A 144,179-nucleotide genomic window follows, 5' to 3' on the forward strand; every position below is an offset into this window, starting at 1 on the left:
TAAAGAATGGATCTTTTCTGTCCCAGATTAAACTTTGTATAGCAGAAAGCAAAGAGAAAACAGTAGAGGAAGGGAAAATCCTACCAGCATCTTCAAGGGAATTTATAGCATTAACTATATATAAACTGTCAGAAAATAAATTAAATACAGAATCTTTAAACATCACAAAAGCTTGTAATACTGCATTAAGCTCTACCTTTTGCGCTGATTGTTTGGGTACTAAAAATGTAAAAGCTTGATCAGGGGTAACTATTGCTGCTGTACCATTATTTGACCCATCAGTGAATATATTTGGAGCATTCATGATAGGTGTTTTTCTTGTCATTTTTGGAAAAACTACAGGATGCAAGGACCAAAAATACAACAAAGGATTAGATGGTAAGTGGTTATCAAATGAACAAACAGATTTGCATATAATTATCGCCCAAGTATTTAACTCATTAGCTAACTCGTTAATTTGATCCATAGTATATGGAGTGATAATTTTATTAGGAGAAATTCCAAACACTCCCTTTGCTGCTTTTATTCCTTGAGTATTAATTGTCCTACAGCCTCAGGATACCTAGTAAGAATAGTGTTAGGAGAATAAGATAAATGTATCCATAATAATGGACCTTCTTGCCAAAATACTCCTGTAGGAATATTTTTTGTTCGTAGTACAATAAATAATAAAGGCAAACATATCAATTCTATCCAAATGCATATTTTCCATATATGTTTCAATGAGTTATAATGTCTTTCTTGCCTCAGGCGTTAACATGCGGAGTGAATTTGGATCCGATGGACCTTTTAGGATATCTAATAAAGGTCCCAACTCTCCTGTTGGTATGCCTAGATAAGGCCTTATCCAATTTATGTCTCCCAACAACTTTTGAAAGTCGTTAAGTGTTTTAAGTTGATCTATTTGTATTTGAATTTTTGGTTGGTGGACCATGGTCAAGGATAATAGAACTCCTAAATAATTAATTAGAAAATTTAATTGTACTTTATCTATTGCTATCTCTAGATTATAATTTTTTAATAAGTTTGTAAGTGTGGCATAATATTCTAGCAATGTGTTTTTATCCTTGTGTGCTAATAATACATCGTCCATATAGTGAAATATTTGTAGTTCAGGATTTTGATTTCTAAGTGGCTGGATTGCTTTGTTAACATAAATTTGACACAGAGTTGGGCTGTTAGCCATCCCTTGAGGGAGTACTTTCCATTCATATCTCTGATCAGGACCTTCATGATTCAGCGCAGGGACAGTAAATGCAAAACGAGGACTATCCTCAGGATGAATTGGAATTGAAAAAAAAAAAACAATCTTTAATATCTATAACTAAAACATACCAGGTTTTTGGCAAAGCAGACAATTGAGGAATCCCCGATTGAGCACGTCCCATGATAACCATCTTGTTATTAATAGCTCTTAAATCTTGCAATAATTTCCATTTACCAGATTTCTTTTTGATGACAAAAATGGGAGTATTATGGGGAGTTACAGAAGGTTGTATATATCCCTCCGCTAATTGTTGTTTGACCAGGTCATGGGCTGCTTGTATCTTTTCTTTAGTCAGGGGCCACTGAGGAACCCATACTGGCCTTTCTGATTTCCAAGTAATTTTTATTGTCTCAGTGACCCCTCCCGAAAACCCAATCCATGTTTATCTGTTTTTTGATCTATTTGTATTGGTGCCACTATACCTTGTCCTTGTTCTCCTAATCCTTTTTCTTTCCTAAAACCTTGTCTAGCCATAATAGTGGGCGCATTTGAATTGATGTTATTTGTTAATGTTAATCCCAATTGATCTAGAACATCTCGTCCCCATAAATTTATAGGAAGATGATCCAATACATATGGCTGTATAGTTCCTTCACATCCTTCAGGATCCTTCCAATCTAATACCATCGCACTTCTATGGGGATTATTCGCCACTCCTAGGCCTCGAAGCATTTGAGTGGCTTATTGTAAAGGCCAATGTTTTGGCCATTCTTGATGAGAGATGATGCTAAGGTCTGCACCTACATCCAGTAGCCCATTAAATTAATGTCCTTGAATATTTAACTTTAGCATAGGGCGAGAATCTAAATTTAAAGAAAGCATAGCCCAATCTATACCTGTGGAGCCTAATCCCCTGGAACCTCTTTCTATAGTACGACTGGAAAATTTATCATGTAGGCTGGGTATTATTAATAACTGTGCAATTCTATCTCCTGGTGAAATTACTGATATACCCCTTGGAGAACTGGCTATAATTTTTATTTCACCTTTAAAATTGGGATCAATTACCCCAGGTCTTATCATAAGTCCTTTTAGAGTAGAAAAACTGCATCCTAATAATAAGCCTACTGTTCCTTGGGGAAGAGGTCCTTTTACCCCTGTGGGAATGATTTCAACTGCCATCTCTGGAGTTAGTACTGCTCTGGCTGAGGCGCAGATGTCCAACCCTGCACTCCCTCTGGTTTGTCTGATAAGGGATCTAATGGATAATGTGTCCTGGGCACTACACTGATGGTGTTGCTGGTTTCCTCCAATGCCCTGTATATTTGTGGTCGTGGGCCCCGGAGCATTGGGCCCCCCCGTCCATTTTTTGGCAATGGAGTCCAATGTTTTCCTCCACGATATTGTGGGTAAACACCTGGTCCTTTTCCGTTTTTTGACAACGGAGTACCTTCTACAGTAGTCTGAGAACAGCATTTATAAGCCCAGTGTGTCCCTCGACAACATCATGGGCAAATACCTGGTATTCTACCTCTTTGATCATATCCAATTTTGTTAAACCCTCCTCCTATGGGGCAACTCCTTCTAAAATGTCTTGTTTGTCCACAATTGTAGCATGTTTTTGGCCGGCACCTAAAGCTGCCAAGACTTGCCCCTGTTCATTAATGTCTCTACATAATTTAATATATGTATTTAAATTTCTATGTTTCCATGGTCTAATGGCCTCCCTACACCATCTATTGGCTTGTTCATAGGCTAGCTGTTTCAGTAATGGCATTGCTTGTTCTACATCCCCAAAGACTCTGGTAGCTGTTTGTATAAGCCTATCTACAAATTCAGCGTAAGGTTCATTAGTTCCTTGTATTACCTTAAATAATTGACCTTGTAAATCTCCATGTCCTTGTAAAGTTTCCCATGCCTTAACTGCAGCTGAAGCGATTTGTGAGTATATGGCAGGATCATATCCAATTTGTTGCTGCTGATCCTCATAAGGTCCCTCTCCTAGCAACATATCTAGATTTCTCTGAGGATAACCAGCTGTTGCATTTCGCTTAGCCGTCTCCATACAAAATTCCTGATTGGCAACCTTCCATAACAAATATTGTCCTCCATTTAGCACAGCTTTGCACTTGCTAGCCCAATCTGCTGGTGTCATGTTTAAATTTGTAATGGATTCAACCATACTTACAGTAAAAGGCGCTTGAGGACCATAGGTTGTTACAGCCTCTTTCAGCTGCTTCACAGTTTTAAAATCTAAAGCATGGTGAATTCGCTGCCCTCCTGCCTCCTCAAATACAGGGCATGCTAATCTTCGAGGTCCTGTCTCAGGATCCCATCTATAAACTATGGGGGTTGGGGGCCACCCAGCATATGTTGTCTCCATAGGTGGAGCTATTGGTTGAATACGTACGCCCTCTGGTGATGGAAAAGTGTTAATAGCAGCCTCCTGTTGTAACTTTTCCCCTGATAGCCCTTCCTCCTCTAAACTTTCTTCCTCTGACTAGCTCAAGAGACCCTGTCTTTTATTTGATCTGTTTTCTCCTTCCTCTACCATAGTCTGAACTGAAGGCTTTGGACTAAGCAAATAAGATCTTATCAACGTTCACAATGGCAATGTGCCAACTGGCAGAGTTCCTGGGTTTTTCTTTTCCATCTTCCTTAAATCTTCACCATGATAGTCCCATTGTGATATATTCAACAACTCCTCCTTAAGAAGCCATGGGCTACATTTTTGTATCGTATCAACATATGCCCTAACTGTTCTTGGTTTTACTGGGGTGCCTTCCTTCCTCTAGCAATTTACTTAATACTCTTTTGGTTTGTTTTTTACTAATTTCGGATCCCATATTTCTGCTACAAAGATAACGCAACCCAACAAGATAACACAAAACAAAACCAAAACAAAATGAGACAAAAATGTAACAAAAATTCATTGTCTCAATTTTTCTATTTTCTTGACATGTGCATCCGTGGTCTATATCTGTTCCTCAGGGGCGAACAACTTTTCTCCCATCCTATTTATTTCAAGGGACAGGCAGCTTGAAACAAAAACGAAACAAAACGAAAGAAGAATACACTATTTCTTGAAATGGTCACCCATCCTCTCGCCCTGCCCTCAGGGGTGAGCAGTTTACCCTGTCACTTACCCCCAAGCTTCAGGCGTTCCCCGTACGGGCCACCATATGCCGCAGTCCGGCTGGGCAAAATAACCGAGAGGTGACAAGCAACTTGAAGGTTGAAGCGGGAACTGAGCGAGAACTCAAAGTAGTGGGCACCCAAGGTAGAGGGAGCCGCTTCTCTGCCGGTCAGCAGAGGTATATATACCTAACTAACACACACATCATCTACACACATCATCTAGATACAGCAGTCAGCCAATAAGGAATCCTCATCATCTTAATGGCTCTCTGGCGTTGCTTCACAAACCACTCCTCCTGGCAAATTGCCAGGTGCCATCTTGACTTGATTTGCATCCCCAACAGGAAAAGATTTTTTTCCAGGAAGAAAGTAGATGTTGCAGATTTAAATTTAAGATTGGTTGTTAAGTGGAAAGGAACAAAGAAGCCATGTGGCCTTTGTCATATGGTCACTAATAATATTTTCTGATTTATGAGACTTTTCAGTTAACATTTACTGATAAGCTCCCTAGAAGTTGGCACAGGAGAATGAAGACTTCTGTCAAAAATTTTAGAACCTCAAAGCCAGACATGGCCTGTAATCCTAGGGACTCAGGAGGCTGAGGAGGGAAGATCAAAAGTTTGAGACCAGCCTCAGCAATTTAGACAATCCCGGTCTCAAAAAAGGGAGATGTAGCTCAGTGATAAAGTATTCCTGGGTTCAACTCCAGGTACTGCAGGAAAAAAAGCTCCAAATTTTACAGCTTCTGTGTGCAATTTTTATTATTCTTATAGCCATATGGAGTTATGACATACATGTGTTGCTTAACAAAGGAAACATTCACAAAAATGCATCATTAGACAAATGTCTTAAAAATGAACATGGACAGGGCTGGGGTTGTGGCTCAACAGTAGAGCACTCGCCTAGCATGTGCGAGGTTCTGGGTTCGATCCTCAGCACCACATAAAAATAAATAAATAAAAGATTATGTCCAAATACAACTAAAAAATATTTTTAAAAAGTGTACACAGACAAACCTATATGATAAATGTCAACCACTTGATATGGCCTCATGCAATCAAGAGACTTAAATAGGAGATACACAAGGCTGCTGCCACTAGCAGACTATTTTACAGTGAAAATTATTTGGTAAGTAGCAGTTCTCAAATGATAGTAAATAAATAAACCTGTAAGTTGTTATTACATATTGTATGTAATAGTTTCTTTTTAAATACCTTTATTCTATTTATTCATTTGTATGTGGTGCTGAGGATCGAAACCAGGACCTCACATATGCTAGCAAGCACTCTACCGCTGAACTATAGCCCCAGCCCCTATTGAAACTGTTACTACTGTACTTTTATAGGACTGCATAATAGGTATATTTATACTAACATCATAAATGTTGAGTAATGTGTTGTTCCATGAAGTCACAATGGATACAAGGTCACTAGGTGATAAGGAAGTTTTTTGTTTTTTTTTTTTTTTTACCTGAATTGTACACTTAAGGGATTATCTTCTTACATTCAGTCCACTTTTGGTAGAAACATTTTTATATGGCACATGACTACTTTTTTTCGACATATATACAACTACCTTTGTGTCTATGCATGTATTAATATGAAGGTTAATAGCTACTTTTTTTTTTCCCCCACATCCCTAGCCCTATTTTTTGTATTTTAGAGACAGGGTCTCACTGAGTTGCTTAGTGCCTTGCTTTTGCTAAGGCTGGCATTGAATTCCTGATCCTCCTATCTCTGCCTCCCAAGCCACTGGGATTACAGGCATGCACCACTGTGCCTGGCTAATAGCTACTTTTTATTGAACACTTACTATGTGCCAAGCATAGATCTGAATACATGATATATATAAAATAGCAATTTTATATTTATGAATAATTTATGTACATAATTTTATTTATATATAAATTTATTACATACATGTGTATGAATACAATTTTTTAACTCAGGATTTAACCCAGAGGTACGTTACCACTGAGTTACATCCCTAGCCCTTTTTATTTTGAGACATGGTTGCTTAGGGCCTCACTAACTTGCTGAGGCTGGCCTTGAACTTGCAGTCCTACCTCAGTCACTATGCTGGCAGAGGGAGATATTTGGATTGAACCCAGAGCCTTACAAAAGCTGGCAAGTTCTCTATCACTGAGCTACAACCCAACCCTTTATATTTTTCAATACAGGGTTTTGGAAAGTTTCCCAGTGATCTGTTGCTATAGCCTCCTGAGTAGCTAGAATTACAGGTGTGTGCCACCAAACCTAGGTAAACATATTCTTTAATTCCTTTATTTCTCACCATAGCCGTAGTTACTGTTCTTATATTTATTTCACATAGAAACAAATCCAGAGAGGTCAATTGTTGAAGTTCAATTTGAATACAAATAGTTCAGTAGCCCAATCACCAGCATGCTGTATTGTTCCTCTCAAAAATGGATGGGGGCTGGGGCTGTAACTCAGTGGCACAGCGCTTGTCTAGCATGTTTGAAGCACTGGGTTTGATCCTTAGCACCACATAAAAATAAAAGATAAAGGTATTCTGTCCATCTACAACTACAAAAAAAATTTTTTTTAAACAAAAAATGGATGGGCTGGGGATGTGGCTCAAGCGGTAGCGCGCTCGCCTGGCATGTGTGCGGCCTGGGTTCGATCCTCAGCACCACATACAAAGATGTTGTGTCCGCCGAAAACTAAAAAATAAATATTAAAAAAAATTCTCTCTCTCTCTCTCTCTTTTAAAAAAAATGTAATTGGGACTTTTCATTTAAAAAGGAAAAAAAATGGAAGGGGCCCATGTGGTGGCACATATCTGTAATCTCAGCAGCTGGGGAGGCTGAGACAGGAGAATCGCAAGTTCAAAGGTAGTCTCAGCAATGGCGAGGTGCCAAGCAACTCAATGAGACCCTGTCTTTAAATAAAATACAAATAGGACTGTGCTCGGGGGTTGAGAACCAAAGAAAAAGGAAGGGGAAGGGTCTGGGGTTGTAGCTAAGTGGTTGAGTGCTTGCCTTGCGCATGTGAGGCACTGGGTTTGATCCTCAGCACCACATAAAAGTAAATAAAATAAAGGTATTATTAAAAATAGAAAAAGGGAAAGAAATATACCTTCACTATTTTGTCATATACCTATATCTGCATTTATTCTACAGTCAGCATATAATTTGTAATATGTATAAGTGATGTGATATATTTATATAATCTCTATGTAATTGATATATTAGGTCACTCAATTTAATCGATGTCAGGTTTAAGGTCATAATCTTCCATGGAAAAGTCATCCAATGTGGATACCTACATCTTTTAAAATTCTTCAAGGGTTTCCCATTGTTCTTTCAATAAAATAAACATCCTTCCAGAAGCCTATGGTTTCTATCTACCTTTGCAAATCTTGCAGACTTAAAAAGGGCCACAAACATGGCCTGCACATGTCCCTCCCTTACCTTAATTCCCCATTTTTCAGAGCACTCCTAAAATTTCACTTCCTCAGAGGGGCCTTCCCTAAACCCAAGATCAGGTCAGTCACCTGCTGTATGTGCTTGTAATATGTCCCTGTGCTGTAAAACCCTTACTACAGGCCTAATTTTACATGTCTTTAAGTGACTGCCTGTCCATCTGTGACCAGATTATAACCTCTGTGAGGATAAAAAGTGGCTATTTTTGCTTAATTTTTATTCATCACACCTAGATAATACCTTAAAATTTCATTAGATAATTTTTTTAAATAACACATTATTTTATTTATTTTTATGTGGTGCTGAAGATCGAACCCATGGCCTCGCGCATGCTAGACACGCACTCTACCGCTGAGCCACAACCCCAGCCCAGATAAATATTTTTTAAGCTAATTATCCAAAGTGCTAAAGGAAAAGTAAACAATAGTACTTTGATGTTTTCTCTCATTATTATCCTGAAGCTCAGTTTACAATAGCAAAGAGATAAATAAGATTATACAATTTGTTAAATATTACCCATAGAATATTATTTCTGTATTTAACATAAGAAAAAATGCTTCATCGATATTTATATATAACAATATCTCCATGTAGGAATACTAGTACTCAACATTAAGGCCAGCTGTATTTTCAAACCAAACCTGCATTTTATGCCAGAGGACATGTGGGATGTTGCACCTTAAATCCCTACATTTGGAGTGTAAGATGTTTCGGACATAAGTATTATGAAATCAGTAAATTCTTACGGCACATAGCTATGAAACCTGGATAGAAAGAAGACTCCTTAATTTCTTAATTGCCTAGCATGTGTGAGGCACTGGGTTTGATCCTCTATGCTATTTACCTCTATGCAATTTTCCAAACTTTATTTGGAAAATAGCATAGAGGTAAACATAATAAACCACATTTTCCCCTCTCCCAATCCCCGTCCTATTTTTTTTTTTTTTTAGAGAGAGAGAGAGAGAGAGATTATTTTTTAATATTTATTTTTTAGTTTTCGGCAGACATAACATCTTTATTTTTATGTGGTGCTGAGGATCGAACCCAGCGCCGCGCTCATACCAGGCGAGCGCGCTACCGTTTAAGCCACATCCCCAGCCCTGTCCTATTTTTTATTTTTAGTTATAGATGACACAGTACATTTCTTTTATTTATTTACTTTTTTTTAATGTGGTGCTGAGGATTGAACCCAGTGCCTCACTGGCACGAGGCAAGTGCTCTGCCACTAAGTCACAACCCCAGCCCCTGTCCTATTAAAAAAAAAAAAATACTTTCAGTTGTAGATAGACACAATACCTTTATTTTATTTATTTTTATGTGGTGCTGAGGATCAAACTCAGTGTCTCACACATGCTACGCGAGCGCTCTTCCACCGAGCTACAACTCCAGTCTCTGTTCTGTTCTTGAAGACAATTGTTTTAAAAGAAATGAACAGCCTGTTGTGGAAGGTAACAAAAAAGTCTGAACTTGAAACTCAAACTTTGGTTCATTTTTCTGGCTTGGACTGGTCAGGAGTCACTTCATTCAGAATCTTCATTAGTGAATTTAACTGAGTATGCATCAGCATTATCTTCTCTTTCAGCTGGGAAAAAAAAAAATAGAGATGTCAGGGTATCTTACCCTTAACTCTCAATTAGTTGCAATGCCACTTCAAATTTTAGCTAGTGTATGTCATGATTGGAAGCTGGCAATATCTCAACATAGGTCAGGAATACATTTGTTCTGTTCTTGTTGTGAGAGTGCAGTAGTTGGAATTGAATCCAGGGATGCCTATTACTGAGCTACATTTCCAGTCTTTTCATTTATTGATTGATTGATGCTAAGGATCGAACCCAGGGCCACTGAGCAACATCCCCATCCCTTTTTGTATTTTATTTTGAGACAGGGTCTGACTAAATTGCTGAGGCTGGCCTCGAGCTTTCAATCCTCCTGCCTCAGTCTCCTGTGACCCTGGGATTACAAGCATGCACCACCACACACTGCTTATTTTTTGAGACATGGTTTTGCTAAATTGCAGAGGCTGGCTTCAAATTTTTGATCCTCCTGCCTCAGCCTCCCAAGTAGCAGAGATTACAGGAATTTATCACAGCACTTGGCCCTCTGTTCTATTTCTGAGAGAATTTTATACAAAGAAACCTAGCATACAGTAAGATCATCAGGTATAAAATTTCATTTGAAAACAAACAGTTGCTGAGCATCACTGCTTCTATGAAGAGCAGAATAAAGTGAGGTCACTGGATTTTGTTGAGCTAGAAGTATCAGGCTTCCCTTTTTTTTTTTTTGCTGGGATTACAAGTGTGTGTCACCACACCTGGCTTCAACATGTAATTTGACTAAAAGTTATCATGAAATACAGAATTATGAATAACTTAGCCTCCTACTGAACTTTAGGTTAACAAAAAAAATCTTATTTGTGCAATTTTTAGATACATATTTCTGGTATAGTTTTCACAATAAACTCAATCTGTTTTACAGCTAATTCTAGAGCCTGTTATTCTTACTGAGATACTCTGATACCTGTGAATCATTTTTCTTCTGCTTCAAAGATATTTTCTCTTAATCTTTCAACATTTTTCCTGTGTTTGGGTGTAGATCCATCCCTGAGCTACATCTCCTGCTTGTTTTTTTTTTTTTTTTTTTAATTAGTAATAATTCTTTATTTTTTTATTTATTGTTTTTTTAGTTTTCGGCGGACACAACATCTTTGTTTGTATGTGGTGCTGAGGATCGAACCCGGGCCGCACGCATGCCAGGCGAGCGCGCTACCACTTGAGCCACATCCCCAGCCCATCCTGCTTGTTTTTTTGAGGTGGGGTCTTACTAAACTGCAGAGGCTGGCCTTGAATTTATAATCCTCCTCACCCAGTATTCTAAGTAATTGAATTTATAGCTGTGTGCCATAGTACCTGCATCCCCTTTCCTTTTTTTTGGTACTTATATTACCAAAGCATTTTTAGGTATGCTTGATGGTTTCAACTAGACTCTTAGGCTTACTCGTTTTTCTTTATTCTTTTTTTCTCTCTTCTTCAGATTGCATAATTTCTATCTTCAAGCCTGATGATTCTTTCACTTGCTAATCAAATCTGCTGTTGAGCCCTTCTAGTGAATTTTTCATTTCAGTTGTTTATACTTTTCAACTAGGGAATTTCCACTTGGTTTTTTAAAATAATTTCTATCATTTTTACTAATACCTTCTATTTTTAAGACATTATCATCACACCTTCCTTAAGAATAATTTCCTTTACTTCTTTAGAAAAAATTTTTTTTTTCTTTTTGGTACCAGCAACTGACCACAGGAGCATTTAACCACTAAGCTACACCCCTTGACAGTTAAAAATTATTTTAAAATTTTGAACAGGGTTTTGTTAAGTTGCTTAGGGCCTCACTAAATTGCTGAGCTTGGCTTTGAACTTGTGATCCTCCTAAGCCTCTGGAATTACAGGCATGTGCCCCTGTGCCTGACTCCTTGGAAATGTTTTTAACGGCTTTTTAAAGCTTTGTCTGCAAAACCCAGTATCTCCACCTTAAAAAAAAATATATATATATATATATTTATTTATTTATTTATTTTTTAATTATAGGTGGACACAATATCTTTATTTTATTTGTGGTGCTGATGATTAAACCCAGTGCCTCACACATGCTAGGTAAGCGCTCTACCTCTGAGCCACAACCCCAGCCCACATCTCCATCTTTACAAAAGCAGTTTCTAATGCCTACTTTTTAACCTGTATTTGGGCCACATTTTATTTCTTTGTATGTTTCATAACTTTTAAAATAAAAAATGAACATTTTAGGTAATATATTGTAGCAAATCTGGATACCAGATTTCTTCTTGTTTGTTTAAATAGCTGGACTATCATAGTGATGCCTTCTCCTCCCATCCTCCAACCCCAGTTATGAGCATCTGATGTCCCTCACTCCTCATAACACAAAGCCTTCAGCAATGTGCAGTCACCCTGGGAATTTAGTGATTTTTGCACGAATCCCTGTGTTCAGTTATTTGCCTCTACTGGTATCATAACCAGCTGTCAATCAGTCTCTAGTTACTGCTGGCTAAACTGCTCCATTGTTATAACAGTGCCCAGAGGCAAAAATTATCCCATAATCTTTTTCAATTAAACCTGCTGCACTTGATGACAGGCCTATAATCCCAGCAACTAAGGAAGTAGAGGCTGGGGGATTACAAACTTGAGGCCAGCTTCAGCAAATGAGCAAGACTAAGACCCCGTCTAAAAAATAAACAGGAGGCTGAGGTTGTGGCTCAGTGGTAGAGTGCTTGACTAGTATGTGTGAGGCACTGGATTCAATTCTTAGCACCATATATAAATAAATAAAATAAAGGTCCATACACAACTATAAAAAAAAAAAACAGGGCTGTAGATGTAGCTTAGTGGTAAATAAAAATAATTCAGACTCCTTTCCAGATAGTCTTTAACAGCCATTCTTGGTAAATCTAGTCTGTGGTTTAATTTGTTTCTCTCATGGAACTATCAGCTTCCTCTTAGTTGCTTTCTCTCTCCAAAATCTCCGTTGTTTTAAACAGCACCCTTAGTCTTGAACTCCTAAGTGTTATAAGTATTTCCTTTGGGAAGAGCTTCAGAATTCTGTTTTCACACTCTGCCTTTCACCCTGAGCAAAATCCTTGTGCCGCTGCTTCCAAATTGAAGGGTGGGGATAGTGTATTAGAATGACACCCTTGCTTTACAACAGGGTACTAGGCATGGGAGCTAGCTTCTGATCATCTCAGCTTTAGTTTCTCAGCATGAACTTTCTGCTTCACAAGCAAACTGTGCAATAGTAATTGAGTTTCCAATATTCCTGGCCTACTGTGCCTACAGTAAATCTATTATGCAACAAATGACATTCTTTTAGAATACAGCTTCTGTAACATTGGGGAGGGGAGGTAGTTGACAAATGCCATTGGCCCATTCCTACTGGGAGGATACCGTAGCCTTCAATTGGGGGTGGGGGTAAAGGATCCCCATGTTCTTGGCTACATCTGCTCAGATGGAGCTTCTCCCCTCAAAGCTGGAGGATGGGAGAGTCTGTTATGGCTCATGGTTTTTTCACATACTTGTTTCTCCATTTTCTGCATGCCTGGAGGAAAATTTCCACAGACTTAAGATGCTTTCTTTTCTTTTCTTTTTTGGTACTGGGGACTTTTTGGCACTCAGGGTGCTTTACCACTGAGCTACATCCCCAGCCCTTTTTATTTTGAGACATTTTCCAAAATGTCTCACATTGTTTCTCATGTTATTTTGTGGCAAAGTTTCTCACATTGCCAAATTCTGCAATCATCACCCATAACTTTTTCTTTTTCAGTACTAGGGATTGAACCCAGCGGAACTCTACCGCTAATACCCCCAGGCCTTTTTATTTATTTAGAGACAGGGTCTCACTAAGTTGCCCAGGCTGGCCTCAAACTTATGATGCTCCTGCCTCAGCTTCTCAAGTAGCCAGAGTAGGTGGTAGTAATAGTAATAATAGTAGTAGTGGTAGTAGTAGGTGCACACCACTCTGCCCAGCTATATGGGTGTGTTTACAATAGAATGACAGTGATATAAACTAAGCCTCCATGGTCTTATAATAATTATCAGCTAGCTAACCCTTTATAGAAAAAGCTTGCAATCCCCTGCCTTAGAACATGATCCATGAGCTTAGAACTTAGTTTTGGTGGGTGGGGGGAAATCACTGTTCTCCTGTCCTACCATTATTCCAAATATTAAACTTTGAAAAATAAATGCCATTGGTCACTAAATGTGTAATTTGCAAAGAACAAACTATTATATACTACTAAAAATAAACCAATAGTAAATTCTTAGGTTGATTTTCTAAGGGTAGTTATAACCAAAATTTCACTAAGAATGAGCCATCAAGTTACCAAAACTTTGCTTTCTTCAACATAAGTTATCAACTCCTCCATAAAACCCATTTAAATAAGAATTCTTAGGCTGGGGATATAGCTCAGTGATACAATGAACACAAGACCCTGGGTTTGGTCTCCAACACCAAACAAACAAATAGCTTAATAATATTTTACCACTCAGGGCTGGGGGTATGGCTCAAGTAGTAGTGCGCCTAGCATGCGTGAGGCACTGGGTTTGATCCTCGGTACCACATAAAAATAAAATAAAGATATTATGTCCACCTAAAGCTAAAAAATAAATGTTAAAAAAAAGTAATAAAAATAATAATTTTTTACCACTCTTTGAGACATATAAACATAAGGCGCTTTCAAAGAGGATAGTCTATACAAGATGAACATGTCCATTTCCAGCATAAAAGGAGAATTATAGGATTATAATATTTGAGCACTCCCCCAAAATGGACCTTATAATATGGCTTTAATATTTTGCTTTCAGGTTGGGGCTGTAGCTCAGTGGTAGAGTGCCTGCCTTGCACGTGTGAGGTACTGGGTTTAATCCTCAGCACCACATAAAAAGAAATAAAGATATTGTGTCCATCTACAACTAAAAAATATTTAAAAAAAAAAATATCTTGCTTTGTGTTTCAAATTCAAAAAACACCACCAAACCTTACATAGAGGATTAGAGTATCATACCATTTTATCATACCAAAGTTCATTGGTAGGAATTATCAAGAATTATCGCATTAAAAAATGACAAAATCATAGAATTTGCAGGGAAATGGATGGCATTAGAGCAGATTATGCTAAGTGAAGCTAGCCAATCCCTAAAAAACAAATGCCAAATGTCTTCTTTGATATAAGGAGAGTAACTAAGAACAGAGTAGGGACGAAGAGCATGAGAAGAAGATTAACATTGAACAGGGATGAGAGGTGGGAGGGAAAGGGAGAGAGAAGGGAAATTGCATGGAAATGGAAGGAGACCCTCAGGGTTATACAAAATTACATACAAGAGGAAGTGAGGGGAAAGGGAAAAATAATACAAGGGGGAGAAATGAATGACAGTAGAGGGGGTAGAGAGAGAAGAGGGGAGGGGAGGGGAGGGGAGGGGGGATAGTAGAGGATAGGAAAGGCAGCAGAATACAACAGACACTAGTATGGCAACATGTAAATCAATGGATGTGTAACTGATGTGATTCTGCAATCTGTATACGGGGTAAAAATGGGAGTTCATAACCCACTTGAATCAAAGTGTGAAATATGATATATCAAGAACTATGTAATGTTTTGAACAACCAACAATAAAAAATTAAAAAAATAAAAAAAGAATTATCTATAATTACAGGAACCACACAACCATTATGAATTTTACCTCTAAAATCTTTTCTGGTAGAGGTACATTGTGAATATCCATCTCAGATGCACTTACTATAGCTCTTGTTTTTAAGAGATAGCTAGATAGAAAATAGAGAGAGAAAATATTAGTACCATACCACAGTTAAGATTATCAATGAACCATACTTGCCTTCTGAAATACAATCTGTCAAGCAAAGCCTGCCTTCTTACTAAATTCCATTTCAAGATTTGTGATGTATTCTGTTGGAAAAACAATTTCTCAACAAACAAATCAGAGAGACTCTGTCATCCTACCTTTTCCCAGGGACAAATTATCCCAGTACAAACTGAAAACAAAAAACAGGATCAGGGGTTGGGGTTGTAGCTCAGCAGCAGAGTGCTCACATAACACATGCGAGCCTTTGGGTTCGATCCTCAGCACCATATAAAAATAAATTAATTAAATAAAGATATTAAAAAAAAAACTGGATCATATGAAAATCATGATGCACACAAGTAGATCCTATAGCATACATATTTCAAAGGAAAAGTAATCGAATTGTAGCAAATAGTGTTGGTTGCTTAGCCAGTAGCCATTCCTTTTTTCTTTTCTTTCTTTTTTTTTTTTTTTTAGTTGTAGATGGACACAATATCTTTGTTTTATTTATTTTTTTAATGTGGTGCTGAGGATCGAACCCAGTGCCTCATGCGTGCGAGGCAAGTGCTCAACCACTGAGTACAACCCCAGCCCCTCACTTTTTTCTTATTAACAACCCAGATTTTCTCATATGTTCAGCCTAGGAGTTGAATCAAAAGTGTTCTAAGCTAACTGTGACAAATCTGTTGACACATTTGCTTTCCCAATAAGATGATCATATAGCTTAGTTCTAGCTAATGAGAATAAGAAAATTTCTGCCCATAAAATAAGTTCCTTTGTGTTTCCTTATGCCCCAAACACTCTTCCTTCCTGTTGAAGATGCTACCATCAATATATATTCATGCTGTACTCAAGAGGAAAAAGCCAAGAGAAGCACAGAAATGCTGACCCAGATCCCTAATCATGGTTGAGCCATCAGAAGGCTCCTGGGGTAGCCAATAGCCTCACCTTTTTTTTTTTTTTTCCTATTTGGTACTGGAGATTGAACTCAGGGGCACTCAACCACTAAGCCACATTCCCTAGCCCTATTTTGTATTTTATTTAGATACAGGATTTCACAGTTGCTTAGCACCTCACTTTTATTGAGGCTGGCTTTGAACTTGTGAGCCTCCTGTCTCAGCCTCCCAAGCTGCTGGAATTGCAGACATGCGCCACCACACCTGGCCCTCACCTTTCTTTTTAAAACCACTGTTAAGTCAGAATTTTTGATACTAGCAACCAAATTCATTTGGATGGGATACACAGACATAGATTCATTATCTTCAAAGATTCCTGCTAACCATACTTTCCTAATTTCTATTTAGTCAACTCTTCATCTTAAAGACTAAATACTCAAAAATCCCATAAGACTTAATTTATACTAAAAACTTTGTTACTAAAAGCTTATTTCTCTAGCAAAAACTGAAATTATCGCTCTTCTGGAACATCTACTTACGTCTGTTTCTAAAAATGATTTACAGTTACTTACAGCACATATTGAGATACTTTTTTTTCCTCATTAAACTTAATTTTAGGACTGAGGTTGAGCTCAGTGTAGAGTTCTTGATTAGTATGTGTGAGGCACTGGGTTCAATTCTTAGCACCACATAAAAATAAATAAATAAATAGATGAACTCTATATAGTGCAGAGTGATGGGAAGGCAAGGGAGGGGGCATGGGGTTAGAAATGATAGTGGAATGTGATGAACATTATTATCCAAAGTACATGTATGAAGATATGAATTGGTGTGAATATACTTGATATACAACCAAAGATATGAAAAATTCTCTATATGTGTAATAAGAATTGTAATGTATTCTGCTGTTATATATAAATAAAAAATTAATTTAAAATAAGTAAATAAAGGGCTGGGGATGTGGCTCAAGCGGTAGCGCACTCGCCTGGCATGCATGCGGCCTGGGTTGGATCCTCAGCACCACATACAAACAAAGATGTTGTGTCCGCCAAAAACTAAAAAATAAATATTAAAAAATTCTCTCTCTCTCTTTAAAAAATAAAATAAAATAAGTAAATAAATAAAATAAAGGTACATGTCCATCTAAAACAAAAAACAAAAACAAAACACTTAATTTTGCCAGGTGCACTGGTGCATGCCAATAACCCGGTGGTTGGGGAGGCTGAGACAGGAGGATTTCGAGTTCAAAGCCAGCCTCAGCAAAAGGGAGGTGCTAAGCAACTAAGTGAAACCCTGTCTCTAAATAAAATACAAAATAACACTGGGGATGTGGCTCAGTGGTCAAGTGGCCCTGAGTTCAATCTCTGGTATCCAAAACAACAACAATAAAAAAACTTAATTTTAAATAGATTGTTTAAAAAATGAGGAATTCATAGTAAAATATAATTCCATCTCAAGTATACATCCTGTTAGAAATCTGCAATGAAGAACAAATGGTATATACCTAATGCACGTGAAACAGTTTCATAGTAACAAGTGAGTTTTACCTATAAATTTTATTGTTTTATCAAACAAAATGATTTAGAAACACCAACCTGAAAATAAACTCAGTGGGGGCTGGGGATGTGGCTCAAGCGGTGGCGCGCTCGCCTGGCATGCGTGCGGCCCGGGTTCGATCCTCATCACCACATACAAACAAAGATGTTGTGCCCGCCGATAACTAAAAAATAAATATTAAAATTCTCTCTCTCTCTTAAAAAAAAAAAAAAAAAAAAGCTCAGTGGCACCAGCCATTCAGGAGGCTGAAGCAGGAGGATTCCAGGTTTCACACAAGGATTGGCAAGATAACAAGACCCTGTCTCGTGAATAAAAAATAAAAGGGGCTGGAGATGTACCTCAGTGGTAGAGCACTTGCCTATCATGTACAAGGCCCTGGATTCAAACGCCAATACCATGGAAACAAAATAAAACAATACATATCTAAGCACATTAAATGGAAATGAAAAAAACAGAAGCATTTATGTTTTATGAAGGGAAAATGAGTTTTGAATTCATGGATTCACACCTCAGCTCCTCCACCTCTCTGAGTCCTAGTTTTCTTATAATAAGAACTCAATTAGGTAAGTATAATGCCTGGCAGAAACCAGGCTATCAGTAGTTGTTGTTGCTTAGTGGTTAAGAAAAGACTTTGATGTATATTTCAGTTTCTTGTAATAAACAAAAAAGCTAAATTAAAAGGTTCAATTTACTAAGATAAAGAAATACCTAATGTAATTTATGAGAAATAACAGCAAATAGGTACTTTTTCAAGTCCTAGGAGACCCTGTGATCGCTACTTTTACTTTTCTTCGTGCATCTGTTTCATTGTTCTTTTTCAGCAGATTTCTCTGCATCTACATGTATAATGTTGAAAAACCTATCACAACTTAAGAGCTTTCGCTTTTCAACTTCAGCACCATCTACAAGTGACAAGTGCCCATATTTCAAATTCCTAGAGTAGAAAATATGGTTTATTTGGGTCAGGTAAAAAATCCTATACATGTGAGTGGTGTCTTGCATGAGACAAATATGATAACAAGGTCCCACCCTATGGGAGGGAGATGGGCAAGGGCACAAACCCAAAAGGTATCTATGGCAAAAGCTTGCCTTCCTGAATTTTGTTTATTGAAAGAATAGCTTCTGAATTATTCTATGGTACCACTATGAAGACATGGTATGATTAGAAGACATCTAAAATCATCTTAATGTTATAAGATTATATTTTTGTTCTACTACTATTTTTTTTTTTATAAGAGTGCTTGGCTTTAGCATCTTCTTGAGTACAAATACTTTGTCTTTTCCAAAAGATCTTTTAAAATTTATTTGAAGGCAACCCCTATTGGGTTTTCTCTTCCCTGCTTAATAAATTCACTTGAATATATTTTACTGTTTTATGCTCAAAAATAAATAAATACATATTTTTTTAATCTTTATTTTTTGATAAACAATATCTATATCTACTTACCACACCATTTTATCACTGGAAAGGCAGAAGTGACCTCTCAAGGCAGCCAAAGCAGCATGGGTGGAATATAGATGGAAACCAATGGGAATTTCACAGGAACCACAGAATAAAAGGTTGTAAGTGCTAGGAGGGAAAACACAAAATAGGTAAGAAAGAAAATCACAGAACAAATCAAAATAAATAAGTCTCTGGAAGCATTTCTATCACTTAAGACACAAGAGAAATTTATGTTATAATAGGAATGAGACTGAAACAATGTCACATCCAAGAAAGGGTAACTCAGGTTTTAATATAATTATACTCTAAATTACAGAAACCTTCATGGATTCGTCCATTAAAGCAATTAAGGATATATAACTCTGAGATAGGTAATTTATCGAGGGGGGGGCGAGGAAGCTAACTAATGAGATTAACACTGAAACATTCAATTTATTTTTGTATTTTAAATTCTTTTTTTTTTTTTGCAGGTTGTATTTCCCTTGCACATATCTCTATCACTGAACTATACCTCCAGCACCATAAAAGTTGATCAATTGTCTGATTTTTTTTCCACATATTTTAATGAGTGCATTATAATTGTACATATTAATGAGTTCTCCGATTTGTTTTAAAACACTCCATAGATTGGGCCCGGTGGTATACGCTTGTAATCCCAGCCACTAGGAAGACTGAGAAAGAAGATCATAAGTTGGATGCCAGGTTCAGCAACTTAGTAAAACCCTGTCTCAAGATAAAAATAAATAAATAAAAAGTACTAAGGATTTAGCTTAACGGTAAAGTACCTCTGTGTTCAATCTCTAGTATCAAATAAATAAATAAATAAATAAATACTCCAAGATAAATAAAAAATGAAGAATACAGATAAAATAAAATTCTCTCTCTCTCTCTCTCTATTGTATGTGTGTGTGTGGTACTGGAGATTGAACCCATGGCTTTGTGCATGCAAGGCAAGCACTCCACCAACTGAGCTATATTCCCCAGCCCAAATTGTCAAAATATTGGTAAATGTTGAAACTGGGTAATGGGTACATGGGAATTATTTGAAGTATTTGAAGTATTTTAAAATTTCTCCATAATAAGGAACCCAACTACTACGTATAACTATAAAGCTCTAATTTTTTAAAAAGATTAAAGAGAAAATGCTCATTTACTCGCTCGCCTGCCATGCGCGGGGCGCTGGGTTCGATCCTCAACACCACATAAAATAAAGATGTTGTGTCCACCAAAAGCTGAAAAAATAAATATTAAAAATTCTCTCTCTCTCTCTCTCTTAAAAAAAAAAAAAAAAAGAGTCAATCTACAAACACTACTGAATGCCTATTTTAGCTTATTTTAAAAAGTAGTTTACAGGCTAGGTAGAGCACTTGCCTATATGTATGAGGCACCAGTATGATACTCAGCACCATATAAAAAAATTAATTAATTAATTAATTAAGGATATTGTGTCCATCTACAACTAAAAACAAAAAAAAGGGTAGTTTAGTAATATACTTTCCTGGGAATTAGGTTATATCTTTTAAAAACAAAAAGTGTTATTATCTTATAAAGATTCTTACAAAAATATTTATGAATGGAATGATATAATTTCAGATATGTACTTAAAAACATTAAGGAGGGATAGGTATGATTATAGATAAAACATGATTGGCCATGATTTGCTATCTGTCCTCATTTAGTGACTGGTAATACATGGGTTCATTATACTGTTCACTTCTGTTTAAATTTGCAAAAACAATTTAAAAAGAAATATTTTACTTATAACCAATATAAGCAAAATTCCACAAAGTAAATATTACTGTTGAGCATAACAAAAATTCAGCATAACAATGCTATTTTTAAGTGCTAAGACTGTAATACAATAATGCTTACTGAAATTAGTTACATTAAATCTTCCACCAGTAACAGAATAATAAAATTTGGTAGAGAAGCAATCTTTGGAAGTCAGGTGCAGTGGTTCAGCCCTGTAATCCCAGGTGGAGTGGCCCACCCCTGTAATCCCAGCTAAATTCTAGGCCAGCCTGGACAACTTAGCTAGACCCTGTTCCAAAACAAAAAATAAAAAGGGCTGGGGATGTAGCTCAGTGGTAGAGTCTGGGTTCAACCCCTAGTACTTTAAAAAATAAAAAGAATGAATTGTCTTTCTGTCAAAGGCCAATATTCAAATTTTTGGAGCCTAATTTTAATAATAAATTCACTGAGTACTTGATTGTCACTTGTAAGTCATACAGCATTCAAGTACTTAATAATCACCTTGTTTTTTTTTTTTATCTCTCCCAATTTCTGAAATCACTGAATCCTGCCATGATTTATTACAAATTCCATGTTAAATACAAACTTGAAGTGTTGGTAACCTAAAGGATTGTAGTTCGTAAATTATTTTCACTATAAACCAAAATTTTCCACTATAAAACACACCTTTTGGGGTGGGGTTGTGGCTCAGTGGTAGAGTACCCGTCTAGCATACGGTTAGATTCTCAACACCACATAAATGTAAAATAAAGATATTGTGTCCACCTAACACTTAAGATTAAATATTTTTAAAAAGACATCTTTTTTTAGCCTCACTTCATTTGTATATAACACTAGGAATGTGGACCTCAGAAAGATTTTTAAAACTACACAAAAATCTTCTTCGTTTCATAATACAACAAGTTCTTACAGGTGTGTCAAACAAGTAAAAGAAACATTCTATCATTTGATTATACTGTATGAACATAATAAACTTTATAGGAACAAATGGTATACTCCTCGGACAGTATACAATTTGTTTCTAGAAAACCATCAGTAATTCTCGGTACACACCTGCATTTAAGCGAACCTTCAATGCCAACCAGGAAGGGTGCTTCCAAAATGACGTTATTTGTGACTCCTAAAACGAAAAACACGGGTCACAACTTGAACTTGTGAGGGCCTTGAAAAGGAAAACCTCCCTCCTGGCCAGACTCATAGTAGCGATGGGGGCGGACACCAAGAAAGGAGGCCTGGCTCGGTTTTAGAGCGTTTGACTAGCAAGCGCGAAGCCCTCTTTTCCAGCCCCAGCGACTGGGACGGGAAAAAAATTTAAAACCGGGGGGATAAAAAACAAAACCACGAAAACCACCCCCACCCTCCGTAAACCACCCCCACCCTCCGTCCCAAGGGGCAAATTTCTTTCTAAATCTACATCCTGTTTCCTTTCCAGCGAGTTTTCTGCTAGCCCGTCCCAGACTTCTCCAGAAGCCGCCCTCCAACTTACTGGAGAAGACCACGGCCCCAAGGGAACGCGACAGGTCCCAGGCGAGGTGCACTGAATCCGCCAGCACAGAGTGGCATTGCGCGCACTGGAACACCGCGCATCTCTCGGGCTGCAGCCACGACGGCAGCAGCGGGCTGATTGGCTGTTCTTTCGCCCCACATTTCGTCGGACCGAGCGGCGAGGACCCCTCCACCACCTGTGTGTCCCACTCCATGGAGGTGGTAAAAGAGGATTCGTCGATCATCTCCTTAGCGCCGTCACAAAAATCACCTCGGGACACTTCTGCACAACGAGACCGATGCCGCCGCGGCCGAGCCGCCATCTTCCTGCTGCGGTTTCCTCTTTCAATCTCGCACCAAACTCTGCTCCAAGCGTCGCCCCCGCGTCCTCAGTAGACCCTGTGAGCGGTGCGCTCCACAGCTCACCTGTAGCTTGGACGAGCCCCTAGGGCCTTCCGCCTTCGCCGTATTGGAGAGGTGAAGGGTGGAGCGTGCGCCAGTGGAAAATCAGTTTTTCTATTGGTCAGCGTAAGAAACCCCGCCTTCGAGGCATTTTCAACCAATGGAAGTGCAGCGTTCTTCGTTTAAACGAACTATAAAGGTCTACTGGGCCAACGCCTAGAGTGGCGCCAGAGTTTTGAACGGTGTAGTTTACGTTAGCTGACTGACCCTCTGCGCTTCTCCAGTTGGATTGTAGAACGCGATGACCGTCCCTTCTGCGGAGGAGCTGGACTCCTTCAAGTACAGTGACCTGCAGAACTTAGCCAAGCGTCTGGGCCTCCGGGCTAACCTGAGGGTACGGGGCTTGCGGTGCCGGCGGTTGGGCGGGCGGGTAGGAATTAGAGCCTGATAGAGAGAAGGCGCAAAAGGGTCCAAACTCGTGCCCCCGGGATGAGGCCCAGTCCTTTCCCTGGAGCATGAGATTTGGTTCCCGGTGGTTAAAACTCTGCAAAATGGAAAAGGAAGCAATAGTTGTCACTTATTATTCGAAGCTGCTTTTTTTGAGGACTCACGTGGGCCTTTGCTCCAAAGGGCTGGTTTGGATTGGTTCGGTTTTATTTAAAGTACTCTGATATTTCCCAGGTATTATGAAACAGTCCCAGAAAGTGCAAGGTTGTCTTAATGCCAGTTGAAGAAATATTAGCTCTGCTTCTGTAAAACTCTACAGTAGTACCCATAATCTTTTGATAATTTATTGGAGGACCTGACCGAAAGAATGACTTTTAGAGGACCACTCTCGTGAGTAATTATTTATTTTGGCACTGGGGAGCTTAATTACTGAGCTACGTCCCCATTCCTTTTTATGGTTTTTTTTTTTTTGAGACAGGGTTTCACTAAGTTGCTGAGGGTCTCGCTAAATTCCTGAGGCTGGCCTCGAATTTGTAATCCTCCTGCCTCAGTCTTCCAAACAGCTGTGATTACAGGCATGCGATACCACGCCCTCTTTTGGATAAAATTTTATCGTTAGTCCCTGATCTTATATGCTCTTTCTTTAATTGATCACTATTGTCAGTGGTGTTCTCTTCAAAACCGATAAAGTTTTTGATTCTGAGTCTGCAAGGCTTGGGGAAAAAATATGGGGATTCAGTTTGGGACTGGAATTTTATAATTTGAGATTTCCCATATAATGCTAATACTCCAGAGATTTGTTCTGTAAGATGCCAACAATTAAAATTGGATGAATGTCTAAACCAGTTATCACAAATGTTTTTAAATGGTTTAAATAGAATAATCATGGTCCAGGTATCTCTTTGGTATGTCTGAGTGTTGAAGAAGTGTCTCTGGGAAAAGTTTCTGGGCTATAGCGTTTAATTGCTCTTCAATACTTGGTGAATAAAGCCTTAATTCCTTAACTTAAATCCAGTAGGCTTTTTGCTATCCCTCTGGAATCATTTGTATCCAAGGCTGTATCCCTAAACACTTGGCACCCTTGCCCATCTGTGTAATTTCTCATTTTGACCCTTTGACCTCATATTTCATTTTCTCCTTCATCTGCATAAATACTTCTCAGTTGCCTTTCACAGTTTAATGGAAATATTATCCTGATGTGGCTCCTGGTCCCCTATTCTTCATTTCCTTGGCTACAAGTTCCCTACTCCAGCAATCATGGGAATACTTTTAAAGCAGTTTATTTTCAAGTGTTGTTTTTGAAGATTTGCTGGGCTACGTCTTGCAATCTGGTTATTTGTGCATTGTATTTTTTTTATAAATTGCTTGAACAGTGGTTTCATCTATCCACCTTGGAAGTCTTTATAGCACTAAGTGCAGTACATTTTATGTAGGAGATGCTGGATAATTATTCAAAACTTCTTTACAACTGCTTCTTGGCAGTACTAGAATAATACACTGGAAGATAGTTTGGTTGGAAAGAATTTTGAGGAGGCTTTTCACCTGAGTTTAGAGCTCTGGCTAACATTTAAGGCCTCATTAATCATTGAATATCTAAAGAGCTAGGTTTTTTTCTGAAAGTTTTACCATCATTGTCTCTTGAGGCACCTGATCTAGAATAGCCAATTAATTGCTGTTTTTTTAGAAGTAGGGTTATTTCTTGTTATCATAGATCCCATTGCTTGCCTAGCACACAATATCTGGCACATTGTAGTTATTGATAAATATTTATTAGAATGTCCTATTTCCTGGACAAATCTGATCATTCAAAGCTTTATTATAATCAACTGTAAGAAGAAATTGAGACCCTTAAGGAAAACTGAATTTGGGCTAGGTATTAAATTATATAACCATATTTATTTTGATCAATATGATAATGGTTCAATGGTTATGTTTCTTTTTAAAAAACAAAACAAAAACCTATCTCTTAGAATACATACCAAGTGAAGTGTTTTTCTTTCTTTCTTTTTTGGTACCAGGGATTGAACCCAGGGGCGATTAACCACTAAATTGCTGGGGCTGGCTTTGAACTTGAATTTATGATCCTCTTGCCCCAGCCTTCAGAGCCAGTAGGATTGCAGGCCTGCACCAACAGGTCCAGCCCAAGTATTTCCATGTGAAATGTTATGAAGCCTGTAAAATGCTCCCGAAAAAAATAGAGGGGGAACTAGGTGAAATAATAACAACAAAATGTTGATAATTTTGGAAACTAGTAACAGATACATGGGGGTTCATTATACTATTCTTTTTACCATGTTTGAAATATTGCCCAAGAGCTCATTGAATCAATTGCCTTTTAAAATTACAAATAGCAGAAAAAGATTAATAAATTGCTTTAGAAATAATTAAGATTTGATTAAACTTGCCAGGCATGATGATGCACGTCTGTAATCCCAGCGACTCAGGGGTCTGAGGCAGGAGGATTTCAAGTTCAAAGCTAGTCTCAGCAATTTAGTGAGACCCTGTCTCAAAAAAAGATTAAGAGAAAAAAAAGGATGTGGATGTGGCTCAATGGTAAAGTGCCCCTGGGTTCAATCTCTGATGCCCCCCTCCAAAAAATATTATTTAAATAAATTCTACCAGTATAATGTCATTAAAAATAAATTTAGAAAATATTGGCTCGCTCTTTTGAGATGCTTTGCTTAATGGTAAAGCAAAAGAAAGGAGTCGGTTACTAATATTTGTGGCCATGGTCCTTTTCTCACTATGCTCTCTCTTCCCTCTTGTAAAGTTAAATTATGAAGAAGAGCACTATTTTCTATTTCTTTAGACCTCTCTACTCACCTGGCAAAACCCAAGCCTAATTAAACTCAGCTGTTTAATCTGCCTCTTTAATCTTAATCTGCCTCTACTTATGCAGCTGACCTTGACTAGAGAAAAAACTTTGTTGATTGAACTTTATTTATTTTTAATGTGGTGCTGAGGATCGAACCCAGGGCCTCACACAAGCTAGACGAGCACTCTACCGCTGAGCCACAACCCCAGCCCCCACTCTAAACTTTATTTTTTTTTATTATAAATCTTTCTCCTTTTTTTTTTTTTTTTTTTTTTTGGTACTGGGGATTGAACCCAGGGGTGCTTAACCATTGAGCCACATCCCCAACCCTTTTTATATTTTATTTAGAGACAGGGTCTTACAGAGTTGCTTAAGGCCTTGCTAAATTGCTGAGGCTGGCTTTGAACTCAGTCCTCCTATGTGATTCCTATGTGAATCTAAAAATTGGCATTTGATCCAACCGTACATTCTTTTTTTTTTTTTTTTTCTTTTAAATAGTTTTTTGTTTTTGTAGTTGTAGATGGACAGGAAAAAGAGAGGGGAACTAGGTGCCTTTATTTTATTTTTATGCAGTGCTAAGGATCAAACCCAGTGTCTCACAGGTACTAGGCAAACTCTCTGCCACTGAGCTACAGTCTCAGCCCCTCCTGTACATTCTTAGTACTCATTAACTTTCACTTTTTTTTTTTTTTCCCCTGCAGTACTGGAAAACAGTCTCACTTTTGAGGAGAATTATTTCCTATTTTCCCTCCTCAAATTGATTCCCTTTCTTCCCTTGGTGATTTTTCCTCTTAGGTCCTGGGGAAATGGATGCAGTCAGCAAAGAATTACCCATCTTTGCAGCACCAAACCCTCCAGTCAGCCTGCACCTTTACACACTGCCTATGCTCCCCTCCTTCCCATTCTAGTAAAAGACTAATACCTGTGGGCAATCTTTCTACTTAAGCTTTCAGGGGCCCTCTGGCCTCCTCTAGGACTATACTCCTATAATTAGTACTCCCTCCTGCTTTGCTTTTTCCAATTCTGCTGGCTCGATACCATACTACATAAGATCTTTCTTAGTATCACCCATCAATTTTTTTCACCCATCTTTAAAAAAAAGAAAAATCCTTCCTTAACCCCAACTCCTTCTCTCATCTACTGCCCCATTTTTCTGTTCTGTTCTACTGAAATTTACCATAGTAGAGCCACCATCTACAAAACTTGGTCCATTTCTGGTCTCAACCTGCCTACCAATAGATTTTGGCATGGTAGAACACTCCCCTCTGCTCAAGCCAATTTTTTTTCCTAGACTGGTTTTTATAATTTTCTCCTTTATTTTTTATAGTCTCCTGGGCTGTTTTTTACTCTGTCAGATACCTAAATATAGAGTGCCCCAGGATTCTCTCTCTTTTGGTGGTCTTCTCCCACAATTTTAAATTCATCTAGAAACAAATGCATCTAAATTTCCTGGAGGATTTCTCCCCTGAGTTGTGAATTCACATATGTAAGTGCATCTTCCACAGCACAATCAGTTCCCAAAACTGATGACCTTCCCATCTCAGGCACACTTGGACCACCCTTGATTCCTCCCTTCATTGCACACACCCACCCATCCTTCTCAGCACTCTCAACTACACCTAAAATCTGACCTTTGTGTACAGTCCTGGGTCACAGCACTCTTGTCTGACAACCAGGGTCTCATTCTTCCTATTAGGTTCTGCCTCTACTCTCACTTCTTTGTAGTCAGAGTGGTATTTGAAACTGAACATGTTATTTTTTCTGCTTAGTGATTTTTCAGTTCTCTCACATCTAACATAAAATCCAAAATCTTCCAAATGTAATGAAAGAAATTTGGTTTCATCCTGATTTTAAGGGATTTTTTTTTTTTAAGAAAACAACTAAAATTGTCAATAAGGAAATTCATTATGGACTATATATTAGATGACATTAAGAAAATATTCTCTCTGGTCACCTCTTTGATTTCCCTTCCCTCTAACTCACCCCAGTGTTCAACTTAGAATGCTTTATTTGCTGCGTCTTCATTCACATCTCAGCTCACTATCACCTCAGAGAGGACTTTGCTGACCTTCCTAACTCAGGCTGTACCACCACGCTATCCCAGTTACCAAGTATATTGATTTTGCCTTATAGCACGTGATAACCTATCATTTATTTGTAGCTTACTTGGTTAACAGGCCATTTGCATGCTAGTTTACTGCTGTAATCTCCTGGATGTCAAGAGACCTTATCTGTTTTGTTCACCAGTCTCTCTAGTGCATAGAACAGCATCCATTACAATAATGCTATTGAAGGAAAGCATGACTAAATGCTGAAAACTAACATCTCTACTTCCAGCACAGTTCTTGAGCATCACCTTATACCATTTAACCTAGATATCCTCACTTGACTCTGCTTTATGTAGCTAACTTCATCAATGTTGCATGTTTGGTGAGGTTTTCATGGTATGTTAAGAAAGGTTAGAATCACAGAAGCAAAAATACCTTAACTCTGCCAATCACCCCCTTCCCAGAGAAAATTAAGATACTACTTTATGGGCTGGGGAGGTAGCTCAAGCAGTAGCGCGCTCGCCTGGCATGTGTGCGGCCCGGGTTCGATCCCCAGCACCACATACAAGATGTTGTGTCTGCCGAAAACTGAAAAATAAACATTAAAATTCTCTCTCTCTCTCTCTCTCTCTCTCTCTCCTCTTAAAAAAATTAAATAAAATAAAATTTAAAAAAAGATACTACTTTATTACTTGTTGGAATGGTGTCTGCTGCTGTCTCAAAGCCCAGTATTCTGGTATTTGGGTGGGGGGTTGGAGGATGTAGCTTATACCCTAAGCAAAAACTTTCCTGCACACTAAAGCCCAAACCAAATTTCAGGATCTCTGTCTTTTTTTTTTTTAAACATGGGTGATTTTAAATGGTGTGAAAAGAATGGGAAGCCAGATATGGGTGTACACAGCTGTAATTTCAGTTATTTGGAAAGCTTTGTCAGAGGATTGCAAATTAATATCAACCTGGGCAATTTAATGAGACCCTGTTTCAAAATAAAAAAGGAGTCAGGATGTACACTTGCCTAGCATACATGAGGCCCTGGGTTCAGTACCCAGTACTGCAAAAACAAAAATAGGCAGTGTGGCTGAGGTCTATAATCTCAGCTACTTGGGAGACTGAGGCAGGAGAATGGCAAATTCAAGGCCAGCCTGGGCAACTTAGCTAGACCCTATCTCAAAAAATAAAAAGGGATGGAGGTGTAGCTCATTGGTAAAGCACCTCTGGGTTCACTCCCCAGTACTTCTGGAAAGGAAAAAAGAGCCCAGCCCAGTGTCTGGATCCACCTTAAAAAGGAAATCTCTAGCCTTCAACTGCTTAGGTTATATGGAAGAGGTTGGGGGTGGGGAAGAATCCAGTCAATACACTTGATCTTTCAAAGCCCGGAATATCCACTCAGATTAGTATTCTTCTTTCAGAAAAGACAAGGGGGCTGGAATTGTAGCTCAGTGGTGCTTGCCTAGTACGAGTGGGGCACAGGGTTCAATCCTCAGCACCATATAAAAATAAATGAATGAAATAAAGGCATTGTGAATCTGTGGCCTAGAATATTTGAAAAAAAAAAAAAAGAAAATAACAAGGGACGGGCTGGGGTTGTAGCTCAGTTGTAGGGTGCTTACCTAGCACTGTGAGGCACTGGGTTCAATCCTCAGCACTATGTAAAAATAAAGATGTTGTGTCCACCTACAACTAAAAAATATATATATTTTTAGTTATAGGTGGACACAACATCTCAACTGCTTAGGTTATATGGAAGAGGTTGGGGTGGGGAAGAATATATATGTAATTTATTTATTTAATTTTTTTAAGGGGCTGGGGTAGTTCGCCCAGCATGTTTGGGGCCCTGGGTTTGATCCTCAGCACCACAAAAAAAAAAACAATAAATAAGATATTGTGTCCAACTACAACTAAAAAATAAATTTTAAAAAGGAAATATTTCCTAGAGTGAAGAGAAGCTAGGGGTTTCCTCTCCCCTAGATAACTATGCCTATCCTCTTCTCCAAGACTGGCATCTTTTGCATTTTCCATTTTAGGGACCCCCACCTGGGCACAATAAAATTTGCCTATTCTTTGACTCATGTTTGCACTGATTTTACTTCTTCTTTTTTTTTTTTTTTTAGTTGGACACAATACCTTTATTTTATTTATTTTTATGTGGTGCTGAGGATCCAACCCAGCGCTCTACTGTTGAGCCCCAGCCCCAGCCCTGATTTTACTTCTTAAGTGTTTTGCAGGGCTAGGATTGTGGCTCAGTGCTAGAGTGCTCGCCTAGCCTGTGTGAGCACTGGGTTCGATCCTCAGCACCACATACACATACACATACAATAAAGATATTGTGTCCAACTAAAACTAAAAAATAAATATATTTTAAAAAAGTGTTTTGCATGTATCCCTACTGCCATTTAGCCCTGCTGTTCAGGCCACAGTCACCTGTTTTCCTAAAATAGTCTCCTAGCTGTGTTTTCCTGTCTTCAGTCTTATCTCCTTCAAGTAAATCCTGCACATTTTGTGGCCAAAGTGATCATTCTGAATGATGCAAAATTGGTCACTCAGTGTTACCGGCACTCCAGGCCAGAGCCTGATGTGGTTGCAAAGGACTGGATTCAGTCATCTGCACACATGAGAAAACAACATAAAAAGGAAAAATGAATTTAATTGTAATTTGACCAAAACTGGGAAGGTAGCTTTCTTCGCCTGCCATACAGTAGCAGTTTTGATTCATAGAAATGAAAGCCAGAAAATGTACATATGTAGATTTAGCTAAGTTGTACTAGTCACACAGTTCCAGTTTCCAATCCTTGCTTGTGTCTTCCCAGACTTTGGGGCCAGTTTCTCAGTTTCCATTCTCAGCATGAGGATTTAAAAAGTAACTTTTGCCAGAAAAGGGAAGTAAAAAACTCATTTAGGGGCTTTTAATTTTAAAGGGACTCTGATTCAACATTGCCTTGCTTCTAGCACTTCAGAGACTGCCCTTTGCCTCAAGGGTAAAGTTCATACTCTTCTTGTTTTTGTTTTTGTTTGTGCTGAAGATAAATCCAAGGCCTTGCATGTGCTAGGCAAATGCTCTATTACTGACCTATATCCCAACCCCCTAAAGTTCACACGCTTAGGAGGCTTAAAAGGCAGGCCTAGAGAGATCAAGCCCTTTCCCAACTTTCTCTCCATCCTCACCAAGAGTATGCTCCACCCATGCTGAATTTAATTCTTGAAACTCCACCTTGTTGCCTTCCCGTGCTATTTCTCTATTAGTTTTTCTATATCTAGTTCTCTCTAGCCTCCTGATCTCAGCAGCCTGAACCAGCACATTTTGATCTTAAAACCAGTGTGTCCAGTTACCTGCTAAAGTCTTCCCTGACATTCCAGATTTTTATGGCTAAGCCCATTTTTGTTCTTTGGGGCATTTATCTCTCTATATTGCATTTGCAGTTTTCTTTGACACTAGGGTATGAAATCCTTGTGGGTAGGGGCCAATTTATCCAGGTCATAATTCTAGTCTTCTAGCCTAATCAGAGTATATTTAGTGAATATAAAAGGAAGAACAAAAATGTTCAGCACATCTTTCTTACTCATTTGACTTTTCGCCCTAATGATGAGGATTTTTTCTGCAGGCAGACAAGTTGTTAAAAGCCTTAAAAGCCCATCTTAAACATGAAGAAAGAAAAGAAAAGAAGAATCAGGTAAGTAATGTTTTTCACCACCACCTAACTAAATTATGTTTACTTACTGAGCAGTTAATAGTAATTAGTGATGATTTAAAACATGCTGTTTTTTTTTTTAACTAGAGATCATTTTTGACAATTGTGCCTGTGACTATCTTTTCATAGTTATTTGTTAAAATGATAAAAGTGTCTTAGGCAGGCATATAAATTGTTAAATAAAGTGTCCCTATACAAACGCAAAAATTAATTACTACTTGCCAAATATTATGAAAGTTAGCATGGGATAAGTAGGGAGGGAACTAAATTTAAAATCAGAAAGACCCAGCTTACATAGCAGTTCTCCTTTCTTGAAAAACTCAAATTCCTTTGTGTGCTGCTAAATTGAGTGTTGCAAAAAGCAAATTAATTAGGTGCTGTGAAAATGACTTATATAACATATAAAACACTGCTGATGGGAGAGTTGTCATGGCTGCTTCATTCCTATAATGAAGACTTGATAAGGCATGACACCTAAATAGATCAGTGGCCAGGATTCTCAACTTGAAATTGGAGGAAATTTAAAAAAGAAAAGTGAAATTGAAGAAAATGTTACAAGGCTTTAATTGGAGCCTTGGTCAACTACTGATAGACAAAAAATTAATTATATATTTAGAAATGAAGGTAAATATAAACATGAACTAAATATTGAACTTTCTCCTCTGTCTTTACAATCTCTGCAAGTCCATATTCCAATTTATAAACATTTGTAAACTTTCAGTATTCTAATTTCCTTTTTCCATGCATGTCCATGTTGTGCTGGGGATAGAGCCATATGCATGCTAAGCAAATACTCTACCACTGAGCTATAGCCCCAGCCATAAGAATTTATTTTGAATTCAGGTATAAGGGCTGGGGGTGTAGCCAAGTGATTCAACTTTTGACTATCATGGACAAGGCCCTGGGTTCCATTCCCAGCACTGCAAGAAAAAAAAAAAAAAAAAAAGGAACTTTAAAAAGTTGCTAGATCTGGTGGTATGGAGCTGTGACTCAGTGGTAGACCACTTGCCACAGGGTTCGATCCTCAGCATCACATAAAGATACATAAACAAAATTAAGGTATTGTATCCATCTACAACTAAAAATATATTAAAAAAAAAAAAAAAAGTTTCTATATCCCTGAGCATGGTGGCACACACCTGTAATCCCAGTGGCTCAGGAGGCTAAGACAGGAGGATCCTGAGTTCAAAGCCAGCCTCAGCAAAAGTGAGGTGCTAAGCAACTCAGTGAGACCCTGTCTCTAAATGAAATATGAAATAGGGCTGGGGATGTGACTCAATGGTTAAGTACTTGATAGACCAAAAATTAAAATGATCTATTTCAAATTCAACATCTTGGGCCATTCCATTTTGAGCAAGGTAAAAGTCAAAATTCAGTTAGATATCAGATTCCTAAGTAATGAATCTGTGAATAAAGACCTTAGGTGGGTAAAAAGACTTGATATACAAGCCTTGGGTAAATCAGTTTATACTGTAAATGGAACATAGTAAATTAATGTTTCTCTTTTCAGGATGAAAGTCAAACTTCTGGATCCTCCAAGGATGAAACTGTGATACAGATTAACAGTCATGAACAAGCCAACAGGGAGCCAATTGGCAATATCACCAAAACGAGGAGGTGCAAGACAGTTCATGGGCACCCTGACTCTCAGGTGAATAGAAGTGTGCAGATTGAACAAAAGCCACCATGTTTGCCAAAATTGGCATTCTTAGCTTTCCTTTTAATTCCCTTATGAGGTCAGGTGGTTGGAAATTCACCATATACTGCAACAGCTGTTCAAAAACACAGACCTGTGTCGGGGCTGCTCATCATTGTACCCCAAACCCTAGCATTTAGGAAGAAATTACTAAGTATTAAATATAGGGCTGGGGCTGTGGCTGAAGCGGTAGCGCGCTTGCCTGGCATGCATGCGGCCCGGGTTCGATCCTCAGCACCACATGCAAACAAAGATGTTGTGTCTGCCAAAAACTAAAAAATAAATATTAAAAAAAAAAAAGTATTAAATGTAAATTAAGTATTTGTTGAATAAATATGAATATTCATTAAGTGACCACTTAAATGAGGTGTTGTAAATAAGAAGGAAAGAGAAACCAACATGGGAGTATGGTTTTAAAGTTCTCTTTCCTAGCTTGCCCTCCCACTGATCACGCTATACTTAATCTTTCAATAGTGTGATTATGTGGCTAGCTAGGGGCTTCCCTCTGTTTTAGTTACTTTTTTTTTTTTTTTTTTTTGGTACTGGAGATTGAACTTAGGGATACTATACCACTGAGCCTCAACCCAGCCCTTTTTATTTTGATATAGGATCTCCCTAAGTTGCTTAGGGCCTTGATAAAGTTCTGAGACTGACCTTGACCTTGGGATCATCTTGTCTCAGGCTCCCAAGTAGTTGGAATCACAAGCATGTACCACCACACCCAGCTATACTTTCATTCAAATGTAACTTTTACCAGACACAGTCCTAATTTCTTATTTTCTGGCTTCACATAGTCCCTTGGTCAGTAGAGTACCTCGGTCTCTTACATTAGTTTATCATTTATAAGAGAACCATTCTTTCCAGTGGTCCCTAATTCCTATTCCCAAATTAACATTCTCATGACACTGGATAAGGCACAAAACCAAATCTACCACTCAGAAGTCTTATTCTTGGGGCTGTGGTTGTAGCTCAGTGGTAGAGTATTTGCCTAGCACGTGTGAGGCACTGGATTCAATTCTCAACACCACATAAAAATAAATGAACGATGGGCTGGGGTTGTAGCTCAGTGATAGTGTGTGCACCTTGCATGTGGAGGGCACGGGTTTGATCCTCAGCACCACATAAAAATAAAATAAAGGTATCCATCTACAACTAAAAAAATATTTTAAAAAATAAATGAATGAATAAGGCTGGGGATATATAGCTCAGTTGGGAAAGTGCTTGCCTTGCATGTATAAGGCCCGGGGTTCAATCCCCAGCACCATAAATAAATATTAAAAAAAAAAAAAAAAAAAGTAACTTTTTTTTTTTAATTCTGCTTTACTCTTTTAACCAACCCCCTTCCCCTCATTATGTAACTATCTTTAGAAGACAGCAATTACTTTTTATTTAAATATGAAATTGTTTATTTCCTTTTAAAATTTGTAGCAGGATCATTCTGAGGTAAAAATGAGTGATGATACTGAATTCCAGAATCAAGAAAAGCAGAAAAACCAGGATCTTGGAACTACTGCAAAAGTTCCTTCTCTGCCAGACCAGAGCCAAGGAGATGATAATGTTGTTTCCTCAGGAAAAAGTGAGATGAATGGTATGACAAGTGACTTTTTTTTTTTTTTTTTAAAGAGAGAGAGAGAGAATTTTTTAATATTTATTTTTTAGTTTTCAGCGGACACAACATCTTTGTTTGTATGTGGTGCTAAGGATCGGACCCGGGCCGCACGCATGCCAGGCGAGCGTGCTACCACTTGAGCCACATCCCCAGCCCAGACAAGTGACTATTTTTTAAAAAGGAAATTGCTGGGGCTGGGGATGTTACTCAGTGGTAGAGTGCTCACCTAGCACATGCAAGATCCTGCGTTCGATCCTCAGCACTACATAAAAATAAAGTTATTGTGTCCAACTACAACTAAAAGTATTTAAAAAAAAAAAAAGGAAATTGCTAGTGGTAAGTGCATATTAATTTCCTAGGATTGCTGTAACAAACTGGGAGGCTTAGAACACAGAAATTTATTTCATAGTTCTGAGAGCTAGAAGTCCAAAATCAATGTATCGGTTATCAGCAGAGCCTTCTGAAACAATGGCTATCTGCCCTGTCTCTTCCTACCTTGTGGCGGCTTGTTGATGCTTGGTATTCCCTGGCCTTCTGCTGCATTTCTCTGGTCTCTGCCTTTATCAACACTTGGCATTCTCTCTTTCTGTCTCTTCTTTAAAAGACACCAATCATACTGGGTTATGATCCACCCACACATCTTCAACTTGATTACATTTGTAAAGACCCCATTTCTCTAGAGGTTATTTAGAAAGCGGTATTAGATACCAAGGGTTAGGGCTTTAACATATCTTTTTTGGGGGGTGTCTAAAGTTCAACCCATAGTACCATGTTATAGAACTTCTAAGTGTTCTGCAATTAAAGCAAAAGTTAGAACCAAATACAGATTTATCAGATCATCTTTACCTTTTTTTCCCCCCCGCCCTCTAACACTAAGAACCAATTCCAGGACCCCAGAATGGTAGGAAGCATTCTACCACTGAGCTATACCCCCAGCTCTAACTGATATAGAAACCAGAATAAGAGGGGTAGCTGGGAAGTTAATGTCTTTTTCATGACAGGAGAGCTCTCATTTAGTCTCATTACCTCCTCTAGCCAAGTACAGAGACCAATTCAAAGACCTGTTTTGCCTCCTCAACCAGCAGGGAGTTGTGAAGTTTACCTTCTAAGTGGCATAGCCTTTTTTACTCTGATAAATTAATATATTCCTAAGTCTAACTTCCTGAAAACCTTTTCCCTAAATTTTCTCAGGTAACAATTTGTTTTAGTAAAACTATAAAACTCAGTTCCTCCACCCCTAATAGCACTTTGTGCTCTCTGTCATTCGTCAGGAAAGCTGCCACTGGCCACAGAGCATCTCAGCATTAGGTTCACCTTGATAAACCTGCCTGGACCTGAGCCTTGCCAGAGAAGGGGTGTAGGGATTGAGAGAGATGATTTCCATTTCTTTTTTCACCAGCCATCTAAATCTGATCCTCAGCCTTCCTATTTTCCCCCAAATTTCAAATGTCTTACTAAACCTAGAAAATTGCAGGAAGAATGGTTTTGATTTAATGGATCTGAGATGAGCCTAGGAGTTTATTGGTTTGTTTTTGTTGTTGTTTTTTGATACCAGGGATTGAACCCAGGGGTCCTTAATCACTGAACCAAACTGAGCCCTTTTTATCCTTTATTTTGAGACAGGGTCTCAATAAATTGCTTAGGGTCTAAGTTGCTAAGGCTGGCTTTGAACCTGCGCTCCTCCTGCCTTGGCCTCCTGAGCCTCTGGGATTACAGGCATGTGCTACTGTGCCCAGCTCTTTTGTTTGTTTTACTTATTTATTTATTTTTTTGTTTGGTTGGGGGGTGGTTTACTAGGGATTGAACCCAGGTCCTTCATAATGCTAAGCATGCACTCTGCCACTGAGCAACACGTCCAGCCCAATTTTTAACAAGCCTCCCCAGATCATTTTGATGCATGTGCCTTATAGCCCATTTTTAAAATCATGATATAAAGCAAAATTTTAAGAAATGACAAGAGTTGGGGCTGGAATTATGGCTCAGTGGCAGAGCACTTGCCTCGCACATGTGAGGCACTGGGTTTGATCCTCATCACCATATTAAAAAAATAAAAAAGTAAAGGTATTGTGTCATCTACAAATTAAAAAATAATTTACAAAAAGAAAGAAATGACAGAGTTGGCAGTGAGAGTCTCAGGATCTGGTTTTGGTGGCCTGGAAAAAATGAGGAAGGGTGGGGCACAATGGAACACATCTACAATTTCACTACTTAGGAGGCTGAGACTGGAGGGTCATAATTTCCAGGCCAGCTTTTCTGAAGGTCCCTTTAAATCTTCATTGTCTAAATCCAAAGATACAGAACTAATGAAGGACTTTTTTTCCCCATTAATCACTGTTGACTTAGCAAGACCTTGTCTCAAAATATGAAAATAAGGGACCTAGGGATGTAGCTTAGTAGGTAGACTGCTTGCCTAGCATGCATGAGGGCCTGGGTTCAATAACCAGTCCCATAAATAAATAAATAAATAAATTAAAATGGGCTAGTGCTGTAGCTCAGTGGTAGAATACCCCTAGCTTCAATCCCCAGTTCTTGGGGGTCGGGGGAACAAAATGAAGATGGGCAGTAAGATAGGTTTCTCTGCTGAAACACAGTAGTTTGAAGGTTCTGGGGAGAAGAAATTGTTTTTACTTCTTATTTTGATATAATTTCATATTTAGAGAAAACTTGCAAGAATAGTACTAAGTTTCTATATTCACCCAAATGTTTAACATTTTACCACATTGGCCTTATCCTTCTCTGTGTCTGTATATATACACATATGTTGCATATGGCTTTTTTTCTGAATTGTTTGAGAAGTTGCATATATCTGCCCCTTTACTCCTAAATGTGTGTTTCTTAAACCATAAGAACTTTCTTGCACAAATGTACAAAGAACAAAAGAGTTCATTGAAATAGCTTCATATTCCACATTGTGAACTTTAAGAAACTACCACTTATTAAGTTCTGGTATAATATCAAAGAAAAATAGCCATAATTATCTGAACAGGCTCTTAAAATACTCTTACCTTTTTAACCATACATCTCTGTGAGGCAAGATATTTTCCATACATGCCTCAGACAGAATGGCATATCATAGCATAATGTATGCAGAAGCAGACAAGAAAATCATGGGGTTTTTTGCTTTTTTTTTTTTTTTTTTTTAAGGTACTAGGAATGGAACCAAAGGCCTCATGCATGCTAGGCAAGTGCTCTACCACTAAGCTACATCACTAGGCTCATACATACATTTTTTAGTAAGTTAAAAAATCTTGTGATTCAAATCAACAGAGATTAATGGGGAAAGAAAGTCCTTCATTAGTTCTGTATCTTTGGATTTAGACAATGAAGATTCAAAGGGACCTTCAGAAAGAAAGTCACTCTACACAGATGGGTTTTCCAAACTTGGAAACAATAAAAGAACTACAGTCACTACTCCAAGTAAGTTTATACACAATGAAACATAAGGTAATGAGTGGTTGGTCCACTTTAAACTAATATTGGAAAGGCAGTGGATGGTAGCAGCTAAAAGTTCAGATGCTAGAACCATGATTTATATTTTGCCACTTTTGCTTTCTAGCCTTGAAATCTTGGAGAACTTATTCTCAATAAACCAACTTATTGGTATAAAGTAGAAATAATTATACTATCTATTTCATCAAGTTTATATATATAGATTGAGAATATCACTTTTATTACTGATTACCTAGTACAGTGAATAGCATATAGCAGAGAATTGATAAATATCTGATGAATGAATAGTTCTTCAAGGTACTCGACACAATGTACACTGTATACTAACTTTCTAATAAATATGATGGACTCTTTTTAGACATGTAATTCTTTATCTTGTATTACTGGAACATTGCTTAGTACATAGAATGTGGACTTAGTGTCATGTATTTATAGTTGTTAGAATATTGCTCATCATATACTAGAAGTTCAACAAATATTTATATACATATTTAGAATAGCATAGGGCAGGGGTTAACATTCTACTGTCTGCCTGCCTTTTATCTCTTGAGCTAAGAATGTTTTTCCATATTTATAAAAAGAGTTTAAAAGAAGATGAGATAGAGATTGTACTGTATTTGGCCACAAAGCCAAAAATACTATCTGTCTCTTAACAGAAAAATTGTCAGTCCTTGACATAGAGCTTTCCAAGCATAATAAAATACATATTTGAGGGTCGGGAGTACAGTTTAGTGATACAATGTACACTTAATACTCGTAAGGCCCTGGGTTCAATCTCCAGCACCAAAGGAAGAAAACAAATATCAAACTTGTGATGACTAAATAAAGGTCATTTGATTAATTAGGGAAAAGACAAATCTGTTCTCTTCTTTAAACCAAGATGTCAGGAAAGTGAACAACGGGGAGATTGTGAATGTTTGATAGTTTATAAAATGAATAGGCTTTGCTGTGAGTTTCAAAAATTGAAGTGTTTTAAAATTAAAGATTTAGCAAAAATGATACTGAAGTTAAATGTCAGGGATGCAAGGAGAATAATTATTAACACCAAAAGCAGAAGGAAGGTGAATAAATGGAATTCTATTAATTTTCATATTTGGGGGGGGGGTTCATTCTAGATTTTAAGAAGCTTCATGAGGCTCGTTTTAAGGAAATGGAGTCCATTGATGAATATATTAAGAGAAAAAAGAAACATTTTGAAGACCACAACTCCTTTCATGAACTGAAGGTATGCAGAAAAAACTTCACAGCTTTAATGGGATTAAGCTACTTGGTTTTATTTTAAAAGCATGTAATGCCACAGTTAATACATCCAGCTTTGTATTACTATGCCTGTGGAATAGATTTGTTTGGGTTTAATATATTTTTATCTTGTTATTTTTATTTTGTTTATTTTTTGTGTGTGGGGATTGAACCCAGGGCCTTGCACATGCCAGGAAAGTGCTCTACCACTGAGCTATATCCCCAGCTTTTTTTATATTTTATTTGGAAACAGGGTCTCACTGAGTTGCCAAGGCTGACCTTGAACTTTCAGTCCTTCTGTCAGCCTCCCAGGTACCTGGGATTACAATTACATACCACCACACCCAGTTTAATATACTTTTATCTTAATATTGCTTTCTTCCACTGAGAATTTTCAAAACCCTCTAGAAGAAACATCCTCACTGTGAGGAAGTATTCTACAGTGGCAATGAGTTCTTCTATATTCATTCATAGGTTTTGCCTCACTTTCATTGAGGGTAGACTGCAGCTATCTTCTTTTGCTTCTCTCTCACCTAAAGGAAAATGGGGTGCTGCATAGTGGCTAACCTATGCTAGCAGCTCCTTCAAGGGTCTTTAGTCCAAGCCCTACTGGATTCAGTGAGCCCTTCAAGTAAGAGAAGGTGATGTAGTCAACCCTGAGATTGAGTTAGGAGAATAGTGAATTGAGAGTATCCTAGGAAGTTGATGTTACTGGTATCTGAGGTTAAGGAAGTGCTAGATAGGGGACTGAGAAACATTTATGATTTATATAAATAACAACCTGCCTATTTCTCAAAAGGAATTTAAGGCAGTTTGTGGTATTACACATATCAGAAAACCGTATAAAGTCAATTTAAAAGGGCTGAACATGTGGCTTCAGTAGTAGAGTATTTGCCTAGTGTGTGCAAGGCCTGGGTTCCACCGCAACATTGCAAAAGGAGTGTGGTGGGGGAACAGAAAATGAGCACTATTAGCAAGAACAATGTCTACTGCTATCACTGCTGAGTTTTGAGTTTTCTGGCAACTAGGCCAAAAGAGACACACTGGATTATAAACTTCTTGGTGAAAAACTTAGTTAAAAAAAAAATATATATTTATTTCAACAGTATTTATAAAATGCTGCCAGGCGTGGTGGCATACACCTGTAATCCCTGCAACTCCCAGTGCCTCAGGAAGCTGAGGCAGGAGGATCACAAGTTTGAGGCCAGCCTGGCTAATTTAACAAGACCTTGTCTCAATATAAATAAAAGGATTGGGAATATAGCTTAGTGGTAGAGCACCTCTGGGTTCAATCCCTAGTACCACCAAAAAGAAAAGGGGGGGGAAAATGTTACTTGTTTATCAGACTTTTAGCAAACAACACAGGAGAGATATTCAGTATGTTCATAATTAGCTTTCTTACATATTAGCAAGGGCTAAATTAAAAACTGGCACATGAAGCTCATGCCTATGGCATTACATGAAGACATGCAGCTTCTTTTTTTGCATAGGTGTGAACTGGCTGCAAAGCTGCCTGGAAATGTCACAAATGTCTCTTTACTGTGAAACTGGATCTACTAAATCATTGATTGACAAACTTTCTATTTTATATAGTAGAGATGAGTTAATTTTCTGGGCAAAAGTTAAGGTTGGAACAACTGCCTTGAAATGTGTTGAATGAATTGAGTAGCTTATCTTATTTTTCAGTTTAACTCCAGCCTAATATCCCCATCTGAATGAGTATAGTTCTAAAATTCTACCCTTCATCTCCATTGTTTAGGGAATTGGTCTATTGGATTTGGTATGATCTATTTGAAGACAGGAGAATAAAAAAAAAAACTACAGTGACTTCACCCTAGCTGAGATGAAGTTGCTCTTGGCAGTTAACATGTTTGGGACTTGGTCATTGGATAGTGACGGACAATAGTAAGCATTGATAATCAACCTGATCATAACAAACTTTCTGTGATGTCCATTTAAAAAAAAAAAAAAAGGAGCCTTGGGGGGCGGCTGGGGTTGTGGCTAAGTGGTAGCACACTTGCCTGGCATGCATGAGGTACTGGGTTCAATCCTCAGCACCACATACAAATAAATAAAATAAAGGTCCATCAACAACTTTAAAATATTTTTTAAAAAAAAGGAGCCTTCTTTCATTTAATTTATCAAATGGCCCTGTAGAAATGTCTAAAAACTTATGCATGAAAGTGCTTATTTACTTTGCCAATAGAGGAATTATCAAATTTTTAATTTAATTCAATTCCATACTAGGAATTGAACCCACTGAGCCATACCGCAGCCCTTTTTTGTTTTTTGAGACAAGTTCTCACCAAGTTGCTGAGGCTGGTTTCTAACTTGCCATCCTCCTGACTCAGTCTCCAAAGTCACTGGGATTATATATGCCACCATGCTCAGTTTCTGAAATATCATTTCTTTAGTCATGTGATGTTACATGTTTATATTTATAATTGGCTTTTTTTCTATAGATTTGTCCATTCTTATTTATTTGCTTTAATGGCATGTATTATATATTAAAAATACTTTTCCACACTGGGCAAGATGGCACACACCTATAATCCTAGTTGCTCGGTAGGCTGATGCGGGAGGATGGGAAGTTCAAAGCCAGCCTCAGCAAGAGCGAGACACTAAGCAACTCAGAACCTGTCTCTAAATAAAATACAAAAAAGGGTTGGAGATGTGGTTGACTACCCCTGAGTTTAATCCCTGGTTTCCTGTGCGTCCCCCATCCCCGCCCCCCCCCCCAAAAAAAAAAGACTGGGAATGTAGCTCAGTAGCAGATAGCCTAGGATGCACAAGGCCCTAGTAACACAGAAAATAATTCTTTTAAATGATATAATGGGGAAGGAAAGGATGTCAGGTTGAGTTACAAATGGACATGAAACAGAATAAATGGAGCACTCTTTTGCACTTTGAGAGACCAAACTTTTAAAAGTTATATATTTTTTTCTTCAGAAGCAGCCTGGCAATAAGGGAGGAGTAGTAACTCCAGTTCCTCCGAAAGGAAGACTCTCTGTGACTTGTACACCAATCAGCCAGCAGCGCTCAAAAGGCCAATCACATGGCCCTGCAAGTCGGAGCACTAGGTATCTGAAGGGGTCAGTCAAGCACTCTCCTCTCTCAGCAGCTAAAATGAGTGTCAGGTAAAGAGGTTGTTCCAAAATTTAATCAGGGGTAAGATTTCAATTGGATTTTATCCAATATGTCCTAATATAGATTAAAAAAATGAGAAAGAGGACCAGGGACAAGAGAAAGATCAGCAGTATTTATAAGTTCTAATCTTAATCTCACAATTGAGTTCAGTTTTGATTAATAAGTAAAGATCAAGCTAGGCACAGTGGCACAAGCCTGTAATCCCAATGGCTTGGGAGGCTAAGGTAGGAGGATCTCAAGTTCAAAGCCAGCCTCAGCAACTTAGTGACGCCTTAAGTAACTTAGCAAGACCCTTTTTCTAAATTTAAAAAAAAATTTAATGGGGCTGGGAATGTGACTCAGTGTTAAGCACCCCTGGGTTCAATCCCTCCTACCAAAAAAAAAAAAGTGAAAATATAATATGAAGTATATGAGAATCTTCATTTTATTACCTTGATATATGCCATCAAAGATGTCGAGAGGAGCTGGGGTTGTGGCTCAGTGTAGAGCACTTGCCTAGCATGTGTGAGGCACTGGGTTCGAACCTAAGCACTGCATATAAATAAATGAATAAAAGTCCATCAACGACTAAAAAAAAATTTTTTTAAATGTCTAGAGAGAAATTTTTCCATTAACTTAAATATGAAAGTGGAACTAGGAGCTCCAATGGTGCAATTGGTTAGCACACAGTACTTGTAAGAGTGAAGCTAAATTCCTACCTCAAGTCTCAATGCAGTAAACTGTAAAATTGACTCTTCCTAAAGTATCCACTAGGCACTGCAGTGTCATAGCCACCTCATGACCCATTAATACCTATATTTTCCATGCCTTTCCTGATATCAAGGTTACCCTTCAACTGTGATCATCCCCACAGGTTAAAATATTTAGGTGCCTTCTAATATTGAAATTTTATTCTCTTCTTTTCATAACAGCAATTGCAGTATCTAATATAGAGTTGTTGCATGTGACTCCCAACATGTGTGATTATCTAACACAGTTTGGGTTTTGTTTTTTGGTTTTTTTTTTTTTTTTTTTTTTTTGGTTTTTTTGTTTGTTTTGTTTTTTGGTTGCTTTGTTTTGTTTTTGCCCTCCTAGGGATAGAACTTAGGGCCTGATGCATTTTATATATATGTATATATATTATTTTTTAAATTGGATTTTCGTTGAATCTGAGACACCATTGATTGAAGACATGTGATGTTTTTTGTATTTTATTAGACACATGGTTTATTTTATAAACCATGAAGAAAAATCACTGCCAGTTAACTATTGACATGTTAACAATTATAAAGCGCTTCCCAATTTCAGAGATGTTAATATGTAGGAAAAGTCTGTATCAGAGAATCACTAAAATACACTTATGGTGATTTCCCATGAGTACAAAATGGACTTATTTATGTACAACTCTAGTGATATTTTTCTAGGAAGACATAATCACTCCTCTGGCAGAGCAGTCTTCTGTCTTTCTGACATCTTATCTCCAGGAGGAGGATGAGAAAGGAAGCCTATCAGATTTCCTGGTGAACTGTATGTAACTTGAGGTCTGCAGGATTATTTGTCCTTTATAATGGCATTGGTAAATACTAGAACACCAAAAGATACAAAAAACATATTTTACAAATAATGGAAGTTAACAAATGATTTGCTTTAGCAATACCCTTTCAAGAACATGTTTTTTATGTAAGAGAAGTTCATTCTAATAACAGTATTTATTGAGCCCCTTTAGCTGCCTAGCAATAGAAAAGTGGTTTTATTTCTAAGCTTGACATAATTTACACTTGCCACAAGCACTCAGGTCTTGTACTCCACTGTCCTGTTTAGGTTTTCAGCTGCTACTAAAGATAATGAGCATAAGCATTCAATGATCAAGACTCCAGCTAGAAAGTCTCCACATGTGACCACATCTGGGAAAACCTCAGAAGGCCATGCTGTGCTGGGGACACCCAATTTAAAGACCAACAGAGGGAATTCTGCTGCAGGTAAAAATCAAAACCAAATCAAACGTCTTTATTGGTTCATCTTTAAACTTCATAAAATTAAGTCTCAAAAAAAAATAAAAAGAAGAGCTGGGGATGTGACTCAGTGGTTAAGTGCTCCTGGGTTCAATCCCTGGGGAAAAAAAAAAAATTCAACCATGATGAATTGTTTTTACTGTTTCAATGATTTGGCTATATGCCAATTTATGTATTTTACTGCTCAAAGGTATGGTTATTTCCAGCTTTAATTATTATGTATAGTATAGATAAGAAAACTCTTGAGCAGGTTTCTTATACATGTGCAAATGTATAGATTAGAAGCAAGACTGCTGAATTCGAGAATATTCATACTTTTCCTGTGCTGGCTGAATTGTACCCATCCATGCTCCTACAGGCAGTATATGACAACCTCCATTATCCCACTTCCTGCTTGCACTGGATATTAACACAACGGTATAGCTTAAATACAGGGTTTTGATCTTTTTTTTTTTTTTTTTTTTTTTTTTAACTAGGTGTTCCTAGATTCTATTGTTCCTTCACAAATACAGGCAAGTGTTGACATTTGGCAATAAACTAGGTACAACTGAGTGGCTCCCCATATGAGAGGAAGTGATTATAAAATGTGCCAGATGTTTGGTACCTAACTATAGCAAAGAGGCTTACTAAATCACACCATTCTGATGTATTTTTAAGTTTTTAGCGGACACAACATCTTTATTTGTATGTGGTGCTGAGGATCGAACCTGGGCCACACGCATGCCAGGCGAGTGCGCTACCGCTTGAGCCACATCCCCAGCCCCTCTGATGTATTTTTAACTTTATGATGGCTGGGGATATAGCTCAGTTGGTAGAGTGCTTGCCTCGCATGCAAAAGGCCCTAGGTTCTATCCCCAGTACCACAAAACAAAAGAAAACAAAAACTTTATGGTACCAAAATTCACATTCTTAAATGATAATAGTCTTTATTAATAACCAGAGTCATGTCACACATTGTGGCAACACCTGTAATCCTAGCAACTCAGAAGGCTGAGGCAAGTTCAAGACCAGCCTCAGCAACTTAGTGAGACCCTATCTTGAAATAAAATATAAAAAGAACCCCAGGGGCTGGGTTTTGTAGCTTAGTGGTAGAATGCTTGCCTAGCACATGTGAGGCACTGGGTTCAATTCTCAGCACTGCATATAAATAAATAAAAATAAAGGTCCATCAACAACTTAAAAAAAAAAAAAAGACCTGGGAATGTAGCTCAGTGGTAGGTGCTACCCCTGGGTTCAATCCCCAGTAACACATATACACACAAACAGCCATGTTAATAACATGTAATCTTTAAAAAGAATATCTACTACTACCACTGAAAAATAACCAAGCTATTTCTTTCTTTTTTTTTTTTTTGGAACTGGGAATTGAACCCAGGGGCACTTAACTACTGAGCCATATCCCAGCCCTTTTTCTTTTTCTTTTCTTGTTTTTCTTTTTCTTTTTTTTTTTTTTTTTTTTTTGGTGAACCAAAAATTTATTTGCTCATTTCTTGCATTTGAAGTACTCTTCAATGACATCCTTGGCCTGAGATTCTTTGCCATAGTCCTTAACAACTACACAACTACAACCAACCACTTTATGGGGGTTTGCCCTCTAGGTCAATTTTACAGAAGCCTACCCATTCTCCTAGTTTCTTGTCATCATCGACCTTAATTAGATTGATTTGGTACTCAGCACAAAGGGCCTCCACCAATTTGACATCATTATAGTTGGATGCAAGCACACAGATGGGCCTGACACCTTTTCCTAGGTTTCCCGTAGAACCGGATGCCATTCGGAACTTTTGTGCTAACACCATGAACTTCATGCTTTCTTCCCTTGGCTGAAGTTTTGTTCCTGTTACAACAACCCACAGTATTGAGACTGATAAAACGTACTTGTGGAAGGCTTTGGCAGCTTCGAGAATTTCATGTGCAAGACCAGCGTGGACGAGGGCGGTCTTCAGCACCTTTTGTAAAGCAGTGTTTACATCCATTACACCTCCAGCAGTAACGCCTTCTTTGGCCATGGCAGTGGGTGGGTTATGGGTGAAGCTGAATCTTGAACAAACCTGAGCCTCCGCGAGACTCTGCAACAGCAGGGAAAGACCCCTTTTTCATTTTTTATTTTGAGATGGGGCCTTGCTAAATTGCAGTCCTCCTGCTTCTGCCTCCCAAATTGCTGGGATTATAGGCATGTGCCACAATGCCTGGCTAACCCAGCTATTTCTTGAAATGGGATTCTAGATTCCTAGCTGATCCCTCGAAATGTCATAACTTCCAAAATACTTGAGGAGCTGTTAATGGGAAACAAAAATCTGAGTGGTTAGATTTCATTATTTTTCCCCCTTTCTCTTTTTTTGGGGGGCACATACTAGGAATTAAATTCAAAGACACTCAACCACTGAGCCACATCCACAGCCCTATTTTGTGTTTTATTTAGAGAGAGGGTCTCACTGAGTTGCTTAGCACCTCACTTTTGCTGAGCCTGGCTTTTAACTCGAGATCCTTCTATCTCAGCCTCTGAACTGCTGGGATCACCACCGTGCAATACCACACCTGGCTTCCTTTTTCCTTTTTGACCCCATATCTATTTCATACTATTCATGTAGATAGTCTTAGCTTGTTCAGGCTGCTATAACAAACCACCACTGACTGGCTTACAAACAACAAAAATTTATTTCTCACAGCTCTGGATGTCAGATCAGGTTGCCTACATGGTCAGATTCTGGTGAAGGCCCCCTTGGAAGGTAGCACACTACTGACTTCTCATTGTATCTCTAGGTGATAGAAAGATAGGAGCTTTGTGAAGTCTCTTTATATGGCATTAAACCCATTCATGACCTGATTATCTCCCAAAGGCCATATATCCTAGTACTAATCATGCAGGCTGGGGATATAGCTCATTGGTAGAGCATTTACCTAACATGAGCAAGGTCCTGGGTTAAAGCCCTAGCTCCACGGAAAAAATAAACATTAATAATGCTGGCATTTTAGGATTTCAATATATGAACCAGGGACACAGAGATACAAACATTCAATCTATTAAAATAGATTTATTTTTAAGACTAAAAAGTGATAATTTGACAAAAACTATAACAGGTCTTTTTTTTATTTCCTAATTAAGTCTTTTGGTATTTTTTGATCGTTTTTAGTTATTACCCCATTCAAGTTAACAACTATGGCAATGCAGACTCCAGTCTCCAATAAGAAACCAGTATTTGATCTCAAAGCAAGTTTGTCTCGTCCCCTCAACTATGAGCCACACAAAGGTATGTGGGAGTATTTGGGGGTTAAGGGCCTATAAAACACTTAAGACAAAACAATCTGGCAGGCACTGTTTCATGTTTGTAATTCCAGTTAGGGAGATCAAAAGTTTGAGACCAGCCTCTGCAATTTATTGAGACCCTGTCTCAAAAAGTAAAAAAAAGCTAGGGATGTAACTCAGTGGTAAAGCACCCCTGGGTTCAACCCCAAATACTGCAAAAATAATCAATTTACATCTGAATTTTTTTTTTAATTATACATATTTATTTGCAATGAGAACACTTTAAAGCTACTTTAAGAATATGTCAACTATAGTCATTAAGTTGTATAACACACATCTCTGACCAAAATTTTATGGCCTTTACCCAACATCTTCCCAAACCCCCCATAACCACCACTCTACTCTGCTTCTGAGTTCAGTTGTTTTAGATTCTGCACTTAAGTGAGAACATGCAGTATTTACCTTTGTCATCTGGCCTGTTTCACTTAGCATAATGTTCTCTAATTCTACCCATGTTGTTGCAAATGATAAGATTTTTTTTTTTTTTTTGGTACCCGGAATTGAACTCGGGGGCACTCGACCACTGAGCCACATCCCCAGTCCTATTTTGTATTTTATTTAGAGAGAGGGTCTCACTGAGTTGCTTAGCGCCTCGCTTTTGCTTAGCGCCTGGCTTTGAACTCGAGATCCTCCTACCTCAGCCTTCCAAGCCGCTAGGATTACAGGCATGAGCCAAAATGCATGTCTATGCCACATTTTCTTTATTCATTCATCTACCTATGGATACTTAGGTTGATTCTATAACTTGGCTATTGCGAACAGTGCTCTGGTGAACATGGGAATGCAGATATCTCTATGATAGATTGATTTCAAATCTTTGGGATACCTAGAAATAGGAATTGCTGAATCTGGTCTCAGTCCTAATGCCAACAAAATATTCCCATTCTATTCTGAATCCATTTTAATAAGTAACGGTTATGACAAAATAGATTAAAATGAATTAATATTAAACCTAATTCGTATGTAATCTTGGGATAAGATACTTGGTTGTAATGGCTTCTTTTAATATGCTAGGTAATTGGATTCAGCATTAAGGGAATTTTTTTTGTACTAAGATTTTTTTCAGTCTGAGCATATAGCTCAATGGTAGAGTATTTGTCTAGCATGCATGAAACTGGCCTTCATCCTCAGCACAGAAAAATGAAAAAAAAATTCTGTAACTTTCTAAGGTTTATAAAAATCACACATTTGTATTTTTTTTTAGTTGTAGATGGACATAATACCTGTATTTATTTATTTATTTATGTGATGCTGAGTATCAAACTCAGGGTCTCACATGTACTGATAAGCTAGTGCTCTACCACTGAGCCACAACCTTAGCCCCACGTTTGTATTTTGCTGTTGTTTGAGTCTCAGATCTTATTATGTTACTCGGGCTGTTCTTGAGTTTATGAGCTAAAAACTATCCTCCTGCCTCAGATTCCAAAGTAGCTGGAAACTATAGGTATGTGACACTGCGCCCAGCACATATTTTTATTTTTAGAGGAAAAATATGATTTGTATTTGTGGAGTGTGAAATGAAAATAAATGACAGAATATACTTTTGGAACATACTGGAAAATGTCTATAAAGCAAAGTATAGACACTGGTAGGAAACACGTAGCTACAAATGAAGACAATAAAGTTGGGAATACAAATAAAAGAATCTCAAAACTGTGTCTTGGTCCTTAACTAGGAAAGCTGAAACCATGGGGGAAATCTAAAGAAAATAATTCTCTGAATGAACATGTGGACAGAGTTACGTTCCATAAGAAAACCTATAAACAACCTCATCTCCAGACCAAGTGAGTACATAATTATCCACTTTTATAATTTTTCTAATTTCAAAAAGACAATAGCCGCACTTAGTAGTGCCTGCTTGTAATCCCAGGCAAGAAGGCTGAGGCTGAGGCTAATTTGTCCAGGCCAAGTTTTAGCCCGGCCTGGACAAATTAGCAAGATGGTGTCTCAAAACATTAAAATAGGACTGGGGATGTAAGCCAGTGATGGAGCACTTACCTAGCATGTGCAAGGCACTGAATTCAGTTCCCACTGCTGCAAAAGCAAAAGAATAAAAACAGTGTACAAAAGCTCCTCTGGGGGATACTGTCAGTAATAGCACGTTTAAGGTTAGAAGTAGAATGTCTTAACCCATTTTGTGTTGCTGTAACAAAATACCTGAGACCAGATACTTTATATAACAGTCTACTCCCTCAAGCCCTAACCCAACTCACTTCCAGGAGATGTGCATTAATTCCAAGGGTGTACCACCTTGACCCAATTACCCCCTCTTAAAGTTTATGCCACCTCTCAATACCATTGTACTGGGGACAAAAACTCTAGCATGTATGTGATCTTTTTTGTGTGTTGTGTTTGTGTGTGTCTGTAGTACTGGGGATCAAACCTAGGGCTTTGTGCACGCAAGGCAAGCACTCTACCAACTGAGCTATATCCCCAGCCCATGTGTGATCCTTTATGTAGGACAAATATCCAAACCATAGCATGGAATCACCTATAAAACTTTCTAGAAGTACCTGAGCTGAGGTCTAGCGTAGCAGATCTCAAATCAGAAGAGTTGGGATGAGACCCAAATATCTGCATTGTTTTAAAGGCTCTACAAGTGTTACAGAATAAGCAGATTCAAAGATTGCTCTTGTATAACCTATCCTCCCAAGCAGTGCTTATGAATATCCCTCCAGACACCAATGCTCAAGCACCCAGGGCACCTGCATATGCAGATAGATAGATGTAAATTCCTCACTCCTCAAGACCCCAGGTTTATGAGGTATGAAGGTCTTATTCAAGAAAAACCCAGTATAGTCCTTACTGACTTCCTTGTGTTTGAAAACCAGGTTAAAACTGGGGCTCATGCTAGGCTTTAGCTGCTCTTGGATGAGTACAGATTCCCTGTCTGGAACTTTCCTATAAATGTGACTCTTGCTTATATCTACCTTCCATGAAGGCTGTTACTAACTGTATTTGTTGTTAAGATAGTTAACATTGCAGAGCATGGTGGTGCATGCCTGTAATCCCAGCAGTTTGGGAGGCTGAGAAGGAGGATCACAAGTTCAAAGCCAGTCTCAACAGTGAGGAACTATTTAGCTCAGTGTGACCCTGTCTCTAAACAAAATACAAAATATGGCTGGGGATGTGGCTCAGTCACCGAGTATCCCCAAGTTCAATCTCTGGTACCCCCCACCAAAAAAAAAAAGATAGTTAACATGGTCCCTGGGCTTTTTATTTCTCTTTGCCTTATCCTCTTTAGAAAAAACAAAAACAAAAAAAAAGCATAGTAGCTTAAGTCAGTAGGCTCTGGTTCTAGTTCTAGCACTTTCACTGGACACTTGTGAGCTTAACCTTTGATTCTGACATCTAGGAATCAAAATTTCTCATTTAAAACAAATTTACAAATTTTAAGGGCTGGGGTTGTGGTTCAGCAGTGGAACATTCGCCTAGCATGTGTGGGACTCTGAGTTTAATCCTCAGCACCACATAAAAAATAAATAGAATAAAGGTATTGTGTCCATCTACAACTCAAAAATAAATATTAAAAAAAATAATAATTTAAGTCAGGCATGGTGGCACAAGCCTGTAATCCCAGGGGCTCTGGAGGCTGAAGCAGGAGGATCACGAGTTCAAAGCCAGCCTCAGCAAAAGGGAGGCACTAAGCAACTCAGTGAGACCTTGTCTCAAAAAAAAAAATACAAAATAGGGCTGGGGATATGGCTCAGTGGTCAAGTGCCCCTGAGTTCAATCCCCCATACCAAACACACACACACACACAAATTTTAAGATATAGGAGTTGAATTCAGTCACTAATGTACCTTCTGATTCCAGTTCCATGCATGATATTAAAATGCTGAGTTAATATTAAAAGGGAAATACCAATTTTTAGCCCTTTAGAACAATGACTAACATTTGTTAGAACTATTTCTAACATTAACAGGTAAGTAGAGAAATGCCCTGTAAGAATCTGTTTTGCATAAATATGCTAGATGTCATTTACATTTTATATTAATCCAACAATAGTTGCTCTGAAGTGCCTGTTTTGGAGCTTAATTAGAACCTACTGTATAACCTGTCCCTCCCCCATAGGGAAGAGCAGCGGAAGAAACAAGAGCAAGAACGAAAGGAGAAGAAAGCAAAGGTTTTGGAAGCTCGAAGGGGCTTCATTATACTTAAAGATGAGTAATTTGTTAATGTCCTATAAATATTCCTTTATTCTGAAATTGTTTTCTGAAATTTTGTAAATATTTTTATACTGTCTTTCCCACTTTCGTCAGAGATCTTTCTCTGTTAACTTTTATTCATAATCTATATAGCATCTATGTGTTTTTTATGTTCTGGCATTCTTTGGAATAGTGTTTATCTTAAGTCCCTGTACAGCCCAGTTTTCTCATGAGACATCTTAGAGCTTAACCTAGATCTTTAATGTCAAGCTTCTTTACTATTTCTAACATTAACAGCCTTGCTGTCCTCTATGCAATAGCATTTACCTGATGAAGCTAGTCATACCACAAGCTTAAGTAGAATTTGAACAATAAAAAGTTAACAATAAGAAAGCTGGGACCAAAAGGCCACCTCTTATCTTCTAACCTACAAAATCTAGCAATCTTGAAACTGGACTAATGGTTGCCCATATGAAAATGTTTATAATAAAGACTTCATGTCATTGCTACCTGTCATTCACTATATCCTTAAAAATAAAATTCTATATCTCATTCTAGCCTTTCATATTTAAAAATAAAAGCTATAAGCATATTTATATATAAAATCTATCAATTTTAGATGGATGGGGGTATAGCTTAGTGATAGAGCATTTGCCTAGCATGTGGCAGGTCCTAGGTTTGAGCCCCAACACACACACCAAAAAAAAAGTGTATTACTGCTTTAAGGATTAAAATGCTGTCACTGTCAAATTTGTATCTTAATAATTTTATGGAACCCGGTGCAGTGGGACACGCCTGTAATCCCAGTGGCCTGGGAGGCTGAGACAGGAGGATCTCAAGTTCAAAGCCAGCCTTAGCAAAAGCTAGGTGTTAAGCAACTCAGTGAGACCCTGTCTCTAAATGAAATACGAAATAGGGCTGAGGATATGGCTCAGTGGTTGAGTGCCCCTGAGTTCAATCCCCAGTACCTCACCCCCAAAAAAAATAATTTATGGAAAAGCCCAGCATTGCTTGGCATCATATTCTTCTTTCTTGCAATAACTACATAGAGCTTCTGTGTTATATACTGCCCAAGAACTTTATAAATAAAAATTTTTTTGTTGTGGTGGTGGATTCTTTTTAGACAAGTCATCCATGATTTGGATGATAACTAAGATCATAAGAGGTTACCTATATCCTTCATACACTTTCCTGGACCACCCACTTCTACCCCAAGAGTAAATTACTATATTCTTCCTTTTTATACTGTCTTTCTGGTCTTTATATTGTCTTACTGGTTTTTACCATAATTATTAGTTTGCATATATGTTCAGAATGTGGCACATGCCTAAAAAAATCAGATTTTCCAACAAGAAACTCCTGGATCATATACACTTCTGAGAATGTAAAATGGTACAACCCCTTTGGAAAAAAATTGCTAACACTTTAAAAAGTTGTATGTCTGTCTACTATGTTATTCAGCCATGGGACTTCTAGTTACTCAAGAAAACTAAAATCATATGTTCCTATAAAAGACTTGTATCTGAATGTTCATGTGAAGTTTTATTTGTAATAACCAAGAATTGGCAACCACTCTAATTTCCATCACAGGTGGAATGGACAAATGGGTTATATCTACACAATGGGAAACTACTTTAGAATTAAAAAAATGGAACTATTGACAAAAAGTGTAACAAATGAATCTATATGATGAGTAAAATAAACCAGACCAAAAAATAAGCATATACTATATGATCCCATTTCTAGAAAACTTTAGGAAGTGCAAACTACAGTGGTCAAAAGGGCTGGGGATGTGGCTAAGTGGTTAAGCACCACTGGGTTCAATCCCTGATACCAAAAAGAAGAAAAGCTATTAACTTTGTATATCATTTATTTGTAATTTTGGCTCTCTTATGGTACTCTGGCTATATATTCATTTCCTACCTTCTAATATGACAAAAATTGATCAAACTGAGTTAATCAGGGCCTTATTTTTAGCATGTCCAATCTCTAATACTTAAAATAACTTTGGAAGCTTTAGAGACAGAAGTCTAGTATCTAGTTTCTCCACTGATCCATCACATCAATAGTCACTATAAAGGAAGAACTAGTAAGGTTCATTTATCTTTGGAGGACAAGCTCTCTAAATCAGGTATCTCATTTCTCAGTGACTTTTATGGCATCTTTATCTTAATATCCTTGAGCAGTTTCCTTTTCTCAAAGATGAATTAGGAAATAAAAGAAACCTGCAAGGAAAGAATGGTAGAAAGCTATCAACAATGATCTCAGAGACTCTCCGCTTTGGAACCTGCCTACTCCTGTAGGAAATGTTCCTAATAGGAACATTCCGACAAAAACATTTGAGTGCCTCTACATCAGTACTTGTATTACATGAGCTAAAGCACAGCTCAGAACCTGGTTTCATGCCTTGTTCCTCTTAAGATGAGGCAAATGCTATTCTTAAGGATTATATACCACCATTCATTGGATATTGACAAATGCTTTATTTTGTCCTGGTGATGTAGCTGTGTGGTAGAGTCCTTGCCTGGCATGTGTGAAGCCCCCAGATCCCCAGCATCACTGTTACTGCTACTATCCATAGTGTAGTCATACAAAACTGCCACATGTTCTTATCTATTTGAAAAGTCTTGGGTTAAGATCTGGAGAATTTTCATAAGCAAATTCTTCTCTGTGGGCTGGATCAGCAAACACACCAATAAAATCTATTTCCAGGAAGAATGGACCATCCACTTTATCAGCCAACGTGAATCCTATAGTGGAGATCTAAATTTAAAATAAGAGAAATTGATTAAAATCTCATATGCTGACATGCTGATGTTATTCCTGAAGTTTTTAAATCGTATGAGCTGATTACTATAACTGGATCTTTGTACCATCAGCCCTTAGCAAGTATACAATAGTTCTCACAGACTGTGGAAAATTATAAGAGAAAGTATAAGAGACTGCTTTTCTTTCCACATTTCTCTTCCTGTTAGATGGTTCCACTTAAGACTTAGAGCAACATGGATGCCCAATGTAGATTCCTTGAAGTTCTTCCAAACTTGTTTTTAAAAGTTAAAATACAAACATAGAAAGAAAGAGGATCATACCAACATTCTTCCAAATAGGAGCTCAGCTCACAGATATGTCCAGATTGGTATTTAATTGAACCTAACAGGTGCCTCTGAGTAGGAATTTTTTTTTTTTTTTTTTTTTTTTAAAGAGAAAGAGAGAGGAGAGAGAGAGAAATTTTTTAATATTTATTTTTTAGTTTTCGGCGGACACAACATCTTTGTTTGTATGTGGTGTTGAGGATCGAACCCGGGCCGCACGCATGCCAGGCCAGCGCGCTACCACTTGCGCCACATCCCCAGCCCATGAGTAGGAATTTTTATCTTTCATCTGCCAGCCGTCCAAATTGGACTGAACTCATGATCACAAGAGTTCTGTTTCATTAAAGATATCATTCTGAGTGAGAAGTATAGGAAAATGTTACCTTGTCAAGCAAAAGCTGGTACTGGGCATCCCGGATTCTTCCTTGATTTGAGAAGAAAAATTTGGAAAAAGGAATCTGAAAGAAGAAACCATTTATTTCATAAATGGAACATAAGTAATTGTGGCATCTGTATGGAGTTGCAACAGTAAGAAAATAGTTTAAATTTTTATATACAGTTATGAGGAGTAGCCAGCCACTTGGATCAAAGGTGATCATTTTTTTAAACTATTATTTGCAGTGCTGGTGTGTTGAATGCAGGGTCTCTCAAATATTAGGCAAGCACTCCACCTCTGAATTATAACCCAGTCCAAAGGCAGAAATTTTTTTAAAATAACTACTAGAAGAAAATAGTGAAAACTTTCTAAGCCAGAAGTCCAAAAGAGTACAAATTAAAATTCTGAGAGCAAAAGACAAAGGATAAACTAGGAAATAATACTGTAACATTTAAGAACAAGAGTGTAATATCCTAAACACAGCTTTTACAAATATCTTAAAAAAGATTACATAAACAAGTGGAAAAACAGATGGGGAGAAATAGGCACACATTTTTACAATTAGTAGGAGGGCGACTTAGTACTACTATTTGAGAGGGCAGCTGGCAATTGTGATAGGAAGTTTCAAATCAGTTCATCTTAATATAGGGAGATTATTCTTTGCAGACTTGACAATCATTTGAACCCATAAAAGGGAATAGTGAAACAAATTAGCAGCATGAGAAACAATGGTAGGGAGATTCTCCATTGCTGGCTTTGAAGATAGTGATAGGAACTTAGATGCTTCTGCAAGGAATGCCAGCAGCATCTAAGAGCTGGGAGCAGCACCCCCTTGACAGCAAGAAAAAACTTGCTGTCTACAATCATAAGGAACTTAATTTGGCTAAGAACCAGAATAACCTCTACAAAGTGCATTCTGCCCACAAGCTACAGAAAGAAACAGCCCTGCTGACTGACACCTTCAGTTCAGCCTTATAAGAACTGAGCATGGGCCAAATGTGGCCTGTAATCTCAGCACTCAGGAAGTTGAGGCTGAAGGATAGCAAGTTCAAGGCCAGCCTGAGCAACTATCACAAAATAAAAAATAAAGGGCTGTGGATAGTTCAGTGATATAGTGCCCTTGGGTACAATCCCCAATTTGAAAAAAAGAAAAAAAAACAGAACTAAGGATGCAACAGTCATACATATTCCAATTTATGACCTACTGATCTATAAATTAATGAGTGTGTTGTTTTAATCTTCTACATTTATAATTTGTTATGTAGTATCAGAAAACTAATTCAATGACATCTAGCAAATTTTGAAATGCCATAACTTTGCCATATCAACTTCACTTTCAGGAATTTATATTACAAATAAGCTCCAAGAAATACATAAAGGTATAGTTTTTTCCTAATAGTAACAACAACAACAACAGCAAAGCTAAATTATGGTATAGCCATACAATTGAATATATGGGCTATTGAAAAAATGAAGTAGATCTATATAGGATACAATTGCTTCACTGCAATATGAAGACCTCTGTGATGTCTTATGAGTAAGAAAACAAGATACAGACAAAATCTGGACTGGGGTATATAGCTCAGTGATATAACATGTGCTTAGTTAGCAGCATGAGGGCCTGGGTTAAAATTCCAACACAAAAGAAAGAAAAAGAAAGGGATAAAATCTATAATATAAGCTTGGTTTTTTGGGTTTTTTCTTAAAGGCCTTATGATGTAGGGGTATAGATCAGTAGTAATGTGTAAGCCTATTATGTGTGAAATTCTGGTGGGTTCAATCCCCAGCACCACCAAAAAAAAAAAAAAATTACTATAAGTAAATACTGAGATCTAAAAACTTGCATGCTAAAAAGTTTAGGGATGAGATGTACTGATATTGACAAAAGATGGATTGAGAAATGAGTAGTAGGAAGAATGGGTAAATAAAATAAAGTGATGAAACAAACACAACCAAATATTTTTTGAAAAAATCCAGGTGGTACATGGTAGCTATCTGGATACTCACTGTAATTTTTTATGTATGTTTGAATATTGTCATTAAAAATGTTAAGGAAAATAACAAAATTATTCATATACAAATATGTGTATGTGTTTTACTTTTTGTTGTTCTTGTTGGTACACCTCAGTCCTTTATATTTGTTATTGTTTTTAATATTTTTGAGATAGGGTCTCGCTAAGTTGCCCAGGCTAATCTTAAACTTGGCAGTCCTCCTACCTCATTCTCCTGAGTATCTGGGATTATAGGCATGTGCTACCATGCTCAGCTTGTTTTTCTTTAGGGGGTTTAGTTTGTCTGTCTGTTTTTGTACTGGAGATTGAACCTAGGGATGCTTTATCCCTGAGCTACATCCTCAGTCCTTTTTATTTTTTATTTTGAGACAGGATCTCACTAAGTTACTAAGGGTCCTGCTAAATTGGTAAGTCTGGCTTTGAACTTGTGATCCTTCTACCTCAGCCTCCAGAGCTGCTAGCATTATAGGCTACTACCACACCCAGCAGCTTATTCTTACATATTAAAAGAAATGTCTTAAACAATATGCCAGAAACTGTTCTTTTCTGGGAAGGAGGCAGAGGAGGTGGAGGCAGAGGGACTTTTAATGTGTACAGGTTGCTTATATCACAGACAAAAAGCCAATAGTTAAAGAATTCCTAGTAATTGAAAATAAAGACCAACTACCTAGCAAAAAAGACATGATCAAGCCAGGCAAGGTGACACTTGCCTATAACTCCCAGCAACTTGGGAGGCTGAGGCAGGAGGATCACAAGTTTGAGGCCAGCCTCAGCAACTTAGCAAGACCCTGTGTCAAAATAAAAATAAAAAGGGTTAGGGATTTAGCTCTGTGGTAAAGCAATCCTGGGTTCAATACCCAGATAGAAAAAAAAAAAAAAGTATTTACCAATTAGTAAACTACCATTTATGATTAATGAAATAAAGAGTGATTTATGTAAGTCTCTTTCCTCTTCCTTCTACCCACTTCATCCCAACGTTCCAAGAAGGATTAGCTACAATGTAACCACAATCTCAAAAGACCTAATTTTCATAAACAGTAAAGACTTATGCTGTTACCTTGACTTCCTGCCAGTAGGGCCCTCCACGGGTGAACATGAAGTAACTGTACATTTGATTTTTCCTTTGGATAAAGTCTGTGTCCTCTTTGATATTCACCATCCAAGGTCGGCCATCCCCACGGATACGGAGATACAGAGTGTTGAACTGGGACCAATCATAAGACTTCTTCTTCTCAAAAGCACCCTAAAGTACAGAAGACATGTTAACTTGACCACATTCTCCACTATTAGCAAAATGTGAGCCATCACCAAGTCAGTAACACCAAAAGGATCCACTAACAATTTTTCATCTTTTTACACTTTGCACCACAAAAAGATAAATCTGGCAATTATTATTTTAGCACAAAATACTGACAGTTGTTTCTAAGGTAATTATGTTCAAGACATGATTGGCATGTAATTGTTTCCATGGGATAAGCATCCACTTGTGTTTGCGAATGGAAAGGAATGAAAGTTTTTTCCTTAGTTCCTTGGAGCAATGGCTTGAGTGGCACATTTTATGAAAACTGCTTTGCCCTATGTCAGAAAACTGGGGAAAACAGAGCTCAAGCTTTAAAGGTGATAATAACAAGAAATACCAGTAACTGGGGCTGGGGTTGTAGCTCAGTGGTAGAGTGCTTGCCTAGCATGTGTGAGGCACTGGGTTCTATTCTTAGCACCACATATAAATAAATAAATTAAAGCTCCATTGACAATTAGAAAAATTAAAAAAAAATACTAATAATTATCAGCCACTGAATACTTACATTAAGTACTTACATGCATACTCACATTTAATCCTCACAAGGGCCCTAAGATAGGAATTACTATTTTACCAATTTCACATATAAATTGAGCACTCAGCTAATAAGCAGTATATCCAGCACACACTTCCAAATCTGCATGCTTAACAACCATCTATACTCTCTTCAAAAATGGAATTCAGATGGGTTGGGGTTGTGGTTCAGCGGCAGAGCGCTCACCTCGCACATGTGAGGCCCTGGGTTCGATCCTCAGCACCACATAAAAATAAATAAAGATGTTGTGACCAACTAAAATTAAAAAAAAAAAAAAAAAAAAATGGAATTCAGAGCCAGGCGCACATGTCTGTAATCCCAGTGGCGTGGGAGGCTGAGTCAGGAGGATCGTGAATTAAAAGCCAGCCTCAGCAATGGTGAGGCATTTAGCAACTCAGTGAGACCCTGTCTCTTAAAAAAATACAAAATATGGCTGGGGAGGTGGCTTAGTGGTTGAGTTCCTCTGGGTTCAGTCACTGGGGCTGGGGATGTGGCTCAGCCACAACAAATAGAACCCAGTGCCTCATACATGCTAGGCAAGCACTCTACCAAAAAAAAAAAAAAAAAAAGGTCAAAGGGACAGGAGTCAACCTGAAAGAACAATACCAAAGCTGGGACTATCTGAGCAACACAGTAATAGCATAGCATTAGATTTCAACCCCAAATGTGGTTCCCTTCTAAATGACTGAAAGAATAAAGTGGGAAGGGGAGAAGAATCAAATTTTCCTTACTGAAGAATTCCAAATAATTTCTGTAGACACTAATCTCTCCAAAAAAGGTTAATCCCTCCTACTACCCACATCATGAATATGGAATGCAGTTAGGAAAAAAAAAAAAAAAAGCAACATTACAGGGGAAATGGTGGGGGGGGGCGGTTACTGAAGATGGAGCCTGGAGCAATTTACCACTGCTACAAACTCAACCCTTTTTAATATTTTTGAGACAGGGTCTCAAAGTTGCTTAGGGCCTTACTAAATTGCTGACACTAGCCTTGAACTTTTTTTTTTGGGGGGGGGGGGTACTAGAGATTGAACCCAAGGCCGCTTAACCACTAAGCCACACCCCCAGCCCTTTTTTGTATTTTATTTAGAAACAGGGTCTTGCTGAGTTGCTTAGGGACTTGCTAAGTCACTAAGGTTGGCTTTGAACTCGTGATTCTCCTGCTTCAACCTCCTGAGTCACCGGTATTACAGACATGTGCCACCATGCGTGGCTTGGCCTTGAATTTCTTTTCTTTCTTTTTTTTTTTTTTTTTGGTACTGGGGATTAAACCTAGGGGCACTCAACCACTGAGCCACATCCCCACTGTCTATTTTGTATTTTTTTAAGAGACAGGGTCTCACTGACCTGCTTAGCACCTTATGTTGCGGAGGCTGGCTTTGAACTCCTGATACTCCTTCTTGCCAAATCACTGGGGTTACAGGTGTGAACCACTGGTGACCTTGAACTTTTTTTTTTTAAGATGGACAGAATACCTTTATTTTATTTATTTTTTAATTTATTTTTATGCGGTGCTGAGGCTTGATCCCAGTGCCTCACACATGCCAGACAGGCGCTCTACCACTGAGCCACAACCCCAGCCATGGCCTTGAACTTTTGATCCTACAGTCTTAACCTCCTGAACTGCTAGGATTACAGGCATGTGCCACCATACCTGGCTAATTCTATGGTATTCTTAAAAACCCAGAACCTCAGTCTAACCAGGAGGAAAATCATCAGAAAGGGCTATTCCACAAAAACATCTGATCAGAACAGGTATTATTTTCCCCATGAAAAATAGCACCCCCATAGTCTCAGCTACTCAGGAGGCTGAAGTAGGAATCACTTGAGCCTAGGAGTTCAAGATCACCCTGGGCAATAGAGTAAAACCTCATCTCAAAAAATATCCCAAAGGGCTGGAAATGTAACTCAGTGGTAGAGCACTTGCCTAGTATCATGTACAAAGCCCTGGTTCAATCCCCAGCACAGAAAAAGAGAGAGAGAGACAGAGAGATACAGACACAAACTGTCACAGACCACACAAAAGAGAATATATAAAAACTCAACTCATGTAATGTACCATCCTGGTACAGATAAAGGATATTATTGGAAAAGGTAGTGAAACCCAAATAGAGTCTGAAACTTAGTTGGTAACAAACTAATGTTAGTTTCTTTTTCATGACAAATGTTGAACAGTAAGATAACGTCGAAAGGAGAAGGTGGATAAGGAGTGGATGGGAACTCTGTGTACTATCTTTGCAATTACAGTTTTTCTATAAATCTAAAAATACAACTATTTTAAAATAAAAAGTCTACTAAAACTGGGCACAGTGGCACACGTCTGTAATCCCAGCAACTTGGGGGGCTGACGCAAAGAGGACCAAAAGTTTGAGGCTGGCCTCAATAATTTAGTGATACCATAAGCATCTTAGTGAGACCCTATCTCAAAATAAAAAATAAAAAGGGCTATGGATATGGTTCAGTCGTAAAATACGTCTGGGTTCAATCCCTAATATTAAAAAAAAAAAAAAGTCTACTAATAAAAAAGTCAGGGTGGAAGGAGGAGAGGGAAGGGGAAAGAGTTGGGGAGTGACACTGGCCAAATTATATTGTTATATTGTGTGCATGTATGAATACTTTTTTTTTTTTTTTTTTTTTTTTAGTGGTGCTGTGGATTGAACCCAGGGCCTTGTACATGCAAGGCAAGCACTCTACCAACTGAGCTATATCCCCAGCCCCTGTATGAATATTTAATAACAAATGTCATCATTATGTACAACTATAATGCACCAATAAAAAAAAAAAAGGTGGGGAAAATAAAAAGGCAGGCATGATGGCACACACGTGTAATCCCAGCAACTCAGGGGGCTGAGACAAGAGGATTCCAGGTTTGAGATCTGCCTCAGCAAGAAGACTTGGACTGGAGATGTAGCTCAGTGGCAGATCACTCACCTCACATGCATGGGGCCCTGGGTTCAATCTCCAACACAAAACAAAACAAACAAACTAGCCAGGCGCAGTGGTACATTCCTGTAATCCCAGCAGCTTAGGAGGCTGAAGCAGGAGGATCACGAGTTCAAAGCAGTCTCAGCAAAAGTGAGTCACTAAGCAACTCAGTGAGACCCTATCTCTAAAGAAAATACAAAATAGGGATGGGGTTGGGGTTCAGTGGTTTAGTGCTCCTGAGTTCAATCCCTGGTACCAAAAAGCAAAACAAAACAAACTTAGCAAGATCCTGTCTCAAAATTAAAAAAAGTAAAAAGGACTGGGAGTGTAGCTCAGTGGTAGAGTACCCCTCAGTTCAATCCCCAGTGCTGCAAAAAAAAAAAAAAAGCCACAGTCTGACCTTATGTCCATTTTAAGGGACCCCCTGGCCACTAAAGGAGTTATGGTCCAAGTCAGAGGAGATACAAACCTCCTCAGATATTTTTCAAATGTCTAACCTCTCAGTATTCCTCAAACAGCAATATTCTTCCCTGGCTTAAAACAATGCCCAGAAATGACTCCTCAGAAATCACTTCCCCCTTGTGCCAAGTACTTATTTATCCCCATATACAGATGAGATGCCCACATATAACATGCCAGGTATGTTCATTTACAGAAAAAAAATCTGTCGTCATAGGTCATGCTATAATAATGTTCACACCAGCTCACTAGAAAACTTTGGCTCCCAAGTCTCACGTACCCTTGGAATCCTGGATATCATTGCACAGTACCCACTTTGGCTACTCTCCCCATCCTGAGGTGGCTCAGAGCTCAGAGTTCCATAGAGCAGTGCACTTTGATTATTCTTGCCCATTTTCAAGAACACTTCACTTCTGCCTCCAATCGTCTTATCAGAAGTGACTATCCACTTATCCAAATCTTCTTTTCCACGGAACTGCCAGACAACCTTGGCTTGTTCTAGCAAGACATCATGCAATGGGCGGCCTTCTGGTCCCACCCAGTGATTCATGATTTCATCCTTCAAACGTCTAAAATGGTCCTTTAATTCATCTTTAATTGCTTTATCAAAATTCATTTCAGGCTTCTCTTCAGGAGAAGTTATATCCAAAGCAACTTCTTTCTGGTGATGTCTTTGCAAACCCTCTTCAGTCCTCCTCTCCTGGGAGGCTCTGCCAGAAGCAGCCACTGGTTTCTGAAGACTATTGGAACAATAGTTTGCAAAGTAAATACCCCAAAATGAATGCAAGGCAGCACTCGGCTTCAGGTAGTTTCTGAGAATATATGTGCCATTCAGGAATTTATGAACCAAAGCCATGGTAAGAAAAAGTCAAAATGTAAATTTCTCCCTAGGTTATCAGAGAAAGACACTTCAGCAATAGCTCAATTCCACCTACAATACAAGAAACATTGGAGAGTTACCACTGTAGCAAATGAATGCATCACAAGTTCAAATTCAATAGAAATCACATATTATAAAATTCATAAGCTTATTTTCTAATTCTACAAACATTTTTGTGCCTTTTATGGGCACAACACTGCTATGCATTCCAAAAAATACCAAGAAGACTAAAAATACAGGCCACAGCTTCATGGAATTGACGATTACCACAAAAATAATTCAAGTATATGACAAAAGCTACCTCAAGAGATAGTGTCAAGTTGTAGATAGACACAATACCTTTATTTTGTTTATTTTTATGTGGTGTCAGGATCGAACCCAGTGCCTCACACCATGCTAGGCAAGCACTCTACCACTGAGCCACAAACCTGGTCCCAAGATACTGTCAATTTTAAGGCAAATTTTTATAGGTTCCAAAAGTAAAATATTCAAATAATTAACTCTAGGATCTGAGCCAATTGACTTTAGAAGTGAGCACTTGATCTATAAAAAGAGAGGCTAGGGCCGGGGATATAGCTCAGTTGGTAGAGTGCTTGTCTCACATGCATAAGGCTCTGGGTTCAATCTCCAGTACCACAAAAAAAAAAAAAGAGAGAGAGAGAGAGGATGTAGTAAGCATTATATATGGAAACAGAAAATATCTACATGACACTTTTGATGAATATTTGAATTGCAATTTCATAGGATTAAAACTAATATGATCTTTTGAGGCCTCCCTTTCCTTAGGAATAGGCTCCTATTTGCCTTGAGAGGTTCTTCTGAGGCAAAAAACACTGTTATATGTGTATTGTAGAAAAATACCAAGATAAATAAAAATGAAGCTGATGATCACCATCAAATGATAGTTTTAAGAAGTTGTCTGATTCAGTAAGTCTGATGCCATTCCCACAAATCTTTTTTTTAAATGTATTTTTAGTTGTAGATGGACACAATACCTTTATTTTTTTATATGGTGTTGAGATTCTAACCCAGTGCCTCACACATGCTAGGTAAGCACTCTACCACTAAGGCACAACCCCAGCCTCCACAAACTCTTAAGTCTAAGGTCCACATTGGTAACCAGGCAATCCTATTAGTCACTATAAAGATAAAACCAAAACAACAATAGCAATAATACTATCACATTTAAATGCCACTCAGTATTTTCAATATAGGGGTATATCCTATTAAATTTTTTTTTTTTTTTTAAGTTTTCGGCAGTCACAACATCTTTGTTTTTGTATGTGGTGCTGAGGATCCAACCGGGCCGCATGCATGCCAGGTGAGCGTGCTACTGCTTGAGCCACATCCCCAGCCCCCGTATATCCTATTTAATCTACAGAATCCTGTAGGACAAATCAGGTAGATAGTTCCTTTCTTTAGGAAACAAACACCAATAAGTCAAATAACTTACCTAAAGTCACAATACTTACCAGAATTGAAATTGGAACTAGAACCCTGGCTTTTAAATCCTTAACCCTGCTAGCTGGACACATTAACAACATAACTTCTATAGTTCTAATAATGTTATCAATTTTGGGGGCCGAGGAAATCTAATAACACAATGTCATTTTCTTTGTCTTTTTCTTGTCCTAGCCCCAGAGATCAGGAAAGCAAACACCAAAACAAGGACCCAACACCTGTAAGAACATAGTGATGAACAATAATCTAAATGGAAACATTAAAAATTTAAAAAAAAAAACAAGGCAGCAAAAATCCAACAATTCGGCTCACTGCATTAGGGGCTTAAGAGTTCACATCAAAACAGCACCCTCATTACTCCATAGAACTTGTCATCCTTCTAGAATGCCCCACTTCCTCACTCTGAACATGAGGTAGGTCACCTTCTCTCTCCTAGAACGCTATTCTTCTCACTCTCCAGGCTTACATCCTTCATTCAGCACCTAGAAGGACCTTTTTTTTTGTACTGGGATTTAACCCAGGGGAGCTCTACCACTCAGCAACTTCCCCAGCACCTCCGCCTTTTTAAATTTTGAGATGTTTAGGGCCTTGCTAAATTGCTGAAGCTGATTTTGAACTTGCAATCCTCCTGCCTCAGCCTCCTGAGTTGCTGGGATTACAGGCATGCACTACCACACCCTGCTCAAATGGCCCTAAGAACAATACTAAGGCTATAGGTATAGCTCAGTGGTACAGTGCTTGGCTAGCATGTGTAAGGTCATGGATTTGACATCCAGCACTGCAAAAGGGAAAAAAAAAATCAACAAAACTGATAATTTCTCTCTTTTTTAAATACTTTATTTTATTTATTCATCTTATGTGGTGCTGAGGATCGAACCCAGTGCCTCACACATGCAAAGCAAGTGCTCTACCACTGAGCTATAACCCAGCCCCTGATAATTTCTCTTAACTGATTAATTAAAACCCTTCATGGGGCTGGGGATGTGGCTCAAGCGGTAGCGCACTCTCCTGGCATGCGTGCGGCCCGGGTTCAATCCTCAGCACCACATACAAACAAAGATGTTGTGTCCGCCAAAAACTAAAAAATAAATATAAAAAAAAAACTTCAATCCCCAGCATGTGCACGTACACACACATACACATAAACTCTTCAGGGCCTCCCTGTAAAGCCCAGGGTCTAACTAAACTCTAACTAAACTCTGCACAGGGTCTAACTAAACTCCTTCAGATTGGGTATCCTCTGCTTATTTCTCAAACCTCACCTCTGGTCACACTCCACTCTGTGTACCAATTAGAGAATACTTGTGGTCTAATAAGTATCCACTGGCACACACTTTTTTTTTTTGGTGGTGGTACTAGAGATTGAACTCAGGTATATTTTATTTTGAGACAGGTTATCACTAAATTGCCTAGACAGGCTTGATCTTGCAATCCTCCTTGCTTTAGCCTCTCAAGTAGCTGGAACTAAAGGCGTGAGCTACCATGCTTCACCAGATTGGCAGTATCTTGAGGGGAAGACTATCTTCATTGTGGCAACTCCAGCTCCCAGTATGACACCTGCCATGTAGGTGACATCTATTATTTGTTGAACATATAACTCTACATTTCTATACCTTGGCCATGAGTGTCTAGGTTCAGAGTCTTATTGTTTTTTTACCAGACCTACATAATTAGCTTTATAAAGGGCTTCTCAAACTTTAAAGGGTCTATGAATTACCTGGGAATTTTGAGAAAATGTAATTGATTCAGTAAAGTATGGGGTAGGGCCTGAGATTCGGCATTCCTAAGAAACTTCCAGATGATACCCTTGTTGGCCCATAGGAAATACATCTTTTAAAAATATTTTTTAGTTGTATTTGGACACAATGCCTTTATTTATTTATTTTTATGTGGTGCTGAGGATCAAACCCAGCACCTCACAAGTGCTAGGTAAGCGCTCTACCACTAAGCCACAACCCCAGTCCCAGGAAACACACTTTTTATGTACCAAACCCCTAATTCATCTCCCTAAGTCTAATCTCTTCTCCTAATTCATCCTTTGTCTGAAAACAATAGGGGTTTTTCTAACTATGATAGCACTCTTTTTACAATACTTAGCAATTCCTTCTAGAAATTTAAACTCCTAAAATGGCACACAAGGCTCTCCAAAATGTGCCCACCTGACCTAACTTCTCATATCCCTGGGCAAAACCCTCAGCTATAATATGACCATCTGAATCATGTCTGAATGCAGCAAAAACATGAACATTGTTCAAACCACAAAAATGAGCAGGGCTGGGGGTGTAGCTCTGTGGGAGAGCGCTTGTCTACTATGTACAAGATTCTGGGCTTGATCCACAGCACAGCAAAAGTTAAAGAAGAAAAACCAAACATTTTACTTTTCAGGCTGTATGAGTGAATGCTGCATCTTGACCAATCATAGCATTAGTCTCACTTCCAGTTTTCTCTCCCAATCATAGAATTACCTCCATCTCCTCACAGAACTCTCCCTAATATCAAGGCTAAATACAGAAAGTCCTTTCTAGAACCCTGTTACTGAGGTGCCCCATGTTTCCCCAGGGTGTGTGTTCTCCCCCTCACAAGAGGTAATAAACCCAACTTACTCAACTACAGGCATGTTCCAAGTAGTCACTGATTGACACTATATTCTTTCTTCATATTCTCCTAAGAATCCATGCATACCTCTCATAGCTTTCACATAACATTAGAATCTTGTTTTTTTGTTTGTTTTTAACTTAACTTTAGAGACTGTGGCTGGAACAGTAATGTTTGTGGAATAAATGAAAACCATATACCGAATTTTTTCACATAAACTAAAAGCATAAGGGAACCAATAAAAATAAAAAGAGGAATTGTGGCTCAGTGGTAGAGTGCTCGCCTAGCATGTGGGAGGCCCTGGGTTTGATCCTCAGAACCACATAAAAATAAATAAAATAAAGGTATTGTGTCCATCTACAACTAAAAAAATAAATATTAAAAAAAAAAAAAAAGAATTGATCTGAGATCCTGAAATAATGAGTAATAAAGTTCCCTCATTGGTCATACTTTTTTTTTTTTTTTTTAGAGAGAGAGACAAAGAGAAAGGGAGAGAGAGAGAGAATTTTTTTTAATATTTATTTTTCTTAGTTTTCGCCAGACACAACATCTTTGTCTGTATGTGGTGCTGAGGATCGAACCCGGGCCACAATCATGCCAGGCGAGCGCGCTACCGCTTGAGCCACATCCCCAGCCCCATAGTTTTGGTTTTTTTTTTTAATATTTATTTTTTAGGTGTAGATGGACACTACACAATATCTTTATTATTATTTTTTTTTAATGTGGTGCTGAAAATCGAACCCAGATCCCGGCGGTGCTAGGCAAGCACTCCCCTGCTGAGCCACAATCCCAGCCCCCCTCATTGGTCATATATGCATGATTTTACCTTACATATTCAGAAATTTATAAAAACAAATGATAAGCCCCATAAAATTGAATTTTTATACAATCAGAAAAACGATTCTTTTAAACTAGGTGTGGCCTATAATCCCAGAAGCTCAGGAGGCTGAGGCAGGAGGATCCAGAGTTCAAAGCCAGTCTCAGCAACAGTGAGATGCTAAGCAACTCAGTAAAATCCTAATAAGGTTCAAAATATGGCTGGGGATGTGGCTCAGTGGTTGAGTAGCCCTGAGTCCAATCCCAGGTACAATCAATCAATCAATCAATCAGGGTGCAGTGGTGCACGTCTGTAATACCAGCAGCTCAGAAGGCTGAGGCAGGAGGATCACTGAGTTGAAAGCCAGCATCAGCATCTTATGAGGCCCTAAGCACCTCAGTGAGACCCTGTCTCTAAAGAAAACACGAAAAAGGGCTGGGAATGTGGCTCACTGATTAAGCTACCCTGGGTTCAATCCCCAGGTTCCAAAAAATAAAATATAAAAATAAAAAGGGCTGGAGATGGAGCTCAGTGGTAGAGTGTCCTAGGCTCAATCTCCAGTACAATAATATTATAACTAACAACACAATACAATAAGATTAATATTATTACAATATTATTATTATTAAAATTATTCTTCTGAACCCCATGCTCAGGCTACAATACTGTTGCAAATTAAAAGGAACCAAAATTGCATATACCCTAATATTTCACATATAAAAATCCACAGACAAGAAATATTGGGGGGAAGGCTTAAAATATTATGTAGGATGATGGAATTGTGTAACATTATTTACCCTGTTTTCCAAACCTTCAGTTGTTACTTCTCCAATAATAGTATAACTTTAGTTACAAATGTTTTGTGGGGATCTTTTGTCAGCACGGGGAAATTGAACCCAGTAGTGCTCTACCACTGAGATACATCCCCAGCCCTTTTTATTTTTTATTTTGAGATAGAGGCTCGCTAAATTGCTGGCCTCGAACATGCCATCCTCCTCCATCAGCCTCTCCAGTCGCTGGGATTACAAGCATGCGCCACCAAGCCTGGCTGTTATTTTTAAGAAGGGGTCTTGCTATGTTGAGCAAGCTGGTTTCAAATTCCTGGGTGCAAGTGATCCTTCCAGCCCAGTCTCCCAAGTAGCTGGAATTACAGGCGAGTGCCAACGTGCCCGGCACTGTTTGCCCTTTGTATTTTCATCTATAAAGTCAAACCTAGTAGCTGGACGACGCCAGGCCGAGGTTAAGGGTGAGTTTGACAACGGAATCCACGCTGCTGGAAGTAAGTTAACATCAGTAAAAACCAGAGCGTACTTACTACCTGCCAGAAACTGTCCTGTTTTTTCATTCACTCTTCACAACTCTGAAGTACTATCGTTATTCCAATTACAGACACGAGGTTCCAAGACTAAATTAACCTAGGTCACACAGTTAGCGGCAAAACTAACTTTGAAGTCCAGACGTTTAGCTCCCGACCCGGGCCCGATATAGCCCAGCCACGGAAAGCTTTCGGTATTGCAGCAGCCTCCCTCAGTCCTCACCTGCAAGGGGTGCGTCGCTCTCCCCTGCCCCAGAGTTCCAACTGCTGTTCAGCGACTGCTCACCTTCCACCAGACTAAGCAAGGTTTCCGCCCGGGTCCTCCACATTTTCCTGCCGGGTTCTCCACTATTCCTGTGACGGTCCATCTGCTTTTTCCTTCCGGAGGCAAACTAGGTGTTTAAACACTAGAGTTCCAGGCAGAGTAGCAAAGGTCCCGCAACAGGACCATCCAAAGTCTTGTATTCCTGTCCCCGGAAAGCCCGGCTTTCACTCTTCCTGATCTTTTCTGCCCTTTGTGAGAGAGGGGAGAATTTAGGGAAGTTTTTCGCTTCTCCTTCCTACATCCCGCTCTTAGGCTGCCAACTCCTCCTGTATCTTTCGAATAGGAGCTAATTATTGCTCTCGTTCGTTCATTCCTCAGGCGCCTAGGTGCCTTAGGGCCTCATCTTCCCCCAATCTCCCAAGAACTGCCTGTGACCTCAGAAAGCTATTTCTGTTGGTTCTGCCCCCTTAGAGACCTCCACGCAAATGTTCGGCAGCCCTTCCCCAATCTCACTCAGTGGGGTCACCCACTTAACTGGACTTTCATACTTCCATTATATATATATTTTTTCCTTTTTCTTTTTTATTGAACCCAGGCATAGCTCCCCCTGAGCTATATCCCCAGCCTTTTTTATTTTTTTATTTTGAGACAGGGTCTTGCTAATTTGCCTAGGGACTCTCAAAATTGATGAGGCTAGCTTTGAACTTGCAATCCTCCTGCCTCAGTCTCCCAAATCACTGGGATTACAGACTTGCACCACCATGCTGGGCCTATACCTTCTTTTGCAGCTTCAAATACAAGTTATATACAGACAATTTAATAAACTTGTTTCCTAAACCCCAGCATTCATTTATAACTGTTGTAGCAATTCCAGGTGTGGGATACACTACCAGCATCTCAAAAATGTCTAAAGCTGAATGTACCACATTTTCACATATTAACTCCTCCTTTTATTGCCCATATTTCTATAATTCCCCACATGCTTCCAAGCTGGAAATCATTGGTTAATATTAGCTCCTGTCCAAAACCTTCACTCACACACCCCAAATCCTCTTGAGTCCTCTTTCCTTTCTTTGCTCTCTCAATCCTTCCTTTCAAACCCAGTGATATCCAATAGTCATTGCCTTTACACAGCCTATAATCAATAGATTGTCCTAATCTGGACATTGGACATGTCTGTTTCCATTTTTTTAATATTATACCTAGCCAGATGTAGTGGCACACAACTGTAATCCCAGTGACTCAGGAGGCTGAGGCAGGAGGATCCCAAGTTCAAAGTGAAACCTCAGCAACTTAGTGAGACCCTATGCAACTTAACAAGACCCTGTCTCAAAAAACCAAAAGGAGTGGGGATGTAATTCAGTGGTAAAGCACCCCTAGGTTCAATCATCAGCACCAAAAAATAAGTAAAATAAAATGTGGCATCCAAAGCTAAATACCATATTCATTTTGGCATCTAGATATGCCATTGCATAAATTCTAAGCCTTCCATGATCTCCTACTCCATCTATCCTATTTATACTTATCTTTAATTTCTCATACCAACTATCAGCCTAAACCACACTCAGTACTCCTCTTAGTGAAGTTAAGGTTTTCTCTGCTCCTCTTTCTGAGAGTTATAGAAAATAATATTCCTACAAGAAAATTCCCCAGGAAAAACAGAAAGACAGTGGGAAAAATGGACAGTGTGATTTGGGAGGAGGGAGAAGAAATTGACCCCAAAATTAAACCTCTCCCAGTACATCCTTTCCCAGTAACAATGGGACCCGAGGGAAAAAGCAAACTTTCATCCCTTCCCAGTTTCATCTCCAGCATCTCCATCAAAGCAAACATTTGCCCCTTCCCAACCAAAAAGGGAGGAGGTGAATAGTGAAACAGTACCCTTTCCCCACTGCAGATGAGTCCTGGAAGGAAAAAAGCAAATAGGTAACAATGGATCCCAGAGGAAGGAAGACAGCAATGAACACCAAGTTGTGAGCTTTTCCCAGTGACAATGAATTTCAAACTTTTTACAACTGCCTTCCTGAGTTAAAATTTTAACCTGCACAATTAGGTCCCAGACTATTCGAACAGCACGTCCACAGTCTCCAATGATTAATTCACCCTCATTGTAAACTAAAAACCCAGACTCCTTCTGTGACCCCAGGGGCCATCTCCATACCCAGAAAATGAGCCCTGCCATGCCTGATCCATTGACTTGAAAGCTTGCTGATCTGAGATTTCCTTCCTGCCTCCTGTCGCTTGTCATTTGTTGCCATTCACTTACACTTTCTTTCTCTGCTCAACTTTATTCTTCTTCTCCATTCCAACCACTTGGTCTCCTATGTTTACATGACCTTCCACATTTCAGCTGATTGATTCAATGGTAGATACCTGATTTGCACTGGGCTAATCTAGTTTTCTTGAGAATTTTCTGAACTAGACATTTTTTTAAAAGTCTTTTTGACCCTGCTGGCTCCTGCTGAGCTTCTTAACTACTTGCTAATATTGTGAAGGAAATTGGTTTGCAGCGGGAGAAAATAAAATCTAGATGCTGATAAAGGCAGAGTTTGAAGGATAAGTGAAAATTCCAATTAGTATTCATGTCGTCTATTTGAGTTATTCCTGAGGTTCAATTCTATTTATGCCACCCCACATAGCTCAGCCATTTGATCTTCCCTTAACTTCTAAACACCAACACATTTATTTTACTTAAATTAATTATTTAGATTTTTACCACTTACAATCAATGGTTAAACTTGAATATATTGTTAAGGATTAGGGTCATCTGTGGATGACAAGATGCTTTTAGAAGTAGCATGGATAAACAGGGTAGTGTGATACACAGCTGTTCTCCCAGTGACTCTGGAGACTGAAGCAGGAGGATCACAATTCCACACCAGTTTCATCAATTTAGCAAGACCCTAAGCAACTTAGCAAGACCCTATTTCTTTCTTTATTTATTTATTTTTAATTTTTTACCTTTATTTTTTTATTTAATTGATTTTATTTTCTTTCAAATACAAGACAGAGGAATGCATTACAATTCTTATTACATATATAGAGCACAATTTTTCATATCTTTGTATATAAAGTATGTTCATGCCAATTCATGTTTTTATACATGTACTTTTTTTTAAAGAGAGAGAGAGAGAGGAGGGAGAGAGAGAGAATCTTTTTTAAAAAATATTTATTTTATTTTTTTAGTTTTCGGCGGACACAACATCTTTGTTTGTATGTGGTGCTGAGGATCGAACCGGGGCAGCGCGCTCGCCTGGCGAGCGCGCTACCACTTGAGCCACATCCCCAGCCCATGTACTTTGTTTTTTGTTTGTTTGGTTTTGCATTACAATTCTTATTACACATATATACCACAATTTTTCATATCTCTGTTTATATATAATAATAATTATATATAAAGTAGGTTGACACCCAATTCGTATCTTCATACATGTACTTTGGATAATGATGTCCATCACATTCCACCATCCTTGCTACTCCCCTGCCTCCTCCCTTTCCCTCCCTCCCCTCTTCCCTATCTAGAATTCATCTATTCCTCCTATGTTCCCCCTCCCTACTCCACTATGAGTCAGCCTCCTTATATCAGAGAAAACATTCGGCATTTGTTTTTTTGAGATTGGCTATTGCAAGACTTGCAAGACCCTATTTCTAAGTAAAAAATGAAAAGGGCCAGGTGAAGTGACACATGTTTGTAATCCTAGTGGCTTGGGAGGCTGAGACAGGAGGATCATGAGTTCAAAGCCTGCCTCTGCAAAAAGCAAGATGCTAAGCAACTCAGTGAGACCCTGTCTCTAAATAAAATACAAAATAGGGCGGAGGATGTGGCTCAGTGGTGGAGTGCCCCTGAGTTCAATCTCCAGTACCTAAATAAATAAATAATAAATAAGAGGGCTTAGGATGCAGCTCAGTGGTAAAGCATCCCTGTATTCCATCCTTGGTACATAGAGGGGAAAAAGTGGAATAAATGGAAGACAAGTTTTTTGGGGGGTGGTCTTTATGTTTGTTTGTTTTTGTACCAGGCATTGAACCCGGGAGTACATAACCACTGTCCCCAGCCTTTTTATATTATATTTAGAGACTGGGTCTCACTGAGTTGCTTAAGCCCTCACTAAATTGCTGAGGCTGGCTTTGAACTCACCATCCTCCTGCCTCAGCCTCCTAAGCTGCTGGGATTACAGGTATGTGCCACTGCACGGGGCTATTTGTGGTTTTATAAAATTTTTAGGATTTTCATTTTTATTTATATGAAATATTGGAATTTTATAGAGATTGCATTGAATCTGTAGATAGGCTTGAGTAGTATGGGCTTTTTATTTGTAACTGAAATATAATAATTGTACATATGTGTAGGATTCAATGTGATATTTTGATACATTTAAAAAAATTTTTTTTAGTTGTCAATGGACCTTTATTTTTATTTATTTACATGTAGTGCTGAGAATCCAACCCAGTGCCTCACAGGTGTTGGGCAAGTGCTCTACCACTGAACCACAACCCCAGCCCTTGATACATTTTAACAATATAAATTCTTCTAATCCTTGAATATGAGATATCTTTACATTTATTTGTGTCTTCTTGAATTTCTTTCATTAGTGTTTTGTTTTTTGGTACCAGGATATTGAATCCATGGCACTTAACCACTGAGCTACATCCCCACCCCTTTTTATTTTTTATTTTGAGACTAGGTCTCATTAAGTTGCTCAGGGCCTCAATAAATTGCTGAGGCTGGTTTTGATCTTGTAATCCTCCTTCCTCAGCCTCAGTAGTGGCTGGGATTACAAGTGTGGGCCACCACAGGCAGCTCATTAGTATTTTATAATTTCCAATGTACAAATCTTTCTTTTGTCTTCTTGGTTAAGTTTATTCCTAAATCGTTTTGTTTTTGTTTTTCCAAGTCTCTGGTTTTATTTCTTTTTGGTATGTGTCCAGAAGTGGAATGGCTGGATCATTAGGTAACTCTTTTCAATTTTTTAGTAACTGCCATACCATTTTCTACAGTGGCTGTACAATTTTATATTTCTATCAACAATGCATAATGGTTCAAATTTCTCCACATCACCCCAACGTTTCTTTTTGTTGTTGTTTCTAATAGTTATTCAAATTGGTGTGAAGTGGTGCCTTATTGTGGCTTTGATTTGCATTACTCTATCATTGGTTGTTAGTTTTTTTCCTTATATATAGGAATCTCCATGAATAATTGTGTGTGTGTGTGTGTGTGTGTGTGTGTTTTGCTGATAGGATTGAACCCAGGGCCTTGTACACAGGAGGCAAGCACTCTACCAATTGAGCTATATCCCCAGTCCCAACTCCATGAATATTTACCATAGTGTGGAAAGGGAGGCCTGAAGGGAATAAACTTTTTCAAATCCAGAAAAAATAATGTGTTGGATGCAGTAACATATGTCTGTAATTCCAACTGTTTCAGAGGCCAAGGCAGGAGGTTTGAAAGTTCCAAGGCCCACCTGGGCAATTTAGAGAGACCCTGTCTCAAAATAAGAAATAAAAAGGGCTGGGGGGTGTGGCTCAGTAGTTAAAACACCCTTGGGTTCAATCCCTGGTACCAAAAAAATAAATAAATAAATAAATAAATAAAAGCAAACAAACAAAGTTTACCAGAGTTGACTGGAGGTTTCTACTCCCTTCTGGGGACCTCCTTGGACCTGATCCAGTAACAGCTTGGGGTACAGTTTCTCCAGTAGAAAATAGATGCTGACCAATAAAAGTTACTGACAGCAGCCTGAGCTGTAGCTTATTTGTGGTAAAAAGGAAATTTTGTTTACATTATAAATGATATAGAATTGAATAATAATACTAGCATGTAACTCAGTTAAAGAGTGTGTATCTAGCATGCACAAGGGCCTGGGTTCAATCCCCACCATCAGACACAAAAAAAAGTAATGATAATGAAAGTAATACATGTCATAATTAGTGGAGGGAAGGAAGACCATGATGGCAACAAAGCCCTTCCTAGGTTCAATCCTCAATACCAAAAAAAAAAAAAAAAAAGTAGCAGCACCTTAATGTAGTTGGGGTTGTGGCTTAGTGGTAGAGCACTTGTCTAGCATGTACAAGGTCCTGGGTTTAATACTCAGCACCACATAAAAATAAATAAATAAAATAAAGGTATTGTGTCCAACTACTTCTAAAAAATAAATATTTTAAAAAATGTATAGCATAATCTGTGGGGTTTTTTTTTTAAAGAAACCCAGAATCTTGCACATGCTGGACAAGTGAGCTACATCCTCAGTCCTTTTAGAAACTTTTGTAAGTGTTCAATAAAGCTAATTGTTATTGTTAAACTCTGGGATAGTGCTCAATGAACACACAATCTAGTATAAGCAAATAATTGCAGCATGTGAAAAGAACTATAGAAGAGGGGCTGGGATTGTGGCTCAGCAGTAGAGCACTCGCCTAGCAAGTGCACACCCTGGGTTCAATCCGCAGCACCACATAAAAATAAATAAAGGTATTGGGTACAACTACAACTAAAAAAATAAATATTAAAAAAAAGAACTATAGAAGAGAGAGGTACTAAGTACAAGTCAGGCCCAGTGAATAGTGTAACGAGCACTTACAGGCCAGTTACTAGGCTTTGCACTCTTTGGGCATTTTCTTTTAATCTTCACGACAATGCCATGAAATGGGTACTGATATGACACCAGTTAGGAAATTAAATATTAGAGTTCTTAAGTAACTTTCTGGTCACAAGCTTGTTGAAACTGGTGAAGTGGTAGATCAGGGATTCATACCACGTGTACCTGCTCTCTATGGGATACGAGCTCATTGTCCACTACTTTGTACTTTATCTGCTCATCTGAGTCAGGGAGCATTTCCTAGATGAACATGAGCTGAGCATTGAAGGACAAGGGGAAAAGCAATCCAGGTGAGGAATCATGTGCGCACAAAAGCATGAAATTATGAAAGGCATTGTATCTGCAGAACTGGAAAAATTCCAGTTAGCATAATTCCTTACTGATCAAACTCACACACAGATTTGTCTTTGACTTCAGCACTTACCATACCATCTTCTCCCCCTCCCCCACCTTGGTACAGGGGATTGAACCAGGAGCACTTAACTACTGAGTCACATTACCCAGCCCTTTTTTGTATTTTATTTAGCAACAGGTACTCACTGAGTTGCTGAGTCTGGCTTTGAACTTGCAATCCTCCTGCCTCAGCCTCCCAACCCAGAGAATACAGGCATGCACCAGTGTACCCAGCCATGCTTCTTCTTAATGAAACACTTCATGAATTTGCATGTCATCTTTGCACAGGGGCTGTGCTAATCTCTGTTTTATTCCAATTTTAGTATATGTGCTGCCAAAGCAAGCACAATTCTGTCTCCTCCTCCTTCTCCTCTTATTTTTGTGGTATGGGAGATGGAAACCAGGGGTGCTCTACAATTGGGCCACATCCCTAGCCATTCTTATTCTTTAAGACAGGATTTTTGTGTGTATGTGTGATATTCCTCTTTTTATTATTCTTTTTTTATATACAAAATATACAGTAGAGTTTATTTTGAAATATTATACAAACATAGAATAAGTATAACTTGTTCCAATTAGGATCCCATTATTGTGGTTGTATATGATGTGGAGTTAACATTGGTCCTTTATTTATATATGAGGATAGGAAAGATATGTCTGACTCATCCTACTGTCTTTCCTATTACCATTCCCCTTCCCTTCCCTTCATTCCCCTTTGTCTAGTCCAATGAACTTCTAATCTTCCCTTCCCTTGTTGTGGGTTAGCATCCAAGACAGGATCTTTCTAAGTTGCTAAGGCTGGCTTTGAACTTTTTATCATTATAACTAATAATATATAGCTCAGATGTGTGACCTCCAAAACTAGTGATTTTTATAAAACTAAAAGCAAGTAACTAAGGGGGAAGATTGGAGCTCAGAATCAGAGAAGTAGAAAGTACAAAGCATTGTTTAGTATAAGTGAGATTAGGCCAGCTGTGTTTGTTGGCAGGTAATTATCAAAGTTAGAATACTGTCTTCTCATGGAGTCTTGGAGACTGAAGTCTTATTCTTTTGATGGTTACATTCCTGAGAAATGACTCTCAAGTCCTTGAGAGATGCTTCTGTGCTATGAAGGATACATATTTACAATTATAAGCCTTTTTTTTTCGGGTAAATGCCCAGCAAATGATTGTGGTCCATGGTTTTAGATTTGCAGGAGCATGGCTCTTACAATGAGACTCCACTATTGATTGCTAAGTAGCATTTTCTCTCCTGGTAGTAAAGTAACCTCAAATATTATTAGAGAAACCATTTCTCCACTCTTGGCCATATGATTTAATTCTGAATATAGACCTCGATGTTGTCCTGCCCTGCCCCCCAAATTTGGCAACATACCAATGGACTACTCATGACTCTTTCTATCTTAAATTTTTATCTCATTGTCCTATACGTGAAATCCCTCTTCTTGGTAACCTATATTTGATTGCTTGAAACCCTCTGGGAGTTCTTTTTCAAAGTTAAGTGCAGGCAGGACAGTGACTTGAATCCCTTTTTCCTCATAGTTTCTCCTGATCTTGGTCCTTGGTGTCTTATCATTTCCAATATGCAAAAGAAATTTGAGAAGATCAGTTCATGGTTAGTCAATTCCATTGCTGTGGACCTGAGATAAGGCAGAATATCATGGAGGAAGAGCATGGCAGAGGAAAGTTATTCAGCTCATGGTAGCCAGGAAGCAGAAACAAAGATAGGAACCATTTTTGCAACCTTGAGGAGAGAATCTAGAGTTGCCTGGGTGTGGGTAGGGTGAGATAACAAAGATTAAGGCAGTGGTTGTAGCTCAGTGGTATGGCACTTGCCTCACATGTGTAAGGTACTGGGTTCAATTCTCAGGACCATAAATAAATAAATAAGTAGATAAAAAAATAAATAATAAAGGTCCATCAACAACTAAAAAAATATTTAATAAAGAGTAAGGCAGGGCTGGGGATATAGCTCAGTTGGTAGAGTGCTTGCCTCACATGCCCAAGGCCCTGGGTTCAATCTCCAGCACCACAAAAAAAAAAAAAAAAAAAGATAAGGCAGAGCCAAAAACAGAAAGAAGCCAGTCTCCTCCTGACAGTGTTTGAGCCACTGAATCAGGCCTTGCCTAAGGCCAGACCTACTTCTGGGCTTTTTAGTCACATGAACCAATAGATTTGTGTGTGTATACACGTGGTCCAAGACTGAACATAGGGCCTCATGTAGGAGATATACCCCAACACCGTCAATACATTATTTTGTTTAAGCCAGAAATACTCTGTTTTTTATTACTATCAGCCAAAACATCCTAACTGGTAAAGTTGTGAAGAAAGAAAATGGAGGGCTGGGGATGTGGCTCAAGTGGTAGCGCGCTCGCCTGGCATGTGTGCTGCCCAGGTTCGATCCTCAGCACCATATACAAACAAAGATGTTGTGTCCGCCGAAAACTAAAAAATAAGTATTAAAGGTCCTGGGCCAAATGTCACCTTCTCAGGGAAACATTTAAAAAAAATGGAACATTATTATGCAAAAAAAAGAGACAAATGCCTGCTGGCTCGGCAGTCAAACACACGCTTAGAACACTGCGTCAGTCCCAGCACACCAAGGTCCCGGCTCCAGGTGGAGAAGGGTCTGAATATCTCCTTCCAAGCCACTGGCTGTCAGAAACTCATTGATGTGGACAATGAACGCAAACTTTGTACTTTTTAAGAGAAGCGTATGGCCACAGAAGTTGCTGCGGATGCTCTGGGTGAAGAATGGAAGGGTTATGTCGTCCGAATCAGTGTGGGAACGACAAACAAGGTTTCCCCATGAAGCAGGGTGTCTTGACCCAAGGCCGTGTTCGCCTACTACTGAGTAAGGGGCACTCATGTTATAGACCCAGGCGAACTGGAGACAGAAAGCGCAAATCTGTTCGAGGTTGCATTGTGGATGCCAATCTGAGCGTTCTCAACTTGGTTATTGTAAAAAAAGGAGAGAAGGATATTCCTGGACTTACTGATACTACTGTACCTCGAAGACTGGGACCCAAAAGAGCTAGTAGAATCCGCAAACTTTTCAATCTCTCTAAGGAAGATGATGTCCACCAATATGTTGTCAGAAAACCCTTAAACAAGGAAGGTAAAAAACCCAGGACCAAAGCACCAAAGATTCAGCGTCTTGTTACTCCACGTATCCTGCAACACAAGCACCTGCGTATTGCTCTGAAGAAACAGCGTTCTAAGAAGAATAAAGAAGAGGCTGCAGAATATGCCAAACTTTTGGCCAAGAGAATGAAAGAAGCCAAAGAAAAACGCCAGGAACAGATTGCCAAGAGACGTAGGCTGTCTTCTCTGAGAGCTTCTACTTCTGAGTCCAGTGAAAAATAAGAATTTTTATCAGTAAGAAATAAATAAGATCAGACCTTCAAAAAAAAAATACACACACACACACACACACATAAAAGAGACAAATGCCAAAGAAATTTTCACTTTTCAGACAAAGGAAATATGCTATAAGGAGCCAGCAGTGAGACTAAAGACACAGAAAATAAAAGCAATAATCAATAGAAGTACCTAATGCTTTTGAGACATAGAAGCATCTGAATGTAGAATATAGGAAGAAATTTAGACAAAAGGGATGCCCACCAGTACCTGGGAAAAAGTAATCAGTCATCAAATATTTGTCCAATGAGTAGATTAATTATTTGGTATCTTCTGAAAACTCCTATATAACGGCAGATAACAGGTTTTTCAAGGCTACATTTTTTTTTTCATCTTTAAACTTTTCATGTCATTCTCAGAGGTTATCTTGGGCTCATCTTTTGGAATAGTTTTTTTTTGGTGGTACTGGGGATTGAACCAAGTGCAGTGCCCATGTTAAACAAATGCTCTACCACTGAGAATGAGCTACATTACCAGTTCAGACTTGAATTTTAACAAGTTTGTAGATGATTTTCACTTGCATTCAAGAATCACTAAATTTGGTTGTAGGAGTGGTATCTTGTTCACCTTTGTTTCTGTAGAAATTCATTCAGTGCCTGGCACAGAAAGCTGGTTTCTCAACTATTTGACATGTGAAATATGTAAGATAGGGAATCCTGTACTATTAAACAAGCCCACAAGTTTGGCCTTTGATAAAGCAAAAATTTATATTGTAGGATTTCTAAGGTAACTGTTGAATACTTGTCAGTTCATTATACATTTCTATTTTCTGTTTATGTTTGAAAATTTCCACAATAAAATTTTTCTAAAGAAATTAAAAATGTGTGATTCCCTGGTATGAGTGGTTTCAAACAGCTGTTACAATCAGCTGTGACATATGTCTCAAGTAATGAGTAAATAATTACACTCAATAATTAAAGTTAGCTGAGCATAGTGATGCATGCCTGTAATCCTAGCAGTCATTTTCCTTTCCATAAATTGAGATCAATCTTGTTCCATTCTCCTTACTTTCCAGTCACTTTAGTTTCATGTTAGTAAATAGATCTCAAAGCCACGTATGATGTTGTACACCTGTAATTTCAGAAATTCAGGAGGCTGAGGCAGGAGGATCACAAGATCAAAGCCAACTTCAGCAACTTGGGCCCTAAGCAATTTGACACTATTTCAAAATAAAAAAAAAGGGCTGGGATGTGGCTCAATGGTTAATCGCCCTGGGTTAAATCCCTGGTACCCTACCCTACCCCACAAAAAATTAAAGTTTAAGACCATGATTCATGACTTTGAAGTGAGATGGGTTCTATCACTTACCAACTAGATGACTTTAGGACCTCTATGTGTCTCAATTTCTGGATGGATAGAGATGTGTTGTCCAGGAAGGAAGGACTTGCTTCCCCAGCTGACAACATTTAGCTCTTAGATACTTTAGAGTCAAGTTGCAGAGTCCTCATGTATAAATTCACACCCTTCCCATGTGGACTACATCTAATGACTAAGGCAGGGCTAAAAAGTTTTCATGTCATTCTCAGAGGTTATCTTGGGCTCATCTTTTGGAATAGTTTTTTTGGTGGTACTGGGGACTGAACCAAGTGCAGGAGTTGGGAGAATAACAAGGACTGCATTCTGAGGGTGCTTATCAAGCCAGGTATGGTGGGGCATGCTTATAATCTCAGCAATTTGGGAGACTAAAACAGGAGAATTCCAAGTTCAGGATCATCCTGAGCAGCAAGACTCTGTCACAAAAGAAAAGTACTGGGGATGTAGCTCAGTGGTAGAGCATCCCTGAGTTTAATCCCCAGCACCACACACACAAAATAAGTCTGGTTATTTCAACTTAATATGGGTCAACTCTGATTTTAGCTTCAGAGTTTCCATGTCACAGATTGACATGATAATCAGGCCCACACTTCAGCTCATCTTCTCTTTCTCTCCCTTCCAAAATTGTTAATCCCAGGGATACTCTCTGATAAACATCCTGCATGCTAATCTCCATCAGAGTCTACTTTTTTTTTTTCCCCTGACACTGATGATTGCACTCTACCTCTCCACTGAGCTACGTCCCCAGCCCTTTTTATTATTTTCTTTTGATCAGGGTCTCTCTAAATTGCCCAGGCTAGGCTTGAACTTGCAATTCTTCCTCCTCAACCTCCTGAATAGCTTGGATTACAGGCATGCACCACTGCATGGCCTGAGTCGGCTTCCTGAGAATGCAATCAGCAACAATTGTTGCCAGGAGTGGTCTGAGAAAATAGGCAATGAAGTTTAGGAGGTAGGCCATCCAAAGATCTACTACAAGATAGTGTAGTGGATCAAGTCAAGATATCGACTATTTCATTGTTGATGAATAGGGTACATAGTATGCCAGTGGAAGGAAATGTACTAGCTGGTGGATATCAGACTTATGAAAAAAAGGGAGTTATAGTAATGATATAGATAGTGGAATTGGGTGGCTGTTACTGAAAGTCAGGTTTGAAAGCCTGGGCCTCCTTAATCACATATAAAGAAGCTTTAAATGTCTACAATCTGGGCTCAGTGGTAGAGTGCTCGCCTAGCATGCATGAGGCACTAAATTCAATCCTCAGCACCACATAAATGTAAAATAAAGACACTGTGTCCACCTAAAACTAAAAAAATAAATATTTTAAAAATATATCTGCAATCTGAGAGAAAGGAAAGTGGAAGTCCAGGATAATCATCAGAGTAGCCTGATTTCCAATAAGGTTGAACTTGCAAGGCAGATCTGTTAAATGAAGGCCAGGGCATTATCTGGGAAATAATGGAATTTGGGATAGGAGTAGTTGGTTAATGCTCCTGAAGAGGTCTCCTTCCCTCACCAGTATTAGGAATTGAACAAATGGTTAGGCAAACATTCTCCAAGTGAGTACATTCTCAGGTCCCTCATTTTTCCTTTTTGTTGTCCTAGGGATGGAACCTATGCTAGGCAAGCATTCTACCACTGAGTTATATCCTCAGACATTTTTTTATGTAGAAAAGGGTCTGGAAAAGTTGCCCAGGCTGGCATTAAACTTGCAATACTCCTGCCTCAGCCTCCAGAATATCTGGGATTACAGTTGTGGACCATCACATCTGGTGCTTGTCTTTCTTGTAGACAGGCCTGTCTCCTGCAAATTGCATGTACAGCCCCCATACACAGCAAATCTGCCTTTACCCTTTGCCCTGGTCACTATACTTATAACCAAGTGAGACACATATTGGGCCTGATAAAAGAGGAAAGAAACTATACCCAAAAAAGCTATAAGAACTAGCAAAGCAGTAATGCCAGGAGTTGGGAGAATAACAAGGACTGCATTCTGAGGGTGCTTATCAAGATAACCAAATTTTTCAGCCAGGTATGGTGGGGCATGCCTGTAATCCCAGTGGTTTGGGAGGCTGAGGCAGGAGGATTGAGTTCAAAGCCAGCCTCAGCAATTTAGTGAGGCCCTAAGCAACTTAGTGAGATCCTATCTTAAATTATATATATGCATGTGTGTGTATATATATATATATATATATATATATATATTTAAAAGATATTATATCCAACTACAACTAAAAATTAAAAAAATAATAAAAATAGATGGACACAATCCCTTTACTTGTTTATTTTTTTATGTGGTGTTGAGGATCAAACCTAGTTCCTCACATGTGGTAGGCAAGCACTTTCTTGAGATACAACATTTATTACCTTGCTAAGGATCCCAAATTTGCAGAATTGCTACTACAGTGGCTATTAAAAGCATGGAAAATTCTACAGCTCATGTGAAGTAAAAAAATATAAATAAAAAAGGCAGAACTGCCAAAACTGATTGTTTATGATTAGAAAGCTTAGAGAAATGAATGTAAGTGAAAAATATAAGGCTAGAAAAATCCGTCAAATGATTGTTTCATGGAAATACCTAGAAGATACACCATTACCAAGGTCATAAAGAAAACATATTGGTAAAAGGTGCACCAGTATCACTAGGAGTTTGATAGTGTTTCTATCATGTGGGTCATGACTAACTACAGGAGAGGTTGTTACAAAGCTAGGCTCACTAATGGCAATGGGGTGATTGGGCCTTCAAATAAGAGGCCAGGTGGCAGTACTTACTGCCAGAAACTAGATAGATGCAATGATTATAATTGGAAGGTTAGAGTGACAGTCAAGGACGCCTGACCCTCAGGGAATTATGGAGATTGTTAGTGGAACAAGGACAGGAAATAGGTCAGAAAATTGACAGCAGGTGCCTCCAGTAAAAAGTTAGCATTTCTTGCCCACTTTCATATCTGAGCCAATTTTCAGATTCTGAACTCAGGTCTTAAAGAGAAAAGGACACCTAAAGGAAGGTCCCTGCAACACCATGGCTGCTGCGACCAGCACCGCCAAACTAGCAGGTTCCAGTGTCTTATGCCTTTGTATAGGACTTTCCCAGCCTCCAAGTATGCCACAGCCATGAAGTCATCAGGGACCCCAATCTCAGACATTGGTCTCCCAGTCACTGTCACCACTCTCCACACATGGCAAATATTCACAGCAATGATTCCCCTAGTCTTTCTGCTAAAGTTCACATACACACATACATTTTTTGGGGGAGTGGGTACTGGGGATTGAACTCAGGTGCTTGACCACTGAGCCACATCCCCAGCCCTAATTTTTTTTGGATTTTATTTAAAGACAGGACCTCATTAAGTTGCTTTGCATCTCACCGTTACTGAGGCTGGCTTTGAATTCATGATCCTCCTCACCACTGCACCTGGCACACACATAAACTTTTTTTCTCTTTTTAGTACTGGGGATTTAACCCAGGGATTGTTGTACCAGTGAGCTAAATCCATAGTCCTTTTTATTTTGAGACAGGGTCTAGCTAAGTTGCTGAGACTGGCTTTGAACTCTCTCTCCTCCTGCTTCAATCTCTCAAGCCACTGGGATTGCAGGCCACCATGCCCAGCTGCTTATTTTTAATTAAAAAAAAATAATATGGTTGTGAGCTGGGCTCAGTGGTGCATGCCTGTAATCCCAGCGGCTCAGGAGGCTGAGGCAAGAGTAGATCATGGTTCAAAGCCAGCCTCAGCAGCGGCGAGGCGCTGAGCAACTCAGTGAGAACCTGTCTCTAAATAAAAAATACAAAATAGGACTGGGGATGTGGCTGAGTGCCCCTGAGTTCAATCCCCAGTACCAAAAAGAGAAAGATATATAGATTGTAGGGAATAGAAAACCAACTCATTTGTTAGTGAACCCATAGTTTTTTTGCCACTTTGCATTTTCTCAAACAACAGATGTAAAAAATTTCTTTTGTCCTCTGGGGTAGCCTGTATAAAAAGGGGTCCTTACAGCATTTTAAATGTACATGCCTTTTGCAATATGTACGACATGAATGTAAGCTCTTGAGAGCAGGGAACTTGTTTTGTTCAGATATGTAACATGTACTTGATAAATACATGTTAAATAAATATTTGCACACAAAGACAATTTTGTTTCAGAAAAGAATACATGGATTTCTTGGAATGACAGAATTTTATATAGTTTTCTTTCCCCTTATACCTTTCTAAGTTGATTTATAATACGAAGAAATCATTTTATGAATAAAAAATCTAGTTTCCAAAACTATTTTAAAATTATGATAAAAATTTATTCTTGGTATAAAAAGTTCAAACAGCACCAAAGACTATAAAGTAAAAAATAAAAATTGGTAGGGGCTGGGGCTGTAGCTCAGTGGTAGAGTGCCCACCTAGCATGTGTGAGTCCCTGGGTTTGATTCTCAGCACCACATAAAAATAAATAGATATTAGAAAAAAAAAAAGAAAAGAAATGTTTAAAAAATAAATAAATTAATTAAATAAAAATTGGGCTGGTGACCTGGCTCATGATAGAACACTTGCCCAGCATGGATGAGGCCCTGGGTTCTCTCCCCAACACTTCAAAACTAAATCTAGGATATGAATCTTAATGTTATATGTCACCATTATGAACCAAAAAAATTTCTTTTAAAGTAAATCTGGGGGGCTGGGGCTGTAGCTCAGTGCCCCTGCCTCTCGTGTGAGGCCCTGGGTTCGATCCTCAGCACCACATAAAAATAAATAAATATACTCTGTACATCTACAACTAAAAAAATTAAAAATTAAAAAAATAATAATAATAAAGTAAATCTGGGACGGGGATGTAGTTCAGTAGTCGAGCACTTGCCAAACACATGCAAGGCTTCAATCCCCAGCACTGCAAAAAATAAACAGAATAAAACAAAAATCCCATCTCTAATCCTTTTTCTCCAACACCTGCTGTACAGTCTCCCTCCTCAAAGTATAATAACAATTATAGCTGACATTTATTTAGTCTTTGCTACTAAGCATTTGAAGCACCCCCTCATCCTGCGCCGCCTTTTTACATGTGCTAACTCATATAAACCTTATAAGACCGTTACGAGTTCATTATTATCATGAATAATGAGAACTCCTTATAGAAATATGAAAATCAAAAGATTTCATCTGGGTACAGTAGTGCTGGCCTATAATCTCTGCAACATGGGAGGCTGAAAAAAGAATGGAACTTCAAGGTCAGCCTGGGCATCTTAGTGAGATTCTGTCTAAAAAAGGGAAGGGATATGGGTTCAACCCCAAGTACAGCAAAACCAAACTAAAACAAATCAACAATTTCATTCAAAGAACATAGCTTTTAAAATTCTAGTCAAGGGGGGCTGGGGATGTGGCTCAAGCGGTAGCGCGCTCGCCTGGCATGCGTGCCTCCTGGGTTCGATCCTCAGCACCACATACAAACAAAGATGTTGTGTCCGCCGATAACTAAAAAATAAATATTAAAATTCTCTCTCTCCCTCTCCCTCTCTCTAACAAAAAAAAAAAAAATTCTAGTCAAGGGCTACTGATTATTTTTTTAAGAAATTCTGTGTATTAACACATTTAGAGTCCTCATAGAAGGGCATAGGCTTTCAGGTGGTTAGAATTGGGAGAGATGCTCTGGTCATTTTCATCTTGGCCATGGGCTCATTCAAAGGTATGCTGGGGGATCAGATGTCTAGTGCTATATTTTAGGGAAAGTCTTCAGGAGTAAAAAGATAGCGGGGCTTTATTTAGGTTATTTCCTTCACCTTAATCCTGAACACCTTTTCAAGTAACAACACAAATTGGATACTGAAGTAAGTATTTATTTCCAAGGACCTCTCTGTGTATGACATAATTTCTTCATTATTTTAAGGCATTTACATTTGTATGTGTAACTTTGTGGAAAAAATAAAATTTATACAGAAAAGGGCAAAGGGGAGTAAGGAAGCAAGAATTCTTTAGCCTTCTCAAAGAACTAATTCCTAAGTTCACTACCAGAATTAATGAATTAATGAGCTCCAACAGTTCTGAGAGCAGTTTCAAATTATTACTTATGCTCTTATATTCTAAGTTCTAAAAAAAAGAAAAAAGAAAAGAAAAATCAATTCTGGAGCTACCTTTTTCATAGTTGACCTCAAACTGAAAAGGTATAAACCGAATTTATTTCTTCCACACAACATCTTCTCTGTTTTTGAACTTTTTTATTTTGATAAAGGGCCCACTTGCCACCAGCTTCCTAAACCAGAATCTGAACATCATCCCTATCTGGGACTTCTTTCTTTTCCCAAGTAATCCTTAGTATAGCATATTAGGCTCCAAACGACAGGAGCTGCATCCTTCCCCCGCCCATCTCCCTAACCACACCTGCTGCTCCGGCTATAAAGAATTTCAGTTCCCGGATCCCAAAGGTTTGTCTTTCTCTCTCTCCGGTTTTGTTTGTTTGTTTGCTTGCTTGTCGGGGATGGGTATCGAACCAAATCGCTGGGCCTTTTCCCACGCAGTTCTCTGCTTGGAACACTCTTCCGTCCATTCTTCTTTTGGGTAACTCAGATGCATTCTTCGGGTCCCAACTTAGCTGTGACTTGGATAGTTCACGTAGGTAGGCTCGGTCCCTCAACCGATGTGCTCGGCAAGTCCCGGCCGACTGTGCTGTCCACTGGGGTAACCCTCGAAGTGGTCTTCCACACTCCATCAGTTTCGGAGAACTAAAAGGATGGATATGCGTGTGCTTTCAGAACGAACTTAGGTCCTTCGGTCTTCAGCCCCTGATAGGTAGGTAGCTGACCGAGCGCGGGCCTGGCAGCCGAGAAACAGCCAAGGTTTCCGGGGCCGGTCCCCGGCAAGACAACGGCAGTGCTCTGCCGGGAAACCATGAATATACGGCCCCGCCTCCCACGGTGCGTCGGGGGTGGGGCAGGGCGGGGCGCCGGGCGCCAGCGAACGGCGTGCGCCTGGCGGGGGGCGGGGTCAGGGGCGGAGCGGAGCGCGCATGCGCGGTCGCCTTTGTGTGGGTCGAGCAGCGGCGGCTTCGGCGGCAGTGGCGGTCCCACTGGCAGGCGGGCAAGAGGGGAGTCCGGGCGGCGTCCGGCGTGGGAGCCGGGGGACCAACATGGTAAAGAAGCGGAAAGGCCGCGTCGTGATCGACTCAGACACGGAGGACAGCGGCAGCGACGAGAACCTGGATCAGGTGAGGGCAGGCCGCGGAGGCGCGGGCCGGCAGAGCAGGAGGGCTGAGTACCCAGCCACTGGAGCCCGGAGCCGGCCGGGCCCGGAGTCTCCTGGCTTGAGCGCCTGACCCGCCCGGTGTCCTGACTGCTGCTGCAACCCGCTTCTTGTCCTACTCGCAGCATCCAAGGCCCTCCGAGTCTAGCCCAGGCCTGGAGACCGAGCACCGAAGACTTGGCGCCTTGGGCGGGGAGGCGGGGCAGGGACCGGGCAGATGGGCCTCGGGCTCTGGGGTACCGAAGGGGGCCACGATCAGATCTACTGGGGCCGCATCGGGGCGGCAGGCTGCAAGCCAAGCGATCCGGGCCTGGAGAGATAGGAAGTATCGCCCGCCAACCCTGGAAGCTGGGAGGTTTTGGAGGAGGTGCAAGGGTAAGCGTGGGGCGATGGGAGGGGGAGAGAGCTGAGAAGGTGCGGACTCAGGAAGATGAAGTTTTTTAGGAAAGGGGTTGTGGACAGAGAGGAAGAACATTGGTAAATGTTCCGAGGAGTTCTGCTTGCTTGGCGAGGAAGTCTTAGCTGTGGGCACGAGTCTGTTTGGCGACTAGGGTCGTTTGTGGTTGAGATGGGTTCCCGTTGGAATGTCAGACCGAAGAAAACACTCTAGGGAGGAGGAAACGGTGGGGCAGCATGGAGGGATTGTGGCCCAGGCATCTTAGATCTTTTGTAAAGCATCCCAGAATTCTTTCTTACTTGAAGATTGTGAAGGAAGCGTTGAAAGTAACTTTTGGCCTTAGTGTCTTGGGGTAGCTTGAACTGTTTATATACTCTAGAAAATACTGTAGGGAGTAAGCGGACCCTTGTAACAGTGCTCTAATGATAGCAAGAGGTACAAAGATGGTTTCCTCCATCTTTTAATGAGCAAATGATATAAAGAAAGAATATGCAAAAGATAATAACTGTATACTTTGAGAGAACATTGAACTTTAGATCTGAAATTTTGAATTCTAAATTGGACTTATGCTGCTTTCTAGCTATGGTCTTAGCTGTAAAATCGTGGTGTTACATCAGTCTTGTCTATCTGATTGTAAGATCAAATGTTTGTAAGAATAATGATGCAAGTATTGTCAGCTTATAATTTTTTTTAATAAATGGTTTCTTGGGAGTCCTTTGTACTAGGCCAGAGATCTAGTACTAAAGTATTTGGGCATAAAAAGGGAGGACTTGTTAAGAAGGAAGGACTGAAAGGTGAAGAGGAACGTTTGTTAAATGGAGGTGGGGAAGTGGGGACTATTAAGGCATAGAAACCTTGTATTGGGCTAGGAATATAGAGAGTAAGTTGAAATTGTTCTCATTGAAAGGCTCCTGGAATCTAAAAAACATACTCTAGGTTATAAAAGTTTGGTTGGTAAGATAATTTTAGGCAGGCAATTAGGAGGATTAGAATGTATTTTTCACTATTTTCTGATCTGCAAGTGTGTTTCTGGTAATAACATCAGCTACCTTAAGGTGAACAGACAGCTTAATTAAGTGCTTTAGTTACATTATCAAGTTTTTTTTCCTTCATTTTAATTTTTTTTTTTTTTTTTTTTTTTTTTTTGCTGTACTAGGATTGAACCCAGGCATACTCTACCACAAAGCTGCATCCCCAGACCTTTTTAATTTTATTTTGAGATAGAATCTCCCTGAATTGCTGGGGCTGGCCTTGAACTTGCAAATCCCTTGCTTTAGCCTCCCAAGTGGCTGTGATTACAGATGTGCACAACCACACCCAGCTTTACATTCTCAAGTTTTCAAGTCATGGTGAAGTTGGAATCATTTTCTCCACTTTACACATGAGGAAAACAGAGCTTGATGAAGTTAAATAATTCTCAAAATTAGTGATAGAATTGGATTTTAATGTAAATCTGTACAAGTATAAGGCCTTTACTCATTCTACTAGACCAACTTAATCTGTTAGTCTTTTAATTTTTCCATATTACAAATGAGAATAATGTTTCATGGCCATTTTCCATGTTGCTAGAATTCATGTTGTAAAGTACACTGACTAGAGGAAATTGGCACATCAGTTTGAAAGATTATTATTATTTTTTTAATATCTTTTAGTTGCCAATGGATTTTTTTACTTTATTTCTTTATTTATATGTGGTGCTAAGGATCGAACTTAGGGCCTCACACATGCCAGGCCACTGAGCCACAACCTCATCCTTGAAAGATTATTTAGGGGACTTAGTAAAGTACTTTTAAAATATCTGTTTTGAAGATGAATGAACTAAGTTGCAAATTATTCTGTTCTTAGTGGTTTTCCACAGAATTCTGATGAGGTGAGTAGATTGCTTCCATTGGTGGTTGAGATATTTTACCCGATTCACAGAGAGCTTTCTGCAGTAGGAACTGGAGGGGATTGCAGCTTGAAATCTAATTCTAAATATCTATTTATAAAAAGAAATTAATGTGAAATTTGTAAGTAATGCTTAATACATTTTAACAGCAATTCCAACTTACCTTTTATTTATTTATTTTTTAGTTGTAGTTGGACACAACACCTTTATTTCACTTGTTTATATTTTTATGTGGTGCTGAGGATTGAACCCAGAGTCTCGATCCTGTAAGGCGAGCACTCTACCGCTAAGCCACAACCCCAGCCCGCCCCAACTTACCTGTAACAACAACTTTTTTTTTTTTAGTACTGAGGATTGAAATCAGGAGCACCTAACCACTGAGCCACATTCCTAGTCTTTTTTTGTATTTTATTTACAGACAGGGTCTCACTGAGTTGCTTAGGGCTTCACTAAATTTCTGAGGCTAACCTTGAACAGGCTTAACCTGCTGTCTCAGCCTTCTGAGCCACTAGGATTACAGGTGTGCACCACTGTACCTGGCCCTTTTAACTTCTTTTTTTTTTAATATTTATTTTTTAGTTATAGTTGGACACAATACATTTATTTTATTTATTTATTTTTGTGTGGTGCTGAGGATCAAACCCAGGGTCTCACATGTGCTAGATGAGCGCTCTGTCGCTGAGCCACAACCCCAGCCCCACTCTAACTTCTTATTGGCATTTTTATTATGAGATGAGAACTAGATCAAAAATCTCTTCTACATCCTAACATGGGTACCAGGGTCTTCTGTCTGTTCCACATTGTGCCAGGTTCTCAGAGGAATCAAAATTCTCAGTCTTCTGGATGTTTTCCCTAGAGGCCTTCATAGAAGTTAACAGCCTGATTTTAGGTTCTTTTTTTTTTTTTTTTTTAATATTTTTATTAGTTATTGATGGATCTTTATTTATTTGTTTATAGAACACAGGGATCACAGGTATGTGCCACACTGTGCCCATTGCCTGTTTTATTTTTTATTTTGAGATATGGTCTGCTAAATTGTTGAGGACCTTACTAAGTTGATGAGGCTGGCCTCAAATGTGTAAGTCACCTGCTTCAGGCTCCTCAGTCTCTAGGATTATAGAGAACGTGGTGCTGAGAATCGAACCCAGTGCTTCCTTGCACATGCTAGGCAAATGCTCTACTACTGAGCCAGAACACAATCAGTACATTCTGGGCCTTTCTTTACCAAAATGTCTTGGGCTGCTCCTTCTAGTTTTAAGTCTTTTTTTTTTTTTTTTTTTTGGTACCAAGGGTTGAACTTAGGGGCACTCAACCACTGAGCCACATCCCCAGCTCGATTTTGTATTTTATTTTAGAGACAGGGTCTCACTGAGTTGCTTAGCACCTTGCTTTTGCTGAGCCTGTCTTTGAACTTGAGATCCTCCTGCCTTAGTCTCCTGAGCTGCTGGGATTATAGGTGTATGCCACTGCGCATGGTTTAGTTCTGAGTCTTTATTGGAGCTTTAACATTATACTTGCTGTCTACTGTGTGATTCTTATAGAAAGAACAAAAACCATAACAAATCTCCAATTGTCTAGTATCAGAGTGACACACTTAGTAAGGATGCCCTTTTTCCCTGAGTTTTCCACATGGAAATCTAAGATATTTTTTCAATAGTACTATATTATCTCCAACTTAGTACTTATTGAAGGTGAAGTGGATGAACCTTCTAGGCTGTTTTTTCCTGGTGGTTGGGGTCAGAAGCCACTGGGTTGATTATTTAAAATGTAGGTTGGGGTGGTTAAGAGGTGTAGCAGCTACCCCAGACCTAATGGATCAGACCCTCAGAGCACATAGAGCCCTAGAGTTTGCATTTATAATAGATAAAGCCCAGGTAACTATGATTTATGTTAATGGCTGAGACTGTTAACTGTCTGTGTGCAAGTTAATCTTTTTAGTAAGACACTGTAAGTAGTTGGTCTCACATAATATGTCCAAATTAAGTGGAGTAGTTTAAAACTTGTTTTAATTTCCAAAGGTTTTTAAAACTCCTAAGTTGAGAATTTGAAGAATTTTCTTTTAGCATGAGACCTGCTAGTGACTCTGTTATTATGTTAGCCATATCCTTTCTCAACATTTTTAAATCGCAAGATAGTTGCCATTGGTGCTCTCTGGGGGAGGGGGGGAGGCTGACTTTGAGGTAAACCTATAGGATTTTTATCATCATTACACATTTGCATAGAGATATTGAATTACTCTTTATGAAAAATATTTATGCAGTGAATTCTATAGAATGAAAAGCACCCAAGATAATAAAGGAAATAATTCTCTATTCAGATCAGTGTTACTTAGTATTTATAAAAGTTTTTTCTACAACATATCCAGCATAGTAGTGCATTCCTGTAATCCTAGCAGATAGGGAGGCTGCCGCAGGAGGATCATAAGTTCCAGGCCAGCCTCAGCAAGTTAGTGAGGCCCTAAGCATCTTGACAAGACCGTGTCTCAAAATAAAAAATAAAAAGTGGTAGGGATATAGTTCAACTATTAAAGCCCGCTTAGGTTCAATCCTATTACCTCCCTCCAAATAAGTTGTGAATACAATAGGGTGGTGACACAGTTCAGTAATAGAGTGCTTGCCTAGCATTCATGAGACCCTGGGTTTGACCCCCAGTGCCACAATAAATAAATAAAATGAACAAAATAAAAAATTAAAAGTTGATATTCTTCATTAAAAAATAAATAAGATATCTCAGCCTGATTGGAGGGTCTGGTTCTTCTTAAACTCAGCCCTGAGGTTAGCTATTTTCACTTCCCATAGCAAGCCATTTAATAAACAAACAAACAAACAAGCAAATGTTACTGTACCTTTCTTTTTTAATTAGTTAATTTAGTTTTTGGTAACGGGAATGAACTCAGGGGCATTCGGCCACTGAGCCACATCCTCAGCCCTATTTTGTATTTTATTTAGAGACAGGGTCTCACTGAGTTGCTTAGGACCTCACAGTTGCTGAGGTTGGCTAAGAACTCTAGATCTTCCTGTCTCAGCGTCCATAGCTGCTGGGATTACAGCTGTACACCACTGCGCCCAGCCCCCCGCCCCTTTTTTAAATGTGTGTGTGTGTGTGTGTGTATATATTTGTCAGTGGAGCTTTATTTTTATTTATTTTTGCATGCAAAGTATGTTCACACCAATTCGTGTCTTCATACATGTACTTTGAATAATGATTTCCCTCACATTCCACCATCATTTCTACCCCATGCCCTCCCCCCACCCTCTGCCCTATCTAGAGTTTGTCTATTCCTTCCATGCTCCCCCTCCCTACCCCAGTATGAATCAGCCTCCTTATATCAGAGAAAACATTTGGGATATATGTGGTGCTGAGAATTGAACCCAGTACTTCACACATGCTAGGCCTGTGTCTTTCTTTAAAAAAAAAAAAAAAAAAAGAAAGAAAGAAAGAAGGTGTATATGGTGGCATATGCCTATAATCCCAACTATTTGGAAGGCAGTTTCAAGATCAGCCTCAGCAACTTAGTGAAACCCTATTTCAAAATAAAAAATAAAAGGGCTGAGCTGGGGATGTAAGTTAGTGGTAAAGTGCCCCTGGATTCAATCCCCAATACAAAAGAAAGAAAGAAAAACTATAGGCACATGGAAAGCTTTATTTCATAGTTTCCTTCCTTATTTAAAATGGTAATTATGTTGTCACATTCTCTTTCTCTGCTTATCAACTTGAAAAAGCAATAATTAAATTTATCTTTGAGAGAATAGGCCCCTAACTATTTTCTAGGATCTCTTTTTAGACATTATGTGTAAAAGGTATTGTTATAAAGTATCCTTTCCCATATAACTTGGGAAATTTAAAATTTGTTTTTCTCATTAGTATAATTATAACTATTAGTATAATAGTCTAATTTTTCTCTTAGTGAGACTAGGTTTTGAAGTCTACAATGAATTGGTGAGAAATCTCATTGTTGTAAGTTTTTAATTTGTATCATAATGTTGCATCTAGTTGGTATAACTCATTTGCTATCTATCTATCTATCTATCTATTTGTTATTTAAAAGAAATGATTAGGGAAGCCTAGCCTGGGTGGCACAAGCCTGAAATCCCAGTGATTTGAGAGGCTGAGGCAAGAGGATGGTAAGTTCCAGGCCTGCCTCAGCAATTCAGCAAGGCTGTGCCTCAAAAAGAAAAGAAAGAGGGGCTGGGGATATAGCTCAGTTGGTAGTGTGCTTGCCTTGCATGGTACAAAGCCTTGGGTTCTATCCCTAGCACTGCCCCCACCCACCCTCCCCCCAACAAAAAGAAAGAGAGAAAGAAAGCAAAGAAATGGTCAAATCTATCTCAGATGCAAGTTCTGTTGGTATATTTGTTGTTCCCTTAGGGTGGAGATCATTTGTCTTTGACCAAATGTGTTAGACAGTGCTAGGCACTAGGGCTATTAGGTGAACAAAATGGAAGAAGGAGCTTAAAGTGGTATGAGAGAGAGAGAGAGATGGAGGAAGGGGACATGTTCAGAGAGTCATTTCCTTAAAACTGCTGTAGTCTGTGAAGGAAGAACAAGGATATTATCTTTGATTAGCAACCCTATAGTAGCCTGATGAAAGTGACATTTAAACTGAAACCTGGAAGAAGAAAAGGAGGTTAGGAGCTTGAAGAGTAAGGAAGGGTGTTGTTGAGTGTTCATGGTTGAGAGACTAACATATAGAAAGAAATGAGGCAGAAAGGACCTAGTACCCTCATGAAACTGAAAGATGCCCAGGGTAAGTGGAACAGCACTAGTTGAAGAGATAGTAGTACAAATGAAACTGCAGAGGTAGCTTCTGTTTTGACTATTTGAGGGTGGAGAAGTCAAGTTTAGTGGGTTACAGCCAACAGTTAAAATAAAAATGAAATTTAATTGAATAGAAAACATTAAGTATGATATACATAGTAAAGATAAAGACTTTAATATGTTTCATGAAACCTGTGTTTCATTAATATATATGTGTGTATATAATGGATCCTGAGGTGTAATTTCTCCTACTGTTGACTGGGTTTAAAAAGAAAGTCTTAAAGCCATTGACAGGACTGTGTTGTTAATGTTAAGGTCTTCTGAGAGTAATAAGAAGGCATTGAGGGATTATAAAATGGAAGAGGTATTCAGATTTGCCATTTTTGTTTTTACAGAATCAGGGTCTCACTATTTTGCCCAGACTGACCTTGAAATACTAGGCTCAAGCTATCCTGCTTAAACCTCCTGAGAGCTGAGTCTACATGCACACACCATGCACAGCTTTTCAAATTTAAACCCCCCACCCCATCCCAGTATTGGAGATTGAACTCAGGGACTGGCACATGCTAGGAAAGCACTCTACCATTGAGTTACACCCCCAGCACTTCCCCCTGCCTCTTTTTTTTTTTTAGTACCATGGGGTACTTAAAACACTGAGCCACATCCCTAGCCCTTTATGTGTGTGTGTGTGTGTTTAGTTGTAGATGGAAATAATAACTTTATTTTTTAATGGATCAAACCCAGTGCCTCAAATGTGCTAAGAAAGCACTCTACCACTGAGCTACAACCTCAGCCCCACCCACTTCAACCCTTGCCCCTTTTTTTTTTTGGTACCAGGGATTAAACCCAGGGGCACTTAACCACTGAGCCACTTTCCCAGCCCTTTTAAAATTTTATTTATTTATTTATATTTAGTTGTCAATGGACATTTTATTTCATTTACTTGCAGTGCTGAGAATCTAACCCAGTTCCTCACACATTGCTAGGCAAGCACTCTAACATACATAGAGCTATGATCCCAGACCCTTTTATTTTATTTTGAGGCAGGGTCTTGCTAAATTGTTTAAGCCTCACCAAGTTGCTGAGACTGGCTTTGAACTTGCAATCCACCTGCTTCAGCCTTCCAAGCCACTGGGATTACAGGCATGTGCCATTGCACCTGCCTTCCATTCTCTTTTTAAATGTAATTTATTTTTTTAATTTTCAGACAGATTCTTGCTAAGTTGCCCAGTCTGGCTTTAAAGTTGCCATCTTCCTCCCAGTAATTAGGATTATAATTATGTGCTGTCATACCTGATTTGCCCCCCCCCCTTTTTTTTTTTTGGTACTAGGGATTGAACTCAGGGACACTCAACCACTGAGCCATATCCCCAGCCCTATTTTTTGTATTTTTTATTTAGAGACAGGGTCTCACTGAGTTGCTTAAGCACCTCACCATTGCTGAGGCTGGCTTTGAACTCAATCTTCCTGTCTCAACCTCCTGAGCTTCTGGGATTACAAGTGTGAGCCACTGTCTCAGACTCCTGAGCTGCTGGGATTACAGGTGTGGGCCACTGTGCCTGGCTTGATTTGCCTTTTTGAAAGCCCACCTAGACTACTTTGTGGAGAGTCATATGGAGAGGGGAAACTAGTTAGTTGGTAGATAAAGGAGTCCAGGTGACAGGTGGTGGAGAACATAAGTATCACTCGAATGTAAGCTCCAAGGGGGTAAATATATTTGTTCACTGCAATATTTCTGGCCCCTAGAACAGTTCATACATATAGCAAGCACTGTGTTGATACCATTGAATGAACAAATACCTGGAGTCGTGTGTTAGTTACATAGATGACATGGTAAAATAAGCTAGACATTATCTTCAATAAATAGAACTAAAAGGACTTAATGACTGGAATGATGGCATAAGAGGTGGTATGAGGGATGAATACCAGACTCTAGAATTAGGAAACTTGGAGAACAGTCCAGATTAGAGTGAACATCATGAATTCATTCTTGGATATGTGGAGTTTAAGTGTATGTGAGATATCCAAGTGGAGATACCAAGTAGGTAGTTGAAAATAATGTCTGCCTGACACAAAAGTAGGCACTTAATAAATAATAATCAAATGCGATAGAAAGTTTCTAACATAAATAAGGAATACTATCAATTTGAGGCTTCTTATTCGGCCTCTCTTGTAATACTGATATCCCTTCTTTAGTTAGCAAGTGTATTAGGAGATGGGAACCAAGTTAAAACAAGTGCTGGGTATGGTGACATATGCCTATAATCCCAGCAGCTCTGGAACCTAAGGCAGGAGGATCACAAGTTAAAAGCCAGCCTCAGCAACTTAGTGAGACCCTAAGCAACTCAGAGAGACCCTGTCTCAAAATAAAAAATAAAAAGGACTAAGGATGTGGCTCAGTGGTTAAGTGCCCCTGGGCTCAATCTCTAGTACCCCCCCCCCACGCCAAGAAAAAACAAACAAGTAACAGTAATGAGTCTCTCCCCTCTATTATTATTATTATATGAAATTTAAAGGGCTGTTAAAATTCCCCTTTGAAATTACTACTTTAGAAGGTTTTTGTACATTCATTGATTTGTTTCTTTTATTATTATTATTAAAAATAGTGCAGTGCTTGTTAAAACAGTTTTGACAATACAGAAATACCTCTCTTTGCCTCATAATGACATAATGGCTCCCTTTCTTACTCATGAAAATTAACCAGTTTCCACTGTTTTAATCATGCTCCTCTAATTGTTTTTATATGAAAAGAAGAATACAAATAAACATCTCATTTTAAACTCTGAATTATTCTTCTTTCCTCAGCACCTCTCAAGTCTTCCCACTTATCTTTGTCTCTGTAGCTACTTACTTTGTCCAGGCCACCACCCACTCTGCTGAGACTGCTACTTCCTCTCTGCACTTGCACCCTGGCCCCTCTAGTCTCTTCATCTGCCTGTCAGAGTACTCTGTTAAAAACCCTTAGTGAATAGGGTTACTCCTCTGCTTCATACCATTTGATGTCTTCTTGCTGCTTTTAAACAACAGTCTTGTTCCTCACCTTGCTTTGTAAATCTGAAAATGATATGATTTTGTCTTACTCTTAACTCACTTCTTTCCATTCTTCCCTTGCCTGCTAAGCTTCAGTTGTACTGCTTCTCTTTCAGTTCTTTGAGTCAGCTGTTATCAGTTTCAGAGTCTTAGCTATCTCATCTGTAGGCGTCTGTCCAGAACACTATACTCTGTTTTTTTCTCTCAAGTTTCTAGTCTGAGCCTAAGTGCCATTACTTCAGAGAAGCCTCCTCAATACCCTCTACTGCAGATAAGCCCCCTACTCATTTTATTTACTTTCTTCTTAGCACCTAGTTTTATCTGTAATTCATTATTTCTCATTTTATTGTCTGTCTCCCACATTTGATTTTAAATTCTATGAGGTCAAGGACCCATGTATCTTTTTTTCACTATTGTCTATCCAGTGCTTGGTATATAGAGGGTACTAGTTAGTAATAAGATGAACATCTGCTCTGGTTTCCCTGTACTGAGGAGTTTCCCAGGATGCCAGGACTTTTAGTGCTAAAACCAGGATAGTCCTAGATAAACCAAGATGTTTGGTCTTCCTAACTGGTATTAATTAATTATGTTAGTTTTTCTTTTTTTAATTTAATTTAATTTTTTACACAAATGGAGCACAACTTTTCATTTCTCTGGTTATACATGATGTAAAGTCATACCATTCGTGCCGTCATACCTGTAATAATGTTTGTCTCATTCAACCATCTCCCCCCAACCCCTCCTCTCCCCTCCCTCTGCCCAATCCAAAGTTCCTTCATTTTTCCCTTGCACCCACTCCCCATTATGGATTAGCATCCATTTACCAGAGTAAACATTTGGCCTTTGGTTTTTTGATGAATTGGCTTACTTCGCTTAGCATGACATTCTCCAACTCCATCTATTTACCTGTAAATGCCATAATTTAATTCTTCTTTAAGGCTGAATAATATTCCACTTGTATATATACCACAGTTTTTTATCAATTCATCTATTGAAGGGCATCTGGGTTGGTTCCACAGTTTAGCTATTGTGAATTAAAGCTGCTATAAACATTGACATTGCTGCATCACTATAGTATGCTGATTTTAAGTCCTTTGGGTATGGACCAAGAAGTGGGCTAACTGGGTCAAATAGTGGTTCCATTCCAAGTTATCTAAGGAACCTCCATACTGCTTTCCAAGGTGGTTGCACCATTTTGCAATCCACCATCAATGAATTAGTACCTTTTCCCCCACATCCTCACCAGCACTTATTGTTGCTTGAATTCTTTTTTTTTAGGTGGGGGGTACCAGGGATTGAACTTAGGGGTACTCAACCACTGAGCCATATCCCAGTCCTATTTTGTATTTTATTTAGAGACAGGGCCTCACTGAGTTGCTAAACGCCTCACCATTGCTGAGGCTGGCTTTCAACTTGTGATTCTCCTGTCTCAACCTCCTAAACTGCTGGGATTACAGGTGTGTGCCACTGCACCTGCTGTTGCTTCAATTCTTGATCACTGCCATTCTGACTAGAGTGAGATGAAATCTTAGAGTAGTTTTGATCGCATTTTTCTAATTGCAATTTTAATTTTTTAAAATTTGTTTTTATTAGTTACACATGACAGTACAATGTTCTTGATATATCATACATTTGAATCAGATGGAATATAATTTCTCTCTCTTTTTTTTTTTTTTTTGGTAGTGTTATTGAGGATTAAACCCAGGGGCCTTGTATCACCAATCTGTATCCCCATCCCTTTTTAATTTTTATTTGCCCAGGCTTCTTCCTTAGCTTCCTGAGTCACTGGAATTTAGAGGCATATACCACTGTGCTTGGCTCATTAGAGTCCCCATTTTGGCTGTCTAGTTTAAATGTGGCTTTTAAGCAGTGTTAATGAAACTGCTCTAGATGTTGCATCTCTACACAGCCATACCTATAATAGGTTGGGCACTGGCATTACTTTACCCAAATGTTTAGTTCAGCTTAAATTTGATATATCATGTAGACATCCCACACTTGTTTCCCAAGATAAGTAGAGAAGGATAAGGTGAAATACAGGTAAATACAGCAGTGAAAGAGATCTACTGGACACGAGAAATGTGGTCTCAGACAGTGCAGTATGGTGGAATGGGCTGCAGGAGAATATTATACATTGATTTATCCCTTAGGCATGGGCCAATTTCAGATTGGCTTCTTTTGAGTACAAGTATTGGATAGATTACCCCTAACAAATCTCTTCAGGTGTGCCTTCTGAAGACCTTTCAGTTTGTACATTGGTTTGTCCAGCTGTTCTTTTTTTTTTTTTTTTTTTTTTTAAATTTTTTTTAAGAGAGTGGGAGAGAGAGAGAGAATTTTTCAATATTTATTTTTTAGTTCTCGGCGGACACAACATCTTTGTTTGTATGTGGTGCTGAGGATCGAACCCGGGCCGCACGCATGCCAGGCGAGCACGCTACCACTTGAGCCACATCCCCAGCCCCTGTCCAGCTGTTCTTAGGGGTCCTCAGTAGTCTATAGGGTTTAAAGAGTGCCCTTGACAGGAGTTCCCCTGGTAGCTTCCTGTACAGTTCTCAAGATGTGGAATGGATATCTTTCAGATTGTTAAGAAGGTTTTTTCAGCTGAGTGTGGTGGTGCATACCTGTAATCCCAGCTGCTTGGGAGGCTGAGGCAGGAGAATGCTGAATTCAAGGCCAAACTAGGCAATTTAACAGGATCCTATCTCAAAACAAAAAGGATCAGTGATGTAGCCCATTGGTAGAGTTCTTGACAAGCATGCCCAGGGGCCTGGCTTCAATCTCCAGCAGTGCAAAAACAAAACAACAACAACAAAAGAAGGACTTTGTTCTCCATACTGTTTTTAATATGATATTTAATGTAGTACAAAAAGAGACTGTGCTCATCAGATGCAAACCTTCACTGATGAAGGAGAGCTATTTGTTAGGTTTTTATTATAGAATGGAACCTCTTAACTGGATGGCAGTACTCATGTCTTATGACTTGAATTTCTATAACTTTTCTCTTTTTTTTAAATATTTATTTTTTAGGTGTAGATGGTCACAACACAATGCCTTTATTTTTATGTGGTGCTGAGGATCGAACCCGGGTCCCGCCCAGGCTAGGCGAGCACTCTACCGCTGAGCCACAATCCCAGCCCCTCAGTAACTTTTCTTAGTTAGGGGTCTCACTGTATTGCCCCGGCCGCTCTCCAGACTTCTGAGATCAAGTGACCCTCCTGCCTCAGCCTTCATGGTGCTGTGTCTTTAGGCAGCCACTGCACCTGGCTAGTTATAGTAATTTTTTTAACATTTTATTTTATTTATTTTTTTGGTGGCACTGGTGATTGAAACCAGGGATACTCTACCATCAAGTTCAGTGGTATTCCCAGCCCTTTTTAAATTTTTTAAAATTTGAGACAGGATCCTACTAAGTTTTCAAAACTAGCCTTAAACTTGTGATTTTCCTACCTCAGCCTCCCAAATTGTTGGGATTATAGGCCTATGCCACCAGGAGCCAGGCTTAGTGACAGTAACTTTTTTTTAGTCATTGATGGACCTTTATTTTAATCATTTATTTATATGTAGTGCTGAGAATGAAACCCAGTGCCTCATACAGAAGGCAAACACTCTACCACTGAGCCACACCACAGCCCCAGTTACAGTAACTTTGAACAAATGTCTATTACCTGTAACAGTTAATGTTTCAGGAAAGGATTTGATTGGGAACTGTATTAGTCAGCTTTTTATTACTATAATGAAGCAGGCTATTTTATGAAAAGAAAAGGTTTATTCAGATTATAATTTTGGAAGCTGGAAGTCCAAACAACATGGCATGGATTCTGGCTACATCACATGGTGAGAGTACATATGTATCTCTATGTATATATTTTCTCCCTCTTCTTATAAAACCACCAGGATTCAATTACAGGGGCTCCACCCAATGACCTAATAACTTTCCCAAAGCTCCACTTCCAGACACCACCACAGTTTGTTTAAGTTTCTATACTCCTTCTCCCTCACTCCCTCTCTCTTTCTCTAAGGTTCTGTGGATCAAACCCATGGCCTTGTGCATGGTAGGCAAGCATTCTACCACTGGAGTTAACACCCCAGCCCAAGGTTCTACCCTCTTAATACCACTAAATAAGACTTCGAGGATTAAACTGTGTGATTCAAGGCAACAAACCATATTCAAACTATATCAACATTGTATCCAAAACTTTGTTATAATGAGTTGGTATTAAAACAGGAATTCTAGAATCTGAGGCATCAGGGTAGAGATTACTTGCCAAAAGTCTTTCTAAAGTTTATAATTTGCATTAAGGTAATATGGGGAAAAAAGGTTGTATCACACAATCCAGCAAACCCAAGAGAAATAAAATCTTATGCAAAACTGTAAATGAACACAAAATGGCTCCACAATGGAAACAAATCAAATGTTTAAATTCATCTCTGTGGCAATCGACAATAGGAAATCAATAGGGCCAGAAGTCTGTAGTTGAGTCTGTAGTTGCCGGGGGAAGATGATACAATATAAGAAAAACAAGGGGTGTGATGGTGTATAAGGAATTGGAGGGTATGTGGGTATGATGATGGTGCTGCTGCCTATATTGAGATTGTGGTAGTGATTAAAACTATATATTCAAACTTAGAATCATGTTAGAAAGGCTAAAATATGTTGTATGTAAATTACACCTCAAGCTTAAAAAAACTACAAACATGCAAATATTGCTATAATTTGCATTTGGTTTGCATTTGCTATAATTTGCATTTGTTTTGGTGTGAAAGAAGAGTGTTCTTGTGATGTCTGCATTTCAGGAAGTTAACTAACTCTCCAATGAAATGTGAATGGTAACATTTAATGAGAACTAATGAAGAAGAATATCAGCTGTTTAATCTGAGAAGGTCATTTTCTCATTCTGGCCAAGGAAGGAAACTACTCCTAAAATAGAAAGAGACTGGAAGAAGAAAACAGATACTTTGAAGCAGTCTATTATTTTAAAATCTGTTTTGGCACTTGACCTATAATTGTATAGCAGGGTCATCCTCAAGGAATACTACTAGTAATATTTATTTGATGTACTTTCTCTTTTTTGGCACAAGGTTTAAACTAGTAAATCATGACTGGATTATGAGCCAGAATTCTGTCTGCTCAGGTTCAAATCCTGGCTTTCATGTATTAGCTGTGTTACTAAGTTACATAGCTTAGGTAAATTATTTAACCTCTTTCTGGATCCTTAGCTTCTTTATCTTTTTTTTTTTTTTTCTTTCCTTCTCCTCTACTGGAGCTTGAACCCAGGACACTCTGCCATGAGTTACATCCTAGCCCTTTTTTTTTTTTTTTAAATATTTATTTTTTCTTAGTTTTCGGCGGACACAACATCTTTGTTTGTATGTGGTGCTAAGGATCGAACCTGGGCCGCTCGCATGCCATGCGAGTGTGCTACCGCTTGAGCCACATCCCCAGCCCACCCTTTTTATTTTTATCTATCTATCTATCTATCTATCTATCTATCTATCTATTTGATATTTATTTTTTAGTCATAGTTGTACACAATCTTTATTTATTTTATGTTGTGCTGAGCATCGAACCCAAGGCCTCACACATGCTAGGCAGGTGCTCTACCTCTGAGCCACAACCCCAGCCACCACCACCCCCCACCCAGTCCTTTTTATTTTTTTATTTTGAGACAGGGTCTGACTAAAATTTGTGATTCAGGCTGGCCCTAAATTTGTGATCCTCCTGCATCAGCCTCAGGATTTGGTGGTGTCTTGGTGTGCAAGACCTCATCAGCTGAATTTTTCTTACTTATTTTTCCCAGTGCTGGAGATTGAACCCAGGGGTACTTTTCCACAAAGCCTACACCTCTAGCACTTTATTTATTTATTTTGGTACTGGGAATTGAACCCAAGGGTACTTTACCACTGAGTTACATCCTAATTCTTTTTATTTTTATATTTTTATCTTGAGACAGGGTCTCACTAACTTGCTAGAGTCTTGCTGAATTGCTGAGGCTGACCTAGAAATTGTGCTCCTCCTGTTTCAGTCTCTTCAGTCACTGGGATTTATAGGCATGTGCCACCATGCTCAGCTATTTTTTTTTTTTTAGATGGACACAATAGCTTTATTTTATTCGTTTTTATGTGGTGCCAGGTATCAAATCCAGTGCCTCATGCATACTAGGCAAGTGCTTTACCACTGAGCCACAACCCCAGCCCCATGCCCATCTGTTTTTAAAATTTTTATGTTACTGGGGATTGAACCCAGGGCTGCTCTGCCATTAAGATATATTCCCCAACTCTTTTTAAAAATTTTTATTTTTATTTTTTTGAGACAGGATCTAAGTTGTACAGGCTGGCCTCTAACTCGCTATCCTTCTGCCTCAGCCTCTCAAGGTACTGAGATTGCAGGCATGCTCCCACCGTACCTGGCCCTTTATATTTTATTTTGTGACAAGGTTTTGCTAAATTTCCCAGTCAGGAATTGAACTTTTTTTTTTTTTTTAAGAGAGAGAGGGAGGGAGGGAGGGAATTTTTTTTTTAATATATATTTTTTAGTTTTCGGCGGACACAACATCTTTGTATGTGGTGCTGAGGATCGAACCCGGGCCACACGCATGCTAGGCGAGCGCGCTACAGCTTGAGCCACATCCCCAGCCCCAAGACTTGAACTTTTGATCCTCCTGTCTCAGCTTCCTGAGTCATTGGGATTCCAGGAGTGCGTCACCAGCTGCTTTTTTATCTTTAAACGGGGATGGTGACAATATTTATCAATATTTTTGTGAATAGTAAATAACAGATGCTGAGAAAAGTGCTTGACATATAGTAAGAATAGTGTAAGTGTGGGCTGGTATTGGTATTAGCAGAGAGCAGGGCTAGTAACCCTGTTTTGCATTTTTGAGTCACAGAAGTAAGTAGGGGAAAAGTAATGAGACAGGGAAGCCATGTGGTAAAGCAGACTCTGATTGTAGCCATGGCTTTCTCTCTGGCACTTCCCTTCTAATCACACTTTAAGTCACCAGGACAAAGCAGAAGTAGTGAAGTGGAGTGTTGGGGTTGTCAAATTAGGATTCTGACATAATGGATAGCACACCTAGTGTTCATTGTTAAGCCCTAGATTAAGCACCAGAAATATACAAATCTCCCTCTTTTTCTCTCTACCTCCTCACCACCCCCAGTCTCTTCCCCTCCACATACGAGTGTGTGTGTGTGTGTGTGTATTTTTTGTACTATGGATTGAACCCAGGGGTGCTCTGCCACAAAGCTACATCTTCATCCTTAGCCTTTTTAATTTTTTTTTTTGTTGTTGTTGTTTTCAATTTTGAAATAGGATTTAACTAAGTTGTTGAGGCTATCCTTGAATTCGAGATCCTCCTGCCTTAGCCTTCAGAGTCACTGGAATTATAGTTCCACCATGACTGGACAGAAGTATATACTTTTTTTTTTTTATGGTTTAAGCATTCAGAATATAAAATGACCTCATAAATGTACAGTTTGTGGGCTCTTTCTTTCTTTCTTTCTTCCCTCCCTCCCTCCCTCCTTTCTTTTCTTTTCCTTCCTTCCTCTCTCTCTCTCTCTCTCTCTCTCTCTCTCTCTCTCAATTGAATCCTGACATATTTTACCATAGAGCTACATTACTAGCCCTTTTTTATTTTTATATTTTAAAATATTTTTTAGTTGTCAATGGGCCTTTATTTTATTTATTTATATACAGTTTTGAGAATTGATTTATTTAATTTTTAGTTGTAGTTGCACACAATACCTTTATTTATGTGTGGTGCTGAGGACCAAACCCAGGGCCTCGCACATGCTAGGCGAGCACTATACCGCTGAGCCACAACCCCAGCCCCTAACACTGTAGTCCCTTTATTTTTTATCTTGAGACAGGGTCTTGCTAAGTTTCTGAGGCTGGCTGTGAATTTGTCAACCTCCTGAATGGCTGTGATAATAGGCATATGCCATTGCATCTGATGTTAAGCTTTTTTACAACAGCTTCACAAACACCAATTATACATGAAATATAATACAAAGGATCTTTGGAGTATTAGCTGTATTCCAGGTAAACAGCAAGCAAACTACCTTTGTAAACAGTTCTTATCAGTCCCTGAGAATCAATACTTCTGTAGTTTAGAGAGAAATCAGTGACAGTTTGGAGTAGCTTCTAATTCAGTTTTCTATTTCAGATATACTTTTCCCATGAAGAAGGAGTGGGCAGATTTTGAAAATATTTCTTCAGCACCTAGGAATACTGGCATTCAGTCCATTTGTATGTTAAAAGTCCTTATGATGATGTCCTTCAGTGGAAAGCACAAAGATGTAGAAGAGATTCAGGGAATGTGGGCTATTTATTTATTTGGTACTGGGGATTGAACCCAGAGAGCACTCAACCCTTGAGCCACATCCACAGCCTTTTTAAAATTTTTTATTTTGAGACAGGGTTTCTCTAAGTTGCTTAGGGCCTCACTAAGTTGCTGAAGCTGGCTTTGAACTTCGATCCTCTTGCCTCAGCCTCCAGAGTCATTGGGATTACAGGCAAATGCCACCATGCCCGGCCATTTTATTATTCTCTCTCTGTTGAACAAAACTGATGTGACTATTTCTGCCTTATTAGGAGCTATTGTCCCTGGCAAAAAGGAAGCGCAGTGACTCTGAGGAGAAGGAGCCGCCTGTGAGTCAACCTGCAGCATCTTCAGACTCAGAGACATCCGACAGTGATGACGAGGTGGGTGTTGAGGACTTAGGCCTGTGGGACTGGTGGATATTTGAGGGTCTCTGAGTTGGTGAATCCCGTGGCCTTGTTTCCTTAAAATAAGACCTAATAGCCTCATGACTATTGATTTAACCAAGCCACAATGTAAACATTTACCTGAAAAAGAAAGAAAGAAAGAAAGAAGACCTAATAGCCTAAGATCCTCAAAAACTTGTTAAGGAAAGAAAATTGTGTAAGGAAAGCTGTGAATTGTCATATATTCATCATATTTCTAGTTGCCAAGCAGGTACCTTTGCAAGACATTCCTTGCTATTGTTTCATCTCTTTCTAGCTTTATTGCAAAATAAGGACCAAAATTAGTTGTCTTCTTTTCTCCTTATTTATTTCTTTCTCTTTCTTTTTTTGTGGGGTTGGGGGATTATCTTTTAAATCCTACTTTCATGCGAGAAAAGAAATTCTATCAAGAATGCCATATTTTAATGAGAAATACTGTAGTGAGATGTAAAGATTTCTTTGTGAAGATTGATTTTATATCCCTCAGAATGATGATGTTAACTTTTAAAAAAGGAAAATCTAATGATTCCTTGTCTAAATCAATGTGACTTTCTCAAATTGCCCTCCAATAAAACAAGACCCTCAAAGATCCAGAATCCAAATGGAAGGCACTGTGAGGAGAAACGTGTTGAAACACTCCAAACATGTTCCTAGTTTGATTTAAAGTACTTTTTTCCCTCTTAGTAATTTCCTAGAGAGAGATTTATACCATTTCTATTTATCTTTTACCAGGCAGTCTTTTTGTCTTTTACTGTAAATAAATATATATTTATTTGGTACTGCAGATTGAACCCAGAGCCTCACACATGCTAAGCAGGTGCTCTATTTCTTAGGTATATCTCCACTTCTTAAAATTTTATTTTGAGATAGGGTCTCAGTAGATTGCTCAGGCTGGCCTCAAACTTGTGAGCCTCCTGAGCAGCTGGGATTACAGGTGTGAGCCACCAAGGTAGGCTAGGATAATAAATATTTTTTTGGTATTGGAATTGGAACCCAGGGGTATTCAGTCACTGAGCAACATCCCCAGCCCTTTTTATTTATTTATTTATTTATTTATTTGGTTAGTTAGTTAGTTAGTTATAGTTGTAGGTGGACAGCGTGCCTTTTTTTGTGTGTGGTGGTAAGGATCAAACCCAGTGCCTCACGCATCCTAGGCAAACGCTCTGCCACTGAGCTACAGCCCCAATCCTCTTTTTATTTTTTGAGACAGGGCCTTGCTAAGTTGTTGAGGCTAGCCTGAAACTTGTGATCTTCCTGCCTCAGCCTTCTGAGTCCCTGGGATTGCAGGTGTGTGCCAGCACTCCCAGCTAGACTAGGAGAATATTTTTAACAGTAAAAATGTTTATTTAATATCATGAAATACAATTAATAGATAAACAGTATTTACCAGTGCCCTGAATATGTAGATTGGGAATATTTGCATTCTGGTTGACTATAGTGATATTCTCTTAGTCTTAAATAATTTGCTAAAATGGCTTTTTATAGTAAGGATTAGGGAATGTTTATTCTTTTGCTTATTTTCAGTGGAGGACCTGTAATTCCCTTCAAATTAATAAAATAACCCAATATATTAGAAAAGCAGTAGAGTCTATGAAGTAATTTGTTTTATTGTTTGACTTTCTATTTTCTTTTTTTAAAATACAGAGATAATATAGGAAAATCTATTTTGTCATTAAATTTTTATTATTCAAAATAAATATTTTTACATAGGAAATTGATATTTAATTTGCATTCATGTTTGTATTTGTATCAATACAGGAAAATCTTGAAATTTTCTCTCCAACTGTTCCTGCAACTACTTCTAATTTTCACATTCAGAAGTTAACTGCTGTGGCTCTTCTTTCCTTCTATATTCTATTACTTTTTAATCTTTGCTATGTCTAGAATACCCTGTATTGAATTTGTGGTCTTTACAGTTCCTTAATATGAGCAGTAGAAATATCCTTGGAACTCTTTCATTCTCCACATTCCTATTGTTGGGTCAGAGTCCTAAGTAAGTATGCAGTACTGTTGGGATTCCTTTTCTCTGTGTTTTCAGATAGAGCCTTAGACTGGGCTCAATCATTCTTCCTGCTTCAGCCTTCCAAGTAGCTGGGACTGGAGGCATGTGCCACCAATCCTGGCTTTCCCTTTATCTTTTTTTTTGGGGGGGGTGGGTACCAGGGATTGAACTCAAGGGCACTCAACCACCGAGCCACATCCCCAGCACTTTATTATTTGAAGCAGGGTCTCACTAAATTAGGGCCTCATTAAATTCCTGAGGCTGGCTTTGAACTCCTGATCCTCTTGCCTCAGCTTCCTGAGGTGCTGGGATAATAGGTGTGTGTCACCACGCCCAGCCCCTGCATCTTTTTTTTTTGTACTGGGGAATTGAGCCCCTAGGTTTCATGCTCAGCATCATAAGAAAGAAAAATAATTTAAAATAATCTTTTTTAAAAAAACAATCCTACTAATCTTCCACTACGAAACTCAACCACTAAGCCACATCCCCAGCCCTATTTTTGTATTTTATTTAGAGACAGGGTCTCACTGAGTTGCTTAGCATCTCTCTTTTGCTGAGGCTGGCTTTGAACTCGCAATCCTCTTGTTTCAGCTTCCTGAGGTGTTTGAATTACAGGCATGCACCACTGTAATTTACTTGTGGCTCAGTGGTAGAACACTGGCCTAGCATGTGTGAGGCACTGGGTTCGATCCTCAGCACCACATAAAAATAAAATAAAGGTATTGTGTCTACCTACAACTAAAAAATATTTTTAAAAATAATAAAATAAGTTTAGAGTTTCCCCTGTTGCTTCCAGCTACCTAAGACAGAAAGTCTTCACCCTAGATTACTTCTCAGTTGTTAATGTGTTTAAAGGAAGAAAAAGGCTGACAGACTGGCTACATAAATGTAAGTGACTTTGCCCCTGAAAGGTTCTTAGCTCTTCTGCCCCTAGACCTACATTTTATTGTAGTTCTACTCTGCCCTATCTTAGGAATAGAGCCTCTGTATTGTGACCACTCTGAAAGATCATCTCTCTCTGACTCTGGCTACTACTAGCTTATTAGTAGCATAGAGCACTTCAGAGTTAGAGCAAATATTTCATTGTTTTGGACAATTAAAGAAAATAATTTAGTCTGGGTGCAATGGTACACATCTATAATCCCAGCTGCTTGAGAGGCTGAGGCAGGAGAGTCAAAGAGTTTGAGTCTACCCTGAGCAACTTAGGGGAGACCTTGCCTCAAAATATAATAAAAAGGGCTGGGGATGTATCTTACTGGTAGAGCACTTGCCTAGCATGTGCAAGACTCTGGGTTTAATCATAAGAACCCCCCCCTCCAAAAAAAAAAAAAAAAAAAAGGCCAGGGATGTGGCTTAGTGGTAGACTGCTTGCCTGGTATGCATGAGCCCCTGGGTTTCATCCTCAGCACCATAAGAAAGAAAAAGAACTTAAAAGAATCTTTTTTAAAAAACAATCTTACTAATCTTCCACTACGAAACTCAGTAATATTAACTCCAGGTTATGGATTCTGTAGGCTTTGTAGGTCGGATAGGGGACTTTTGAGAGATCCTTAGAATATGAAATTTGAGCTATCGGTTCTTGCCTTTTTTCCTCTTTCATAACGAATATTCAGACGTCTGTCTGTGGGGGAAAAATACGTACTGAAGTTAGTATACTGTGTTGTCTCATTTCTGCTTTGGTTTTTTATATTTATTACCTATAAATTATTTTAGAAAATTGGCTTTTGAAGTGACCATTGTCAGTCAGATGGAGCTTGCTTGTACCAGAAGCTATTCTGGAGTTTTAAGTATGCCATCTTTATGTTTGACATTAGTGAGCCATGAATATTAAGAATTATGTTGCCCCCTCAGATTTGCTAGGACAGAAAATTGGCCAACTAGTTAAAAAGTTAATGGGATAGTTTGTTCTATGGAGAAATTTTAGAGCAAGATGATAGCTAGCTAATTGATGGGAGGAGGGGAAACAGAAACTATGAAAGTTTCCTATACAGAAAAAAATGTACATATGGCATTGAACATTAAGTATAAGGTCCAGTTAATGAGAGAATAACTAGATGTTTCATATATAGGATCCTTGAAGGGGGCAAAAACCCCAACATTTAATGACAGAAAATATGGTTGTGTGTATACTTTGAGTAAACCGGTGATTCTTGAGGCATAGGTAAAAATAAACAAGGTTCTTATTTATTTATTTATTTACTTACTTACTTACTTATGGTGCTGGGGATTGAACCCAGGGCCTTGTGCATGCACTCTACCAACTGAGCTATCTCTCCAGCCCTCAAGGTTCTTTTTCTTTTTATTTATTTTTTTAAACATTTATTTTTTAGTTGGACACAACATCTTTATTTTACTTGTTTATTTTTGTATGTGGTGCTGAGGATAGAACCCAGGGTTTTGCATGTGCGAGGCGAGCACTCTACCGCTGAGCCACAACCCCAGCCCCAAGTTCTTTTTATAATATAGAGTCTACATGGATCAAGCCTGGAAAACTATGAAGTCTGCTTCTATGGTGAAAGGTGATAATGATGAGCTGGAGCATATAGAAATAGATAGCTGCCAGCTACATAAGAGTAAAAAGTACTTTGGATACCCCCGCAAAAAAAAAACAAAAAACAAAAAAAAACAACTTTTTTGTTGTTGTTCAGAACTGAATATAATAACTACATTAGTCAAAGTGAAGAAACTGCTGGAGTGCCCTCTGTCTAAGCAAGAATTATTTTAAAAGCTTCCCATATAGTCTTGTTTTCAATATTTTTGATAAATAAAAGGATTTGTTTCAACCCTGTAGTGCACCACTTGTCACACCTGTTTCTTCTTTCTTAGAACATTTCTCAGCCTTCCCCGTTTCTGTTGTGTCTCTACCTGCTTCTTCAAAGACTGATTTCTTCTTGCTATTCCTGTATTTCATTTTTTTCCACCTTGTTTCTTTTCTGAAGCCTCTTCCTTCTCTTTCTTATACTTTATCTGATCTTTCAGGCTCTCCCAGTTTGATTGACTTTTGCTCTGTTATTCACACTTTGTAATCTCTTGCTGACTCAATTATATTTATTGATAGAAAAAAGTAGAACACTGAGAAAGATTCAGCTTTTACTTATAAATTTATTTAGAGGGCTGGGGATGTGGCTCAAGCGGTAGCGCGCTCGCCTGGCATGCGTGCGGCCCGGGTTCGATCCTCAACACCACATACAGACAAAGATGTTGTGTCTGCCGAAAACTAAAAAATAAATATTAAAAAATTCTCTCTCTCTCTCTCTCTTTAAATAAATACGTAGATTTATTTAGAAAAAACTTTTCCAGGAAGTTGGCTTGATATCTAAGAGCATGATACTTTAGAGATAATACATACTTATCACATGCTTCCATTGAAGACCTTCACTGTTCAGCCAGGTGCATGGCACACATGTAATCCCAGCAACTCTGCCTGCTAAGTCAGGAGATTGCCAAATTCCAGGTCAGCCTGAGCAATTTAGCAAGACCTTGTCTCAAAATAAAATAGAATGGCCTTTTTTTCCCCTAGTAAGAAAAAGAAAAGAAAAAAGACCTTCACTGTTTTGCTAATGTTTTTCTGTTTGTACATTGGTTTAGTAAACTTTTCATACACATACACATCTAGAACAAGATTTTCCACATAGATGGAATCCCAGTACTAAAACTATGCTATATTTGAAAATTTTTTTGATAAATGTTATTTTATATAGTTTCTGGTTGAAATTTAAATCTACAACTAGGTGTGACAAGTGATGCACTACAGGGTTGAAATGAATCCTTTTATTTCTCAAAAACATTGAAAACAAGACTATATGTGAATGGCAGTTTTATTTTTTGTTTGTTTGGTACTAGGAATTGAACCCGGGGGTGCTTATCACTGAGTCACATCTGCAGCCCTTTTTACCTTTTTTTTTTTATTGTTTAGTTGTCAATGGACCTTTATTTTATTTATTTACTTGCGGTGCTGAGAATAGAACCCAGTGCCTCACACATGCTAGGCAAGTGCTCTACCACTGAGCCACAACCCCAGTCCCCTTTTTGCTTTTTTTTAGTTGTTGATTGGTCTTTATTTTAGTTATTTATACATGGTGCTGGGACCCGAACCCAGTGCCTCACACTGCTAGGCAAGTGCTCTACCACTGAGCCACAACCTCAGCCCCCACTTTTTACTTTTTATTTTGAGACAGGGCCCCACTAAGTTGCTGAGGTTAGCCTTGAAGTTGCAATCTTCCTGCCTCAGTTTCTTGAGCTGCTGGGATTACAGGTATGTGCCACCATGCCTGGCTGAATGGCAGTTCTTGTATTGGGAAAGAATGCCTTCCAAAATATTAGGCTGTGAGGTACTTCTTTCTTAGAGCTTTTCTTTCTCTTCCAGGACTGTTAGGTGAGAAGTGCTCATCTTTTGGTAATCTGCCCTACTTCCAGCTTTTCCTACATTTGATTTGCTCTGGGGTCAGGAAACCAGAGGATCTAGTAGAATTTAGATTGGAATATCCTGCTTTAGTACTTGAACTTAGGACAGTTATTAGAATTGCTCGTAAGCCTTGTTTATGCAGTACTTTTTGGCTGTTGGCGAGGTAGACAACCATACTGTAGCATCTAATTTATCTAGACAGTTAAAATCTCAACATAAGGGACTGGAGATGTGGCTCAAGCGGTAGCGCGCACGCCTGGCATGCGTGCGGCCCGGGTTCGATCCTCAGCACCACATACAAACAAAGATGTTGTGTCCGCCAAAAACTAAAAAATAAATATTAAAAAATTCTAAAAAAAAAATTTCAACACAAGAATTTGAAATAATGGAGTGATTTTCACGGACCATTTGCTCAAATTTGTTTACAACCAATTCTGACACTTTCTCAAGGGGAGTGTAATGTTATATTTTACATTTCTTTGTTATGTCTTCTTTTTTGTTGTTTGTTTGTTTATCTTTTGGTGCCTGGGATTTAACCCAGGGGTGCTCTACCACTGAGCTACATCTCCTACCCTTTTGTTTGTTTGTTTGTTTTATTTTGAGTCAGGGTCTCACTGAGTTACTAGGGCCTTGTTAAGTTGGTGAGGCTGGTCTTGAACTTGTGAGCCTCTTGCCTTAGTCTCCTGAGTAGCTGAGTTTACAGGTATGTGACACTGCACCTGGCTCATTTCACATATAAATTCAATTCAGAGTAACTGCGTAGAAATGATTTCTACTCTTCTAAGACCTAGGAATATGGGTATTCCTTACCCATTAGATATAAATCTTCAAGTTTTTTGTTTTCTTCCTCCAGGATGCTCATTGTACTCAGGATCTCAATGCCACCCAAGTCCAAAGGCAACCAGTTTGTTTTGTTTTTATTCTTTTTAGATATACATGACAGGAGAGTGTGTTTCCACATATTATGCATTACATGGATTATAACTTATTCTAATGAGGATCCCATTTTTATGCTTGTACATAGGTGGAGTTTCACTGGTGGTGTATTTCATATGTGAACATAGGGAAGTTATGTCCCAATCATTCCACTGTCTTTCCTATTCCCACCCCCGTACCCCAAGCCAACTACTTTCATCCCATGTTCCATCCCATCTTTTATCTGAATGCCAGCAACTTCCTAGAATGGGAACTGCTTTGTAACATCCCCACACACACAGGGTGGCACAGAGTTTTGTAGCACACACCTACCTGTATTATTAGATAATAAAACAGCTAATCTGTTACAATTTACTAGATAAGAAAACATCTTCCAGGTTCTTTTTTAGGCTTTCCTCCCTGCATATTTACATAATACTTGTCTGGGGTTGTGTGAAGCTTGCATACATTTATGCTTAGGAAAGCAGAATGTCAATGTGTCTGATACCCTTTCCCAAGTTGTTTTTGAGCAGCTCTTTGGGGGATGCTCTGGCCTCTGTACCTGGAGTTCAGATGCAGACCAGTAGGGTACTCTATTCTCACCTTAAAAGGTTACATCTGAACTTGCCTTTCAGTACAGCCCACATTTCCTCTAATCCCTCCTGGATGGAGAGAGCACATGAGCATTCATTTAATACTGTTCTTTACTCTTTAGACTCCATTTACTACTCTGACAATGAAAGAAATCATTTTCCCTCTTTTTGTTGTTGTTGTGTTCCTCTTAGTTGTAGATGGACGCAATTCCTTTTATTTTAATTGTTTATTTTTATGTGATGCTGAGGATTGAACTCTGTGCCTCACACATGCTAGGGAAGCGCTCTACCACTGAGTTACAACTCCAGTCTTTCCCACTGTCTTAGAGTCACCAGAATAGGTTTTGCAAGACTTTGTGCTCTTAGAAGAGGTATTGGGGAAATATTTAAAATATGTGATTAGACCAAAAACATTCTAGAATTTCTGGTTTACAAAAGTAAATGTAGGGGCTGGGGTTGTGGCTCAGATTTAGAGTGCTATATTGTGTCCACCTATAACTAAAAATAAAATATTAGGGAAAAATGTAAATGTAAAATATTATAACTGTGATTTATTCTCCAAGGAGAAAAAAATCTATGAATAATTATTGGGACCGATTTGAGTCTCTTTCTTGGAATTATATAAGAATAATAAGACTCACCTCCACATTGCAAGTGATCATTGTCTTTGGGTAGTAGAAATACAGATTTAAATTTTTTTTTTTTTTTTAACTTTTGCAGTGCTAGGCATAGAACCTAAGTCCTTGTACATGATAGGCAAGCGCTGTACTATTGACTCCATCCCCAGCCTCAGAAATTTTTTAAAAAGTTGTGGTTATTTTAAAATGGGTCTTGCTGTGTTGCCTAGGCTATCTCCAAACTTCCAGGCTCAAATGATCCTCCTGCCTCAGCCTCCAGAGTAGTTGGGGTTATAGATGTGTGCTGCCACACCTGGCTAAAATTCTTCTTCTTCTTTTTTTTTTAAATATTTATTTTTTAGTTGTAGTTGGGCACAATACCTTTATTTTATTTATTTATTTTCTTATGTGGGGCTGAGGATCGAACCCAGGGCCTCTGAAGCTGAGCCACAAACACAGCCCTAAAATTCTATTTTTAAAAGTAAATTCATCTACATTATAATGCCCCTAAAACATTACCACATATTGGAGAATTAGTAGAATTTAGATTGGAATTTAGATTGTTTGCATTTGACTTCATACACCTCCCTCCCAACCCCCAGTCAGCTTCATGGGAGGTAAGACAACTTTGTCACCTTACTATTTTCGAAAATTGCCAAAAGAAAAATAAACAAATACTCTTCTCACATTCAGGATTAGCTCCTTTTAAATGACAGCATTTTTCTTCTATTTTTAACCTTTGCTTTTTCTCCCTCCCTTGCAAGGGATAAACATTGTAGACTGCAAATGAGTGACAGTTGCTAAGATGAGACTGTGGCAGATTGAAGCAGACAGAGGGTAGTTGATAAGGAAGCCAGATAGCTTCCTAGCACCTCCTAAATTGGATTTACTTGTATAACTTCACATTTAGATCGTTTTTGCTCTCATAAACACTTTTTTTTTTTTTTACCCCCTAGGGACTCCACAGAGTTTGGCTGTATTGCATATGAGAAACCCAAACCTGTAGACAAAAATAAACCTAGCCACTCTGACATACATGTGACCCTGATAGCTCAACCTTTTGCTCTCAACCTCTTCATATTCCTATTGGGTAGAAGTTCCATACTCTGTTTGGAAAAGGTGGGTCATGGCCATTTTTATAACCAAGAAACAAATACTGAGTATTATGTATATGGTTGTACTATTTCTTGTAAAAGAACCAATGTCGAAGATATCTAATACATTATTGACTCTAGTAATATCTGTATTATGAGCATAACAATTAAAATAACTAAATTAAAACTAGAATCAAAAGATTAAAATAACACCCTTTTTACAATATTTTATCAAGGTAAACAAAGACTGTGGCTTTGTTTATTTGTTTTGTTTTGTTTGTTTTGGTACTAGTAATTGAACCCAGGAGCACTTTACCACTATGCTACACCTATGCTACACCCCTACCTTTTTTGGTACTGGGGATTGAACTCAGGGACACTTAACCACGAGCCACATTTTCAGACCTTTTTTATATTTTAGAGACAGAGTCTTGCTGAGTTGCTTAGGGCCTCACTAAATTGCTGAGGCTGGCTTTGAACTCATGCCTCCTGTCTCAGCCTCCTAAGCAGCTGGGATTCCAGACTGTGGTTCTTTTTTTTCCAGGGAGGGGGGTGCTGGGGATTGAACTCAGGGGCACTGAACCACTGAATCAAATCCCTAGCCCTATTTTGTATTTAATTTAAACCTCAGGGTTTCACTGAGTTGCTTAGCTTAGCTGTTGTTGAGGCTGGCTTTGAATTCGCGATCTTCCTGCCTCAGTCTCCCAAACCTCTGGGATAGACTCTGGTTCTTAAGAATAGCTCCTATGCCTAGGTCTCCCCAGTCCAAGAAAAGGCCCCAAATAAATTTTCTTCTGATCTTAACTACTATGAAATAGGAAGTTTATTTATTTATTTATTTAAAGATTTTTTTGTTGTTGTTGCCAATGGTTTTTTTTTAATCCTTTATTTATTTATGTACATGTGGTGCTTAGGATTGAACCCAGGGCCTACACATGCCAGGCAAGCGCTATACCACAGAGCCACAATCCCAACCCAAGGAGGTTAGTTTATCATCCCATTACAATAGGAGCAAAAACTGTACTTTTTTAACATAGAAAGTATTTTTCACCAAAAATTATTGTAAATCAGGAGAAGTGCTGGGCATGGTGGTATATACCTATAATCCCAGCTACCGGGGAGACTGACGCAAGTTTAAGACCAGCAGCTTATCAAGACCGTCAAAATAAAGAATTAAAGACTGGGAATGTAGCTCAGTGCTAAAGCATCCCTGGGTTCAATCCCTAGTACAATAAATAATAAATAACATATCAAAGGAGATATGGTTTAATATAGTACTAGGAATTGAACCCAGAGCCTAGCACATGCCAGGCAAGAAAGAGCTCTCCCACTGAGGTACATCCTTAGCATCATTCATTTAAGTAAGAGATACACACATTTTTTAGTTGTCAATGGATTTTTTTTTATCTTTTATTTATTTATGTACATGTGGTGCTGAAGATTGAACCCAGGGCCTACACATGCCAGGTACATCCTTAGCATCATACATTTAAGTAAGAGATACACACATTTTTTTAGATAATGTGTTGTGACTCAGTATAATATTGCTTGTTCAATTCTCAGCACTACATATAAATGAATGAATAGAATAAAGCCCATCAACAACTAAAATATTAAAAAAGAGCACATATGTATATATAAAAAAGATATACACACATATACTTAATGATCTACTTTACTTCCTGCTTTCTTAGAGTTATTGCCAGTACTACCATCCGTGTCCAAAAGTGGCTCTTAACCTTTCTCAGTGCATTTTGCAGTTTTCTCCTGGGCACAAGCTTCTTTCCCCGCCTTTCTGAGGCCCACCTCATCACTAAATCATTCTCTATGTACTGAAACCCTGACATACCAGCCCTTAGCAGTTAATGCGATCTCTACCACAGAAAACACCAGAAGCTGTTTTCTCTCACTTGTTTGTCTTGCCATAAAGTTAGTATCTTTGTTTTTCTGTTGCAACAGAAACTACATTAATTCGATTTTATATTTTATCTAAATGTTCTATTACTAAGAAATTCCATTACTAAGAAATTTATAACTAGTAGTTATAAAAAACAAACTTTTTAAAATTGTTTCTTTTTAAAAAAAGTATTTTAATATTTTATTCAAAAGACTTGTTTTAAACATCTATAAAACATTCACTGATTTATTAATGTATCAGGCATGTCTGTGTTTTGTTTTCCTTTAGGTAATATTTTTGAAAAGTTACATTGTCCAAGAATGAACTCTTATAAACAGAAGTAATCTTTCCAAAAGTAAAAATCTAGATTCTCAAAACTCACAAAATCAATTGATTTGGGGGCTGGGGCTGTAGCTCAGTGGTAGAGCACTTGCCTAGCATGTGTGAAGCACTGGGTTCAATCCTCAGCACCACATAAAAGTAAATTAAAAAAAAAAAATTAAGCTCTCATGTCCATCTACAACTAAAAATATATTTTTAAAAAATCAATTTGTTTGGGACTATCTGTCATCCAGTAAGTACTGTCTGTCATGCTCAAGTCAGCTTCATATTATAAGTAATAATCTGTAGCTAGTTTTAGTAGGCAAGTTCATTTCTAAAGAGTGCTAAAGACTGTTACTCTTAATTGTATGACCAGTTGTCTTATTGCTGAATTCTATATCATACAATTTTTTGGCAACTTTATAAATACTCCAGACCTACTATAAAGGTTTGGATTAACTTAGTATATCAAAATTTCAAAATGCTAGAATAGAAAAGCCTTCAAGCATGCCTAATAAAAATGGTAAGGGGGGAAATACTGCTAAATAATTAATACTAAAATCTTTCAGTTATGTACAAGTACATAATTCAACTCAACTTTACCAGTGAAAACATTAAAATGTTAGCTCCAATTCCCCTTCAGAGATTAACCACTGACTTACATCTTAGCCCTTTTTATTTTCTATTTTGAGACAGGGTCTCAATAAGTTGCTTAGGGCCTTGCTAAATTATTGAAGCTGGCTTTGAACTTTCGATCCTCCTTTCTCAACCTCCAGAGCTACTGGGATTACAAGTATTGATAGTTAATTTTCAATTCTTGTTCTATGGATTAAGTCAATTCTGGGGGTGTACAATACATTGCCAAGAAATTTAGACAGGAAGCTTAGGTCCAGAAGTTTAATTAAGAAATCTTTTCTATATATAACAAAAATCACCAACTGAAATTGCTTCCATTAAAAATTATTACTCCAAAATTCATACAAAATAAATTAAATACGTTATAGGAGAAATCTCAGTTTGAAGCATGTTCACATAACACAGATAAATGATAAAGGTTAACCAGCAAAACTCCTCAAATAGGCATATATATAAACACTTATATATGCACACTTCTGTGAATAAAAAGAATCAATTGACCAGGTGCAGTGGCACACGTTTGTAGTCCCAGCGGCTAGGGAGGCTGAGGCAAGAAGATCTTGAGTTCAAAGCCAGCCTCAGCAAAAGCAAGGCACTAAGCAACTCAGTGAGACACCCTGTCTGTAAATAAAATACAAAAAAGGGCTAGGGAGATGGCTTAGTGGTTGAGTGAACCTGAGATCAACCCCCAGTACCCGCCCCCCCCAAAAAAGAATTAATTCATTTGATAATTTCATGTACAGCTTGTATACAATTTAAGAGAAATACAACTGAATGTTTCTATGTAAATGCTGCAATAAATTCAAATGAAATGCTGAGTAACTGTCTTACAAACTCGTCTATCTCCAGATGATAGCCAGTGATGTTATAGGAAATGCCCTCTTCCTGAACAATCATTTCTGTTTTAACTGGGAGCACATCTTCCAGCATGTGCTTAGGATCTCTGAACCCTGGACTTTTCAGAACATAACAAGCAATCTCAACTTTGACCAGACCTTGTTTTATGGTATACAGCTTCTTAGAGACCTTGTAATACTGAATGTTTGCCAATGAAGGAAAACCCATCCTAAACCTGGCTTAAAAAACAATTTCACTTCAAAGGGAGGGTGGTTTGTTTGTTTGTTTCTTTCTTTCTTTCTCTCTCTTTTTCTCTGTCTCTTTCTTTCTTTCTTTCTTTTTGTGTGGTGTGCTGGGAACCCACACCAGGGCCTTGTGCATTCGAGGCAAGCATTTTCCCAACTGAGCTATATTCTCAGCCCAAAGGGAGTGTTGAGTCCCCATTCCCCACACTGTTAATACACATTTGCTTCAACTCTCCAGTTAAACCAGCCACTCCCAGAAGGTAAATGGGTGACTTAAGTCTCCAAGTGACATATCCTGTGCATCAGAGGAGGGAGTCTTGTTTTCTTTCCCATTATCCTTTGTTGTAAAAACCAATTGTTTAATAATTTCATCCATACTGACTAATGATTGTGTTTTGATGAAGTGTTGGAAAGAGATAGCACATATTCCTACAGTCCTGAGTGACAGCTAAGTGGAACTGATCTCCTGATAGCTCTTGGGCTACCTGTCATATTTTTTGTCTGATACCATCTAATATAATTTAGGATTTAGTCAATATTACTTCCATTATCAGGAGCACTTGTAATCCTATGGAGGAGAACAATCGTCCTCTTATGTTCAATAGTTATATCCCAACCAAATTTCACAAATCTCTCATGTTTGTCATGCCTTACATCCAATTCCTGCTGAAATGACTTGAAGGCCAGCATCATGGGTGAAGGTAAACTAACATCCTTCCCCTCCCTTTGGTTGTACAGGGAAGTTGTTGTGTTTCTTCTTCTGAAACCTCTCCATTCTTCTTTGCTGCTCATATTGGATGACCTTTGCTGAGACATACAGAGACTGGAGGCTGCAGAGCGCAGCTCAGTACCAGTTGAGGCAGCCACCTGAGTGGCCAACTGACCTAAAAGTGTATCTTTCATCATATAAAGTGTATATTTGGGAGTGGGTTCAAAGTTGTAGAAATTCTTGGAATCATTTTGTTGAAAATCAAATAGTCTTAATTCTCTTGAATCGTTCAGCTTTTTTTTCTCCATAAAGTTCCTATTTCAGTTTTCCTTTTTCTTTTTTTTTTTTCCTTGTAGTGGACATTTGGGAGTAATAAAAACAAGAAGAAAGGAAAAGGCCGAAAAATAGAGAAGAAAGGAACCATGAAGAAACAAGCAAATAAAACTGCCTCCTCGGGCAGTTCAGACAAAGACAGTTCTGCTGAGAGCTCAGCACCTGAGGAAGGTGAGCCAAGTACCCAGACCTGGCGGGTGAATTTCTCGTCTTGTCAGGTTGGAGAGAGAGGCAGAAGTGGAGAAGAAAGCAGCCCACATTATAGCTTGATCTCTGCCTTTAGAACAGTAGTCCTTAGCTTTTTCAGTGGTCATGGATCCTTTGAGAATCTGAAAAAAAAAGCAAGAAAAATCATGCATTTCCCGAAGGAAGGGTGAGAACCTGGGAACCCAACCAAGGAACCCAGGAGGAGTAGGTGTCCCTGTATTAGTCTCCACTCACTTTATCCTGGGTGTCTTCTTTTTTTGTCTGTGGAGGGAAATCCTTGAATCAGATGGAAAACTTAGAAGAAATATTCTATTTTTTTGTTGTTGTTGTTACCAGGGATATGACTCGGGCACTCAACCACTGAGCCCCATCCCCAGCACAATTTTGTATTTTATTAGAGACAGGGTCTCACTGAGTTGCTTAGCGCCTTGCCATTGCTGAGGCTGGCTTTAAACTCTCAATCCTCCCGTCTCAGCCTCCAGAGCTGCTGGGATTACAGGTGTGCGCCACCACTCCCAGAGAAGAAATATTCTTTTCTTAAACAATTCCAGAACTTTTCGATAACACTAGTTTAACAACTAACTTGTTCCAGGACTAGAATAATAAACCTTAAGTTGTTTTGAAAAAGTAAGTTTCACTTACAAACAGCCTGGTATAAAATTGGTCTAACCTGGTTTTAAGTCTCCATGTCTGTCAACGTTAGCTCAAATTGAATCAAGCCACGATTCTTGTTAAATGGCTGATTTTAACTTAATATTCATTAATAATATATATTGACTTTTTACATGCCACCCTTTGTCCTTTCAAGATCCAGTGTTGGGCTGGGGTTGTGGCTTAGTGGTAGAGCACTCGCCTAGCACGTGCGAGGCCCTGGGTTCAATCCTCAGCACCACATAAAAATAAATAAATAAAACAAAGGTATTGTGTCTAACTACAACTAAAAAATAAGTATTTTTTTAAAATACCAGCTAATAAATGTAGAAGAAATTATAGGGTTAGAAAAATCTTCATTTTTTTTCATCCACAATAATAATTGTTAATATAATATGGAACAAGATGTTTTTACAGTCTAAAAGAATCTTCCTATACATACTAACTATAAAGGGAAAAAGGTTCTTGTACAGAGAGGAAATATGAGAAACACCACCTTAACCAAGTAATACAAATTAACAGTAATGATACAAACAGATGCTAAATGCTTTTTTTGAGGTTGGTGGGGTTTTTTTTTTGTTGTTGTTGTTTTGTAGTAGGACTTGAACCCAGGGGCATTTTAACACTGAGTTACATCCCTAGTCCTACTTATTCTTTATTTTGAGACAAGGTCTCGCTGAATTGCTAAGGCTAGCATTGAACTTGTGATCCTTCTATCTCAGCCACTGGAATTGCTGGGATTACAGATGTGCACCACTGTGCCTGGCTGGATGTTAGATGCTCTCTGATGTAACACAATCATTTAGCAAGTATTCTTGCCAAAAATTCATAACCTAAATTGTTTCTTGGCAAACCAAATCAAATTAGGAGACCTTTGATAACTGTTGTTCTCAGTTTCTCAGTTACACTAGTTGCATTTCAGTTGCTCATTAGCCACTTGTATTGGCTACTGTTCAGGTAGAGAATATTTTCATCACTACCTTACAAAATTCTATTAGACAATTTTGTGGACTTAAACTCTTCAAAAATTCAAAGGCTTGAAAGACAAAGGCTGGTCCAAACCAGGCATGATGTAGTCCTAGATTGGATTCTGGCTCAAGTGATCTCCTGCCTAAGGTGAGGAGTTTGGGCCAACCTGGACAACATCACAAGATCCCATCTCATTAAAAAAAAAAAAAGAAATTAGCTAGGATTGTAGGTAAGTACGCTTATAATCATGGCTACTCAGGAGGCTGAAGCAGGAGGACCACAGGTTTAAGGCCAGCCTGGGCAACAAAGTAAGATTCTGTCTCAAAAAAAAAACAAAAAACCACAAACAAAAAAAGGACTGGGGATGTAGCTCAGTGGTAGAGCTCTTGCCTAGCTGCATGAAGTTCTGGGGTTAATCCCTAATAACACCTGAAAAATAATTAATTCATTTTTTTTTAATAAAGAAAGGTAGGTCCAGATTAAATTATATTAGAGACATGGTAACCAATGTGTGATCTCAGATTGGACCCTACTTTGTATAAAAAGTGACTATTAAGTTCAGTAGTAAAACAATTGGTGAAATTTAAGTACTAACTGTACATTATATGATGGAATTGCATCAATGATAAATATGCTAAACTTGATAATAATGTAGTTTGTTATGTAAGAGACCGTCCTTTGCAGGGCACAGTGATACATGCCTATGATCTCAGGTGGCAGGAGGCCAACCTCAGTAACTTAGTGAGACCCTGTCTCAAAAACTTTTGAAGCTGGGCATAGTGGCGCACACGCAGGGGGCTGAGGCAGGAGGATCTCAAGTTCAAAGCCAGCCTCAGCAACAGCTAGGCACTAAGCAACTCAGTGAGACCCTGTCTCTAAATAATACAAAAAAGGGCTGGGGATGCGGCTCAGTGGTTGAGTGCCCTTGAATTCAATCCCTGGTACCAAAAAAAAAAAAAAAAGTTTTGAAAAAGTTTTGTTTTTTTTTTTTTGTTTGACAGCCAGGTGTGGTGGCGCACACCTATAACCCCAGCTGCTCAGGAGGGTTAAGGCAGGAGGATCAGGAGTTGAAAGGCACTCTCAGCAAAAGCAAAGTGCTAAGCAACTCCGTGAGACCCTGTCTCTAAATAAAATCCAAAATAGGGCTGGGGATGTGGCTCAGTGGCCGAGTGCCCCTGAGTTCAATCTCTGATAATTCTCCCCCCAAAAAATATTTTTTGAGGTGCACCACCTCACACAGCTACAATTATTTTATATGTGTAGACAGAAAAAGTAGTCAGGCATGGAGGCATATACTTGTAATCCTGGCAGCTCAGGAGGCTAAGGCAGGAGGATCATAAGTTCAAAGCCAGCCTCAGTAATTTAGCAAGCCCCTAAGAAACTTAGTGAGACCCTGTCTCTAGATAAAATATTTAAAAAGGGGCTGGGGATATGGCTTGGGGGTTAAGTGTCCCCAAATTCAGTCCCAGGTACCAAAAAATGAAAAGGAAAGAGAAAGTGAATTGACATCGTTAACAATGAATGAATCTAAAGAATGTATGAGAGTGTTACTGTTTGTACAACTTTTTTCCTGTAGGTGTATAATTTCTTCAAAATAAAAAAGTTGTGCTAGGGGGCTGGGGATATAGCTCAGTTGGTAGAGTGCTTATCTCACATGCACAAGGCCCTGGGTTCAATCCCCAGCACACACACACACACACACAAAAAAAAAAAAAAAAAAAAAAAGTTGTGCTAGGCGAGGTGAGGCTGTGGCAGGAGGACCTCCAGTTGAGGCCAGCCTCGGCAACTTAGGGAGACCCTGTCTCAAATTTAAAAGGCTGAGAGTGTAATTCAGTGGTAGAGTGCCCCTCTGTTTAGTCCCCACTACCAATAAATAAATAAATAATAATCCAAGTATGGTGGTACAATCCTGTACCAGTGACTTGGAAGGCCAAGGCAAGAGTATCACAAGTTCAAAGCTAACCTCAGAGCCAGGCATGGTGGCACACTCCTGTAATCCCAGTGATTTGAGAAGCTGAGACAGGAGGATTTTGAGTTCAAAGCCAGCCTCAAGCAATTTAGCAAAAGCCCTAAGCAACTTAGCAAGACCCTGTCTCAAAATAAAACATAAAAAGGCTGTGGATGTTGCTCAGTTGTTAAGCCACCTCGGGTTCAATTTCCAGTATCAGGAAGGGAAAAAAAAAAATGACTAGTCTTAGCAACTTAGTAAGACCCTTTCTCAAAATAAAAAATAAAAAGGCATAAAAGAATTGAAAAGAACATAGCTTTCTTTTTCCAGCCTTAATTTCGCTAATCTCTATTTGCATTTACCAAAAGCAGACTATGGACTGGTCCCAAAGAAGCTGAGGTGGCCTTTTGCCATTTTATTACCTGAGAGAGTCAGAGGTGGCCTTTTGCCATTTTACCTGAGAGAGCCAGTGCTTGTCAACACTGTGGGATCACTGGACTTAGCATGTGATCTCATGTTGGGTCTCTGTTGCAGGGGAAGTATCAGATTCTGACAGCAACAGCTCCTCTTCTAGTTCAGATTCAGATTCTTCCTCAGAAGATGAAGAGTTCCATGATGGCTATGGAGAGGATCTCATGGGAGATGAGGAAGACAGGGCCCGTCTGGAACAGATGACAGAGAAGGAAAGAGAGCAAGAGCTCTTCAACCGCATAGAGAAGAGGGAGGTGTTGAAAAGAAGGTAAAGTTGTAGCTACCCTGCCTTTTCTGTTTATTTCTTGTCACTCTCTTTTTTATTTTTTATTTTTATTTTTTTTTTAGTGATGATTCCTTTTTTTTTTTTGTATGTTTATTTTTTTAGTTGTAGTTGACATAACACCTTTGTTTTATTTATTTATTTTTATGTGGTGCTGAGGATCAAACCCAGGGCATCACACACTCTAGGCGAGTGCTCTACCACTGAGCCACAACCCCAGCCCTATTTCTTGTTTCTTATACTTCCCTTCTCATTGACATCTGACCTACATAGGTGGTCTAAAAGTTCAACTTAAGAGTTTTCAACAGGGAGGTTGTGGCTCTTCGGTAGAGTGCTCGCCTAGCATGTGCGAGGCACTGGGTTCGATCCTCAGCCCCACATAAAAGTAAAAATAAATAAATAAAATAAACGTACTGTGTCCAACTACAGCTTAAAAAAAAGATTTTATAACTTTACAATGGTCTGAAAACATACCCATACAACCATCCTGATTTTCATATTCAGTACAGTATTAAGTAAATGAAATGAGATACTCACTGAAGCTTTTGAGCATATTTAAGGCAGGCTAGACTTAGCTATGATGTTTGAGAGTGTAGATGTATTCAGTACATTTTCATCTTATGATATTTTCACCTTATGATGGGGTTCGGATGCTTTCACATCATAAGCTAAGGATCATCTGTATATGAAGATGCATTTGGAAATGGTATTGTTAACAAAATGAGAAACAAATATTTAGGATCACGTTTGTTGTTTATACTGTCATTTTATTTACTAATTGCTTTTTTCATAAAATGCTATAGACATTTGTGTCTGTTATTTATTCTTCATAACTACCCTATAAAGTTGATTATACCTTGTAAGAGAGTTAGAAATTTTGGCTTAAAGACATAAAGTAACTAAAGAGCAAGCTCCATGAGGGCAGAGACTTTGTCTTGTTTACTGCTCTATTCCTGGTACCTAGAACAATGACCGGCACATAGATGTGCACTAAATATTTGTTGAATGAAAGAAAGAAGATATTTGTCTAAGATTATATAGCTGGTAAGTGGTGCAACTAGATCTCAAACCTGGCACCAGCTGACTCCATAAAATACATTGGGAGCAACATTGTCTCCTACTTCCTATTATTTTACCTGTTTTTAACATAGGCACTGGGAGCAATACTTTTGAGGGTTAATTACTGAGATTGTATGTGTCTTTGATAAAAATCAGTATATGATTTGAATCTGCTGAGCATAAAGTAGCAAGGAAGTCATGAAATTGTCTTGATTTTAGAATTTAAATCTAGTAATTATTGAAAGTATGGGCTGGGGATGTGGCTCAAGCGGTAGCGTGCTTGCCTTACATGCGTGCGGCCTGGGTTCAATCCTCAGCACCACATACAAACAAAGATGTTGTGTCTGCCAAAAACTGAAAAATAAATATTAAAAATTTTAAAAAAAGAAAGTAATGTGAGAAGACATCAGGTGATATGTAAAAATTAAATGAACAGGGCTGGGGTTGTGGCTCAGTGGTTAAGCGCTTGCCTCGCATGCGTGAGGCACTGGGTTCGATACTCAGCACCACATAAATAAATAAATAAAGATATTTTTTAAAAATTAAATGAACAAATGGTGTTTCACAGCTTTATGTTTTACAGATTGACTAAATTTTTCAAGCTCCCAAAGTAGAAATAATTTTCCAAAATTCACATTTGGAACCCTGTTTTCATAAGATTCAAGTCTTGGAATTACTCATTATGTACACACTAGGTATCTGTCCTAGCCTTTTTTTTTTAAACACTGGGGATTGAATCCAAGGGTGTTCTGTCACTGAGCTACATTCTCGGCCCATTTCATTTATTTTGAGATTGGGTGTCTCTAAGTTGCCAGGCTGGTCTCAAACTTGCAATCCACCTGCCTCAGCTTCTCAAGTAGCTGAGATACTACTGTACCTCAGGAGGCATGTACCACTGTGCCTGGCAGTTTTTGTATTTTTTTAAAATCTGAAATGTCAGATTGCTTCTTGGTAATGAGAAGATGCTTCAGTTTTCTGAATTTTTGCCATAAGCTTCTTGTCTTTTATCTTGGGAGATAAGAGTCCTCAGAACCAATATCCTTCCTTATTTACCTAATATCATTAAAAGAAAATCAAAGCACTTTTCTTTGTCAGCAGTTAGTTCCATTTCATCTGGAGCCTATTTGTCCTTTCTGGACATATTTCTGGACCATATTAACTGTGGTGAGTTACCTTAGATAAAAATGTTTCACTTTCAGTCAGCAGCAAGCAGTAAATAGACATTTGTTTGTTTTTTGTTTTTAATATTTTTTTAGTTGTAGTTGGACACGATGTCTTTATTTTATTTATTCATTTATTTTTTATATGGTGCTGAGGATCGAACCCAGCACCTCGCATGTGCTGGGCAAGCACTCTACGGCTCAGCCCCAGCCCCAGCCCCAGCCCCTAGACGTTTGTTTTGACTGTGAATACTTCCAAGGTTACCTGTGTTGGAACCAACAGGACTTAATCTGTGTTGGAGTTGCCAGATGATTAGGTATGACTTGTAAAAATTGTATTTCCAAACTGTGAAGAACATAACAAAAGCTTGTTATATAATTAAATTACAAAGTAACTCAGGAGTAATGAATGGCTGGCCTCAAGCTTGGTTTGTTTATTGTATTTGTTTGTTTGTTTGTTTTAGTCCTGGGGATCAAACACATGACATCTGCATGCCAGGCAAGCTTCTACCACTAAGCTACACTCCCATTCAGTTTTTAAATTTTTGCCTTATGTGAACAAGGCAGTTGACTGCTTCAGTGACAGTTTTTAGTACTAGAAGAATGTTTAGGGTGATGGTAATTAAAGCAGAGATTCAGAGCCCTGCACAGGAAATTAATATTTTTGTAGCTCATTTGTTTAGCTTTAGGGCAATGTAATATGATAACTCAGAAAATTTCATTCATCTATTTTACTTAATTAAGTTCTTTATATGGATCCCATCTAATCATTATGTGTATCCCATGACAGACTTTTTTTTCTTTTTTTCCAGTCTGTTTTTATTTATTTATATTTGCAGTACTAGGGATTGAACTTAGGGGCCCTCTATCACTGAGCCACATCCCCAGTCCTTTTTATTTTTTATTTTGAAATAGGATCTTCTTGAGTTGCGGAGGCTGACCTACTTGCAATCCTCCTGCCTTAGCCTCCAGAGTTGCTGGCTTTATAGGCATGCACCACCTGCCAAGATATAACAGTCTTATGTAAGCACCATTAATGTTCTGCTCTCTGGTCAGCAACACCTATAGTGAGGTCATCCTCAGATGTTGGATTCCTCAGGGGAACAGGCAGCATACAAAATAGCGTAATCACAGAAAGAACACTGACATTTTAGGGCCAGGACCTCAGCTCCTTGGTGGAGTGTTTGCTTACCATTTGCAACACCTTGGGTTCAATACCCTCTACCCCAACAAAACAAAACAAAAAATTATCATGTTAGCTGGGCATGGTGGCACACACCTGTAATCCCAGCAGGTAGGGAGCCTGAGGCAAGAAGGTTTCGAGTTCAAAGCCAGCCTCAGCAATGGCAGGGCTCTAAACAACTCAGTGAGACCATGTCTCTAAATAAAATACAAAATAGGACTGGGGATGTGGCCCAGTGGTGGAGTGCCCCTGAGTTCAAAACCCAGTACCAAAAACATATGGTATGTTAGTTAGAAGAAGGTGTAGGTTCAATTTAGACCCATTGATCAGTGAGCTGAATAAAATCACTACCTTCCTCCTGGCTCAGCTTCTCCTTTGTTATTATTGTAAGCCTTGAATGAGATAACACCCTTAAGAACAGTATGTATATATAAGCTATTAAATACTTTAAAATACCTTATTTGAAGTAACACAGTAAAGTGTACAATTTGATAGTGTTTTGTTTTTTGTCTCTGTATGTGTGTGTGGTATTGGGGATTGGACTCAGGGGGCTTTATCATTGAGTTGCATTCCCAGCCCTTTTTTGTTTGTTTGTTTTGTTTTGTTTTGCTTTGTTTTTGTGGTGCTAGGGATCAAACCCAGGGACTCAAGCATGCTAGGAAAGTGTTCTACCACTGAGCTCCCTCCCCAGGCCTTTTTTAAATTTTTTATTTTGAGACAGGGTCTCCCTATGTTCCTTAGGGCCTTGCTAAATTGCTGAGGCTGCCTTTGAGCTTTCGATCATTCCACCTCAACTTCTGGAGTCACTGGGATTACAGGAATGTGCTGCTACCCCTGGTTTAATATACTTCTTGGGGTAGGGATTTAGATCAGTGGTAGAGCACTTGCCTAGCATTCACAAGACCTTGGGTTCAATCCCCAACACCTCAGAAAGAGAAAAAAAAAAATCCTTGTTCTTACTAAAATTGTGACATTGTAGATATTGTGTCAAATGCAATGGTGTACTCCTTTAATCTCAATTTGCTCCAGAGGCTGAGGCAAGAGGTTCACAAGTTTGAGGTCAGCCTGGGCAATTTAGGAAGACCCTAAATTGTTTTCTTCTGTTACATGAAGGCTGAAGAACTGGTGTTACCATAAGTCTAAAGAAGAATACAGCAGTATCCTATATATTTTTTTCTCATTTTAAATCTATTCCAATTTACTTCTTTCAAGTACTTTTTGTACTTATATTCAGTATGTTTTTTTAATCTTTATTGTGTTTACTTACTTTTATATGGTGCTGAGGATTGAACCCAGTGCCTCACATGTGTGAGGCAAGTGTTCTGCCACTGAGCCACACCCCATTGTATTAATATGCATACAAGATACATTGGAATTTCTTGCAGAATGCCAAAGTGTTTACTAACTCCTTCCTTATACTTACTTCTTTCTTCTAGTAGAAATTAATCTTTATATATATTTCATTGCTTTTTAAAAATCAAACAAATATCTTTTAACCAGGTTTGAAATCAAGAAAAAACTAAAAACAGCCAAAAAGAAAGAAAAGAAAGAAAAAAAGAAAAAGCAAGAAGAGGAGCAGGAAAAGAAAAAGCTGACGCAGATTCAAGAATCTCAGGTAGGAGATTCAATGGCCTCATAATCCAAAGAGAATACCTCTTCTCTTTGAGGTAGAGGTAGATTTATGTTAATCCTCCTAGGAAATTAGTGGAAGGTTAGTTAGCTCATTTATCTCTGGATGTATCATTTTACCATTAGCCAAATTGGTTAACTCCTTAGGACACTTTCACTCTGCATTTAAATAGGAGCCCACTAGAGTGAGCATCACTTGAGAAAAAGTTGGTAAGCCTCTCTGTCCTAAGTAACCAGATCGGTTATGATGTTTACTCAAGTGTATGTGATTCTAGACTTGGTATAACTATAGCTAGGAAAATAAATCATCTCTGCATTCATCATGAATTATCAACAAATATTAGATCATAATCTATGTATTCTTACAGAGTTTACTTGGATAATTTTTTTCTTTTGGTGCTGGGGATTGAACCCAGGGCCTTGTGCATGGTAGACAAGCACTCTACCAACTAAGCTATATCCCCAGCCCCCCATGGTAATTCTTTAGCTTACTGTTTATTAGGCAGATAAAATAAGCTGATTTCACTGCTCTATTCTCTTTGTCCACAAGAGGATGCTCTCTACTTATACAAGTTTTAAGTTTCTGTAGTCAACATAAATTCACATAAAAGACTGAATACATTAATTGTTGGGTATAGAGAATCTTATCGGCAATTAGTAAAAACAAAAAGGCCATCCTATTTATCCTTTCCTTCCTAGGTAACATCCCACAATAAGGAACGTCGTTCCAAACGGGATGAGAAATTAGATAAGAAATCTCAAGCCATGGAGGAGCTTAAAGCAGAGCGAGAAAAACGCAAGAACAGAACAGGTAAGTGAGGGAATGTAATGATTACTATGTGTCTTCAGTTATACAGTGTGACTCACTGGTGGCCATATTTATTTTCCCCCCTGTTTAACTCTTTATAATGAAAAGTTCCAGACATGCTGAGAATAGTATAATGAACCTTTATATTCCATTATCCAATCTCCATATTCATCTCATGGCCAATCTTGTTAAATCTAAAATCCTCTAAGATTATTTTTTTAATTAAATCCTAACATCATCATATTTCTAACAATATATGTCTGTTATAGATAAGGACTCTTGTTTGTTTGATTTATTTGGTACCAGGGATTGAACATAGAGGGGCTAAACCACTGAGCCACATCCCCAAACTTTTATTTTTCATTTTGAAATAGGATCTCGCTGAGTTGCTGAAGCTGGCTTTTGAACTTGTGATTCTCCTGCCTCAGCCTTTGAAGTTGCTGGGATTATATGCATGCACCATTGCACCTGGCTAGGACTCTTGTGTTAAACCTAACTTCTATATCATTGTTACACTTAAAAATAGTAACAATGAATCCCTTAATATGATCAAATATCTAGTCAATACTAAAGTTTCTGTGTTTGTTTTATAACTTAAAAAATATTGGTTTTATTGTTTGAATCGGGAACTTAGAGTCCACATTTTGTGATTTATTAATGCATCCCTTAAGTTACATAAGCTCTTAGTTTTTCTCCTTGTTTCTTTGTCCCCTTTGTAGTTTGTTTGCTGAAGAAACTATGTATGCATTTGTCTGTTTCCCACAATGCTGACTGTATCTCATTGATGGTATTGGGTGTGTTCCTCTAATCCCTTGAATTTCTTGTGAATTGTTAGTTAAAACTAGAGAATTGGTTAGATTTGGGTTTGTTTTGTGTTTTGCTAGTTGCTTTAGTTTGGTTAGGAAAGCTGATTTTTAATATCTGACTGTCTTGTAGTGTTACCAGCTCTTTTAGGCAGCTTTTACCACAATAATGTAAAGTAATAAACCACTAACCTGTTCCCTACATGTGCATCAGTATGAGTTCAGCTGGGATTGTCTCCAAGCTGCAGGTGGGAGTCAGGTCTGCTCTACCTGTCTCTCTTCCTCCTTGGACCAAGGAGGACCTTTTTTTTTAGGTGTAGATAGACACAACACAATGCCTTTATTTTTATGTGGTACTGAGGATCGAACCCGGGTCCCACCCGTGCTAGGCCAACGCTCTTCCGCTGAGCCACAGCCCCAGCCCCAAGGAGGACCATTTTTAATCATGGTGACAACAGAAGTATAAAAGGGGAAAGCAGAAACACAAAGTACCTGTTAAGACTGAGACTTAGAGTTGACATAGTATCACTCTTGGCTGGGAGGAACTGAAATTACGGAGTTATATGATAGAAGGCACATGTACAGGATGGTATGAAGAATAGGAAATAGTAATGTGTTCTGTCACAGCCATTAATGATCACGACTTAGATCATTTAATTCACTGGGAATTGTAAAATGATAATCTGTCTGATACAGTGGCATACGCCTATAATCCCAATAATTTGAGAGGTTGAGGCAGGAAGGTTGTAAATTCAAGTGCAGTCTGGACAATTTAGTGAAACTCTGTCTCAAAAAAAATAAATAAATAAACTTGGGGCTGGGATTGTGGCTCAGCAGTAGAACGCTCGCCTAGCATGGGTGGGACCTGGGTTTGATCCTCAGCACCACATAAAAATAAAGGCATTGTGTTGTGTCCATCTACACCTAAAAAAATAAATATTAAAAAAAAGAGAGAGAGAGAGAGAGGGTCCCTACCTCTAATGAACTTAAAGAAAAAAATAAGTAAATAAATAAAAATAAACCAATTATAATTGTTAAGAGCCAGGGAGCCGGGCGCAGTGGCACATGCCTGTAATCCCAGGGGCTTGGGAGGCTGAGGTAGGAGAATTACAAGTTCAAAGCCAGTCTCAGCAATGGTGAGATGCTAAGCAACTCAGTGAGACCCTGTCTTTAAATAAAAAAATAGAAAATAGGGCTGGGGATATGGCTCAGTGATTGAGTACCCCTGAATTCAATCCCTGGTACCAAAAAAAAAAGAAGAGGAGGATTAGCCAGGGATGTAGCTCAGTGGTAAAGCACCCCTGCCTTTAATTCTCAGTACCTAAAATATAAATAATAATAATAATACTCTAATATGTCATTCCTTATTTAATATCTGATCTCCTCCTATTTAAAAAAAAAAAAAACTTTTCTCATTTACTGTTTAGTTATCCCCAGGTTCATTTTTAATAGGAAAGGTGGGATAAATGTTTGATTTACTTTCCTTTATTTACCAGTCTTCAAAGATATGAAATAGTTCCTTAGCAACTACCAGAAATGACCAGTGAGGTTTGTTTATTTTGAATATCCCTGTGAACTCATGGATTTTAACCTATTTTATTTGTTTTAATCCATTGCTGTGATTATTATTATTATTGATACTCAGTTTGTCAACTAGTTGTAATAAGCCCTTTAACACAAGACCCCAGAAATCCTGGTTTGGTTTGGTTTTATTTTTGGTGGTGATGGTGCTGGTGGTGGTACTGGATTGTACCCATGGCCTCATACAGGCTAGGCACGTGCTCTACCACCCTTCATTCTTTTTTTTTTTTAAAGATATTTTTTAGTTGTTGATGGAACTTTATTTTTTAATATTTGTATATGGTGCTGAGAATCGAACCCAGTGCCTCATGCATGCTAGACAAACACTTTACCACTGAGCCACAACCCCAACCCCCCCACCCCTCATTTTTATAACTTTCTTACTTTCTGGATTTGGAATCAGACATTTCTCTAAGGAGCCCTTTTTCATGAGAAATTGTATTTATTTATTTATTTTATTTTTATTATTTTTTTTTTTTTTTAGAGAAAGAGAGAGAATTTTTTAATATTTATTTTTTTTTTTTTAGTTTTCGGCGGACACAAAGACATAACATCTTTGTTTGTATGTGGTGCTGAGGATCGAACCCAGGCCGCACGCATGCCAGGCGAGCGCGCTACCGCTTGAGCCACATCCCCAGCCCCAGAAATTGTATTTAGAGACCACAGTCTGGACACAAGGAACACTTATACTATTCAGTTATCTATTATTTTTAAGGCTTTCAGTGTGCAGAGCTAGAATTTTTTTTTTTTAAAGGATAAAGTTTAGCATGAACTTGGGTACAGTGGCTTGTGCCTGCTTCCTCTATTGGGGAAGCTGAGGCAGGAACATTGCTTGAGCTCAGGAGTTTAGCAAGACCTCAGCAATTTAGCAAGACCCTGTCTCCAAATAAAAAATAAAAAGGGTTGGAATGTAGCTCAGTGGTAAAGCTCCTCTGGGTTTATTCCCCAGTAAGACACCCACTCACACGACCAGCCTGGGGTTACAGGTGTGTGCCACCATGCTCAGCCATGGTATCAGTTCTAATTCAAGAATGTCAGAGGTTTTCCTTTGTTTTTTTTTTTGTAATAAACTTATACAAATATAACTCGATTTATAATGCTACCACTGAGCCACAACCCCAGCCCCTGTTTGTGGTGCTGAGGATCGAACACAGTTCCTCACATGTGCTAGGCTTTACCACTGCGCTACAACTCTAGCCCCAAAACTTTTAAAATTTTGAGATAGGGGCTCACTACGTTGCCCAGGCTGTCCTCAAACTTGTAATCTTCTTGCCTTAGCCTTCCGAGAGTTGTCTGGAACCCAAGAGTGCTCTACCACTACTGCACTACATATTCTGTTCTTTTTTTTTGAGACAGGGTCTTGCTAAGTTGTCAAGGTTGATCTTAAATTTGTGATCCTCCCTAATGTCTCCCAAATAGCTGGGATTATAGGTGTGTGCCACCATGCTCAGCTGTGATACCATTTCTAATTCAAGAATGTCAGAGTTTTTCCTTTGTTTTTTTGTAATAAACTTATTGAACTCATTTATAATACTGTTTACTCGAAGTTTACAAGGCAGGGCTAGGGATGTAGCTTAGTGATAGCTCTCTAACTAGCCTACCATGTACAAAGCCCTGGGTTTAATCCCAATATAGAGAGGGAAAAAACATTCATTGGGATTTAACTGCATCCATTTATTTACATATTGCCCAGGGCTGTTTTTATGCTACACCACCTTAATTGAATAGTTAAGACAAGAGACACTGAGGTTGTAGCTCCGTGGTTGGGCGCTTGCCTGGAATGCACTGAGTTCAATCCTTAGCACCACATAAAAGAAATAAATAAAGATATTGTGTCCATCTACCAAAAAAAAAAAGACAATGAGGCGGCAAACTGCAAACCTGAAATATTTACTATTTGATTCCTTAAAAGCACTCTGGCAGGGCTGGGGTGTAGCTCAGTGGTAAAGTGCTTGCCTTGCATGTGTGAGGCACTGGGTTCGTTCCTCAGCACCACATGTAAATAAATAAAATAAAGGTTCATTGACAACTAACAAAATATTTTTTAAAAAAAGAAAAGAAAAGCACTCTGGCCAAGTGGCACATGCCTATAATCCCAGAGACTCCGGAGGCTAAGGCAGGAGGATGGCAAGTTTGAGACCAGCCTCTGTTTGAAAATAAATAAAAAGGGTTGGGGATATAGCTCAGGGATATAGTGGCCCTGGGTTCAGTCACCAAAAAACAAAACAAACACCTTCTGACTCAGAATGTGATGTTATGTCTCGTTTTTGTTTTTATAGCCAAATAGTATACCCACTGGGTGGATGTACCAGGGGTATTCAGCCACTCCCCTATTTGTGGACATTTGGGTTGTTTTTGTTCTTCTGCTATTACAAATATTAATACACATTCAAAATAAGGTTTTTATCAGAAACTCTCTGAAGATAATTGTGAGTTTTTCTCCCTCTTTCTTCCCCATCTTGAAGCATCTTGAGTGCAATAAAAGACTACTCTCAGTAGTGCTCCTGACCCTTTCTGCCCACTCACTAACAACCTTCTAGCCTTTCTAATATTTGGTGCCTAAATGATTTTACACTGTAGCTCAGGTTATCACAGTCTAGTCCAGAGAGGATAGAGTTGTCTAAGTCCTCTTCTAGGTTTCAGTTTCTTCTCAAACATGAAAGATAATTCATTTTCATCTTCAGAGTATCTGGCTAAATGTTTCTTCTTCTTTCTAGCTGAACTCCTTGCCAAAAAACAGCCATTAAAAACCAGTGAGGTTTACTCTGATGATGAGGAGGAGGAAGAGGATGACAAGTCCAGTGAAAAGTCAGATCGCTCATCCCGAACATCGTCATCTGATGAAGAAGAGGAGTAAGCTATTCACATTTTGGTTTAGTAGGCAGGATGGTTGGGTTCTTTGAAAAAAAGCTTTGTGTAGTTTTCAAAATCTTGTTTGGGCTGTGACTTGTTTGGTTCAGTACCCTGAATTGATGAACTGAGATTCCCTAGCACGTTAGCCCATTACTTTCTTCTGCCTCTGGCTCCTGCGCTGCACTACTAAACATTCCCCCTGGACCTAGCAGATGGGAGCTAACTTCGTGTCACCCTCAGATTGGCCTTAATCATTAGTTTCCTTCCTTTCTTCCTTCCCTCTTTCCATCCTTTGCTTAACCACTGAGTCATATCCCCTCAGTCCTTTTTATATTTTAGGTTGAGACACATCCTCACTAAGTTGCTGAGGCTAGCTTTGAACTTGAATCCTCCTGCATGCCTGGCTCATCAATTTTCTTTTCTGGAGTGGTATCTCATTCAAAACATTTTACAAGTCGGGCACAGTGGCGCATGCCTATAATCTCAGCATCTTAGGAGGCTGAGGCAAGAGGATTGCAAGTTCAAAGCTAGCCTCAGCAACTTAGTGAGGCTCTAGGTAACTTAGTGAGACCCTGTTTCAAAATAAAAAATTAAAAAAGGGCTGTGGCTCAGTGGTTAAGCAACCCTTAACCACTTTGGTACCAAAAAAAAAAAAAAAAAAAAGTTCACACTACTGGTTAGAAACAGGATTAACTATTTTTTTTTCTTTTTTTTTAAGAGAGAGAATTTTTTAATATTTATTTTTTAGTTTTCGGCAGACACAACATCTTTGTTTGTATGTGGTGCTGAGGATCCAACTCGGGCTGCACGCATGCCAGGCAAGCGTGCTACCGCTTGAGCCACATCCCCAGCCCGGATTAACTATTTTCTGATGTTTTATTTATTTCTCCTACTAGGTTAATCTTTGTATTTTAAGTTTTAAGAATTTGGTGTTTATTTATGTATCTTATTCTGTTTTTAGGCTGAATATTTTTCCCACTGCCACTTTGTTTCCTACAGGAAGGAAGAGATCCCTCCAAAATCACAACCAGTTTCCCTACCCGAAGAATTGAATAGAGTTCGATTATCGCGGCATAAGCTAGAACGTTGGTGTCATATGCCCTTCTTTGCTAAAACTGTCACAGGATGTTTTGTACGAATTGGCATTGGAAACCATAACAGCAAACCAGTTTACCGGGTTGGTATTTCTTTCCTTGGACAGTTGTCCTTGGTATTTATTTATTTGTTTGTTTGTTCATTCTTTTTTGTTTGTTTGAGATGGGCATCTCACCATGTCAGTGGCCTTAAACTTGCAATCCTTCCACCTCATCCTATTGAGTGCCTGTGATCTCAGGTGTGTACCACCATCCCAGATTTCCATATTTTAAACATAATGATACCCTCCTGGAGGTAGGAGATACTAAGCAAATCTATTTGCCGACATTTGACTGTGTATTTAGTCAGCTTTTCTTACAGTAACAAATACCTGAGATGATCAAATGAAAATTTTATTTTGGCTCACGTTTTATGAGTATCATAAACGTGATCGGGTAGTCAGTCCCATTGCTTTTGGGTCTCTTCTGAGGGAGCAACACATTATAGCGGTGCACATAAGGAGAGAAAAACCACTCATCTCATGGCCCATATGTGAAAGACAGAAAGGCAAAGACCAAGATCCTATAATGCCCTTTGAGAGCATGCCCCAGAGAACTAAAATCTCCCAGGAGGCCTCCCCTCTTAAAATTTTCATCACCCATCAGTAGTGCCAAGCTGGGCACTAAGCCTTTAACATGTGGGCCTTGAGAGACACCTAAGATCCAAACTGTAGTAGAATAGAAAGTAGATTCCATGAGATGCCCATAGAAGAGTGAAAATCTATAGTGACTGGAGATGTGATTCGCAAACCTGCTGCCAGGAAAAGTAATTGAAGCCCAAGAAACTCGTGGTTTTGGATTTAGAACAATTTTCTCTATGCTCCTTCAGTACAAAAGGAAAAAGGGAAACAGCTATGAAGTAGTTTTTGGAAATTACATAATATGTAAGATCTATTTATTCAAATAATAAATTACTAAAAAAAACTTCTAGGACCAGGGAAGTTAAAGAGAATATAAAAATAACTCCAACCTTATACAGGCTATTTGTATGTTCCAACACAGCCTCTATCATCTGAATGGCTAGAAGAACATAGCTATTTGGTTTTTCTCTTGTTTATTTTTGTTTTATTCAAGATTATCTTGTTTTAATGTGTTTATCTCCTAGAATGGGAGCCAGCAGCCATGCCATGTTCCAGAAAGCTGTACAACAGAAACTGACCTCCATGGTCTTCACATTTGGTTGATAAAGATTGATCTCTAAGCTGGGCCTAGTGATGCATGCCAATAATCCCAGTGACTCGGGAGGCTGTAGTAAGGAGGATCGCAAGTTTGAGGCCAGCCTCAGCAACTTAGAGAGACCCTTCCTAAAAAAAAAATTAAAAAGATGCTGGGTGTAGTGGGTTCATGCCTGTAATCCCAGCAGCTCTGAAGGTTGAGGCAGAAGAATTGCTAGTTTGAAACCAGCCTCGGCAACTTAGTGAGGCTCTAAGAAACTCAATGAGAGCCTGTCTCTAAATAAAATATAAAAAAGGGCTAGGGATGTGGCTTAGGGGTTGCATGCCACTGGGTTCAATCCCCAGCACCCCCCCAAAAAAAAAATTTAAAAGGATAGGGGATATACTCAGTAGTAAAGTATTCCTGAGTTCCACCCCAGTACAAAAAAATAAAGCAAGAAATTACCTCCAAGCCAGGTATAGGTGGTGTATACCTGACCTGTAATCCCTGCTGTTTTGAGAGGCTGAGGCAGGAGGATCACAAGTTCAAGGCCAATCTGGACAACTTAGTGACACCTTGTCTCAAAAAATAAAAAGGGCTTGGAATATAAGTCAATGGTAGAGCACTTGCCTAGCATGTCCAAGGCATGGTTTTAATATCTAATATCCAAACATTTGACCTGTACGTTGGGCTGGAATATAGGTCTTGGGGTCAATCCCTAGCACTACCTAAAAAAAAAAAAAAATTTGACCTCTAGAACTGGTAATGTCATACCTGTAGTCCCAGATATCTGGGAGGCTGAGGCAGAATCTTTTAAGCCCTGGAGTTCAAGACCAGCCTAAGCAACTCTCTCCAAAGGAGACTAAATTTATTATTTGTTTGTAGTTATTTTTAAATTTTTTCTTAGTTGTTGATGGGCCTTTATTTTATTTATTTTATTTTATATGCGGTGCTGAGAATCGAACCCAGTGCCTCACACATGCTAGGCAAGTGCTCCACCATTAAGCCACAACCCCAGCCCCTTATTATTATTTTTCAACTTCTGAAGTCCCAAGTACATCCCTTAATAAAGGTAGATTTAGTTTAGGAAAGCTAATGGGCCTCACCAGGCCAATTGTCTCTGCTCATGGAGCTTGCTTACCCTGGGCACAGGGGTCCCTGTGCTTTGCCATCTGAATTCCAAATTTGAGATAGAAACACAGAATACCTGACAGTTGTAGGCTACTCTCAGCACAGGGTTGCTTGTCTGTGTTCGGGTAGATAGAGTCAAAGGAAGAGTTATATAGAGAGCTCTGAAGAGTCTTCTTTTTGACTGGTGTCTCTATCCTTTCACTTAGGTTGCTGAGATCACAGGTGTTGTGGAAACTGCCAAAGTTTACCAGCTGGGTGGTACCAGAACAAACAAAGGGCTACAACTACGGTAAGAGGCACTGCTGTGGCAGCTTTGGTTCCCTCTTTAAACAGGCACTGCCTGTTGAGCTGTCATTGCCTCCAGTGTAATGTTTCCTGTTACTATGAATGCTTTTTATGTGGTCCCACAAGTTACCCTAAAGGAATTCATTCTATCTTTACCTATAGGGAAAGTCTCCAGATATTATTTTCTCCCAAGGTCCCAGCCTGGGCAATTTAGTAAGACACTGTGACAGCATAAAATCAAAAACAGTGGGTGGTGAGCACTTGCCTAACATGCACAAAGCCCAGGGTCCAATCCCCAGTACCACCAAAAAAAAAAAAAAAAAAAAAAAGGCTGGGGAGACAGGAATATGAAGTACTAGGACATACAGAAGAATGATTTTGAGTCATAAGAGAAAATGCCCAGCGAACACAGTCAAGAGGCTTGTTTCTGATCCTGGCTCTCTCACTTAACTAAATTCATCTTTGAAAAGTCAAGTTATCTTTCAGGACTTTGTTTCCTCTTCAGTAAACTGAACATGTCATTCACTCAACATTTGTGCTAGGTACAGTTCTGATCATCAGTTTAAAGGAAAGAACAAGATAGACATACACAAATCCCTGCCTCTTGGAACTAATATTTTTTGTTTGTTTTGGTACCAGGGATTGAACCCAGGGGTGCTTAACCACCAAGCCATACCCTTTTTTATATTTTATTAGAGACAGGGTCTTGCTGATTTGCTCAGGGCCTCATTAAGTTGCTGAGGCTAGGTTTGAACTTGCGATCCTCCTGTCTCAGCCTCCCAAGTTGCTGGAATTACAGGCATGCTCCACTGCACCCAGTGGACCCTAAGAATTCTAAAGACCCCATAGAAAGGAATAGAAGTAGTTTGCCAGGATCACACAGCAAAGAGCTGTGATGGACGTGGCTGCCCCTGGACGTATATTGGTCACCATGATCTCTCCGTTTCCCTCCCACATCCTCACTCCATTGTCTCCCCTAATTTGTTTTAAAAGAGCCATTTGGACTAGGAAGTGGCCATACAAACAGAATCAAATTCTAGATGATTTCAAAGGGTAGCCAGGATTGAGAACTGCAGAGATAGAAGGTACACAGAGGTAGTAGGATTGCTTTGCTGATCCTAGAGTCAACACACACTTTCTTGGAAATGCCGTCTCTCTTTTATGTAGGCATGGTAATGACCAACGAGTGTTCCGCCTAGAGTTTGTCTCAAACCAAGAATTTACTGAAAGTGAATTCATGAAGTGGAAAGAAGCGGTAAGTGTCTAGAGCTTCCCTAGCGGTTGTTTGCAAACGCTGAAAAGTCTCTTTCCCGAATCCTTTACTAATAACCTTTCTCATATTTTGGTCCAGATGTTCTCTGCTGGCATGCAGTTGCCCACTCTAGATGAAATCAATAAAAAGGAATTATCTATTAAAGAAGCTCTTAATTATAAATTCAACGATCAGGACATTGAAGAGGTAAGAAACCTTGGTACCCCAGAGCCTGGAGGTTTATCAAGTTCATCAGGGTTTAGAGATCATAATTTTATTTTCTTCCTATATCTTGATATTTTTAGGTATGCATGAAGATGAGGGAATACTAATACTGCTACCTTATTATTCATAGTTCATCGAGTTTTTCTCTGTATATTCTCATCTGCAGATTCGATTACGTAGACTCAATATATTTAGGGATCAGGGCTATATATTCTGCTAGGTTTGGTCCTTCTGGAAGTTTCTTTCTCCAAAATATTTTGGCAGAATTCTTTGATTTCTGTTCTCTTGGACAGTGGCTAGCCTTACAATACCAGGCCCTTGGGCTGCTGCTGTTCATTGGTGCATATTCCTTCAGACTGTCCCAGAAGAATCTCCGTGACCCTGGAAGCAGCATAGTATCCCTTGGAATGAACTCATTCTCTCTTGGGTGCATGACGCCGCTATAGGAAGAGCAGTCCCCTTTTAACTAGCTGCTTGCCTCCAAAATGGGCTCACTTAGCCTGTCTACAGAAATAGTTTAGGAATACCTCACTGTTGGTATCTCCTCTCTGGTACAGATTGTTAAAGAGAAAGAAAGGTTCAGAAAAGCTCCACCCAACTATGCTATGAAGAAGACTCAGCTGCTAAAGGAAAAGGTAAGGACATGTATTCGAGCCTCTTTGCCCATCCTGTAAGGAGATATGGAAATCAAACTACTAGTATATCTTCTGCTAAGTTAATGATAGCAGAATTGGGAC

At 38.8% G+C, this 144,179-nt stretch overlaps 4 protein-coding genes, 1 non-coding gene and 2 pseudogenes across 6 annotated transcripts in view; 3 read left to right on the forward strand and 4 right to left on the reverse strand.

Annotated features, from left to right (window-relative positions):
- Positions 1 to 9,067: 9,067 nt before the first annotated feature.
- On the reverse strand, positions 9,068 to 22,615 carry Oip5 (Opa interacting protein 5). Of its 2 annotated transcripts, XM_027926231.2 has the most exons (5): positions 22,287 to 22,615; positions 21,854 to 21,920; positions 19,052 to 19,174; positions 15,032 to 15,113; positions 9,068 to 9,372 (listed from the first exon to the last, which is right to left on the reverse strand). In XM_027926231.2, the coding sequence occupies exons 1-5, from the start codon at positions 22,606 to 22,608 to the stop codon at positions 9,277 to 9,279; spliced, it is 690 nt and encodes a 229-aa protein (XP_027782032.1). In that variant the 5' UTR covers positions 22,609 to 22,615; the 3' UTR covers positions 9,068 to 9,276. The 2 variants fall into 2 exon arrangements, with proteins under 2 accessions (XP_027782032.1, XP_071464198.1); XM_071608097.1 differs by lacking the exons at positions 9,068 to 9,372; positions 15,032 to 15,113 and adding an exon at positions 17,505 to 17,767.
- A 373-nt stretch (positions 22,616 to 22,988) lies between these two features.
- Nusap1 (nucleolar and spindle associated protein 1) lies at positions 22,989 to 53,994 on the forward strand. Its single transcript, XM_027926224.3, has 11 exons — positions 22,989 to 23,081; positions 31,597 to 31,665; positions 33,194 to 33,334; positions 34,808 to 34,967; positions 38,307 to 38,405; positions 39,554 to 39,663; positions 42,627 to 42,814; positions 44,625 to 44,782; positions 47,950 to 48,066; positions 49,798 to 49,906; positions 52,197 to 53,994. The coding sequence occupies exons 1-11, from the start codon at positions 22,989 to 22,991 to the stop codon at positions 52,291 to 52,293; spliced, it is 1,341 nt and encodes a 446-aa protein (XP_027782025.1). The 3' UTR covers positions 52,294 to 53,994.
- A 739-nt stretch (positions 53,995 to 54,733) lies between these two features.
- Positions 54,734 to 70,372, reverse strand: Ndufaf1 (NADH:ubiquinone oxidoreductase complex assembly factor 1). Its single transcript, XM_027926186.2, has 5 exons — positions 70,261 to 70,372; positions 63,250 to 63,900; positions 58,808 to 58,993; positions 55,746 to 55,820; positions 54,734 to 55,033 (listed from the first exon to the last, which is right to left on the reverse strand). The coding sequence occupies exons 2-5, from the start codon at positions 63,823 to 63,825 to the stop codon at positions 54,884 to 54,886; spliced, it is 987 nt and encodes a 328-aa protein (XP_027781987.1). The 5' UTR covers positions 63,826 to 63,900; positions 70,261 to 70,372; the 3' UTR covers positions 54,734 to 54,883.
- Positions 70,373 to 77,531: 7,159 nt separating this feature from the next.
- LOC114085142 (U6 spliceosomal RNA) lies at positions 77,532 to 77,635 on the reverse strand. The gene has a single exon (XR_003581426.1). It is a non-coding gene; the product is annotated as a U6 spliceosomal RNA (small nuclear RNA).
- A 2,161-nt stretch (positions 77,636 to 79,796) lies between these two features.
- On the forward strand, positions 79,797 to 80,653 carry LOC114084752 (small ribosomal subunit protein eS6-like; annotated as a pseudogene).
- An 8,353-nt stretch (positions 80,654 to 89,006) lies between these two features.
- Positions 89,007 to 144,179, forward strand: part of Rtf1 (RTF1 homolog, Paf1/RNA polymerase II complex component) — a 61,286-nt gene continuing 6,113 nt past the window's right edge. Inside the window, exons 1-12 of the mRNA XM_027925971.2 lie at positions 89,007 to 89,204; positions 107,900 to 108,010; positions 122,680 to 122,827; positions 126,966 to 127,170; positions 132,088 to 132,202; positions 132,916 to 133,027; positions 138,126 to 138,261; positions 139,261 to 139,438; positions 141,887 to 141,969; positions 143,133 to 143,220; positions 143,317 to 143,424; positions 144,000 to 144,077. Coding sequence (XP_027781772.1) covers positions 89,007 to 89,204; positions 107,900 to 108,010; positions 122,680 to 122,827; positions 126,966 to 127,170; positions 132,088 to 132,202; positions 132,916 to 133,027; positions 138,126 to 138,261; positions 139,261 to 139,438; positions 141,887 to 141,969; positions 143,133 to 143,220; positions 143,317 to 143,424; positions 144,000 to 144,077 — 1,560 coding nt within the window. The remainder of the gene's footprint in view (positions 89,205 to 107,899; positions 108,011 to 122,679; positions 122,828 to 126,965; positions 127,171 to 132,087; positions 132,203 to 132,915; positions 133,028 to 138,125; positions 138,262 to 139,260; positions 139,439 to 141,886; positions 141,970 to 143,132; positions 143,221 to 143,316; positions 143,425 to 143,999; positions 144,078 to 144,179) is intronic.
- LOC117794914 (translin-associated protein X pseudogene) lies at positions 121,313 to 122,406 on the reverse strand (annotated as a pseudogene).

This window comes from Marmota flaviventris, chromosome 2 (assembly GCF_047511675.1).
Source record: "Marmota flaviventris isolate mMarFla1 chromosome 2, mMarFla1.hap1, whole genome shotgun sequence".
In the NCBI taxonomy this organism is placed as follows: Eukaryota; Metazoa; Chordata; class Mammalia; order Rodentia; family Sciuridae; genus Marmota; species Marmota flaviventris.

Bases quoted from the DNA above. Each gene is read 5' to 3' on its own strand.
- Oip5 (XM_027926231.2), bottom strand. From the start codon at position 22,608: ATGGCGGCTCGGCCGCGGCGGCATCGGTCTCGTTGTGCAGAAGTGTCC. The intron at 21,921-22,286 runs GTAAGTTGGAGG...TTTTCGTTTTAG, and splicing joins TGGGGCCGTGGTCTTCTCCA to GAGTCACAAATAACGTCATT. The intron at 19,175-21,853 runs GTGTGTACCGAG...TTTCCCTCCTAG, and splicing joins GAAGGTTCGCTTAAATGCAG to CACTTACAACCTTTTATTCT.
- Nusap1 (XM_027926224.3), top strand. From the start codon at position 22,989: ATGACCGTCCCTTCTGCGGAGGAGCTGGACTCCTTCAAGTACAGTGAC. The intron at 34,968-38,306 runs GTATGACAAGTG...CTTTGGATTTAG, and splicing joins AGGAAAAAGTGAGATGAATG to ACAATGAAGATTCAAAGGGA. The intron at 38,406-39,553 runs GTAAGTTTATAC...GGTTCATTCTAG, and splicing joins AACTACAGTCACTACTCCAA to ATTTTAAGAAGCTTCATGAG.
- Ndufaf1 (XM_027926186.2), bottom strand. From the start codon at position 63,825: ATGGCTTTGGTTCATAAATTCCTGAATGGCACATATATTCTCAGAAAC. The intron at 58,994-63,249 runs GTACGTGAGACT...TCTGTACTTTAG, and splicing joins TGATATCCAGGATTCCAAGG to GGTGCTTTTGAGAAGAAGAA. The intron at 55,034-55,745 runs GTAACATTTTCC...TTTTAAATTTAG, and splicing joins ACCAGCTTTTGCTTGACAAG to ATCTCCACTATAGGATTCAC.